Source organism: Lemur catta, chromosome 2, assembly GCF_020740605.2.
Source record: "Lemur catta isolate mLemCat1 chromosome 2, mLemCat1.pri, whole genome shotgun sequence".
NCBI classification, from domain to species: Eukaryota; Metazoa; Chordata; class Mammalia; order Primates; family Lemuridae; genus Lemur; species Lemur catta.
In genome coordinates, this window is record NC_059129.1 from 94,156,461 (window position 1) to 94,300,639 (window position 144,179).

At 36.4% G+C, this 144,179-nt stretch overlaps 4 protein-coding genes and 1 non-coding gene across 10 annotated transcripts in view; 2 read left to right on the forward strand and 3 right to left on the reverse strand.

The window, feature by feature from the left end:
• Positions 1 to 285: 285 nt before the first annotated feature.
• On the reverse strand, positions 286 to 402 carry LOC123633628. Its single transcript, XR_006733656.1, has one exon. It is a non-coding gene; the product is annotated as a U5 spliceosomal RNA (small nuclear RNA).
• A 7,422-nt stretch (positions 403 to 7,824) lies between these two features.
• Positions 7,825 to 66,264, reverse strand: USP45 (ubiquitin specific peptidase 45). 4 transcript variants are annotated; one of them, XM_045544069.1, is made up of 17 exons: positions 66,126 to 66,264; positions 61,368 to 61,537; positions 60,157 to 60,260; positions 55,990 to 56,090; positions 44,281 to 44,411; positions 43,796 to 43,891; positions 39,827 to 39,957; positions 35,678 to 35,765; positions 31,316 to 31,397; positions 29,405 to 29,496; positions 28,141 to 28,197; positions 27,699 to 27,836; positions 19,624 to 20,299; positions 17,961 to 18,058; positions 14,538 to 14,624; positions 12,035 to 12,188; positions 7,825 to 8,754 (listed from the first exon to the last, which is right to left on the reverse strand). In XM_045544069.1, the coding sequence occupies exons 1-17, from the start codon at positions 66,223 to 66,225 to the stop codon at positions 8,624 to 8,626; spliced, it is 2,436 nt and encodes an 811-aa protein (XP_045400025.1). In that variant the 5' UTR covers positions 66,226 to 66,264; the 3' UTR covers positions 7,825 to 8,623. The 4 variants fall into 4 exon arrangements, with proteins under 4 accessions (XP_045400025.1, XP_045400027.1, XP_045400028.1 ...); XM_045544071.1 differs by lacking the exon at positions 14,538 to 14,624; XM_045544073.1 differs by lacking the exons at positions 7,825 to 8,754; positions 12,035 to 12,188; positions 14,538 to 14,624; ... (1 more) ...; positions 19,624 to 20,299; positions 29,405 to 29,496 and having other exon boundaries at positions 27,745 to 27,836.
• Positions 66,265 to 75,546: 9,282 nt separating this feature from the next.
• TSTD3 (thiosulfate sulfurtransferase like domain containing 3) lies at positions 75,547 to 82,290 on the forward strand. 2 transcript variants are annotated; one of them, XM_045544077.1, is made up of 4 exons: positions 75,547 to 75,644; positions 81,403 to 81,576; positions 81,672 to 81,831; positions 82,131 to 82,290. In XM_045544077.1, exons 1-4 carry the CDS (start codon positions 75,572 to 75,574, stop codon positions 82,192 to 82,194), a joined length of 471 nt encoding a protein of 156 aa, XP_045400033.1. In that variant the 5' UTR covers positions 75,547 to 75,571; the 3' UTR covers positions 82,195 to 82,290. The 2 variants fall into 2 exon arrangements, with proteins under 2 accessions (XP_045400033.1, XP_045400032.1); XM_045544076.1 differs by lacking the exon at positions 82,131 to 82,290 and having other exon boundaries at positions 81,672 to 81,958.
• Positions 82,291 to 89,673: 7,383 nt separating this feature from the next.
• Positions 89,674 to 112,609, reverse strand: CCNC (cyclin C). 2 transcript variants are annotated; one of them, XM_045544074.1, is made up of 12 exons: positions 112,131 to 112,609; positions 107,099 to 107,205; positions 106,160 to 106,244; positions 105,926 to 105,995; positions 103,263 to 103,314; positions 99,095 to 99,150; positions 98,255 to 98,290; positions 97,480 to 97,571; positions 96,777 to 96,844; positions 93,839 to 93,918; positions 92,372 to 92,490; positions 89,674 to 90,907 (listed from the first exon to the last, which is right to left on the reverse strand). In XM_045544074.1, the coding sequence occupies exons 1-12, from the start codon at positions 112,160 to 112,162 to the stop codon at positions 90,853 to 90,855; spliced, it is 852 nt and encodes a 283-aa protein (XP_045400030.1). In that variant the 5' UTR covers positions 112,163 to 112,609; the 3' UTR covers positions 89,674 to 90,852. The 2 variants fall into 2 exon arrangements, with proteins under 2 accessions (XP_045400030.1, XP_045400031.1); XM_045544075.1 differs by lacking the exon at positions 89,674 to 90,907 and adding an exon at positions 91,072 to 91,536 and having other exon boundaries at positions 112,131 to 112,429.
• Positions 112,610 to 139,172: 26,563 nt separating this feature from the next.
• The window catches only part of PRDM13 (PR/SET domain 13), an 8,751-nt gene continuing 3,744 nt past the window's right edge, over positions 139,173 to 144,179 (forward strand). The window contains exons 1-3 of the mRNA XM_045542282.1: positions 139,173 to 139,518; positions 141,082 to 141,213; positions 141,509 to 141,629. Of these exons, the coding sequence (XP_045398238.1) occupies positions 139,375 to 139,518; positions 141,082 to 141,213; positions 141,509 to 141,629 (397 nt within the window). The 5' untranslated portion in view covers positions 139,173 to 139,374. The remainder of the gene's footprint in view (positions 139,519 to 141,081; positions 141,214 to 141,508; positions 141,630 to 144,179) is intronic.

Here is a 144,179-nt window from a genome sequence, read left to right on the forward strand (position 1 = left end):
AAAACAAAAATTGCCTTAGTTATTTAACAATGGACCATACTGGACAGGTATTAGCCATTTAGGTCAGATTAGAGAAAAGTAAGGTAAACCTAGTATGTTCAATGACTGCATATTCTTACCTAAAATCTTTTGTGAGTCAAACTGTTTCTGTACTTAATTCATTTGTATGAGATGGTAAATATTATTAGCATTCACTAATATCTGACTCTCCACAGACTTATAGCACACAAAAGACTGCATTTCTAAGCCCCCCTTAAAGTTAGGGAGGACTTTATTTATTAATTTAGCCTTGCCTAAGCAAGGCCTCAAAAAATTTGGTTACCAACTCACAACTGTTCCTCTCCGTGGAAATCTTTAGTAAACGGTGAAAGATTTATCCTTTTTAGGGTGGGCCTTATGAATAAGTTCTGGCCAATGCACTGTGGGTTAAGTGATGAAGTCACTTCTGGGCCCACACTTAGAAGACTTGGTGCACTGTCACCAGGCTGCATGTTTCAGATAATGCAGCTATGGTTGGGAAATCCTCTGTTAGCCTGGATCACTGAGTTGTTTTATGGGAAACAGTTGCGAGAAAGATCCCCAAATCTGTAAAGGACTTTGTAATGACCACAAAATAAGCCACTGAGATTCTGGGGTCATTTGTTAATACAGCGGGAGGCTAACCTATCTTGAGTCAAATATAGATAGATACTGATAACAGGAGTTGGGTGCTGCTCAAATGAAGAACCTAAAATATTAAGGTTATTGAATATGAAATGTCTGATTTCCTTAACTACTAAGTCTGACAGTTGATATCTCTGACATATCACTTTGACACATCTTGTTTTTTTGGTTTTTTTTTTTTTAATTGTGAAGGTGCATCCTCATTCTTTCAAAAGCACATTTTGGCTTGTGATTATCTTTAAAATTTTTTTAAGAGCAATTTTTATGAAACCACGGATAAAACAAAAATTCATGTTATTTTTGAATATGAGTTCCATCGTGGAACCAATGTAGTGCAGACAGCTCGAAATATCAACAAAGAGTTTGGGAAGGATTGTGGCTAATGAACGCACAGTACGTCGATAGTTTGAGAAGTTCCATTCTGGTGATTTTAATCTTGAAAATGAGCCATGGGGGTGACGTGAGACCAAAGTGAATAATGATGAGCTGAAAGCTGTAGTGGAAGCGAATCCATCTCAACCTATGTGTGAATTAGCAGCAAGGTTTGGTGTTACTATTCCAACAATATTGGACCATTTGAAACAAATCAGAAAGGTAAAGAAGCTGCATAGATGGGTACATGAATTAAATGAGTGTCAGAAGAGAAACTGTCTAGAAGCTTGCCTTTCTTGCTGTCACAACATAAAGGCAAACCATTTCTACACCATATTGTTATGTGTAATGAAAAATGGATTATTTTTGACAATTGCAAGCATTCAGCACAATGGTTAGATAAAGATGAGGTGCTGAAATGCGGTCCAAAACCAAATATTCATCAAAAACATGCTAATGGTGTCTGTTTGGTGGTCCAGCACTGGTATAATCCACTACAACTTGATGGAACCTGGTCAATTGATGGCAGCAGATGTCTACAATCAGTCGGATGAAATGATGAGGATGCTTGTGATGAAGCAGCCAAGATTGGTCAATAGAGACAGGCCAATCCTCTTGCAAGGCAACGCTCAACCACACATCACACAAACAACACTGCTCAAACTATAGGAGCTGGACTTGGAAACTCTCTATCATCCACCGTATTCACCAGACCTTGCACCAACTGACGACCACTTCTTGCAAGCAAAAATATTCAATTCTCAACAAGCTGTGGAAAATGCCTTTTGCAATTTCATCGCCACTCACTCTCCAGGCTTCTTCACTGCTGGCATAAACAAGCTACAGTTAAGATGGCAAAATTCTTGTCTGCTGCTTGTTTGAGATATAATAAACGTTTGATTCAAAATCAGACATTTCATATTTGGTGACCTAAATAAAAAGCATTTGCTTAGAGGTTGGCAGACAAAGAAAACTAATCTTAGAAGCTAGAAACATGGCACTTCACAGTATGCAGCAGTATAGCATTTGATATAACTGTTATGCATGACAAGCTGGGACGTAGATAATGTACATAATGAATTTTGAGCTGGGGGGAGACGTTAAAAAACCAGATGCTAATGTGTGGTGTGTGCTATTGGATGCATTTGACAAAGTATCATAAGAGTAGAACTCAGGAAAGAATGTTTGGCCAAAGGGAAAGAATGAAAGCCAAAATGAGGGAATAGAGGAGACAAAAAATTTAGAGCCTCAGAGCGTTGAGTTTCTCAACTCCAAGTAGTAGAAGATAAACTTGAGAAAGCTTTTAAGTGACAAAGTATCATTAAAACTCAGCCTTGCAGCAAAGATAACTAAGGCTGCAGGCTTCATATCCGTTTTAGAAAATTTTTCAGTGGGTTAATTAAGGATGTGGAACCTTAATTTTTTCCTCTTGGGAAAAAATGCCTCAGGTTGAAAAGGTGGCTAAGAGTATGTCTCCTCCATCAAAGCTTATAATGTATCTGCAATAAAATCAGGCGAGAGGTGTGGGGGAAGGAAAGCAAAGACATATAGCCAACCCCAAAACTATATATCTCAAAAAATTATTAATCAGACTGGAAACAGATAAGAAGCCTACTAAGTTTTTAAGAGTTATACTGAAAAAGAAACCAGAAACCTTGGCTAAAAGAACTTGTGACTATCTCAAATTAAAAACAAACAAACAAACAAAAAAAAAAACTCCAATCCTCAATCATCTAGGAAATGGTCTCAATAAAAGGGCAACTCCCAAGGATGTCATATTCCTCAACAGCCATTCAGATGTAGCCATAGATGTTAATTAAAAAAAAATGATCCTGCCAAAGGAAGGAGTCTGGGGTCACAGTGAACAATGAATGTAGGAATTCTTCCTAGAGAAGTCTAATCATAAACATACCCCATGCCCAGCCTAAGGAACCGTGACAGTTTCTCTCATTCTTTCCCCCCTTTCTGAATGAGAATGCTGATTGTGGTTATGGTTCCACCCCTTCCATCACTGTACATTAAGTATGTGGAAAACAGAACATATCTTGGTTCCTAGGTCTCTAAGACACTGGGAACAACATCCAGATCTGACATAGCCCTTCCAGAGAGCGTGATCTTGGAGGATAAAACTTTACTTAGACAGGACTTTTGGGCTGTGTCCCTTGAGAAGGGAATCACTGTGTTTCATGTGTAGAAAGAAGAGTGAGCTGAGTATTTTGTGACCAGAAGGGTGGATTCTGATAGAGATAGTAAACTCACATATCCCATTCTCCTTTTCTTCTGGAGCCCATGGGAGCCTTACTCTTTCCTATCTATCCTTCTTTGCAATTAGGCAGGGACACATGACTATTTCATTCCAATAAATTGTAAGTGACACATCTAAGATGAAGAACTTAATTGCTGGTACAGACCTTTTGGTGCTCTATTTCCCTGCCACAATGGGAAGACCTGGTGTTGAAACAGTAGAGCCATGAGACTGAATCAGCCTGGATTACAGAGTCACCAGTTGTTAAACAGTTACCTTTGCAGATTGCCCAGATTCCTGATGAACTTTGGGTGAGCAAGAAATAAATTTTGTTGTGCTAAGCCACCAGGATTTTGGGTTGTTCCTGCAGCATAACCCAGCTTATCCTAATACATCTGGGAATGCAAACATTTTGAATATTTCTGCTTGGGTACAATTTAAAATATGTATGAAAATGGCTTCAGGGGAGTCCATGAACCTCTGAAATTACATATAAAAATTGAGGACATATTTTCCTGGAAACATACAGATGTCAGTATTTCCCTTTCCAGCCTCTATATTGTCAGAAGAGATGGCCACAGAATTAAAATCCTATGGTTTCCAACATTCAGCTTTCCCTTTGGGACTATCAGGACTAATATCATGATGCCTTTTTATCCCTAGGATATCCTTCATCCCCTGGACCTTAATTTCCATATGGCTCTGTAGGCAATATTGCTTGATTTTTCTCTGTGTCATTACCATTTGGCAGATCTTTTCCTTACTCTTTACATTAGAATGTCTATTTCCTCATTTCTGTAGATTTCTGTCTTATGTTCTCTGTTGTATCTCTAGTGCCTACACATAGCAGGTGTTCAACAAATACTTCATTAAATGATTAAACAAAAGATGGTCTATAACTTTCATCATAATCTCAAACAGCTTCATGACCCAAAAAAAGGTTAGGTACAAACAGGTAGATAAAATATTTCCTAATGAATTATCCTGTTAAATAACTCAAATATTTTGAGAAACATCTGAAAGGATGAAGATTCACCCTTGGTAGATACTGAAATCTGAGTGACAGTGCCCCAAATAAGATAGTTTGTTCTGAAATACTGAATGTCTAAAATATGAAGGATATTTTGAACATAGCAAGCTGCTATGGACTGAATGTTTATGTCCCCACAAAATTCACAAATGCCTAATAAGAAGCTATTTGAAGGTAGAGCCTTTGGGAGGTCATTAGGTCATGAGGGTGGAGCCCTGATGCATGGGGATTAGTGCATTCATAAAAGAGGCCCCAGAGTGATCCATTGTCCCTCTCCCCATGTGAGGACACGGCAAGAAAGCACTGTCTGTATGAACCATAAATGGACCCTCACCAGACACAGAATCTACTAGCACCTTGATTTTGAATTTCTCAACCTCCAGAACTGTGAAGAATAAATTTTTATTGTTAATAAGCCACCCAGTTTGTGGTATTTTGTTATACCAGCCCAAGTGGACTAAGACATACACAAATACAGATAAAACATTGTCAATGTGCATGGCAAAAACTCCAGGACCAATTTGTAACATAAGATAAATAAGAATTTAATATTTATAATGCATGTTTATACAGTAACAACAAAATAATGCTCAGTAAGTTACATAGCTATTTTCTAAAAACTACAAAAAAAGTGAAGACAAAACATAGGAATGACCTAATTTATTACTCAAAATTGAAAACATAATCATCTTTTAAACAGATTTGAAGTGATGATTTATATATAAACAAAAACATTTTAAATATCTAGAAATATTCTTTCTTAATAATGCACTAAATACTATCTAAGGGCTCAATTTTATTGTACATATTTGGTTTAGGCTTATTTGATCAGGTATCATGCAGAAAAATAAATTATGAATATAAATTTTTAAAAAGTAGGCAGGATGTTATTTTGTACTACGAAAATTAGATAAGGTTGATACATTTCACAGCTTAATCTTCAGGAAATTTTGTTTAGCTATTACATAATCACTGATTAAAATCATCACACATGCGAGCTAAGAGCTATTAAATATAGTAAAACAGCCCTATTAGGTAGACTTAAAATAAGAACAACTACTCTTTGAATTGTCAATTACTCTTTGAATTGATATCAACTATCACTCTCCTTGGCCACCTAAAAAGATGGTCCTCACAATTTTTAAAAGCATTAAATGACAAAATCTTAAGTATAGACATATATTTTATCATGTCAAGAATATTCACATAATTGGCACATAATCAACATTTTATCATTTTAAATATGAAAAAATTATGGAGAACTGGGGTCAGACATACCCTGTAAACTAATTTATAAACAAAGCCAGTGTAACCTCTCTTTTACTTAAATTCATTTGTTCAAACACTATGGTAGTTGTTTTGATGATCTGTAAACATTCGTATTTATTTGTACTGCTTCCTGAGGTAATCTGGAAACTATTGTTATTACAGTAGCCTCACAATTTAATATCCCTGCAAATGTGCTTTGGTAACATTCAAAATAAAAACAAATTCACCAAGGAGGGAAGATAGCTTGAGGCCAGGAGTTCAAGGCCAGCCTGAGAAACATAGAGCAACCTGGTCTCTACAAAAAATAGAAAAATTAGCTGGGTGTGTGGTGGCTCATGCCTGTAGTCACAGCTACTTGGGAGGCTGAGGCAGGAGGATTGCTTGAGCCTGGGAATTTGAGTTGCAGTGAGCTATGATGATACCACTACACTCTAGCCTTGGCAACAAAGTGAGACCCTGTCTCAAAAAAAAAATTTTTTTTTCTTTAAATGTAGACCCATGTATAATATAACATGCTTTCTCTACTACAAAAGCTATCTTTAGGAAATTCTTAGGTATGAAAATTAAATTTCCTTGTCTTTCAGAAGACAAGGAAAAAGTGTTTATAAACTCTAGGCCATAAAAAAATAGATTTCTGAATTAGCTCATTTAACACTAAGGAAATGAAAACAAAAGTATCTTATCTGCATGGAACTTCTGGAATAATATCTAAAATCTATATAGGTCTTTCCATTTTAAAAGATGTTAAAGTAGTGTCAGCATAGCAGGTATAAGTATCTTTCCAAATAGCTATCTATGAAACAAGAAACAGGCGACCATCCAATGGAAAGTATATACCTCTTAATAGTATCTTTTCTAGGAGAAAACTGAGCTGACCTAATATTTATTATACATTTATTTTGGGGGGAATGGGGTGGCAATTGCTATTACCAAGAGGGCTGACTTAAATAAAGAAATTTAATATTTTTCAAAAAATTCACTGTTCTGGTACTGAAATCTTCAATGTTAATGAATTATAATGAAACAGAAAATACTGTAAACTACCTTTCACAGGACAAAACCTGACTTTGCATATTAATTTATAAGGACATATTTCTCAATTATTTCACTGTTAAAAAAAATCAAGAAAAACACTACTGTTGAAATTTCAATAGCTTACAAACAATTTATACAATGACATTTTTAAGTTCTGTATCGTGTATACTATTACCATCTTTAACAGAAATCACAATTCTATTCATTAGCATATCAGAAGGCAGCACTGGTAACCTTGATGATGTTATATATACTTACATGTTAAAAAGAGTCAGTCTTGGTTAAATATTTCCACACATTATCTACAGCTGCTATTATTTTTACTTCCTAAGAGGAGAATGAACTGGGACTAGGCACTTATCCAGCACTTGCTTGTAGTATCATTCATTGGCACTAATGATTAGGATGCTTGAACCATGCAGTTATGTTTTGATTCAATAATATGACACTGAAGTAGCCATTAGTTTTTAAAACTTAAGCCTAGGTAATAGTAATATTTTTCATGCTAAGTTTTGACAGCTTAATAATTTGTATTCTAGAGGGGAGTACAGTTTTACTATTATTTAATTATTTAAACAGAAAATCAGAAATGTCAGCTTTATGCCCCATTAAAATAAAAGCTAAATTCATTGAACTTATTAATGATGCTTGTTGAAGACAAAAATAATCTCAAAACCCCCAAAGCATGTCTAATATTTACTGAAATAGAGGTAAAAAATATTTTTGTTAATATAATCTTCTATCACTTACAAATATAATTTGATAATTTATATATCAAAGGTATCCTATGGTCCCATACAGATTATTGACTTCTAATTACCAATTCTACATGTTATAATTATTTATATTTTGACCTTGACCAACCACTTGCAAATTATCCCTAACTCCACCATGAATAGGCTGCAAATGATATGTTAATGAAATGTCTCAATATATCTCCAGTCCTCAAAACTTCAAATCAATAAGATAATCAATATATTATTTGTAAACTCACACTACTGAAATTACAGTGATACCTGTTTAACACACTGCCACACTAGAAAAAAAATTTTTTCCTTGTGGCCACAGTATTTTATTATGAAAATAGAATAAAAACTTTGAAAACAAAATGATTCTTTCTAATTTAATGAATAATTTGTTATTGCCTTCTGTTCATTTAATTCATGTTTTAAGAATTAAACTGTGAATATTAATTGTAACAATAAGAACAACAACCAGTAAGATTTTCATGAACCAACTGCAGGGTTTTGTCCAGTTTTGCTTTACCAGGCCCTGAGCTCAAAACAAGCGTGAGTTAAATACAACTCCATGGTAGTGAATGTGTTAAAATAGCTGAATCATATAAAATATGACAAGGTCACTATGCCATATTAGGTATTACTTCATATAATTATGTGTTATAGCAATGTTTCCCAAACAGTAGTACATATATACCACTGGATAGCCCTGAGATGATTTTAAGTGGAGTAGTACATAGATGAACAATCTTTAATTTATGTATTTATGTTTATTAGAAAAAAACAAGCACATAAAACATGGAATATTATTGCTCAAAACAAGGCTAAGTTTAAAAAATTAAGGGTAAAAATATTAAAAAATAAGTATACAATGGCACAGAATATATATGAGATCAGGAAGGTGGTATTACATTTTAGGAAACACAGTCTTAAGGAATGATTTGATTTAGACAGTGTTGTTTCTGAATGTTTGTTAATAATGAACCACATCATAAAAGGGTTTCCTCTCCTACTGTAAATTCTGGGGTTTTTCTGTCCCCCAGGACAAATATTTTGAAAAATGTTTTTACATTTATTTTAAGAATATAAATTTGAAAGCATTGAATAAATTTAATTTACTTTAAAAGGGTTCACCGAAATGGTAAAGTTCAGGAGCATGTGAGGGACATGATATTCTTACAGAATAAAGAAGACTACAAAGGCACATTATATATTATGTTATCATTGCAGCATTCAAATAAAAGTGACCTAAATAATCATTACCATTAATAATTATAATTCTCTTTCATAAAAAAGAAGGTAAGCTTGTGCACTAAGTGCTCTTGATTCTGGAACTACTTGCACGTAAGTGTCACTAATATGGACCCACTGGCCTGCCAATTCACTATCAGGTTCTTTCATACCTAACAAAACAAAAAGTACAATTTTACAACAGTCTGATTTACATTCTTACTCCAAATTAAAAATAGCAATGTATTCATTACAAACTATATTTATCCAATGCTAAATCTTACTGTAGAAGTTGTTTCCTCTTAGGTTAAGCATTTTCCAAAATAAATAAATTCTTTCAAAACATAAATATTATAGAGATAATAATTATCTCTACTTAGTAACACTTTAAACATGTAGTGAAATATGAGCCTTATAAATACTTAATTGCTCAGGGAAAAGAATCATTTTCACTCAAAGAGAAAAAAAAAGCAAAATTAAATGACCCATAAACAAAGCCAGCAAATTTTCAACTCCAACTCTGTTCTGAGGACCTGGTATATCTTCAAAAAATTTTTAGTATTGTTAAATAAAATACCACTCCACTATAATACATGATGACTCAGTACCTTGAAAAACCGTGTGTCACTTTGTATAACCTAGAAGGGTATAGTATCATGATATTTAAGATTCTCTAACCACTCTTAGAAGTAATTCTCACTTAAAGTCAATCTACTCAGGTATATGTAAAATAATAACTTATCTTTTCCAAAAAAAGAAAACTTTGTTTTTAATCATGAAATAAACTTAACAATGGCAACAAAAAATAAAACGATAAGCCAATAATCTCTGATGAACATAGATGCAAAAATCCTCAATAAAATGCTAGCAAACTGAATTCAATAACACATTAAAAAGATTATTCAGCACAATTAAGTGGGATTCATCCCAGGGATGCAAGGATGGTTCAACGTATACAAATCAATGTGATACATCGTATCAATAGAATGAAGACAAAAACCATATGGTCATTTAAATTGATGCTGAAAAAGCATTCAATAAAATTCAATATCCTTCATGATAAAAATCTCTCAAAAAACTGGTTATAGAAGGAACTTACCTCAACATGATAAAAGCCATATAGGACAGACCCACAGCTAGTATCATACTGAATGGGGAAAAACTGAAAGCCTTTCCTCTAAGAGGAACAAAACAGGGATGCCTGCTTTCACCACTGTGTTACTGTGTGTGTGTACTGTGTTATTCAACACAGTACTGGAAGTTCTAGCCGAAGCAATCAGACAAGAGAAAGAAATAAGGGGCATCCAAATTGGAAAGGAAGAAGTCAAATTATCCTTATTTGCAGATGATATGATCTTATATCTAGAGAAACCTAAAGACTCCACAAAAAACCTATCAGAACTGATAAACAAATTCAGTAAAGTTTCAGGATACAAAAATCACTATACAAAAATCAGTAGCCTTTCCATATGCCAACAGTAAAGAATCTGAAAAAGAAACCAAGAAAATAATCCCATTCATAATAGCTACAAATAAAATACCTACGAATAAACTTAAACAAAGAGGGGAAAGACCCCTACAATGAAAACTATAAAACACATTGATGAAGGAAACTGAAGAGGAAATACACACAAAAATGGATATTCCATGCTTGTGGATTGGAAGAATTAATATTGTTAAAATGTCCATACTACCCAAAGCAATCCATAGATTCATTGTAATCCCCATCATCAAAGTACCAATGATATCCTTCACAGAATAGAAAAAATAATCCTAAAATTTATATGGAACCACAAAAGACCTAGAATAACCAAAGCTATCCTAAGCAAAAAGAATAAAACTGGAAGAATCACATTACTTGACTTCAAATTAAACTACAGAGCTGTAGTAACCAAAACAGAACGGCATTGGCATAAGAAACATGCACCAATGGAACAGAATAGAGAACTCAGAAATAAATCCATATATTATAGCAAATTGGTCTTTGACAAAGGTGCCAAGAACATACAGTGGGGAAAGGATAGTCTCTTTAATAAATGGTGCTGGGAAAACTGGATATCCATATATAGGAGAGTGAAACTAGACTCCTATCTCTTGCCATATACAAAAATCAAATAAAAATGGATTAAAGACGTAAAATCTAAGACCTGATGCTATGAAACTACTAAAAGAAAACACTGGGGAAACGCTTCAGGACATTGGTCTGGGCAATGATTTCTTGAGTAATACCACCCCTGAAGCACAGGCAACCAAAGCAAAATTGGACAAATGAGATCACCTCAAGCTAAAAAGCTCCTGCACAGCAAAAAAACAATCAACAAAGGGAAGAGACAACCCACAGAATGGGAGAAAATATTTGCAAACTACCCATCCAATAACTCAATAGGAAGAAATCAAATAATCCAATTAAAAACAGGCAAAGGATCTGAATAGACATTTCACAAAAGAAGACATACAAATGGCCACCAGGTACTGAAAAAAATGCTCAACATCATTAGTCATCAGAGAGCTGCAAATCAAAACTACAATGAGAGATCATCTCACCCCAGTTAAAATGGCTTTTATCAAAAAGACAGGCAATAATGAACACTGGTGAGGATGTAGAGCAAAGGGAACCCTCACACACTGTGGGTAAGAATGTAAATTGGCACAGACGCTATGGGAAACAGTATAGAGGTTCCTCAAAAAACTGAAAATAGAACTACCATATGATCCAGCAATCCTGCTGCTGGGTATACATCCAAAGGAGGGGGATTCAGTATATCAAAAAGATATCTACACTTCCATGTTTACTGCAGCACTATTTATAATAGCCAAGATTTGGAACCAACCTAAGTGTCCATCAACAGATGAATGGATAAAGAAATTGTGGCAGATATACACAATGGAATATTATATAGCCACAAAAAGAGTGAAATCCTGCCATTTGCAACAACATGGATGGAACTGGAAAACATCATGTTATATGAAATAAGCGAAGCACAGAAAGACAAATCTAGTATGTTCTCACTCATATATGGGAGCTAAATATTAAAAGCAATTGATCTCATGGAGACAAAGAGTAGAATGATGGTTACCAGAGGCTGGGAAGGGTAGCAGAGAGAGGGGGATAAAGTGGGGATGGTTAATGTGTGTAAAAATATAGTTAAATGGTCAGATAGAATGAACAATATTTGATAGACAACACAGTGACTATAATCAACAATAAGTTAGGGTATACTTTCAAATAACTAGAAGAATGGAATTGGAATGTTTCTAACACAAAGAAATGATAAATGCCTGAGGTGGTGGATACCTGATTGACGGTGGATACCCCAGATTTGATTAATTCACGTTGTATGCCTGTATCAAAACATCACATGTACCCTATAAAGATATACAACTATTATGTACCCATAATAATTAAAAATAAAAAAAAAATTTTAAATAATGAATAAACTTAGGATGGCATACCAGACACATTTTTCTTTCCAGTGATATGTTCCAATAATTTCCTGGAGGGTGTTCTCACTTTCACATAAGCGGTGTAGTGACCTGCTCTCATTGAGCCAGTATGTTCCACTATGCCATAGAGACCATAGAAAACTTTCTCTCCCACATTTACATTCTTTCAGACAAAGAAAAAAAATCCAAATTAGTAATAGTTAGTGGAATATTATTGTAAGGAAAAGTAAATAAATGTATATCCTGCTTAAAATATGAGAAATGCATTGTAAAACTATGCTGAGATACTTTTCCATACCTATTAGGCTGACAAAATTGCAAAAGCATGACAAGATCCTCTGTTGGCCGGCCTGTGGGGAAAAAAGTACTCACACACATTGCATGTGTACATGTAAAGGGTACAACCCCTATGCAGGGATATTTCATTTAATCTAGCTAAGTTACATATATATTATTCATGGATTCATCAATCCTATTTCTAGAATTCTCTCTCACAGGTAGGTACATGAACAAAACATAAAAAGATATGCACCAGACTATTAATTGCAGGATCATCTGTAATGTCAAAAGACTAGAATAAACCCAAATGTCCATAAATTAGGAACTGGTTGAATAAACTGTGATATATTCGCACAACAGAGTATTATGCTGCTTAAAAAATGGTTTGTATTTCTATATACTGCTATGAAATAATCTCCAGAATATGTTAAGAATATGTAGAGAAAAGGATTCATAGTATAAGCTACCATTACTTAAGAGGGGAGATGTAAATATACACACTTATCTACTTATATTTTTAAAAAGAAATAATAAAAAAGTAAATCATAATTTTTTAAATGGCTATCTATAAGAAGTGGGAGGAAACAGGTAGAATGGACATGGGTAAAAGCTAGACTTCTTTGAATTTACCTTGTTTATACCCTGGACCTATGTAAATATTTTATGTAATTATTAAATAAAATTTTAAAAAGCAATCCTTAAAAATGAAAATTAAAAAATTATACAAATTAATATATCCAGTCCTTATCTGGATTCTAATTCATTTAAAAATTACATTTATGAGACAATTGGAAATATGAACACTAGATGATATGATGGAATTATTAAATAGCATTGTTGTTATGTTTTTTTTAAAAAAAAAGAGGGAGGGAGTAATTCTTAATCTTTTAGAGATACAAGGCCAGGTGCAGTGGCTCATGCCTATAATCCCAGTGCTTTGGGTGGCCAAGGCAGGAAGATTGCTTGAGCCCAGGAGTTTAAGACCAGCCAGGGCAATATAGCAAGACTCTATCTGTATGAAAAATAAATTAGCTGGGTGTGGTGGTAAGCCTGTAGGTCTAGCTACTTGAGAAGCTGAGGCAGGAGGATCACTTGAGCCCAGGATTTCAAGGCTCTAGCGAGCTATGATTGTACCACTGCCACCCAGCCTGGGCAATAGAGACCCTCTCTAAAAATAAAAAAAAAATTTAAAAAAAAGACACATAATGAACTCTTTATGGATGAAATGATGCCTGATAGGTACTTCAATATAATAAAGGAGGAAGTGGATGAGTGTGGATGGGACAGGATCTGAGGTTTTAGGGCTGGGTGCCAGAGGCTCATTGCACTCTTCTGTCTACTTCAGTGTATGTTGGAAATTCTCCATAACAGGTACTTTTAAAATACAGTGTTTTCATAAGTTTAACACAGAGCTTGTTAAATTTCATTATTATTTATCACAGTATCAAATTTTAGGACTACTGAGTGTTAATAATTTACAGATAGTGCTGATATTCCACAACAGATAAATTGGATTCACCAGAAAACTGCATTGAAGATTTTTGTTTTGACTGGTCAGTGTACTGAAAATATTAAGTTTAATAGGCATTTTATTACATACCACAAAACCTAGACTTCTAGCTATGGAACAGGACAATAAGTTACCCAATAACTGCTTCCCTCAGGGAAGACAAAGTCATTTATTTAACTACACAATTCTTACATGTAAACACAAGCAATTATATACCAGTCTTTCTATACCTAATTATTAAAGTATGAGCAATTTTGAAGTATCATACTCAGCTGACAAGTACACTACTCTCAGTAGTACACCTGAAATGGCATGAAAGACAATGCACTAGTATACTGATTCGCAAAAGATACAGAAATCCACAAACGGTAAAACTATTACCAATTACACAGATTATTCACAAAGAACAGGAGAGGGCACAAAATATATTCATTTTTCTTAGTACTGTCAGCTTCTAGTAGCATTTACAAACAGCTTTGATTTTAATGACCACCATGTCTCATGCCTTATCTTTTCAATTTTCGCTTATTCTGTCTCTCAAAGGAAAAAAGTCATAGTGTATTAACTGTTCTACATGTTACTGATTTAATCACTATTAAAATTTTCTTTCAGAGAGTTTATTAAAAAAAAAACAAAAAACAAAAACATGGCCTAATAAACAATACATAGTATACTTTAACGCATATTATTTGCAAGTCAATTAAATATCTTAATGTACTTTACCTTACAAGTAGCAGAACAAAATGGTGCTAAATCAAGCATAAGTGGAAAATCTACATGTTTGTTTACTTTACGAAGATTCAAGCCAGCCTTAAAAAAACCAAAACATTTTTAATGCAGCAAACTTAATTACATCACAAGCACTGTATCTGTTAACTAAAACTAAAAGAGGATTTCTAGAAGTTAGTTTTTTCCATATATATAAAAATGTGACTAACCAATAGTCCAAAATTGATATGACTAAGTTAAAAATTAGGTTTCATAAATTGTTACCACAGAGATTATTCACTTACATGGGGATTTTTACCATGAACAATAAGGGAAATAATTACTTTCACTGTGGCTTTTCAATACTTATGGAAAAATTAATTCAATGTGATAAAAGCTAAGCTACTGACACATATGCTACCATCAAAATGTATCCAACTAAAGAGTGAGGAGCCTGGAGCTCTTTCTAGGACTCAGTGACTGGTTAACAGTTAACTTGATTCTAAGTAACCTCATCTAGGTCAAGGGAGAAAACAGGTATAAATGGATTAGATTCCTTTTCAGTTCTAAAATTCAATTATATTCATGCATTAAAACAAAAAATGTGAACACTCAAAACATTTTATCAATAAAAATAAATGTTATATAAGTCAAAATGTACTTTCATGTTCTTAAGTAAGCTCTACCTTTTTCTTGTTTTAATTTTCAAAATGTATGCTCTTTGCATTATGTAATGATCATAAAAACTAGCTAACAAATTCTCAAAGGTATTGAAATGGACTCTGTTGGAATGAGAAGATACTTAAATCTGAATTGTATGGATAAACAAAAACTAACAGATGCAAACTTTCATGTGGTGTTTTCATGACTTCAATGACTGGTCTTTCATTTGCATACTAAACACATAATTTTACTGTAGATCTGTTCCCTTTTAATTTCTCACCTTTCTTTAAAGAGGAAAAAAAAATTTTTTTTGGCCAAAATATATCCCACTTACTGATTTGTTTTTCCAAGTGATCTCTTAGGAGGCTTAACATGATATCCAACATAAAATTACGAGATCATATCCCAGAATAATTACTTAATTTACATTCAAATTCTTTGCCTTTTTCACCAGATGACTTCTAAAAGCATCTGATACCAGAACTGTCTGAGATCTTTTCAGGCTAATGTATCCTTCCCAGTCAGTCAGTACTTTGCTATTGAGAAATTACATAATAGGAATTTCCACAATAGGAAAGACTATGTAAAGGACTTTAATATAAATCTTTTTCTCTAAGGGATAATTTTGAAAGACATCCAGCCCTATGTTTGGGCATATGCAGTCTCCTTTTTTTTCTTTTAGTAGATACATCATCTTTTCCTCATTAAAATATACATCTGATGTCCTGCACACTGCACACTTAAGCTAGGTCTTACATGTGGCATGGTCTACAAATGGGCCACACATTTTTGTGTACCTCTCTATTTCCTTAAGAAAGATTCTTAGAAGGAAGATTAGTCAAGAGTGATTACTTTTGTTCAGAAATTCTTTTATCTAAAACATTAATGTTCTTGATATTCATTACTAAATTACTTTCTAGAAGGTGTTCCCAATTTATGCTTATGCTGCTGGCTAATAAGAATGCCTATATCCCACTTCATCCTTGGCAACATTATGTTGATTTGGACAGGAATCTCACTATGATTTTATTTTGCATGTCTTTTGCTGGGAAGAATGGACTTTTGCATGCTTCCCTGGAATTTGTACTTCCTTTTCTAATTGATATTCTTTACTCATTTTACTATTAGAGTTTTGATATTTGTCTTATTGATCTTTCAGAGCTCTTTACATACTGTAATGTTAATCATTTGGCATATTTATGACAAAGATCTCTATCCAATTTGAGATTTGCCTTTAAGTCTTGTGGGTGTTTCTGTTATACAGCTCTATTTATTTATTATTTTTTTTCCAGAGGGTCCATTGTCAGAAATCTGACATATAGCTTTAAAGTTACCACCAAGAAGGTTTTTAGAGATGCTAAAAAAATGAAATCAGAGACATGGCTTGAGACTCTGCTCCCTACAATTCCAAACCCCTGGGAATAAGAATGAGGCTTTGCTGACATTACAATTAGCTTGAGAACAAGAAAGGATTGAGGTGTTCACAAATATTTCCCTTTAAGGGCATGAATTCTTTCTCTAAGTTGTTCCTAAATAGGGATGTAAGTACCAAATATAAAATAACTGGTACATCACAAAATTAGCTTCTGCAATTTGGCATGATCCTCTCTTGTTCATAAAATGTCACTGCAGATGCACCCCTTCCATTAGGCATTTCTGATAATGAGACAAGATACATCTGCCTCCACTCTCTGTGACCATTTAAGTTCCACTGAGTTTCTTAACCTTGGCTATGGAAAAATCAAGAACTTAATCTAACCTTTCTGTGGATAGGGATAAGTAAGAAGAAAAATCTTTTCTTGCACATTTGTAGCCTGCCTAAAATGTTGCAAATATGTAATCAAAGCTCTCACTCTTTGAGATTTCCTTCATGGGTTTTACACTTAGAAAGTCTTTTGCAGAGAGATCAGGTTAAATGTTTAAGTTTTCTCCTAGTCTTCCTGATAATCTGTTTTACTCAAAAAATTTGAAAATAGTATGGCTACTATATGATGTAGAACAAAGTTCTAAATTTTTATTTCCTCAGACAACTATTTTTCCTAAGTCCTTTATTAATTAAATCTATCCCCCTTGCCAATTGATTTGAAATTCTTCCTTTACCATATTGTAATGGCTCTAAATTATACTCATGTTTTATTTCTTACAATTCCAACCATACTGTTTCAATTATTAGTTTCATTTTAAAACGGGTATCAAAATATAACTCCTCACTTTTTAAAAAATGTTTTAGTATTTTCACTTATTCTTACAGAGAAATATTAAAATGATTTTTTAAAATGCAAAAATGATCTCACTGAGACAAAGCATTAGATTAAAAACTATAAAGAACTGGAGAAAAACCTGACACATTAAGTACATTTAGGTTGCCAGCCACTGTAGAGTCCTATAGCTGTAGGGCCTGCCTTGGAGCCCTTTCTGCATTTAATCCTACATAACTCTGCCCAGCATAAGCATCCCTCTCTGTGGGATTGTGAGAGCTCAGAAAGCCATGTGCACTTTGCTACTTTGCTGCTTATAAGTGTTTGTAATAAGACTTATTTTTCATTAGCACACACAGAGACACCACTTAGGTTCCTACTACCCAAATCTTCATATATTGTGAATTAAACAATTTTAAGTCTTGTATACTATTGTAGCTGGAATAGTAGTAAATCACACATGATACATTTTTAAATTTAATAAATTACTGTCCAATCCTTGACAATATTCTATAGGACTTAGGGCTCTGCAAACACATGATGAAAATGACTATGGTGCTACTTAAAAGACTTTTACCTGATGGAATCTTTTAAGATGGAGAATTAGGATAGCTGGAACAGCAGAAATGAGCAGTTGTTTCCTGGCATTAGTATAAACTCCTTCTGCTCTCTCTTCTGCATAAAATGCAATAAATTTATATGTAAAATTCCATTTTATACATTGTCTACCATATAATGTAGTAAACAATTATACAGAAACATCATACCACATTTTTAAAAATGTTAAAGAAATTGGACTTCTGATTAAAGGGTTCCTCTACTTCTTTCTAAAACTCCACTAAAATGAAGGTAAAGGGATTTTTTTTAAAGACACATACTTAATAAGGACAAAGAATAAGAGAGATGCCATTTGCAACAAAACTTTGGAAGTTGAAAAGCAGATGAACTAGTAGTAACTTATGTCAATCCCCTCCAGCTGAAAACCACCAGAAGCACACTTGTAGTTAAAGAAGTTGGATTTATTATCATTGCAGCGAAAGGAGAACACACACCGTGGAGAACCATGGGGCATTTCAATAAGTTTGTTAGAAAGGATTTATGATAGGACTTGAACGTGGCCCACTGCATATTTAACTGGGATTACTGTAAGTAGATGTTTCTTTCTTCTCTCATCTAGCCATTTCTTTAATTACTAATATATTAAGCATGTCTTTATTCTAATGCTTGGATGTCTAGGGCCTTGTTAACATTGGAGGGACAGCCCCTCTCAGGGCTAGCTAATTCCTGAGATAGTAAACAACTTAAGCACATCTTTCATATGCAAACCAATCCAGAGCCCATATCCCAACAATCTCTTTCCCTGGGCTCTTACACTCTTGGGCTATTATCCACCTGTCCTAATCGCTCCAGAGCCAGGTACCAGAAAACTAGAAACAGCCCTTATATCCCAGAGCCCACTAAATTATTCAAACTTGCCAATCCTAAACCTGCTTACCCTGCATTACCCATTCCTTCCCTCAGAAACCAGATAAAGATTCTTGCCCATGTTTTTGCTTAATTATGTGGCCCTGTGTAGCATGATGTTTCTCGAAAACTATCAGCAACAAACTATTTTTTCAATGGCAATCATCTCTTGATCTGTTGGCTCACCACACCACACCTAAATAATAACAAAATCTACATTTTAAAACAACTAGTTACTAAGAATCAAAGTGTTCTTTCCATTTCATCAAGGCTACAGATGCACTGAGAATTTCTTACTTGATAATTCCCGCTTTTCCCACTTTTCTTTGATCAACTAAACATAGACATGATACTGCTAGCTTCCTGACATATAATTATTTAAAATCTTCAGATTATGGGATTTGTGAAGCACATTAATTTCATCATTAATCTAACTAGTGATGCAATTATAAATTTTAGGGATATTTCTTACAGGAAGATTTCAGATAGCTAGCTCTCTCAAATAAGATTATATGGATTTGCATTTTCAAGGCAGAGATGCACATACTTCCTGCTCTTCAATTTATTTTGAACAAAAATCCATTGAAAATCTACTCTGCCTAGTCGGTGTCTTCAGTGCCCAGGCACAAATATGATTAAAACAATCCCTGTGCCCAAACAGCTCAAGTATGGAGACAAGGTTCATGGGTTCCTCTATTTGAAATCTCTAACCCACTAGTCACCATGAGATAATCCATCAGTACCAAAAAAAAAAAAAAAATGAAATAATAATTTACCTGCAAAACTCGTTTCCTTTTGGTACTTCTGTTTCTTCACAGTACAATTCTGACATAGAAGCTTATTCTTCCCCATTAGTAATTCCATAGATGTAAACTGGCAGAGACAGGACTGGACTGAACATTCTTTAGAAGTAGTTAGATAGCTCTGAGAAAGGGTCTGAAAAGCATTTTGGGGACTGTGAGACCTCAAATGCTTCTCCTCTGAAAAACATAAATTATTTGAGACATTTAGTGGCTGATTTTCTCTGTCAAAATCTCTATCTCCAGTTACAGTGCTACTCAAATAAAGTTCAGAAATTGCTTCAGCCATTCCACCATCACCACTGTCAGTCTTGTTGGTACGTGGCAGTTCACCTGCTGATGGATGGTAAACGTGTCCATATGTGTGCACACCAGATCCACTATTGGATCTAAACAGCCCAGTTTGTTTTGAAGCACTTTCAGATTCTGAAGCCTCACTGTCAGCATCAACACTACTTTCAGAATGGCTGGCTTCTTTTTCACTGCCATCGGTAGGGCTTTCATTCAGGGGTGACTCAGTAGTCTTGATGCTTGCAAACATTAAAGAATCCTCATTCATTTCAAGATTTTCACTCTTCCGGTATATGACAACAGTCTTCTCTTCTCCAAAAGACGATTTTCTTACACGTTTTCGGTCATGAGTTACTTGATTCTGTAAGTTGACAGTGTTTTGAGAAAAGAATCTTGTGATTTCATTGAAAATAAATGTGAATAAGTCCCATTTAAACATTCCACAGTTATTAAATAAATACTATTTCTCTGAGATCCATTTCCTAAATCTACCTAAACTAAGACCAACAGAAAATATACCAAACAATAGTTCTGATTTAAAAGTAAATCTTTACACAAGAAACTAACAACAATGGTTACCTATTTGTGGGGAAAGGAACTGAGAACTTTTGTAGAACAGGGCCTTGAGGGAGGACTTTTCAATTACTGTATAAGCCTTTCCATACTTGTTGATTTTTAAAGGTTGAAAATGTACTATTTTTTAAATAAATTAAAAAACAACAAAAGCACATTTAAAACTCTTATGAAACAGTGTTGCCTGGTTACCATAGATCTGGAAGAAAATATTTTGTTTGTATCTACTCTTTAGTTTGCCTACTAATTGCTGCTTTTTGGCCAGACTAAGTAGTATCAACTTTGATTCTTGTCATAGTGTGTGTTACAGAGATACAACAACCTAAAGTTTGAAAGGAACTCAGCAAGTAATTGAATTAAAAAATTTAAGCTACCTTAAATGTTTCAATAAAGGTTCCACAAAGATGAAGGTTTGTTGTATTTTTCTTTTCCTACAGATTGACTTAAGTGACAACATAAAAAAGTAAAGGAAAGACTATCATGAATTGTATATAGATTAGATACTCACTTTTAGTTATTTAGAAGGAGAGGAGGGATCAATTGTAAAAATTACCTATCCCTCAATTTTTTCATCTTCCAAACCAGGAAAATAACATTACCTCCTGTATTTACCAAATATTCTTAACTCCCTGAATGAAGACAAGACATTTATTTTCATAATATATATTTGGTTTACTAAAGAGCACATGATAAATAATGAAGATTATGGTAACAGCCAACAAGTTCCATTCTGCTGAATTTACAGAGTACATTTTTTAAAAACAAACTTTCCTATTATGTATATAACATTAATGATCAAGAAATGCTAGCTAGAACAATCAGGTAACAGAAAGAAACAATAGGTATCCAAATTGGAAAAGAGGTAGTGAAATTGTCCCTTTTTGTAGATGACATGATCTTATATTTAGAAAAGCCTAAAGACTCCACCAAAAAACTCTTAGAACTGATAAATTCAGTAAAGTTACAGGATACAAAATCAACATACAAAAATCGGTAGCATTTCTTTACAGCAATAATAAACTAGCTGGAAAGAAAAGGCACTCTCATTTATAAAAGCAACCAAAAAAAGAAAAAAACCCAAAACACATAGGAATAAATTTAACCAAGGTAGTAAAAGACCTCTACAGGAAAACTATAAAACACTGATGAAAGAAATTGAAAAGGACACAAATGGAAAGATATCACATGTTTATGGATCAGAAAAATTAGTATGAATTAAAATGACCATACTACTCAAAGCAGTCTACAGATTCAATGTAATCTCTGTCAAAATACCAATGACATTTTTCACAGGAATAGAAAAAAAAATCCTAAAATTCACATGGAACCAAAACAGAGCCCAGATACCCAAAGCAATCCTGAGCAAAAGGAACAAAGTGGGAGGCTTCACACTACCTGACTTCAAAATGTACTACAAGGCTACAGTAACCAAAACAGTATGGAGATTTCTCAAAAAACTAAAAATAGAACTACCATATGATCCAGCAATGCCACTACTGGGTATTTACCCAAAGATAGGGAAATACTGGCACCCTCATGTTTACTGCAGCACTATTCACAATAGCAAAGATATGGAATCAACCTAATTGCCCAACAACAGATGAATGGAAAAAGAAAATGTGGTATACAGATATAATGGAATACTATTCAGCCATAAAAAAGAATAAAATCCTGTCATTTGCAGCAACATGGATGGAACTGGAAGTCATTATGTTATGTGAAGTAAGCCAGACACAGAAAGACAAATATCACATGTTCTCCCTCATATGTGGGAGCCAAAAAAGTTGATCTCATGAAGGTAGAAGAGTAGAATGATAGTTACCTGAGGCTGGGAAGGGTTTGTGTGGGAGGAAGAAAATAAAGAGAGGCAGGTTAATGGGTATAACATACAGTTAGATAGAAGAAATAAGTTCTAACATTTAGTAGCACAGTAGGGTGACTATAGTTAATAACAATATAGTGTATATTTCAAGATAGTTAGAAGAGAAGATTTGAAATGTTCCCAACACAAAGATTTGATAAAGGCTTGAAGTGATGGATATCCTAAATACTCTGACTTGATCATTACACATTCTGCACATGTATTTTAAAAAATCATATGCACCCTTATAAATATGCACAAATATTATGTATCAATAAAAATATTAATAGCCAATGGGAAATAGAGACCCAAACAGGTTTTTAGTAACTTGCCCAAGATCGTATAGCTAATTAAAATAGTTGTGTCCAGAATCCAATTCATATAACATCCAATCCAATAGTTTCTGAACCCACGTGATCATCAAAATCACCAAAGAGGGTTTGTTGTTCCTAAAAATACATATCCAAGGCATTACCATTTAGAAATGCTGATTAATGGTGTCTGAGTTGGGCTTGAGACTCTGTTTTAATAAACACGTGATCTGATGATCAGCTGGTCTTTGGAACTTTTGAACAAGATTATTCTATCCCCTTTTACCCTTCTATTAATACTCCCAGTGAAATATGAAGTATCCATTTCCATCTTTATTTTCTGCTTGATTGGACATATGATAGATTTAATTCACTAAAAATATTCTAAGTTTATAATGTAAATTAGGACCAAAGATTAATAAGTTTATTCTGAAAAGACAATCAAAACTGCATGGAAGAAAGCTTACTGTCAAAGAGGTGATACAGGATAGAGGTTAAGATTATGATTCTGGAACTAGATTGCCTGTGTTCAAATTCAGACTCTGTAACTTACTAGCTAGATGATGTTAGAGAAACTACTTGACATCTCAGTATTCCAGTTTCTTCACCTATAAAAGTAGAAGTGCCAACTATGTTGGGTTGTCCTGGTGGTTAAATGAAACAATGTACATAAAAGCCCACAGAATAGTGCCTGGCCTATAGTAAGCAGCATAAGTATTCACCATTATTGTTGGCAGCAATCATGGGAATGATCACACTGGTCTGCCTAGACACCATCCATGTACAAGCACTGAACTAGGCACCTGAGACATAGTAGCGAGGACAGACTCAATTCTACTGCAGAGCTTACAATCTATCCGGATAGGAGCAAGTACGATAAGACATAAGAGTCAGTGAGAGACAGTACACAGTTACCAACATGGTCCCTTGTTTAGCCTGCTTGAATCCCCACTTCTGCTACTGGCTACCCGTATGATCTTAGCACGTTACTTAATCTATCTCTTGACTCAATATAATTGGTGTAAAGAACTGAAATCAGTGATCACAACAACTAAGAACTCAAATGCTTGGCACAATTATTGTTGTTATGATAGGAGAAATATAGGTGCTATAGAAACCCAAACAAAAAGAACTAATCCAGAGTTGAGTGGATCAGAGAAATCTGCAGGAATTGAGCAGAGAGTGCAGGAGGAGAAATTGGGCTGTTCCTGGCAGAGAGAACAGTAAGTTCAAAGGCCCACAGGTAAGAGAAAGAACAAAAAGTAACAGAAGTACCGACATGGAAAGGAGAAGCAACAAAAATGAACCAGATGCATGAACAGCTACTTGAGTCACAGACTTGATTCTTAGGGCAACAGGGAGTAAGATGACCAGTTTCGTATTTTAGAAATAATGCCCTGAGTGCAACGTGGAGCATCGAATGGTGGCAGGGAATAGGGAAAGGAGCGGAAACCAGGGAAGAGATCAATCTGGAGGCTATCTTTTCTCACTACCTCACAGATCATTTTGGTAATGGCTTTTTTACCTTATTCCATTTTCTAATAAAAAATTTCTATGCACTGTTTCCTTCCATTCTATCTTTCCTTTTTTAAATACTCTGAATAAGGTCAGATCTTCTGCCTTTCTGCCAATGCTAACTTTCTCCATTTATATTCATATTACTATCTTGGTTTCATTTCTTTTCTTTTACCTGATACTTCTTTATCATCTTCATATTAAACTTTGTATGGTTTTAATGAGATAACTGTAGCATAGTTTAGCAAAGAGGTGAAAAACTCAGCAATTTACTACTGAATCAGTATTTGCACCTCTATTAATGATTTTAAAGATGAAAGGAACTTCTGTTTTTGTTATAGGCACTGTAAGTAGGGGGAAAAAGTCTACTTTTAAACCTTAAAAATATAAGACAGACAAAAATGATCAAAGAGGAAATATGTCTATCTTCAGTGTTTCCAAAATTCCCGATAGTAAATTATGAGCCAACACGTGATAAAACTATCCTTGCAACTGTTTTAGGCTTGAAAAATTACAAAGTCTAAGTATCTGCTCAATTTGATCCTTTGAAATATTGACATAGGATAAGTTGCCATTTTCTCAAATATTTCTGCATAATACCTTTAGCAACTTAGCATGTAGGAAAAAATGGTAAAACCAGGTAAGATCCCTTTCATACAGGGTTTCCCTCAAATTTATTTTTAGGTGTATTGATAGATACTGTAACTGTACCAGTATTCTTTTGGTAAGTGGTGTGACTGGTAAAATAGGACAATTAAAAACATTCCTAACTTCTTCCATGTAGATAAGAAGACTGTGTTCCTAATGTAACCTCAACGATGAAAGGTACAACATAGGTTTTAGCAATTTCATATTAACATCAAAAGTCATAAAACTGACATACATATGTTGAAGTGGCTCAGTGAATTAGACCTGTGGATTTCTTTCAGAACCAATAAACTGAGGAAAAATTTTAAATACCGGTATCGATTGGAGACTTTCTAGTTTCTACATTTATTCAATCAGCATGATGGTTTAACAAAAAAGTTGTGGGGTGGGGAAAGAAGAGAAGAATAGCCTACAAAACAAACTCTTTACATAGTTGACCTCTGAGTAGCCACTTGTTCTGTCTCATTTTATCTTAGTTTTTGATATATCTAAGAAGTATCCTTATATGCCTATGGATATTTACTCTATGTATCTACCTTTTGTTTTATAATTAGTATTTTTTCTATATTTAGGCTAGAAATTACACATATTAGTTTTGTCATGCTTTATTTAACTGAATTATTTGCCTCTGTTATCAGCAAGCAAAAGAAAATTTACTTTTCCAAGGTGATGTCATTCTTCCAACTTAAGGGCAAAATTTTCTCAGCTACTTTTCACTGTATATTATTTTCATCTAATTATTTTTATCCTTTTTCATGTTAAACTTTGTATGGGTTTAATGAGATAACAGTAGTATAATTTAGCAAATATAAGACGTGAAAAATTCAGTAACTTCCTATCAAATCAGTACTTGTACCTCCTATTTTAAAAGATGCAAGGAGCTTCTGTTTGTTACAGATACTGTAATAGAGTAAAGCCAAGAATACCATGAAGAAAAGTTTGTCAAAATTAAATATCTTGATACTCTTATTACAGCTTTGCTATCAAGCAAAACAAGACCTTACTGATCCTTATAAAATCAGTACTGAAACTGGTAACTACTGAATCATTCTGGTTCCATGACCAAAATGATTCAGTAACTGTGGAATTACTGGAAAATAACTTATAAAATTCCTAACGACTGAAATATATTTATGTCATTTAACTTTTTGCTTCTTGAATATGGCATCTTAAAGATGTTATTAGAACTGTGCTTTTCTAACTATAGAAACATATGCACACTTTTCCCATGAACTAAAAAACAAAAACACAAAAACAAAATTAGTTGGACACGGTGGTGTGCACCTGCAGTTCCAGCTACTCGGAGGCTGAGGCAGGAGGATCACTTGAACCCAGGAGTGTAAGGTTGCAGTGAGCTATGATGATGCCCCCTAGCCTGGGCAACAGAGCAAGACTCTGTCTCAAAAAAACAAAAAAACAAACAAAAAAACCCCACAAGAAACTAACTTTAAATTATATCATTATGTGGAAAAAAATGTTCATTAAAGAATAGGTCCAGTTTGTTCAGCACAAGCAAAAGTTATACCCATGTGGTGTCCAGATGTTCAAAGTATTGACAGTTTCTATGTATCATAGAAGCATATTTTAAGTTCCTGACCAATACTGTGTGGGAGGTATTTCTCTCATACATTTGGATGACAGATCTATTAAAACTATTTTGGCTGCAACCACAGAATTTGCTATTAACTCTTTACAGTTAAACAAAAATAAAGAACAAATCATATATTCATATTTTAACAATCAGTGCTTTTTAGGAGCACATCAACACTATTAAAATGCTTTAATCTTTTCAAACTCTAAAAGGTGCCTTTGTCTTATATCATTAGAATAAAGCATATGCTCAAACTGTACTTAACTACTCTATATTATGAAGCAGATAAGATGGCTTTTATTTAAAGAAAACATGTCGTCTTGCCACTTTAGAGCCGTCTAACAGAGTAAGTTGAATTTGATATGTCAATTTGCTTAGTACAAATCATTTTATATAAAAAAGTCTTTTAAGTATAAATTCAGATTTGCTTTCCATTTTCATGGGATAATTCAACCACTAGGTATGTCCTAATGAAACAATGGGAAGACAATGGTCATCAATGATTGGTAATATCATGGAAACAGATAAACATTATGTGTACCTACTTGATGGCAGTAAACATCACCACTTAAAAAGTTTTCTTGCTAAAAATTAAATAATCAAACCTAAACCTAATTAGGCCTCTAGATCTAACTGCCTTAAAGAGGAAACAAAGGAGACAGAGGAACCTGTTAACACCATGGGAATGTGATAGCAAAATGATTCACTTCTGAATGTGGGAAACTGCTGAAAAAAGGATCTGATTTCTTCAGCAAATAAATTGCAAAAAAAAAAAAAAAAGAGGGAGAGGGAATCTATAGATTAAAAGGGATATAAGAGACATGGCAATCAATTGCAATCTATAAACCTTTTTTAGGTCTTAAATTCAAACAACATTCAGAAAGCAAAAACAAAAACCAAGTATTCATGAGACAATTACAGAAATTTGAATAATGACTGCATGCTTGGTGCTATTAAAAAATGATTCATATTTTTTAGTATGATAATGGTACTGGGGTTAAGTTTTTTAAAAGAGTATTTATCTTTTAGAGATACACATTGAATTACATATTTGGGATTTATTTCAAAAATAATCTTGGATGGGGTAAGCGGAGCATGTGGGATATGGCTAATGCATGATTAGCCATGAGGTGATAATTATGAAGCTGGGAAATGAGCACAGGAGTGTTTATTATACTATTTTCCCTACTTTTAAATATGCTTGAGATTTTTAATAAAAAGTGTTAAAAAACAAAAATCTAACAAATGCTCACAGCCTTACCTTATCTTTAGATGGAGAATACTTCTTGGCGGCTCTGGGTTGATCAATATTTTCTATAGTAACAGTGCCACTGTGCTGATCATGACCTGTCTCCTGTGAACGTCTACATTTACTCATTTTTCCCAAAGGTTTTGAAACCTATGTAAATGCCATGTACATAACACAAAAGGTCTTTAGTAAATAAATTCTGGATATCATCTTAATTTCTAACTCATTTGAAATATAAAAATTTTCTTTCAAAATATATTTTCTTAAAATATAAAGCATAAGGGTTTAAATTCCTTGAAAACTATATCATACTTTATGCACACAAACTCCCAATATCAAACACACTATAAAAACTCAATTACATATAAAAATGACTCTCAGATATCTGATAAAACATGCAACAAATGTCTAAATAAATGTTCTTCACAAAAGAATCATTAGTTTTTCTTCTTACCCTTTCTTTTATTATAGGAAGTGAAATATCAATGAAAGCATCTTTCACTGTGGAGATCTTAAAAAGAAAACATATTGAGAACTTCAGTTAGAATTCTAATATATCAAAGAAATCAAACTTCCCAGGCTACCTAAAATTTTAAGTTAAAAAATGTTTCTGGAACAAACAGTGATTTAATTGGGTATTGCAGCACATTGGTAATCAAAATGATATATTGCAAAACTTCAATAAACACAATCCAGTTGAATTTTATAACACTGTCAATATGACTAACCTGTAATATTTAAAGTAATTTCAAAATAAACAGTTTAATAAAACTGATTAACAAAAGAAACTCAACATTTTTGGTGAAATTAGTGCTATAATATAAATAAAATATAAAATGTTAAGAGAAAGTCATGAAAAAAAGGAGAGAGCTTGGCTGTTTTGTAGATTCCTTAGGATAATTCTGTTTTAAAAGATACTCTCTACCTTGCGAGAGAGAAATTAACTTCTATTTTGAATATTCTTATAAATTTAAGTTATCGAGTTTATACATTCTGTGCTTCAACATAACAGGCTAGAAGGAGATGTCATTTATAATCCTGCTTTTATGGCACTAGAGAGGACAGAAAAGTACTCCATAATCTGAGACAGGAAAATGGACATAATAGAGGCTCTTTCTTCTACCATTAAAACCTGACAAAATGTAAACCTCTCATACTTCAAGCCACACACTTTCAGAGATATTCCTTACCCAGCAATTAAAAAAAAAATCTATAAAAATGTATATATTAAGTTGCTGTTAAAGATGGCATTCAATTATCACTCAATTCAAAGATCAGTCATGTCTACACACAAAAAACTTTAACAAGTCATATAAATATAAACTTTAAATCAAATATGATATAATCACTCTATGTTACCACATGAAATTATTTCTATTGGTATACATTTTAGGGCACTGCAATGTAACAGTCACTCTCTTCACAGAATTTCCCCTCTCACTTCAATCCAAATAGGCAACTAATACATTTCAGCATATTCCACTTCACAGGTGTATCATGAGGAAAAATAAAAACACACATAAACACATTTACTTAAAAAATTATAAATCATCATGTTTCCTTTCTACAAGTCTAGGGTATAATATTTTTAAAAGACTTTCAAGAGTTATTAGTCATGTCACAGATTTTAAAAATGACTGCCAATGATCATATGTGAAAGAAAATATAAAATGTGACTGTAATCTATTCCATGCTGAAGTGAATTCCAAAGTACCTACATTTGCACATTCTTCACACATGACTGTGCTAGTTAATTCACCAATAAAGATCCGATCTATGAAGTTCATTTTCACACCTTCTTTTCCATATGCTGTAAAAATCATACTTTTTAATGCAAAAGACATGTCAACCATCCATCTAACAGTGTAACATGCTAATTTCTGTTTATGCAAAAGTAATCTGCATAAGGCAGATATCCTGAACCACGTTTAATCATATATTAATATTTTACTATATGTATAATGTTATAATGTCCTTTTCCTTTATGATTTTGTAGAGGAATATGACTACCAACTACAGTAGTCTCCAAGAAAAAACAAACTGTTCTTAAACTTAAGAGGCAAAATAAATAGAGCAATAACTACTACTCATACTACACTTCAACTGCTCCCATTAAACCTCTGAAAGCCTTGTGTCTAACTTAGAGGCAGATAGAAGATTGGGAAAGGAGATTATGCTTTCAGAACTACAGATGCTAGGACCATGGCTAGGAAAATAAGAGTCATAAAAGACAAGTAAACAAGCATAGTGTAAGGAATTAACATAGGCAATTAAGAACTTGATAAAAAAGTTAGAACTATTCTGCTCAGGAAATACTTACAAATCAAAGAAAACTATGCCTGTGATTTGCTCAAAAATAATCTGGGGTTGGGAGAAAATAGGTTAAACATAACAAACGTAGTTTCAGCTGGGTGATAGGTACAAGGGACTGCATTATACTATTCTAATAAAAGTTTGAAAATTTCCATCATAAACCATGGGGAAGAAAGTATAATATATTAACAAACCTATTCAACCCTCTTTCAAATTTCTATCTTTTTTGGGCCTCTAAGTTTCATACAAATGATATTTAAAATTATTTAAAACATTACTTAAAACACTGAATAACAGAGCAGACATTCCTGAACATATCAAGAAACATTAATTACAATGATAATTATTTAGAAATACCATGGTAAATTAAGATGTTTTCATTAAGAGAAAATCTGCAAGGGACTGAAAATAGAAAAGATTATGAAACCAGAAAGAGGAAAGAAAAACTGGGCTGTTTTTTTAAATATGCACTAGATGGCACTATCTCAACACAAAAGAACAAAGCATACTTGCAACTACATTTTTATAAATCTTGAACCCTTAAGACTTACAGTGCACAATAACAATGTGTGCATGTTTATAAATTATAGACATGTAACTATGTACATTATAAACCTATAAAAAACAGAAGTGAGAAAGGAAAATAAAATACAATATTTTTAAATGTCTTCCAAAAATGATTTCATGATAACTTCAGTTAATATCTCAAGGCAGAATATACACTTAAGACAAGGTAAATTGCTAGTATGATAGGATACAAACCCACACTGCAGTATTGATAATTGTAAATAATTAGCTATGATTAGATAATCATTGTTTTGCCTCATATCTTGACTGATGAAGAGCAAACACTAGGAGCAGGCAAACTGCGCTTAGGCTTGACTCAGTACTCTCTTCAATAAATGATTTCTTTGCAAGAGTCTTTGGAGCACTAGATAACATCCATAACGCCACTTATCCAAACACAAGTCAACTCCAAAATGATATAATATGACAAATGTGAACTTTCAAGTGAGGTTGCTACTTTCAACATCCTTTCAAGTCTCCCTTAGAAGGTCTCACATAACAAAGGGCAACAGTGTCAATCTGTAAATTTGATATTAGTTTGATGTTTATCAATTAATATGGATACATTCTAACATTTTCCTTCTATGTCCTACAGAGTATCTTACAGACACTGGCGTAAGTACACCCTCTTTTTAAAAATGCTACTTTAGAGGATTAGTTCACATAATGCTCAGTTCTCCCCCCACCCAAAAGAAACTTTTAACATTTTCTTCTAGAAAAAAATTCTAACAGTTAAAGAGTCAACATACCTTTAATTTTTTTTCTAGTTTCATCATCAGCAGTTTTAGTAGTTGGGTTGTTAAATGCTTTCAGAATGCTAGCTTGTATTCTCTGTAAGACAAAGTTAATAGAATCTGGTCTAATAATAGTTAACTCAGGCCTCATGCTCTTAGTAAAAGGACTTTCAAACAGCAAGGTACGTTGTGGATCTCAGTTTCCTAGTCTGAAAATAAAATGACTGAATTAAAAAAAAATGTCCTTTCTTCCAGTTCTGAAGTTCCATGAATGAACAACTCTCTAATGCCAAATCTTCCCAAGTAAGGGACAAAATTCCTATGTTTAGGTTCTCTCTTGGGTTTAAGGTATTTTTATCGGCCAGGCACGGTGACTCACGCCTGTAATCCTAGCACTCTGGGAGGCCAAGGCGGGAGGATCGTTTGAGCTCAGGAGTTTGAGACCAGCCTGAGCAAGAGTGAGATCCCATCTCTACTAAAAAATAGAAAGAAATTATCTAGACAACTAAAAATATATATAGAAAAAAATTAGACAGGCATGGTAGTGCATGCCTGTAGTCCCAGCTACTCGAGAGGCTGAGGCAGAAGGATTGCTTGAGCCCAGGAATTTGAGGTTGCTGTGAGCTAGGCTGACGCCATGGCACTCTAGCCTGGGCAACAGAGCAAGACTCTGTCTCAAAAAAAAAAAAACACAAAAAAGTATGAATAACCTTTCAAGCAACTAAAGATAAAGAGATCTCTAACTAATCTAGAAGTCTGTAAATTTATTCTACACTTAAACATTTTACTAATTCAGACATGATTTTTACATGATTTAATGAGCCTTTGCTATATTCTGAAATGTGATATACTCTTTCAAAAAAGCTAAAAAGCTATATCACACTCTAAAAGAGTATAAATAATGAAATTGTTTTTATAATTAAATTTTAAATATTAGACTTTTTTATTGTTTTCTAACCATGAACTTATATTCTCTGCTCTAAACAGTTTAAGAGTTAATTAATAGGTAATTCATCAAATTGAATAAAACAAATGAGTTTAGATTCACATACAACCTCTCATTGTTAGGTGCTGGGCTTTGAACCATTTAGGTTAAAAGAAAAGCACTTTAGCTGGGGAGCTGCTAACAACTGTAGCACATTAATCAATTAGCAGTATCAAGATTCAACTATTTCAAATCTTTATCTTAAACTTCTCTCAAAAATAAGAATGCAAAACATGTATAGTTGAAGTTAGCCAATATATTCTTCCTTTAAAATAATCCTATCCAATAATGTATTAAAATGATATATCTTTAAGATAAAAATATAATATTAATTTAATCACAGCTCAAATAATAAGGAAAAAAATTGTAAGTTGAAAAGACTGCCTATAAAAGAACTAGTAAATTCGATTTTATTTGGTACATGAAAAATTCACAATTTCTGCACAAATTATCCCTTTAGCACTGTATTTAGCAAGAGTATATTCCTTGACTTTATAGTCATAAAAAGACTTTTGTGAAACAATATGAAAGAAGGTCAGTAGTTTTTAATCATTACTAAAAAGATTCTGGTGGCAGACATAACACTGTAGCCTTTTTTCAATCAAAAAACACATGGCAGTGACACATTACAACAACAGCACGATTAACAGCTGTGGAGTTCCCAGGCCAGACAATGCAGCTCCTGCCCAGATACTCACTGTAACTGACTGCCATGACTGTCCTTGCTTATAAGACTGAATAGATCCGCAGACTTGACATTTTAATTTTGCTACACCATCTAAAGCCTTCAAATAGTGGAAGAAAGATAAGAGGTTTCAAAACCAACTTGTCCTGCTGTACTGCCTGAGCATTTAAGATACCGTGCATCCCACTGCACCATTATGACCAAAGAATAATTTAATTGTAACAAAGATTGCCATCAAGTCATAGAAGTGAAATAGAAAAAGTGATAGGGATAGATTTTATTGTTTCACTTGTAATATCAACAGAAAAAAACAATGCAAAGAGGTAATTTTTAATCACTTTTCATGACTTAATTCTATTCACATATTTTTAATTCCATTTAATGATATAGACCAATATGTCACAAACATATTCCTGTGAATCATAGGGGAAAAATCATTCTAGCAATTGATAGTCTGAGTTCATCTTAAAGTAACTCATATCATCTGTAGGCTCAGAACCCTCATAGTGCAGTTACTATTGGTAACATAAAGAGCAATTTCTTCTAGTCTAACAGTAGTTCAAAATCCCTGTTCTACTCTTTCCCCTCTTCTCACTATGGCACTTGACTAATCTTTAAAAAAAAAAGCAATCTCTCTCCACCTTGCCATCGTGTATCTACCCACTCAATAAGAACATCAATATACCAGTTATTGAATCAGATTTAATACTTTTCCAGATAATGAAATAATTATAGTTAGATTTTAAATAGCCAGCTTAAAAAACATTATTTATACTGATCATGGATAATCAAGCATTAAAACTAAACTTTAATAAGTAGTATTGTATAGAATTAGAAAGATCTTTAGTTTGGGAGTCAAAAAGACTTGAGTTTGAATCTTCACTCTAAGTATCAGTTCCTAGCTCTAAGAAAATGTGATGAAATATTAGCTCAGGGTAATTATGCTAATATCTCAAAAGCTAACTAATTATGAGTCTCTTAATTGATTTTTTTAAAACAAAATACAGGTAAAACATAGTGCGGTATTATCCTGCCAATTTCTCAGTTTATTCACATTACAGCATACTTAACTGCAAATCCCCAAGAAACTAGCTAGTATAACTTATTTTAGAGACTAATTATTTTGTTTTCTTCCTAATTCAAATTCTCAAAAGCAGCTGTATTTAAGGTTAAGCACAGACAACGCATTCAACAAACATCACCAGAACACCTAATTATGTACAAGGTAAATGGGCAAGAGATAATAAACAGTACCATTCCTCAAGGAGATCACAGTCTAAGAAAGGTGACAGATAATGACATACATTTAAATAGAAGGTGGTAGGGTTCACGATCAAAATACATAAAAGTAGAGACGTGGCAGAAAGGGAGTGATACTTCCAAAAGTTGAATTCAACCAATTTAATATGAAGGTCAATGAACAGCCAATTAAAGGAGGGGATTATAATACACAGCTTTGTAGCAGGAGGAAGTATAATAATTAACTACTCAATCTTTCTTTTTTAAGATAAGTTATAAGAAAATATAAGAGAACTCTAACTTTCTTTTCACTGAAAACTGGCCATTAGGAGTAGAGACACTGCAACGTTACAATTCAAACAAAAAAGAATTAAAAAAAAAAGAAAAAGAAAAGAAAAGAAAGGCGGGTTCACCTCAACTAATGACACCTATCACAAGCATACAAGCACTTCATTTACTATTTGGCTGCCTTATTACCTACTACCATATAGATTAACAAGTGTATTTGCCTTGAATAAAAAACAGGTTTTCCCCTATCATGCCAATTATGATTGACAGAGGCTGCCTACAGTGCTGGGCTCACAGAATATTTCTGAGGCTGAAGCCGACTCACCAGCATTGTTATGAATGACTAGCAATGTCTGCTATGAGTGCGAAAGGGGGAAAATTGAGGATGTGTGCTGTGTATTTGACTTTTAATATCTTACATTTTCTCTGATAATCCCATTTGCTTAGAACCCTGTCCCCCAAAAGAAGTTGAATTTAACTTGCTATTAAAGCCAACAAATAGCCAACTAATTAAAGTACAGGACTGCAATGAACACTGGGGAGTCTATGAGCTATTCCTTCTTTCCTGATCCACAAGGCTGGGACTCCACTCTCCTAGCCACAAGTTACTGATCCCTGAGTGGATCCTAATCCAACATGGGATTATGAAGTTCCTCTCTACTGGGAATTTAGATTTGGGAATCACAAACAGCCAGTTTAGTATTTATATACGGGGAACTACAATGTGCAAATTATGACAGTCATGTACTACCATTCACAGAGAAGCAGAGAAACTACTCAGCCTGCACAGAGATAAATGAAGAATATCTACAGGGCTACAGAAGCTAGGAAAATAAGAATAATATCTGGATTTCTGACAGGTTTCCTGCCTCTATATCCCCAGATATATCTCTCTGCATCTAGATTTTTGTTTTGCTTTTTGCACTCAGGATTTTTAGGATTCTCTTTTATTTAGGCTAGTTTGAATTATTTTATTTACAGCCAAAGAGCATTAACTAATAAAGGACAATAGGCCTACAGTAAAAGGATTAAAAAATAATCTTATAGAAGACAGAAAAATATATACATTTAACCTCCCAAAATCAAATTACTTCTCAACTGTACTTTAAAATTATAGTAAAAATAAATTCCTTCGGTTTTGTATCCTCTTTTTAAAGAGAATGTGATAAAGAAACCTGACCTTTGTTTCTTCTGTCCTCACTGCATCCAACAGATAATGAAGAAGCTCCTGACTGTCCTGTTGCTGGAAATCATTAAATCGAGGTGCCCTATGATTTAAAAACAGAAAAGAAAAAAATAACCATTCCATGATTCATCGACAATATATTACTCTTACATAAAATCACTTTGAAATAACATTGAGTCAAAAATTCAATTTACTACTTTTTCAACTAAGTAGAAAGGCAAAATGTAATTACTGTTCCAATTAGGATGTGATCTTAAGTGTGCATTGAGAACAATATGGCTATCATTTATTAAGCAACTACTATACATCAAGCACAGTAGTACTAGCTTTACATACGTTAAGTCACATAATCCTCAAACAACTTTGTTGGGGTGTGTTATTTTCTCCAACTTATATGAGGGCTCAGGGGGATTATTTAAATAATTTGCAAAGTCATACAGTTGGCAAAAAAAGCAGTATTCAACCCAAGCCACTGTAGTTTACTGTTTTCCTACCTTAAGTAACCAAAAGGAAGACAGTATTTATATGAAAATATAGGACTATAAACTGATATAAGTATTTAGTCAATTTCAGTAACTTTAAAAAGTAATCTACAATAAATTTTAATGCTAAAAATGAACATTTTGCCTTAAATACATATAAGTACTACATCTAGAAAGTGTCCTAAGATGAACAATTCTGTCAAAATACAAAATAGTAAGAATATCTTGTAGTAAATACAAGACAAATTTATAATTATTTCATTATGGTATTTATATCATGATATATACAACAGCACTGTTTAAGGAATTTGTAATTAATATGAACTCCATTTTACATTCAAGAACACTAAGAACAAGCTAAGTGCCATGACATAAATCCAGGTCTTTTGACTCTGAGTCCTGTATTTTAAACATTATTCTTCATTAGTTTATGATAAAGATTCACTCTAATAATACAATGAATGTGAGTCCCTGACTGCTAAAACACTAACTGAACTGGTAGTGAATCTAGCCTGTAAGAGGAAACAGCACTTCAGTTAGTCTTTTGCTAAGTAGCAGCAAATAACATGTTGACAATAATTTACTAACCTGGTGGGCTTCCCTGTGTGCATGTGGTGGACAGCACCCACCTCCCCCCCAGATCAGAGACAAGGGCAGAAACCAAGATGGATACAAATTCCAACCCTATTGGGCCTCCACAGCCAGCACGAGGCAGAAATTACAGGACAGTACACGTGTGCTATACACAGCAAGGAAGGCCAGAAACGGGAATCCTCCAGTGATGCTCAACAGCCAGGTGGCAGGTAGAAGAAGCGAGCAGTTATGGCTCTCAAAGCAGACACACAGGAAGGAAATCATTCCTGAAAAACAGAGAAACTGCTTCCACCATGCCTGTGCCTGTAGCTCCAGCTCAACCAACTCACAAACTACTTAACTGCCTTCTAAACTACTGAAGAAAATTTAAGAAACCTAGATTTTTTTCTTTCTTCTTTTACCTAAAACTGGTAAAATAAAAATCATTTAATGACTTATAGAATCTCTGATGGAGCCTATATGAGTTAATAATACCAAAGGAGACTTCAAACTTAAAGGATAAATGCCAGGTGTAGTGGCTCACACCTGTAATCCTAGCACTCTGGGAGGCTGAAGTGGGAGGATCACTTGAGGTCAGGAGTTCAAGAACAGCCTAACAACAGCAAGAGCCCATCTCTACAAAAAGTAGAAAAATTAGCTGGGCGTAGTAGTGCATGCTTATAGTCCCCAGCTACTCAGGAGGCTGAGGCAGGAGGATCCCCTTGAGCCCACGAGTTTGAGGTTGCAGTGAGCTATGATGACACCACTGTACTCTAGACCGGGAGACTGAGCAATACTGTCTGAAAAAAAAAAAATTACTTATTCCAACAAAAGCCATATAATTATTTCAATAGATGCATAAAAAGCCTTTGAAAAAAATTTAATACTTATTCTTGATAGGAACTCTCAGAAGAAACTAAGAACAAATAGGAATTTCCTACATCCGATAAAAGGCATTTAAGGAAAACCTACAGTTATTTTTTCATACTTATGTAGGAAAGACTGAATGCTCTCCCCCTAATATCAGGAATAAGGCAAAGTATACCCATTTCACAATTCTAACATTGTGTTGGAGGTCCTTGCCAGCGATATAAGGTAAGAAAAAGATATAAAAGGATATAGATCGGAAAGGAATAAAACAATCTTTGTCAATGACACTGTCTGCATAGGAAATCCCAAAGAATCTACATCAAGCTACTAAAACTAGTAAATGAATTGAGCAAGGTAGCAAGAAACTAGGTCAATATACAAAATCAATTATATATATTAGCAAAGCACAACTGGAAACTGAATTTTTTAAAAGTATTATATCATTTATAATAGCATTAAAAACATGAAATTCTTAAAAATAACCCTAACAAAATATATGCAGGATTTGTATGTTGAAAACTATAAACCCTGATGAGAAAAATCAAAGGCCTAGTTAACTGAAAAGATACAATCATGCATTGGAGAATTCAACATTGCAAGATATCAATTCTCCTCAAATTGATCTACACATTCAACACAATTCCAGTTGACAATCTGATTCTAAAATTCATCTGAAAAAAGCAAAGGACCTAGAACAGTTTGAAAAAGAAGACCAAAATTTGAAGACTCACACTATCCAATTGCAAGACTTACTATAAAGCTACAGTAATCAAAACAGTGTAGAATTTGGGGTAAAGACATATAAATCAATGCAACAGCATAGGGTGCAGAAATAAACCCAAATATATGGCTTAAATCTTTATCCAAATTTTAAAATTACTTTTCTTAATATATTTCTCTTAAAAGTAAACACAATAAAACAAAAGAGAATGCAGTTTTAAAACTTTTCAAATAATGTTTGGTCCAGTTAGCATACTCACAAGAATTTATCCTATAGGTGCATTCCCACAAGTATGATATACACAAAATGAATATGTCATATCCACATGTATTAATATGGAAAGATATATAAAATGTATTAAGCAAAACAAGGAAGTTGCAAACAATTTGCATACATGTCTATATGCACGATCACTTTTGAAAAGAATAAGAAACAGGTAATAATTACTTCTGAGGAGTGAAGATAGAGAAGAGTTTGAATTTTTATCTATGAATGCCTATTACTTTAATAATTTAAAAATTTTTTATAAATCTTTATAAAGCAAGAAAATTATACAAAACAAAGTTACTTTTGGCAGAGTCAGAAACAAATCTCTAGAGCACATAATGCCCTAAAAACTTTTTAACTCTATGAGGCACTCATGTCTCTGAGACTTTTTCACAAGTTTTTTGGTCTTCAGGCTTTGAAGAAACAGCACTTGCCAGCCAACTGAAACATACACTAAACCATCTATATTTTGAACTACATTTAAAATATCATGGCACAGATAACTAGTTTAAATTAAAATGAGATTTTAAAGTCTGTAGATATACAAAAATGCAAGTTCACTTTTAAAGAATTTTTCCCTTCTACATATTTCAGTAACTGTGAGGACAGAGTCCACTTTTAATACATTATACATTGTGTACCCCTGAATTCTAGCAAGTACCTGATACAAAGCAAGCTCTCAATTTTTTAGATGAAGAAATAAATGATATGCATTAAAGTTAGATCCTTTATGGTATGTGTTTATTTCCAGGCACATAAGGATTTTGTTTTTAAACATACTGTAATACCTTGAGAAATTCATTTAGATTCTATTTGCCTCAAGGCTCATCTTTAAAAATAAGGTAGCTAGATTAGATTATCTCTTATAGTTCTTTATAGATTCTATAATTCTATGATTTTCTTACTTGAAGGTATTACATCATGGGCTTCTGAGTCAGGACAGACCTCTATCTGACTCCTAGTTTTGTCACTCTGAGACTAGGTGAGCTACCTAATTTTTGTGAGCTACTTAATTCCTTATATGTGGAATGGGGATAAATGATCACTTCTTCAGAGGATTAAGAGATAATTTCATAAAGCACAGAGCTGCAACTAAGAAATGTTAGTTCTTTCTCTTGATACTTTGGGCAATAATAGCAAAGTTATAGTAAGAGTGAAACTACTCAAGTTAAGGGATGAATACATTTTGTAACTCATGATTATTTATATTAAAAGTGTAGATGCACCCACTTCTGACAAAGCTGATTAAAAAGAACTTTAGGAGAAAGTGGTCCTGTTTCAGTCTCCTTCATGTTGTGAAGAAACAGGAACAAGGCTGAGGTCAGTGGTCCAGGGCTTGAAAGTTCCACCACTAATGGGTCCTTTAAAAACATGATCAACTCTATGTCAGAAATACACAATTTTACAATAAAATATTAAAAATCTAAGAGTTATACTTTGCAACTAAATTGCCTCAAGTGTATTACAAAACTTCATTCTTTTATTAATAAAATGAATATACAAGAATTGCATGCCTTGCCTTGAAAACCACAGGTATTTTAATACCCTCGGCCCTTTAAAAAAAAAAACATTAGCTCAAGTGAAATCACCAGTCTTTAGTTCTTATAACTGTCCCTTAATGTGCTCTCCTACAAGTAAAATTACTAATCTACTTGATATTTATACATCTCCACAAATAATCAAAATTATATTAAGCAGCAAAACTCCACACCTTTCTTTTCCCTGCATATTTTACTAATAAAATAAAAAATGGGGAGTTACGTGAAAAACCAGTATATCATTTCCCTCTTGTAAAGGGAAGAGACATAAAGCTTGACACAAGGAACTAAAATTGGGTGAAGGATTAACCCACATAATTCTAGAACTTTTTTTCCCCCACCAACTTTTGTTTTCTAAAATGTTATGCCCATTAATAAGCCCCTCTTCTAAGAGAGAATGACTAAAAAGCAGATCCCAGATATAATCTTGGGACATTAAAGAATGTTACCATCTAAGACAACTATCAAATATGGTATCTTATTCTGTATTCATGAAATACTTGTTACATATGTATTTTATACCAACTATCCTTAAAAATCCACCATCTGGCTACAACCACAGAAAGGACAGGCTGTAATTTTCCATAGCTTCTGAATATCAAATGTGCTTTCTGTTTTGCCCCAAACCTAAAACTGCCATAAAAAATAAAGTATTTAAGTGTTCTCTGACATGTTAACTGAAAGTTACCTCAAGGGTCAAAAATAAAATCTAAGATAATTTTAAAGCCCAAGTACCAAGTTCCAGTTCCCTTATTCTCAACTAAAGCATTTTTAGACAAAGTAAAAACCCTTCAGAATGAAGTGAGAAAATAGTTTTAAAAAGTACACTTAAACTTTGAAAACAAAAGTTTGTTGAGAATGCAACATGGATGAAACTCACAAATATAATGTTGATAGAAAGAAGCCAAACACAGGAATACACATTGTATGATTCCATATACAGAGAATTAAAACAGGTAAAACGAATCTATTCTGTTAGAAACCAGGGTAGTAGCTACCTTGTGGGGTAGGCAAGTAGTAAATGGAAGGTAACCCAAGGGGACTTCCAGGTGCTGGGAACATTCCATTACTTGAGCAAAGTGTTGGTTATACAGGTGTTCAGTTTGTGAAAATTCAAGCTATACACTCATAATATACCTTTCCAGTAATATTTTAGTTTCATAAAAAGTTTGCTAAACAACACATTGTTTGTGGGGGCTGGTGGCTTGCAAGTTTTTATTTTTTTTAAATGTTTACTTGGGACTGGATCTCACTATTTTGCCTAGGCTGTTCTACTGGGCTCAAGTGATTCTCTTTCTCAGCCTCCTCGGTACCTAGGATTACAAACATGTCCTGCTACCTGAAAGTCTTTGTAGGGTGGCCCAGAAGGGTAGAAACCCAGGATGTCCAGGACAGAACTGATGTTCTAGAGTCAGATCAGCAGGGTTGGCCAGCAGGCTGTCTGGAAGCAGGATGGTTATTGAATTCTCCAAAATTGAAACAGGTTCCTCTTAAGATGCCTTCCTCAAACAATGTACATTGTTGATATGCATATAAATATTAACAAGTTGAATCCAACAACATATAAGAATACATCATAACTAACTGGGGTTTGTGATAGGAATACAAGATAGGTTGAAAAAAAAATAATGTAATTTACCACATTAACACACTAAAGAAGAAAAACCATATAATCATCTTAATAGATATAGGAAAAGCATTTGACAAAATTCAACATCCATTCATAAGAAAACTAAGAATAGAAAAGGGAATGTCAGACTGGGAGTGGTAGCTCACACTTGTAATCCTAGAACTTTGGGAGGCTGAAGCAGGAGGATTGCTTGAGGCCAGGAGTTCAAGACCAGCCTGGGCAACAAAGAGAGACCCCCTGTCTTTTAAAAAGAAACAAAGGAGAAAAGGGAGGGTAGGGAGGGAAGTAAGAGATGGAAGGAAGGGAGGGAAGGAATAAAGGGAAGAAAGAAAAAAAAAGAAATGTCCTTAACCTTATAAAGAACACCTATCACTTATGAAAAACCTACCTTCGTACTTAATAGCAGTGGAAGACTGAATGTTTTCCCCTAATTTTGGGACGAAAGCAAGGATGCCTGCTCTCATCACTTCTGTTCAACATGTTAATGGAGGTCCAAGCCAGCACGGTAAGGTAAGAAAAGGCACACAGACAAAGGACAAAGTAAAATTGGTGATTCAAAGGGCAGTGACCTATTCAAAAGATAGTCCTACAGCTCAGGCCAACTTTATGTCCTAAAAACCTAGGACCTAAAATTGAAAATTCCTCTCATAGAATGACACAAACCTAAAGTTATAAATTATAGTATCTAATTGCCATATAGTAATCTTGAGACACAGCTCCACATGTTAAATATTTACACTCAACATCCAATCACATGTAGTAGAAAATCTTTTCAAGTGACTAGGTGGTAACTTCCACTTAGTAGTCTTAACTATCTCACTACACTTTAGAATAGGGCATTGGAATCTACCATTAGGTTTTTAAGGGGGCTTAACAGAAAGTGTGTTTACAGGCTGTCTTTTCAACGGCAAAAAAAAAAAAAAAAAAAGACAATATTGTCTTTCAAAGCTGTCTCCTGGGAAGAACAATCTAAGATTACTACATCGGGCTATAAGCATTTTTAGAATTCTTCTTTTTGAATTTCTTTACAAAAGCCAGATCATGAGCTACACATACACACACAGATCAATTTCTAACTAAAATCATCATTACTAGTGTCAGTGTCCTCCAGCCAAAGTCCATGGGTTTATTACCTTCTGGAGTGAGGGAGAACACACACCATGAGGAAACTTGGAGTATCTTGGTAAGAGGGTATCATAAAGAATCTATATATTAATAAGATTGGGGCTTTCAATGGGTAATTTGAAGGAGGTTCTAAGGAAGGAGAGGTTTACTCTAAATTAAATGCCATCAGAAAGTGCGGGTAATTCTATGATTGGGCATCTCAAATCTTATGTTGCAGGGGAGACTAAAACAAGGATAAAGCTATAGCTGTAAAGAAGTAGCAGTCATTTGTTTCTCATTTTGGCTGAGAGAGGATGTTTGGGATTTTCTAGATGGTGCAGTGATCTTGTTCTTGTCTGTATTTAGACAAAATTATGAAGTGGACTTACTTTGCCTCTTTTTATCACGGTCACAGTCTTAGGAAAACCTAGTCTGAGGTTGGTAGTCAGAGATTATTTGAATAACACAGCCTACCTGGGGGTGCCAGGCCAGCTTCTGAATGCCAGGGGCTGCCTTTTTTTTTTTTTTTTTCTTTCTCACTGGCTTAAAAACCTATCATGAGACCAGGCTTCAAAACACTTTTAGATGCTCACTATTAACATTTACTCTACCTTTACAAAACAAAAATGCTACGTTTAAAAAAATGTCACCAGTAACTACAAAATAGGGTCCCAGGGAGTTTGCTCAACAAAACTCAAATCCCTTTTGTTTTTTCCAGTATGTTTGTTTAAAAGCCACCTCAATATCTTTGTATTGCGAGCCATGATATGTCGGAACCATAACATATCTTACAGTTTTGATTTCAGAAATTTTAAATCTGATTTTCATAAAATACTTTTGAATTATTTTTTAAAGTCCTCTGATTACTATCCCAATTGACAGATCTGAATAACAGCCATTATCTAAATAGCTATACTTGTTACCCACCAGCTGTGAGTCTGAGGAAGGAAAAATCTTGAGTTTTGTACTATTTTCTTTGATCTCGTTCATCAGTTCAGTAAGAACGTAAGTGTGTGCCAAGTTCTAAAAGAAAGCAAAAGTAAAGTCTTCAGATTCAGTCATAATATGCCTCTGATTTTATGGAATACTCCCTTAAAGTTTCAAATTTCATCTAACATAGCAAAAATGTCTACTTCAAAAATATTTTTAAAATTTAATTGAATATATTTTACATTTAATAAACATCACCATTACTAATAGAGTCACAGTAAAATACACAGAAGACATTTCAGAAACACTGTGTGAAAAGAAGGTGTATGCATGACAATGGCCAAAGATAGCTTAAAGTTCCTAAAACAAAATGAAAACAAATTTCTGGAGGAACATTTAGTGGTCATTTGACAGTCTACATGTGGATCAATAACCATGTAAATTATCTTTTACATTTTACAAAGTTTTCTGATGACCCTTACCTGCACGATCGCATTAAAAAAGCAAGTATTTCCTAAATTTATAATCCCCTTTACAAATGGTAGACATCCCTTCTTTATTTTCTCTATTTCACATTTTTCTTCACCAAGTTTCATGATTCTGGAAAATGCATCTACAAGTTGGAGAAAACAAAACTGACATGAGATGTAAAATTAAATATCTGTCATTTGACATAATTTAAATATGTTATTTAAAATTAAATCACATTATCTCCCTGAATCAGTGTTCCTGAAGGGCAGGAAATACAACTGTCTTTGGTTTTATATTTTATTGCTGGAGTAACTGATTTAAATTCATTTTAATGTTATAGATCCATATCTCATACTACATTACAGAATAAATTACAGATGAATTAAATTAGATGTAAAAAGAATACATTCAAAAAAACAAGAATTAATAGAAAAGGTCTAGTTTCTAAATATCATTTCCCACTGAAAGGAATAAGGACTCCATGAAGAATAGGCTGCATGGGGGGCAGCAAAGAAGCAAAATGAGCATATAACATCTTTGCAGTGCCAGAGAATGAGAAAGTGCTCAAAAAAAGTGATGAAAGTAAGTCAAAATACACAGGCACTGTATTGAATAGGTTCCCACTAGTCCAATCTGGGACAATTTGACCATCAAAAAAAACACGGGTACTATAATAGATTATTACTCACAGAATGAGTCTGAATTGATAATAGATTTTTAAGATGAGGGGAAATACAGGGGGAGGAACTTCCTTACAAGAGAATGTCAACTAATAGAAAAAATGATGGAATTGGGAAAATCACCATCTTACAGTGTCAATTTTTTTTGTATTATTCTTTTAACTTTTATGTGTTTAAAGTTGTCAAATTTAAAAGTTTGGAAATTAACAGAACCAGATTATAATACAAAAGTAAAATACCTAAGTGTAATACAAAAGTAAAATACGTAAGTGTATATTTTGGGCTTACCAATTTGTATATGCAGGCTTGAAAATTATCAGTTCATGTTTAACAATATAAAAACAAAAAATAATTCCTAACATTTACAAACTGACATGGTTGATTATTTCTACTTAACAGATCACTCTGATTTAAAGTCATTACAGTTTGAAATTTGACAGGAAATTTCCAAATTCTCAAATGTTTTGGTTTTAACTAGATGTTCTTTTAAATTCCTTTCAATCCTCAGATTTTACAGTTCTTTAAAATTACATGTTTTATTCAATTAATATTGATGTGCAGCCTTGCATTGCTAACTTTTAAATGTTTGGTTGACTGATGGAGAACAGGGAGTATTTCTTAGTACTGCTCTTTCTTCCAGAGATATAGCATTGCAGAGAATATCCATAATAAAAATTCAACATACATAAAAATCTACAAGATTCAACAGCAGATCCAGTAGAAATTTAGCTTATGTCTCTGATAAGTTCCCCCCTCTCCACCTATAGAGACTAGGTCTCAATATGTTACCCAGGCTGGTCTCGAACTCCTGGCCTCAAGCAATCCTCCCACATTGGCCTCCCAAAGTGCTAGGATTACTGGCATGAGCTACCATGCCTGTCTGATGAGTTCTTCAGAGGAAATAAATTAAGACATCTGCCCCACTTCTATAAACAGCATTGAAGGAGATGAACCAGGGTGGAGGTGGCCCTGTTCTAAGGGACAGGAGTAGAAAGCAAACCCCATAAAGAGAAGCTTCTTAGGTAAGGGCAGTTCAAATAAGGCTGGACTCGGCACCTGTGACTTTTGCCAAAGAGAAAGCATCTAGATACGCGGCCCCAGTATCAAGTGGGGTTAACATTTTTTTCATAGGGTTTTCATAAGTGATAAGTGAGCTAATAATTGCAAAGCACCCGGCACAGTAAGCACTATGAATGTGTTTGAAAAACAGCTGAGACCCTCCTCACCCCCCAAAAAATGTTACTGTGCCCAAATCTATATCTTCGTCAGCCAATCTTCACATCTATTATTTACCTCCTCTCATATTTTTTCTTCTCTTTATTCATATCCTATACATTCTAGGTATTTTCCCCCCTCAGGTTTATCTTTTATTTCTAATTGGATTGTCTGAATTGCTAATATGCATTTTGCTTTTGTGGTTTTCATAATTTCTTAGCTTTTCTTTTTAACATGTGAAAACATCTTTTCCCATTGAGAAAAATGATTTAGTGGTTTCCAAGATGTTTCTTTCATTAAGCAAATCTATTTCATGGAAAAGATTTTTTTTCCAAGTTCTAACAAATTTTCTCTTATCCTGTACTGCAATTTTTTTTAATAAACCCTATTAACTGTTTTTTTTCCTGCCTTTATTCATGTTTGCTTATTCTTTAAATGTTACCAGTTGTTACTGGTTATCTGTTGTTCAGTACTAAGGAGTTGTTTTCAACTCCCAATTCTAGAATCCTGAGTTAAAGCAGAAAAGAACTAGCAAGATAGGTCTCTTTTCCTGCCCTCCAGATATTAAAATAAGTGATAAGAAATAAGCCCCACACTAGAGCTTAGAGGCAAAGACCAGCACAATCAATGCAGCAGGTCACTGAAGTATAGAGACCAGGCATAGAAAAAAGGAAAAGGCGGAAGAGGCCAGACAGCATTCAAACCTGCAAGTGAATAGAAAAGCAAACAAAAAAAACCAGTCAGTACTTAAACACTACACAGTAAATATGAACCCCGATATGGATCCTTGCTGGGTTTGCAGACAAAACAGTCTGCCTCTTGTTTATATCTGAGATTCCAACTAGAGCCTAGAATAGGAAGATTTCAGACTTTCATTATAGCTGGTGCCAATAGATGGTTTCATCGTGATTTTTAAGAGATTTTAAAATGGAGAAGTAACTAAATCCAAGCATTACTCCATCTTTTCAGGCAAGACTATTAACTCAGATTTTATATTTACAAAACTCAGTCTGACAGGTTAAGTGATTTAACCAGTCACAATGATAATCTTCCGATTATTAACCCATTATCATTTTACCACCTAAATTCTCTTCAGTTATTTATGTACAATGAGAAGAATTATAAAAGACAGTAGGGCAAGATCCCGACAGATTTGGGTATATGCAGCCTTGAACAAATATGACTCCTCAAAAGTATTTCTTTTACTTAATGTTCTTTATAGATGTTGCAATAATATTTTGCTTATTAACATGAAAACAGAATGATCGAAGGGAATAAAGTATAACTATATGTAACTATATAAAATATACATAAATTATTCACTTAGGAAAATACTCCCAGAAATAAATTATATTTTAATCTTGCAAAAACACATAACATTTTAAAAACCATAATATGCAAATGACTTATGTATCTGTACCACACTTGTCCATCGGTTTTCAAAACATCTGGGAAAGCATCCCAAAGTAAACAATGTTCATAAGACCATCTGGACAAAACTGCAGGCAAAAAAAAAAAAAGCATAAACATATGGAAAAACAGATTTTCCCCTTCCCTTCAGCAGTGAGGGATGACAAATGTCAAACCTAGATATATCCACGCTTCAGTGTGCGATGCTTTTCAGCACCACCTGGCTCTCCATGCATAGCCACCAAATATGGACAGCACTGCCAGAAAGAACATATCCACAGGGCAATGGCAATAAAAGTAGTTTATTTCATGGTTAAATAGCCACTTCACACAAGTGGCAAGGGTCTGTTTGTTGACTTTTACATGTTAGTCTGTGAGAAAATATTCCAAATTAACTATGCTATTAAACAGATCAGATAATTTAAATAGAAAAATAGAATAACATTTTCTAAGAGCTATTTAAGTGTTCCATTTAAAATAAAAGCACAAGTTTTTATCTTACTAAGTAGCACACTTATAAAATGTAACAATTTAAATTCAACTGATTTATCAAATGTCTGTGTACCAGGTACTATATAAACCACTATCTATAATTATTTATATTTAATTTTTATGACTCATGACTGGAGTACAAGAAATTGATACATAGTGAACAGTGCAGAGTCTTAAGGCTTAAATTTATAACATAATATCTCAGTAAAACTTTAAACATTGTAAATTTAATAAGAGACTGTCCACTGACAGTTTAAGATTCTAGTTTAAAACACGGGTGTCTGAATCAGTCTCTCAGTTATTTGACATACAAGCAGGTGTGTGTGTGTGTCTTAATAAAAAGCAATTTGTAACTTCTAATGAAGAATGATTCTGGACATTTTGTTTCTAGAGACAACAAAGCTTTCTCAATCATTTTACATCACATTCACTTTAAGAACTCTCCTTCATAAACAGAGAGCCAAATACACTAAAGAGTGAACTTTAAGATGTTTTGAAGCACAATATAGGTAAAACGACAAAGCTGCTACAACAACAAAAAAGATAGGAAAGATAAGCTATACAAAATTTTGATTATCATTCATTTGTGTTCTCCTCAAGTTCTACCTGCACCTATAAAAAAGTGGTGCCCATAATCAGAAAAAGTAATCACAGAATTTCGAAGTGGGGTTATTTTATTAAAAGGGATTTAATTTACTCTACTTATCACCTCTATATTACCAACACTATCATCAGATATTTCTTTATATAATAAAATAATATAGACCCAGAATGCAAAGAAAATTGAGAGAAAACTTTGGGCATTCTAGCTAATTTTTTAAAGCTTTTATTAATATATCTCTGTAGTTTACCTTTAAGCCTACAACTGGAAAAGTACTCAAAGAGCAGCTGGTTAATAGAGTAAGCCTAATAGGTTTTGTACATACCACAAGTCTTGTAAGACAGAAAATTTCTGAAGCACCAGCAAAGCAAAAAAATAAAATTCACTTGTCTAAGACAGTCTAAAAAAGTAATCTTAAGAATTACCTCAAATTTTTCTACCATAAAAATGACTTCAACACTTAAAGACTAAAACTATCTTTTTTTAAAAAATTGAGTTTAAGGATATGAAATCATAAATATGTTTTTAAAATCTTAAAGTACCAGCAAATTTTAGGTGAATATCTTCATAATTTTAGAGAACAAAAACAAAGCATGACTCCAAAGGCTAAAAAACGTTACAAAAAAGATTGACGGACCTGGCAACAATGACATTAAAAATTTCATTATGGCAAAATAAAACTAAACTATAAACAAAATAAATATGGAAAAGTGGGCACTGTTCTCAACTACATCCTTTGTATAATCTTTCCGGAGAGCAGTTTAACAACAGTAATGAAAATTTAACATGGGTTTATAATTTGACCAAGAAATTCCAGAAATTTTAACCCACAAAATAAAAGAGCAAGTATATGAAGATACAGCTTTGTTTATCATGGGAAAACACTGAAACCAACCAAGAGTGGGTTTGTTGCCAAGTGATATTGATGTCTCTCTTTTCACAATGGTATAGGTATTTGTAAATCGCTTTGGTTAAAGCAGAAAAGGAACACTGGTTCTTCCCTTTTTACCCATAGGCAAGGGGAAAGTAAACTTATTTTGCTGTTAATTAAAGTAAGAGTTTGAGAGCATATCTCCTTTAAATTATCACCTGTGACAATTATCTTCATTTTAGAAATGAAATATGTTAGGGATCAAAACTGAGGCATAAAGCTGGTTAGTGTTAGAAGGTTCAAACCCAGGAAGTCTGGCTTCAGAATTCACACAAATGTTATGATCTACTATCTGTCCATAATAATAAAGGATGAAAAGATTTATAAGTGTAATAATATTTTAAGACACTAATGAAATGCCAGTGGTGATATGAAAGGAAAAGCCGTTGCCCTTAAGTAAAAGCAGTATGTAATCAATTGCTGGATGTCTTTTGTGTTTGTATTTATAGTTTTATTAGTTATAGTTTGTAGCAGCCTTTTTCAAATGGTTCCTCAATGCCCTAGGCATGAAATGTATACAATTAACTTCTCCCCATGTATCTGGAAGGGTACTAGTTCTGTGACATCTTTGGGAGAACTGAGAAAATAGTCACTCAAATAATTTTCTGTGTTTTATGGTTTAGATGAGGAACGCCAAATTTAAAACTCTATAAATAAGTAAAAATAAGTTTTTAAAATGTACAATATGGCCAGGCACAGTGGCTCATACCTGTAATCCTAGCACTCTGGGAGGCCGAAGTAGGAGGATTGCTTGAGGTAAGGAGCTCAAGACCAGCCTGAGCAAGAACAAGACCCTGTCCTACCAAAAATAGAAAAAAACTAGCTTAGTGTGATGGTACATGCCTGTAGTCCCAGCTACTCGGGAGCTAAGGCAGGAGAATGGGCTTGAGCCCAAGAGTCTGAGGTTGTAGTGAGCTATGATGATGCCACTGCACTCTAGCCAGGGTGACAGAGCAAGACACTGTCTCAAAAAAAAAAGTACAGGATCTTTTTGAGTTGAACCCCTTGTATACATGGAATTGTTTTTAGTAATTATTTTTAAAACTGCAAATTTTTTAAGTAGGGATGGGTTCTTGCTATGTTGTCCAAGCTGGTCTTGAACTTCTGGCCTCAAGCGATCCTCCCACTTCAACCTCCCAAAGTGCTACGATTACAGGTGTGAGCCACTGTGACTGGCCCTGAAAATACAAATGTCTTAGAAGGACTGCCACTTAATAGCAAAACAAATTGTTTTACCTTTTTTTAAAAAAAATATTAAATCACATTCAAATTGTCACTTCACTATTAATCTGAAAGCTCACAATATTTTTATCCGCAGATGCAGTTTCAGATTCCAAACATACCATTTACTTTCTTACTAAAGAACAAAAAAAAAAAAAAAAGATGCAGCAAGCTTATACTATATAAAAACCAAAGAACATAATTCATATCCTTTGAATACCAGGAGCACAAGCTTAATGAATTTAATATAATATTGTATCTCCTCTTTAATCTTGTCAAAAATGGCATCCCACCAGTATTAAAATCATGGGCCAAATTTATTGGTTTGGCAAAAAATGTGGGGTTGTCCATCATCCATCTCTTTCACAAAAAACAAACCAATATTCAACCATATTATTTCACCAGGAATTTCTGTATTCGGTATTTGTAGAACACTTCAGTGACATATGCAAGTCTATCAAAGTGACAAATCTCATGAGCCTTTCAGAAAATACTGGCCTACTTTTTAAAAAAATATATTTTTTAGAGGTTTTAGGTTTACATAAAAAATAAGTAGAGATTTTCCATATTCCCCTTCCCCCTACACATGCACAGCCTCCCCCATTATCAACATCCCCATCAGAATGGTTCATTTATTATAACTGATGAACCTACACTGACACATCATTATCACCTAAAGTCCATGTTTTACATTAGAGTTCACTCTTGGTGGTGTACGTTCTATGGAATTGGACAAATGCACAATGACATGTTTCTCCATTACAGTATTATACTGAGTAGTTTCACAACTCTAAACATTCTCCATGCTTTGCCTATTCATCCTTTCCTCTCTTCGACCACTGGCACCACTGATCTTTTTGCTGTCTCCAGAGTTTTTTGGTCTACTTTTTAATAATACATATTACTGGGTGGGACTCACAAGAATGTTTATCGGCTCCTTTTCAATCTTGTGTTATATATGACCTTTTCATTATGTATACAGGGAAGGGGGAGGTAAAGGGAGTTTTGTTTTTTAAAGCAAATCCTAACATCAGATGTGAAATCTACACAGCTGTAAGCATTCTTCTGGGAACCTGAACTGGGGTTCATCTCAACGGCTTAATGCAATTACCTAAACCAGTCATGTAGTATTAATGTAATTTGCCCATTTCTACAGCTGAAAAGAAGTTCAATCTTTAAAAAGTGAGTAAAGAAGAAAAACTTGCAGCCCCACAATTCCCCTACCTTGGAATCAAGTAATAATTAGCTCATCTGTTTATTCTCAAAAATCTACCAACTCCCAGTTAATTATTAACCTTAGAAATTTTAATTATATGATGAACTGATATTAACATAATGAATAGGCAAGTATACATAAAAAGGCATTCCTATCTGTCTTCATAGAACAAGTCAAATCAAGTGATCTATCTACAATACAAAACTGACCACCCACTTTGCTGCTTAAAACTTAACAGTAGTTCTTCAGCCTTCAGAACAAATTCTGAACATACAAGGCCCTTAAATATCTGTTTCTACTTACCTCTTGAGTCTTATTGCTCACCATCCTCCCCACAAGCACAAAATTCAACCTTCCAGCTCTACAGAATTCCCTGAACCTATCAGCTCTCTCATCAATGAGCTATTTCCTCTGCCTGGAGCACACATCCCTTCCTTTTTTGCCAGGTAATTTCTAGATATTCTTCAGCTCTCAGCTTAGAAGGTCATTCCTCTAAATAGAATTGTCCTGGCTCCTCCAGTCTAGGTTAGATACCCAAAGTGTTCTCATAGTCCTTGGCACTTGCTTGCTCCATCACAGCCATACTTAATTAAACAAGGAATTACAACTAAGTATGACTGTCTATATCCCTCACTAGACCAAAAGATTATTAATGACAGAAACTGAGAAGTAGATCTGTCTCATGCATTACTGCATCTCCAACATCTAATACAGCATCTGGCAAAAAGCAAAAACTCAAATATATTAAAAGACTGACTGAATAAATAATTTTGATATTAATATTCACAATTTTGAGGGTGAAAGTGCAAAATTTATCTATCAACTTCCTCAGTAAAAACTGGTCACATTCTAGTTCAGTTTAAGTCCGCAAGTATTTACTGCCTAGTCACATAAGAATCAGAAAGAATATAAGCCAGAGTCAAATCCTCAAGCAACACAGATTTCAAGAGGGAAAATAAGACACATACAAACATGAAAGCTAAATATCAAACAGTGTGTTATTTCAGTTGGTAATTCAGAGTGGAAAAAAAAACAGTGTGTTATTAGATTATAAAGTGCCAAAGACAGACTTTGAGTGCCAAAGAGGTAAGGACTGGGAAAGAATCCTAGAAGTAGTATTTGAGCTCAGCCTTAATGGATAAGTAAGGCTGAAGACAGAAAATATAAAGACAGATGTGCTAGAGTTCAGCAGTTCTCAAAGTGGGTGGGAAGTCACCCTCCTTTCAGGGGTACTTAAGGTCAAAAGTATTTTTATAATAAGCCTAAGATGTTATTTTCTTTTTTTTCACTTTCAATCGCTCTCAATCATACAATGCAGTTTACAGAGGTTACAGGACATGTGATATCACAATAGAGTGAACGCAAAAGCAGACATGACAATCCTGCTTTTTTCTAAGCCAGACATTAGAGATTTGTAAAAAAATAAAACAATGCCGCCCATTAAATTTTTTTGTTTTGAAAAACAGTTATCTTTCCTAAAAATATGGTATTTGTGTTAACATGTCATGGAATTATTTTTCAGTGAATATTTACTTTTTTTTTCTTTTTTCAGCAGGTCGGTTGCAGATTTCAACAAATATTTAATTTTAGTTTTATTTTCTGATAAATATTGATAGATATAACCTACATAACCAAAGCTGAGTCCTCAATAATTTTTTAAGAGTCTTAAAGAGGTACTAAGACCAAAAGTTTGAGATTGACTGAACCAGTTGTTTTTAGAGGTAGATGGGGCATCAGCCTAGATTCTCTGTATAGATAAGCTGTAGCAGATGCATAAGAAATGAAATTACTCAGGCAATGCATAACGTTAAGCATGTGTTTATGAGCTGGGCATAGGAGCACACACCTGAAGTTTCAGCTACCCAGGGGGCTAGGGTGGGAGAATCCCCTGAGCCCATGAGTTGGAGACCAGCCTGGACAACACAGTGAGACCTTATCTCTTAAAAAAGAAAATGTGTTTACTGTACAGGTACAAGCTTTCTTCTCAGTAGAGTTATTTTTACTTAGTGTAAAAATATAAAAAGAGTATTTTAAAATCATTCTTATCCTCCCAAACATGATATATAAAGTTTCATACTCCTTTTGAATTATCATATACAGGCATTTTTACATTTCTAGAATCTTCAAAATTATAATTTAAAATAACTGAAAAATCGTATCCAGCCTACTTATAAACCTGAATAGCATCTTTTACATTTGATTTTCCAAGTATTTTATAACAATATACGGAAGCTTCATATAAGAACGAGTATGACAAATTACTATCCCAAAAAACTTACTTCTAGAATGCCAAGGGATCTTATTTAAAATAAAACTTGCCTGACAGATCCTGTAGCTTGATCCACAAGGAAAATGACATTATGCTATGTATCTCCCAAACCTTGAAGGCTCTGCTCACACTCAGACTACCTCTAGAACTGTTTCCCACTATGCCAGATGCTACTCATGATTCCATAAACTCAATTAACGCTTATAGTGGTGCTTCCCACCACCTGAAATGATTTAGTCTCTCATCTCCACCTGCCCAAAGTTCATCCTTTAAGAGTCAGCTTGGAAGCTAGCTCATCCATGACTCCTTCTCAATTCCCTTCAACAGAATATTTGAAAGACCTTGATCATTTTTTAAAATAGAAAAATTATTCTGCTCGCATTATCATTACTTTTTTATCTCACACCTTCTTTTCAGATCTTTAACCTCTTAAGGATAGGGACAGTCCTATCAATCTTGATTCCCTAAAGCACCATGGAAAAACAAAAAGTACAAAGGAAAACTGAGACTCAGATAGGCTGTAATCTGCCTGAGGTCACATAGCTAGTGACTGAAAGAGTCAAATTTGAATGCCGGACCCCCTAACTCAAAGCCACGTTCTTTCCATCATACCCTCCAAGACTTTGCCCTATGCATCTCTTCTTTTGCCTGGTCCTGCTTTGTATCCTTTTTTGCTATATTAAAACTGTAATTGGCCCAAGCATGGTGGCTCACACCTATAATCCCAGCACTTTGGGAGGCTGAAGCAGGAAAATTGCTTGAATCCAGGAGTTGGAAACCAGCCTGGGCAACAAAGTGAGACCTCCATCTCTACAAAAATTTTTTAAAACATTAGCCAGCCATGGTGGCTTGCACCTGTAGTCCCAGCTACTTGGGAGGCTGAGGCAAGAAGATTTCTTGAGCCAGTTCAAGGCTGCAGGGAGCTATGATCACACCACTGCACTCCAGCCTGGGCAACAAAGCAAGACCCTGTCTCAGTAAAACAAAAACAAACAAAAAAACTACTGTAATTGTAAGTATAGCACTTTCCAGAATTCGCTGAGTCATTCTAGTGAATTGTTGAACCTGAGGGATAGTGGGAACCCCCAAATTTGTAGACAGTTGGTCAGAAACGTGGTGGCCTGGGAACCCTCAAACTTGCAGCTGGTGTCTCAAGTGAGGACAGTCTAACAAGAAACTGTGCTCTTGGCCTGTGAAGTTTGGCCTTATTCCAAGTAGTTAGTGTCAGAACTGCACTGCAATTATGTAACAAATAATAACAGACACCATTTCATAAATGCGTCAGGCACTATCAAGTATTTTTATATACATTACTTCTAAATCTTTAGAAAATATTATCTCTAAGCCTCACTACAATCCCATAAAATAGAATTATCATCCTAATTTTTTAAGTAAGGATACTAACGAATAAAAGTGACATGGTAAGTAAGTGGGGGAACCTAAATTCAAACTCAGGACTATCTGAGTGAAAAGCCCATGATCTAGTCATGACACAACTCAGCTTTTCGTATTCACTATGTAGACACATAACGAGATTGCCTAAGAATATACGATACTCATATCTTTACTAAAATTACTAAGATGTCACTATAAAATTTAAAGTACTCTATAATTTATGAACTCCTTATATGAAGTCTAAAATATTATATTTTAATACCAATTCTTTTAGTAATTGCTTAACTTACTTGTTTGTGTTTTAGAAACATGTTTCTGGAGAAAATCAACTATCTGAGCCAAAACCTTCTTATTACAATGTGTTGATAATTTTTCATTACACTCATAACACCTGAAAAAATACAAAATTTAAGCAAATATTATGAAAGCATCATCAACAATTTTCCACATTAGGTAACAAAGTTGGTATTTATCCATTTCTGTCTATAAATTACATGGGAGGGAACACAGTCTGGAGAAATAAGCAAGGGACAGTTCATACGAAGCCTTATAGTTCAAATGAAAATTTTGGCAGTTTATCTTAGGTGTAATTAAATGCCACGAGGAGGTTTTTAAGCAGGGCTGTTATATGACCCAGTTTACATTTTATAAACATCACTCTGACTAATGTGATAAACTATTAATAGATTGAAGGGTACCAGGAATAGAAACAGATTAGTACATAGTAACAGTGGAGATGGAAAGAAATGGACACATTCGTTACATATATTTGCAGGTAGAAACAGTAATGAATTAGATATGAAAGATCAGGGAAGTGTCAAAATCATTGCCATAGGAAGGAAGAAGTGGGTGAGAGAATGTCAGTGATTCTCAAGGAAGAGTGATTTTGCCACCTAGGGGACATTTGACATTTTTCGTTGTCACAACTGGTGATAGGAGAGGTGACTGCTACTGACATTTAGTGGGTAGAGGCCAGGGATGCTGCTAAACATCCTACAATGCACAGGACAGCACAACAAAGAATTTATCAGAAAGAATTAATATTCCAAATGCCAACAATATTGAGATTGAGAAATCCTGGTCTAGATGAAACAAGATTTGGTGTGAGTTGATCATGTTTAAAGCTGGTTGAGAGGTACAGGAGAATTTATTATACCATTCTATCTACTTTTGGTAAGAGTTTAACATATAACATAAGATAAAAAGGGAAAGAAAACAACTGCCAGGCTTCTAGCTTGATTACTCAGTGATGGAGGGAGGTGCCACTTACAGAGCTGAGGAAGACTGGAAGAGAGAGGTGTTTTATTTTGTTTGGGACTGATTCAGAGATAGAGGGTTAAAAAAGACATTTTCAAAAGCACATTCCATTTCAGAAAACTACCCTCAATTAAACTTAGTCATTAGTGCATAGTATTAATGTTTCTTCTATATATTATCATTATCTGTGTTTCCTTTATCTTCATGAGATCTAATGATCATATAAGAACATGGGTTTGACAGTGCTGAAGTACTTTATAATCACAATGCATTATACCAAATTGTGAACTACTTACATGTTCACAATCTTCTTACCTATAAACGGTCCTGAGATAATCAATGGCTGTAAACTAGTTTGGATTGCTTGTCTAAACAGTACTTTAGTCAAATATTTAGTCAAATAGTTATTTGACTAAATAGCAATTTAGTCAAATATTTATTGAGAGCCTACTTTATTATTTCCCCAAAGATAGATAGATCTGTGAAGATGAGTCACAGACAACATTCCCCCAAACATCTTTTTTGATAGACTATTAAATTGAATTTAAATACTTATTTAGAGATCCCAGATTTATATTATAAAGTGCTAAATATTTACTCATTCAATTATTGTCCAAAAATAATAAAAATTTAAATAATTGCTCTTTTGAAAAATACTGAAATGTTAAGAAATTTTTACTGATACTGCAATTTAACTTTTACTTGTTTTAATTTTGAAAGTACAAAAAGAAAAGGCAAGTAAATAAAAATCAACATGAGGATAACTGAAGATAATTCTAGCTGCTTCCATTAAAAATAACACACAAAAATTTTTTTAATTGAGCATTTACAATGTGCCAGGCACTGTTGTGTTTTACATACACTATCTGGTTTAATTCCTCACAAAAATCATCAAAGTGTTTTTATTTTTAAATAAATATCTTTATAGAAGTATAATATTTTCTTATTACAGATGAGAAACTAAGATAGGAGGTTCTTTTAATAAGAGTACAAGGGGGATGAGCATGGTGGCTCATGCCTGTAATCCCAGCATTTTGGGAGGCTGAGGTGGAGGATTGCTTGAGGTCAGGAGTTCCAGACCAGCTTGAACAACATAGTGAGACCCCCATCTCTACAAAAAATTAAAAAAAAAATTAGTCAGGCGTGTGGTAGTGCCCACCCATAGTTCCAGGCACTATAGGGAGGCTGAGGCAGGAAGATGCTTTGAGCCCAGGAGTTTGAGGCTGTAGTGAGCTATGATAACACCATGGTACTACAGCCTGGGCAACAAAGCGAGACTCTGTCCCAAAAAAAAGAAAAAAAAAAAAAAGAGTACAAGAAAAATGCTGAATCTTCTTTCAACAAACTTTTGAGTATGGTACTTTATGTTAATTTAGGTGTTAAATCAGTGCCTCTTAAGTCTGCTTAGGCATCAAAATCACAAATGGAACTGCTTTAATAGGGACATCTGGGGATTTTTCAAAATCCACCTGTATGATTCTGATGTGAAGTTAGAGGTAAGAACCACTGTTCTAATAATCATTACTGGTTAAAGCAGTATTAAATCCACTATCTAGCAACTCTTTGCTAGCCATGATTAAATTATCAAATCTACCATATTCCTTTCTTTTTTACACAGTTAGAGTTTTTATCTAATTCAGGCTGGCTTTCCCTTTAATTCAAATTAGTGAAATTGTTAAATTTTTATTATTTAAAAATTAGAAGGGAAAAGAAAATATTCACAAACTTAAACTTCTATAAATGCATTTGACAAACTTGCATTTCTTCCTTTTAAAGAAAAATAATCTACAGACTCCCAAATATGGCTTACATTATTTTCATCATAATATAAATCTAACACATACTCTCACAAAACTCAATAAATTCATCATCTTTACAATTCCACATAACTATAAAAGCACAATAAATTATACAATTAAATATAAAAAATTACAAAACCAGTTAAATTAAAACTAACAATACTGATTTATTATGCTGGATAAGTTTTTCTGGATGATAAATCACCATTCACAATTATGGTCTTAAGAGCTATTAATATTCAACGGAGTTTATAGCACAAATTCACTTGAGCTGCCAGGTGCCCCTCAATTCTCCCACCAACTTTTTCTATTTCAGTGGTTCTTAAACTGTGCTCCCCAGACCAACAGCACTGTAACACCTGGGAATTTGATCAACATGCAAATTCCCAGATCACACCCCAGAACTACTAAATCAGAATATTTAGGCCTGGCATCCAGCAATCTGTCTAAACAAGACCTCCCCGAGATTCTGACACACTGTAGTTTGAGACCACTACAGCGAAATTTTTGTTGAGCTGCCACACTATGAAATCGTCCTCCTCTCCCTTGGCTCTAATGCATCATTTACATATTAAATTCCTTTGTTCTTTCCTCATTCTCCCCAATACTACTACTTGGGGTCAACAACAATAAAGAAAAACACAAATGCAGCAGGTGCTCAACCCCTGTGGTTGTATTAAATTATAAGATGATGATCTCTCCTATGGCCCAAAATATCCTTATACTAATTTTAGAACCCTGAAATGAAAACATAAAGCTAAAATATTTTTTGTCTTAAAGAAAACTTGAAGATTCCTGAAAATTCATTCAAGGAACCCAAAGAGTCTATAGATTCCAGTTAGAAAATTATTGTAAAATATAGAGAAAGTATTTCAATACAGTATCCACTTATACCTCTGAAAGAGTGTGGTATAATGGTAAGCAACTAGAAAATCAAAAAACTTGTTCTAGAGTCTGGATTTTTCCTTTGTAACCACAAAAAAGTAAATGATACTCAGTTTCCTTATACATAAAATGAGAAAACTAGACTAGGTTTTCAACCAGGGTTAAGTAGCAGAATCACCTGAGAGGTTTTTACAAACTTCTTATGCACATTTGACTGCTTGATGTACCTTCCTCCTCTAGAACTCTGGAATTCTATATTAGAAAGTTCATTACAAAAAATCAACTAGAAAGAATTTTTTTTATGTTGCAAAGAAAATAGAGAAGAGTAGAAAGATAATTTTTTCCAACTTAAATTTTATATTCATTGGTAATGTTAATTTTCTTAAATTATCCCATAGATTGTGTTCAGGCTAAAAAAGCATAAACTAGTGTAACATCTTTAAATATTTTACCTCGTATAGCTTAACGATTTTTTTTTGTTGTTGTGGACACAAGAACTAACATAATTTAACTTACCATATAATCCATGTGTTGAGACTGATTATAATACAATGGGGCTCTGTTCTGGAACTCTTGAAGTGCTTCAGTGAATGTTGGCTTTCTGAGCTTTTACCACATCCCTGAAGATGAACAGAGTGCTATCTGTATGATTCACATATGTTTGTTTCAAATTAATTAAAACTTAAATCCATACTTAACTTATATTGAAAAAATTGTTTTGTTTTTAATTTCAAGCAGCAGGGGAAAGTTTCAGAAAGCAATAAAGATTCTCATTAAATTTAATTTCTTGCAAAGAGGATAACTTGTTTTTTGATATGTAATATTTACCTAAAACAATTATGAGCAGAATTAAGTTCCCTATGATTTAAAAATGTATAAACTCTGTGTCTGAAGACAGTGGGACACTGAGCATCCTGGTAGGCCAGTGGTACCTCTCCTGCAAACACACATGGCCCAATCCTGTACACATCTCCACCTCAAACCCACTGAGAACTAGTGAAACACAGCCCAATCATAGTGATTTCCTTCACTAGATAAGTAAAGAATTGAAACACAATTCTGATTAATGTGACAAGAAGGAAGTCTGCTAGATATTTCTAGAAGAGTTTTACATATTTTCAAAAAAGAACAGAGGCCTCTTTATGGCCTTTGGGGATTGCTGCGTTATACATAATGCCTGAAGCATCTTTGGCCATCCTGAAACCATGAAGTTGAGGAGAGGATAGCACATAAACAGAATAAACCTCAGTTTTTAATGTTCTTTCCATTGAATTAACTAATCCTGAAGTGGCCTTACTTCTGGACTTTCTATATGAGATAATAAAGATACCTCTTATTTAAAAAAAATGTATACACTTTTAATTTCATTAGGAAATTCCTTTATTTTAGGAACTTCTAAACTTTAAGATATTTTGAAAAAAAGGAGAATAATCCTTTTTGAGAGAGAAAGAAATGAGTCTAAAAAGTTGAATCCAAACATGGCAGCTACTGCAAGTGGGTTGGATTCCCTTTCAAAGTATTTATAAACCACACATGATTACTTTCTGAGCATACCATACCTTTTACTTTACCTTAACAAACATTTCTAAGTTTATTCTAGGAGAGTTTCTATCTAAATATGGAATAAATTTACCTTAAGTTCTATGCATGACCAACAGTCCAACTCACAGTAAGCACCTAAGGAAAATATTTAAGACAAATTCACACATAAATAACATTTTTCTTACCTGGAAGCCACACTTGAGGCATAACCAAACATCAGACGGAAGTATTGGCTGCCCATCATAGAACCTTCTTTCTTTTAAACATTCTGAGCAAACTGACCACACATTCTCAGCTACTGCTCTCTTTACATGATTCACGCTAATAGCATGACTTACATGTTGACAAGTTAAACCTAATGAATAAGAGAAAACAAAATTTGAATGTTTTCTTAGCTAAACCAGAGTGCTACCATCAGTAAGCAAAAGTCAATAGTATTACAATGCTGTTAACTAAAAAGCACAGAGATTCAAAAAACAAAATAACTCAAAATGATACATGCTACCTGATTCCGTTTATATAACATTCATGAAATAATATAGAGTGTGGGAACAGATTAGTGGTTGTCAGGGGAGATAGATGGAGCAGAGGGTGTGGCTATAAATGGACAGCACACAGGGTGGTAATGGAACAGTTAAGTATCTTGATTCTGGTGGTTATATAAAGCTATACATGTACTGAAATTGCATAGAGCTACACACTCACTCACTCACATATGAGTGCATGTATTATATATCTGATGAAATCTGAAGAAGCTGTAAGGATTGTACCAATATCAGTTTCCTGGTTTTGATATTATACTATAGCAATGCAAGACATTAACATCAGAAGAGGCTAGGTGAAGGGTGAATGGGACCTCCTTGGACATTTCTTTGCACCTTCCTGTAAATCTACAATTAGTTCAAAAATTTAAAATTTAAGCCTAGGCAACATAGCAAGACCCCATTTCTAAAAAAATAAATAAGAAAAATTAGCAGGGCCTGGTTACATGCCTTAGTCCCACCCACTCAGAAGGCTGAGATAGGAGGATCACTTGAGCCCAGAAGTTTGAGGCTGCAGTGACATACGATTCTACCACTGCAGTCCAGCCTGGGTGACAGAGCAAGACTCCAATCTCTAAAAAAAAAATCAAAAATTAAATTTACAATGTAATAAGTAAATAAAATTAAGGAGATTATATATGTTTTAAACAGCTACTATATATCAAGCATTTTGAATGTATTTTCTTTCCATTAAGATGCACATATAAAATATTTTCACATAAACTAGCCCTGTTATGATGCAATTTTCATTATTGTTGCGAGAAAGGAGAAAGAGGAACAAACAATGGTATAATTTACAGGAATAAGAATTCTCAGAATTCTCCTTAAGAAATATTCCAAATAAATTATTCTGACTGGTCTCTAATTATCCTTTATAACAGTTTCTCACTGTGCACAGTTTGTGGAGACAAATGGTCAAAACTGAGCAAATATGTTTTTAATTCTTCAAATAACTATATATTTCCCCCCTGGGCACAATTATACTTCCCTTTCTCCCAAATACCTGAACACTTTAATTTCTCTACTTCAGACATCCCAAACATTAAAACTACAACTACCTACCAAAATCAAAAGACAAAGGAAAAGACTAAGTAACTTTAAGAGGAAAACAGGTGTATGTACACTTCAACTTTTTCTACTTCCCTTTCTAAATGGAAAGCATTTCTTTTTCCCTACTAGTTGAGTAGGGAGGCTAAGCACTGGTTTCATTTCATTCTGAAGACCAAGAACGTGACTGCTGACAAGTTATTTATAGTAAAATATAATTTCAACAAAAATATGTAAATGTGAACAAAATATTAAAACTTCTAATTTTATATAAAGGACAAGCTATAGGAACAGACATAAAAGGAGTAATTCTGAAGTAATATATTTGAGAAGCAAGGATTCATGAAAGAAAGGACTGTTCAGAGAAAGATTGATAAATGACCAACAAGTACAAGATCTAGAAATGGCTTACCAAATGTCATTGCTTTGTTTGAATTTTATATTGTAAAACTCTAAGGGGAAAATCGTTCCACATACCTTTATATATCATCTCTGGGGTGGGATCTGGCCAGGGTACAACTTAAAATTCTCTGATTCTACTATTCAGACGTTTCAGATTGAAATTTTTAGTGAATTCAGAGATAAGTGAACTCAAGATAAAAAGGTTCTAGGCAATAAATTAAATCTATTAGCTTTTAAATGTCTCAACCATATATACTTTTTATGAGTAAATAAAAATTTTGAAGTTTTCCTACAATAGGTAACCAGTGTTTAAATAGCATTCACTATCTCTTCTGGTAGAAAATATGTAAAAAATTTCCTTTGTATTAATAAGTAAATTTCTTCAGTTTTCTGAAATTTCTTTCATCGTGTAATTGTCTAAACATCATCTGACAAATAGGTCCTCTAAGGTTCCCGAATAAAATATTAAAATGTATTAAAGTCTACAGTTGTTTCACATTATACAAATCAAAAACAATAACCAGAATCTCCATGTTTTCCACTTTAAGTATTAAAAAAAACTTTATAGGAAGGCCTTCCAATTTGCAAACAGTGACACTTCCGCCTTCTCCCAGAAATTACCCAAAGACAATAAGAAAAGGAAACAAAGACCCAAAGATCATTTTCAGAGAAACCAGAAGACAGCTGAAGCCCTAAGTCACAAATTAAGTGGAAGGGCACCCACTTCAAAGCAGCAGAAATGGAACAAGGGTACATGAAGAAGCAAGCAGAGAATACTGCAGCTGTAGATTTCATACAGAACACCACATGCTTCCTAGACATAAAACAAACCTAAATCGTTGTGCTGCAGCAACAGTAGCAGGAGATCTCCTATATCTAATTTTGCATTGAGAAGAAGCAAAAGAAGGGATCACTTATTAAGTGAGAAATAAAGCAAGCCATCTTTGCAGGAAGCAGTCTTGTCTCTATGGCAGTTCAGAAGAGATACTTTGGATTATGAAAAAATTCAGGGCTGCATGATTCAGGACTGCATTTTTTGGTTAGAAAAAAGTAAAGGCTAAAATGAACTCAAACTCAAAACTCCAGCCAGGTCTCAACAATGCTTTTGCCCTCCTTTCTTACCCAAATATTTCTAAAACTTGCTAGTCCAAAAACAAGCAACCCTACATGAAAGAATGAGTAATCACCCCCTTGCCTCTAGCCTGGGGGCTCCCAAGTCCCTCCCAGAGCCTCTCACTCCCACTCTCACATTCTGGGTGGATGTGGGCATGTAGGTGGCAAAGGCACTGCCTCCACCCCTCTGGCCACTTAGCAATCACCACTCACCTTCCCACCTTGGGGTGCAGGATGCAGATATTGTACAAAAGTTTCTAAATCCCTTTTTTTCTTTTCTTTTCTTTCTTTCTTTCTTTTTTTTTTAAGACTTGTCAAGTGAAGCAGTGGGAGTGGAGAAGGAACAAAGAAATCTGTAACTGGTTGTGATCAATTAGTTGTAAACACCACTGCACTCGGACCAACCTCAATCCCTTCTTTTCTATGTGCTTTTTTATTTAAGAGGGTAGGGTCACAGGTGGGAACTCTCTCACAATACAGTCTATCAATGTTTGGGGGAAAAATGGGGAATCAAAGAGAAATCAAAGCCACAAATTCTAGACTAAGATAAGAAAAAGTAAGGAAGAAACAGGAAAAACAAATTGCTCCGCCGTGAAATAAGAACACAAAACAGAAACAAGAGCTCTAAGACAAGATGCCAAAACAATAGGAAGTGACTGGCATTAGGAAAGAAGTGGAACAAAAATAAATACATAAAACCACAAAAATGAAGGCTCAAATAAAAAGAATATAGGGTGAAAGACACTGCTGCAAATACAGTAAAGGATAAAAATGAAAACAGCAGTAGAATGAAAAGGAAAGAAGAGTTTTAGAGGATTTGAGAAAAAGAAATAACCATGGAAGACAGGCAAAGGACAGTTAACATAATAATCACATGAAGAAATCAATATGAACAGAATAGAACAAATATATAAAGATATATTTCTGACTTCCTTCAATACAGCAAACTAGCTATCCTGAAACCCTATCCAAGTTAAAAACACTTAAAAATGGCAATATATATTCAAAATGTCTTTTTAAGTGGAGAACTGAACTAGCAAGGAAGTGAGGAAAACTCTCAGAGGCCAAAAGCTAAGGCAAGAGGCTAAAGAGAAAAGCCAGCCCTGAAGCCAGCAGCTCCCAAGGGCCATCTGCCAAGCCTGGGTGCCTTGGAGACTTGGTTTTAACAGGACCTGACAAAGGAACAACAATAAGAAGATGCCAATCTAAGTTACTTTATGAACTAAACAAAATCCAAATAAATACACCAACAGCATTTTTGGGAACTAGACAAGCTGATTCTAAAGCTTATGCAGAAAACAGTGAAAATAAAGAGTAATGGATTTATTAACTAAAAATAAAACAGTCGTACATTGGTAAATGTAGAGATTGGTTCCAGGACCTCCCCATATATACCAAAATCTGCACATACACTATGGACACTGGAGACTCAAAAGTGGGGAGGTTGGAAGGGGATGAAGGATGAAAAATTACCTTTGGGGTACAATGTACACTACTCAGGTGATGGGTACACCAAAAGCCCAGACTCCACAACCATATATTATATACATGTAACTGAATTCAACTTGTACCCCCTACATCTGTTAAAATTAAAAAAAAAAACTTTTTTTTAAATTTGCACATACTCAAGTCTCACAGTCGGCCCTGTGCAATCTGCCTATGGGAAAAGATGGTCTTCCCAGTAGGAGGTTTTCTCAAACTCTGTATTTTCCATCAGCTTTTGGTTGAAAAAAATCCATGTATAAGTGGACTGTGCAATTCAAACCCATGTTGTTCAAGGGTCAAGTGCATTGTTATTTCTTGTCTTCCATGCTATTTGGGATGCCAGATATAATTTACCTGCAATGTCATCTGAAGAGTCTTCATAATGAGGTATAGTAGGCCTTTTGCTTCTTTTGGCTTTCTCAGGTAAAGCTTTGGTTGGATCTTTCACCCGCATCTGTTATTTACTGAAAAAGTTAAGGGAAAAAAATGAATACACAATCTTCAAAATTAAAATTGTATATATTTTCTTTAACGCATATCAAAATTGAAACAGCTACAATTTTAATTGGTCTGGTAAATCAACAGAGGAAGAAGAGGGGAATATCAGCTGAAATCAAAGAAATCTTTATTAAGTCAATATACAAATGGTAGATTCCATTTGACTTTTACCAACCACCCCATCATAGACTAAATGTTTGTGTCCCCCTCCAAAATTTGTATATTGAAATCTAATCCCCAATGTGATGGTACTTGGAGGCAGAACTTTGGGGAGGTGATTAGGTCATGAAGGTGGAGCCCTCATAAATGGGATTAGCCTCTTAGAAGGGGAGGCCAGAAAGCTAGCCTTGTATCCACGTGAGGATATACCAGGTCTGCTGGCACCTTGGACTTCCCAGCCTTCGGTACTGTAAGAAATAAATATTTGTTGTTTAAGCCACCCAGTCTACGATCATTTGTTATAGTGGCCTGAAACTAAGACATACCCACATACCCCCTAAATATATGATGTTCAGGTGAATAAAAAAACTAGTTTGGTCAATGAAGTAAGTGCTGCTTCTGGATAATGTGCTCCTCTTGCCCTTTCCTCCCCTCCACTAGCAAGGAAATAGTAGGAACTAGAAGAGCCACATTGGACTAGGGAAGGAAGCCATAAGCCAAACACAGTAAAGCTACGCTACCTGTGCTGTACTACCTAGTGCTGGACTATTAAGAGAAAATAAATTTCAATCTTTTTAAGCTATAGCATTTTTTATTTTTTTCTCCAACTTTTTATTATGAAAAATTTTAAACATTAACAAAATGTAAAAGAACTGTACAAATGAACACCCATATACTATCTAGATTCCACATCTATTAATGTTTTGCTATATTTGTTTTACCTAAATATCAATGTGTATATACAGAGACAAATATGTGTATGTAAGTGCATATTTTTCTTTTTCTGCTGAACTATTTGAATAAGTTGTAGAGATCATGACACTTCATGCCTAAATATTTCAGCATGTATCTCTTAAAAATAAGGACATTCTCTTGTGTAATTATTATACATCATTATTACATCTAAGAAAATTAACAATAATTCTCGGCCGGGCGCGGTGGCTCACGCCTGTAATCCTAGCTCTGGGAGGCCGAGGCGGGTGGATCGCTCAAGGTCAGGAGTTCGAGACCAGCCTGAGCAAGAGTGAGACCCTGTCTCTACTAAAAATAGAAAGAAATTATCTGGCCAACTAAAAATATATATACAAAAAAAATTAGCCGGGCATGGTGGCTCATGCCTGTAGTCCCAGCTACTCGGGAGGCTGAGGCAGTAGGATCGCTTAAGCCCAGGAGTCTGAGGTTGCTGTGAGCTAGGCTGATGCCACGGCACTCACTCTAGCCCGGGCAACAAAGTGAGACTCTGTCTCAAAAAAAAAAAAAAAAAAAAACAATAATTCTCTAACATATCCGATCATGTTCTAATTTCCTTAGTTGACCTCAAAGCATCTTCGATAGCTGGTTTTTCAAATAAGAGTCAATCAGTATTTGTACTTTATATTGGTTATGTCTCTTTGGTATCTTTTAATCTAGAACAGCTCTTCTAACTTTTTATTACACTTGCCTAAGACATTGGCTTTTTTAAGAGATCAGGCCAGTGCAAATGAGTCACCTTGGGGTCTCCTTAGCATGTGAATTCTGATTCGACAAGTCTGGCACAAGACCTGAGATTCTGCCTAACAAGTCCCTAACTGGAGCCATTGCTGGGAATCCACAAAATATACTTTTAATAGCAAAGTTGTATGATGTTCCACATTGACTCCGTCTCTTTCTTTATGGAGTTACTTACCTTTGTCCTTTACATTTCTTAAAAACTCAGTTAATTCTAAAGACTTTAGACACAAGCTAAGCATTTTTTAAACCACTATACTTTGGAGTCTCCATTAGAGCAGCTTAGTCTAAATCCTACCTGCTACTCTGTTGCTTGGTGTCTACGCTACATTGCAATTTTCATGGTTTTTGTTTACTTTTCAATAATCAAGGTAGTGAATTTCTCAATTCAATTCTAAATTCTGAATCTTAGTCATTCCATGTTGCACATAAGAGAGCTTTCAAGTTTACCATTTTATGAGCCATTTCTTTAAGTCCAAGGGTCATCACTATTGAACTGAGTTGCAACAAATGAAGGGCTTTAGAGTTACAGAGATGTATAAAGCCTCTGAGTTCCTTGATTACTTCATCTCGACCTTCTCCATCCAATCTTCCTCATCTAATCACTCCTACAGTCCCATATTTAAAAAAATCGCTAATTTAAGAATTCCCTTCTCTGATTACAACTTCCCAGTTCTTCCAGCATACTTGATTGGCTACTCCTATTCTACTTTAGTATCGGGGCTGACAAGAAGCTGCATTGCAAGTGCTCCCATGATCCCTACAGCAGGGCAGGGGTTAGTAGCACATAAAGAGCTGGTTCTTAAAGCTTCACCTGGAGGTGGCACATGCCACATCTACTCATATTTTACTGACCAAAGCAAGTCACATGGCACATTTAACTTCACATAGACATGGGGGAATATACAAAGAGTGCAACCTTACTGTGTACCCAGAAAGAGGTAAACCAGCATATCTGTGCACAGCTTAATGACTACATCACCCTTCTGGCAGAACCCAGCCCTAGATGAACCCAATTAACCATTTTCTCCATATCTAGAGAAGTCTCACAAGAAACCAGACCCCATGCAGGGGTGGGGAACTTGCAGCCTTCTGATTTCAAGATTGTTCTTTTTTAAGCACCAAAAGAGGCAAGAAAAGCTTCATCTTTCTCTGCTGCACCCCTTTTAATAAAAGGATTTTGTTCTTTAAAATGTGGATTCAGTCAAAAGGCCATATTTAAGGACCTAGAAGGCCACCTGTGGCCTTAAGGCTGCAGGTTCCCCACCCCTGTGTGACCTTCTGGTCAACTTACCTATTCCCCACAAAGCCATTTCAAACTTTTTTCACTTTCCTTAAACCTCTACCTCCCCACTCATCAAAAAATGATCTAGCAGTCTACTCTATAGAGGGAAAAGAGACATAAACAGATGGAAAATCTGATCTTCCTACCCCCAAATTTACAAACCTACCTCCATCAATTTTAATTTGATGTACTAAAAGGAGATAGGCATAGCTAATAGAATCCAGGAAAAATGGCCCATGAGAAACTGGTCAAATTTTTCTCCCTGTGGTATAGAGAAATCCTTAATAAAGATGAGCACATAATGCTAGCAAAACAGTAAACAAAACCAGGCATTTGATCTAAAATCTATAAACAACCTGTGTCTTTTTTCAAAAACACTGACTCAAACTTAACTTGGCAACATAGAGACAATTTCTGATGATTTTTCTGACATGTGTAATATGTCTAAATAGAAAGAATCATTTGGTATAGTAACCCACAATTTAGCAGTCACTTATCTGTACAATTTTCCAATTCCCATTTAAGGCAAAAAGAGACAAAAAGTCCAATTATTAGAGTTTCAAATACTTTCTATCATCCAGATTGTATCTGAGGATCCCCAAGATGTCTCTCACATTTGGAGATTCCGTAGGATTCATAGGACTTAGCATATAGTTGTATTCATGGCTAACATTTATTAGAGCCATGTAGTTCAGAGGTACAGTCTGACCATAATGGAAAAATACATGGGTGGAGTCTGGAGGAATCACATGTAGACTTCCTTATCTTGTCTCTCTCCCAGGAGGGGTCACACAGTGCACACTCTTCCCCCAAAAAGGAAAATGCAGCAACACGTCTGCAATGCTTCTGCTCGAGGAAGCCTCTTAAAGACTTGGTGCCCAGAATTTTTATGGAAGCTATAATTTGGGCATAAAATACATCGTTTAGCACAAACTCTCCAAATCCAACTTCCTAGATGCCAAACAAGAGCCGTCCTTGCAAGCAGGCCTTTCTAAGGATGGCAGTCTCAGGCCTGCTATGTTAACTCTTTTTCAGGACAAATATGTTCTGGCCATTTTTCTCATGTGGTTTTGCAAACATCAAATTTTACAGTTTTCAACTTCACCATCACGTAACACCTGTCTTTTCTCTAATGTAGGGTATGCAACTAAGCTGTCTTAAAAGCTTTGTTTTTAAACGGGCTGTGCAAACAAAAGCCCATATTCTTCAAAATCATCATCATCTTGTTTTTCTACTTTGGGGCAGTTATTTTCAGGAGCGAGGAGAAGAAAGGAACAATCTCTTTTTACATAACAGGCTAAAAAAGATGAAAAGCACTTATATAGCTTTGCTGCATATCACGCAAAGTTCTAAGCACCTCACAGATACTAACCCACTTAATCCTCACAACCATCTCATGACAGTTACTACTGCTTTCCTCATTTTACACCTGAAACTGAAGCAGAGGGGTTAAGAGACTTGCATGGGTCCCCAAGCCGGCAAGTAGTGGACGGAGATGCGGACACCGGCAGTCCGACTCCAGAGCCTCTAATACGAGACGCTGCTAGAACGCGGTGGCTGGACACACGTCCTCCGATCACCAACACCCCCAGAGCGCGAAGAGAAGCTGCGCTGTGACGAGAGCGCGCAGCAGGAGGGCGGAAGGGTGTCGGGACGCCGCGCCTCGGTCACCGGGACGCGGGGCCTCGGACCCTCTCTGGCGGCTCCTTCCGAGGCGCCGGGACGCGGAGCCGGCCGGGCTGCGCTTGCCAGGCCCTCGGTGACCGCCTGGCGCCCCCAGGGATCGGGAAGGCGACGGGGAATAAGGGCCCTTTCTCCCAACCTTGCCCACCCACGAAGGGGTCAGGGTCGCCAAAGCGAAGACCGAGAACCTGAAGCGACCACAACGACGGCGTCCCCAACTCACCCCGCCCGGCCCGGCAGCCGCGTCTACAGCCAGGAAGGACTGCGCCTGCGCGGCCGTCCCGCGGCCAGGCGGGGGCGGGGCCTCGTGTGCCCGCGCTCGGGCCCCGCGGGGGGGGGGGCGCCGCGCCCGGCGGCCGGGGAGGGAGGGAAGGAGGGAGGGGCGGCTCGCGCGGCGCCGCGTGCCCGGACTAGCGGCCGCCTGCTCCCGGTTTGTCTGTGGGGAGTGCGCAGCTCCGGTCTCCCGGGCGTCCGCTTCAGTGTCACTTGATGCCAGGAGCCTTCTGGGACTACCTCCGACTTCCCCCCTTCACCTGCCCCTGAATTCAAAAGTCACAGCTGACATACATCGTGTGTTGTCTTGTTTTTTTAAAAATCACTGTTGTATTACCTGCCGTTCTCCCTTCCTAACTAGACGGTACGTTTCTTGACCTACACCTATACCTATTCGAAGCCCGATTATCTATTAAAGTGGTCTGCGCATCGCATGTTTAGTAAAAGTAGTCGGCTTGAAAATATTTTGTTTGAATCACAGATACTGCAAACGTCAACACTAATTATGGATGGGCTCTAGAAGTGTCCTAATCTTTCGTAACTCTTCAGCCAAGAGACAAATGTGGCCTTATAGATAAGAGCGTTGGATTAGAAATCAAAAGATACCAGAGTTAAATTTTTAAAATATCTGATTTTACCTTAAAAACTTGATTATTTCCATGTGGAGAACTTGGCAAAGGAGGCTACTTTTGTTTATATTGTATCTATATTCATTTAGCAAATGCAATTGTGTACAAATATGTCCGTCACTGTGCTAGGTATGGGCTACTTAATCATCTTTTGCCGTAAGGGAATTTTTTTCCTTGGGGAAAAAGAAAATATTTCCCAAATAAGTATAGGTTGTGTTGTGGTGTAATTTTGAAGTCGAAGTTGCCTACTTCATAAATCAAAAGTTTTCATATATTTTAACTGTGGATTTGACATAGAATGTGGAGGGGGGAAGCAAATAAGCAAATCTAAATAATTTGTATCTTAAATTGTGTTGTAGTAAAAGGGATTTTAAAAAATGTATCATATATTGGAACCCAGTGTACAGTAAAGAACGGATTGAATTAGAATATGGAAATTGAGGTTCTTTTCCTCATAAAAAGAAATTTAGAAATTATGCAAACTGTGATACAATACTTACATTTTTCTTGGAAAAGACAAATTTCAAAGGTATCTTGATTTTCAGCAGATGTATCCTTAGCATGATAAAAATCTCCAGAGATTGCAATCTCCATTTCGGAATTTAGCATGAGCTAGTGAAAATTGTCTAACACTAAGTTTTTGTTGGTCTTTTTTTTTTTTTTTTTTTAGAGATGCTTTGTCTCCCCAGATAGAATGCGATGAAGTGATCATAGCTCACTGCAACCTCAAACTCCTGGACTCAAGCAATCCTCTTGCCTCAGCTTCCTGAGTAGCTGCGACTGCAGAAGCAGGCCACTACACCCGGCTAATTTTTTTGTTTCTCCATTTTGTTCAGGTTGGTCTCCAGCTCCTGACCTAAAGCAATCCTCCTGCCTTGGCCTCCCAGAGTGCTAGGATTTCAGGCGTGAGCTATCAAGCCTGGCCTAACATTAAGTTTTTATTTCTGATGTTCTTCAAATTATCTTTTCACTTAATCGAAAGTAAAATTTATTTATTTGATGGATTCTTCAAAAGAAGGAACTCATTTTTAAAGATACCCAGTATCTTTTCAGTGCTATCACAATGACACTATGACAAAAGGTCAAATAAAAATACAGATTCAATTAAGATCAGCTAACTGTATTTTTCAAATATGCTAAACATCTTGCTTTTACCATCATTGTTCTGCCTAGAATGTGTGGAATTCTTGGCTAAACTGTAGGCTTTACATACACCTCTTCATGTGTGTTTTTTAAAGATATACTTTTATAAATTTAATACATTCTAGTTTGAGTATAAAGTTCCTCATTTTCTCCTCCTTCTCGCACTCCTATTTCCTCTCCTCAGAGGTAACATTTCCTCTCCTCTGTTCACTGTTTCTTATGTATAGTCTTAGGAGTTGTCTTTGCACATACAATATTCATTTATACCATCTTACATCTCTTCACCTTGGAAGCCGAGAGAACTGTTTTTCAAGTTGTATATAACTCACACACAGAAAACAACTTAAAATTTTTTTTCATTAAATTAGGATCATTTTGTTTTTGTAGTTTTTATTCTATTTTCCTAATAAAACACTGTGGCCCCAAGGAAAAAAATTTGTCAATATACTAGATTACAGTCTACATTCTGTTCAATGACTTGATTTTTTCACTTGACAGTATATGTCAGACATATTTCCACATTAGCCTTATTCTTTTGACTAGCTGCTTAAGACTCTAGTGACTGAATGTATCTTTGATAAAAATCGGTCTGTTGTTAGTGTACATTTATCTTTGCCTACTTGTGCAAGTATTTTCAGTAAATAAACAATTAGCTGAGTCAATAGATGTTCATTTAAAGTTTTGATAGAAATTCTTTTGACAAAAAGAATTACACAAAAGGCCACACATTTATTAATTCTTCATTTTATTTGCCTATCATATGGGGCTTAAGTGGATTTTAAAAGAAATAGGAAAAATCCCAAGTCTCTTAAAAATCCCCTCCTTTCCAACAGCCTTTCACTTGAACGTGAGTTATGATAAAAAATAAAATGATTTGAGAATTAATAGTTCATATCAACTCTACTAGTAGACCTTTCTCAGAAGAGTTAAATTATTTCTCCCCCTTTCATCCTACTTTAAGTCTTACTAGCTCTCCCTAAAGGAATAACTTGGACACTTGTACCCTAGGGGCAATGATCAAGAATTTCTTTTTGACAAGATCTTTTTGCTCTAAGGACTCTTAAAGAAACAAAGTTTGGCACTGTGCTATATATGAGAGGACATATTCATCTTTTCATAAAAAAATCCTACAGAAAAAATATTTCTTAAATAATAGTCATGAACCCTAGAAAAAGAATTGTTTAGTAATATTTCTTTTACAAAAGCGTAAATCAGATTAAATGTGATTCATTGATTCCAAAAACATGTTTGCATGTCTTGTGTTCCTACCACCGGTGGTTTATGATGCATATTCAGATTGGGGTTGCCACAAAGAATACATGAATCTACAGTATATGATGACATCCTAGCTCAAAGTTATTCCCCAAAATAAACTAACTGGAGTTTTACACAGTTAAACTCCAAATGATTTGGAAAAAAATAATTATACACAATGTCATTGGTACAGACACCTGAAGTGGTTTATTAATTATAAAATTGTTGAAGATGGAATGATTTAAAAGTAAATGCTTAATGAAATTCCTTGTATATATCCTTTAATCATGCCATTAAAATTAATATTTAATTTTAAACTATTTGCAGTTAAGTATAGCTTTCATGATGCTTGGGAACCAAGTTGAGAATAAATTAAAAATAATGAGAAACTTTTATGTGATAAGCTGAATAATGCCCCACCCCACCCTAAAGATGTCTATGTTCTAATCCCTGAAACCTATGACTGTGTTACCTTACCTAGCAAAAAGGGACTTCGCAGATGTGATTACATTAAGTGTCTTGAGATAGGGAGATTATTTTGGATTATCTCAGTGGTCCAAATATAGAGGCCTTTATAAAAGAGGGGCAGAAGAGTCAGAGGAAGAGGAGATGTGACAGCAGAAGTAGGGGTCAGAGTCAGAGAGGAATTTGAAGATGTTAAACTACTGGCTTTGAAGATGGAGAAGGGGACAGCAAGCGAAGGAATGCAGGTAGCCACTGCAAGATGGAAAAGACAAGTAAAGAAATTCTTCCCTGGAGCCATACCATGGAACACAGGTTAGCTGACATCTTGATTTTAGACAAGTGAGACTTCTCACCTACAGACTTGTGGATAATAAATTTGTTGTTTTAAGCCAGTATGGTAATTTGTTCCAGTAGCAATAGGAAACTAACCCACCGTATAAATAGTTGGATTTAGTCCTGGCAAAGCTATAGTCAAATATCATCAATTCATGGAGACAAGATGATAGTATGAGATTATTTTAATACTGACATCAGTTGAACCAGCTATTGGAGTTAAGAACAATACTTAGAAAAGCATCTATGTAGTTTGCTTTAAACTAATCCAATGTATGAAAATCATGTTGTAAATTGGAGACGTTTATCTACTTTAAATCTTTAAATATTAGTTGGGTCATATATTTTGTCTTCCATTTTTAAACTTTGTCTCTCCTAAAAAAAAATAACAATCAAAAACAAAAAAGCAAGCATAACCTTTAGTTTTTTTCCCAACGACTTTTAAATTTTAAAGCAGGGCAGTCTGTCGGCGATTATGCCTTGCGGCACTACCCGGTTTGGCCGGCGCCGGCCGGAGGGCGCTCGAGAGCCCGCGCCCGTAGGCGAGAGGAGGAGGAAGTGGTCAGGCGCGCAGCGAGGGCGAGTCGGCTATGGTGCTGCCCCGGCTGCTGCTCGGGACCCGGCTCAGGGCGGTCTTCAGGTCTGTGGCGGCTGCACCCTGCGGTGAGCTTTGGTAGTCCTTGGGAAAGGGGAGCGCACCTAACCTTGGACCCCCGGCAAGGGATGGGATTTGTGGAGGTGCTCGTCTCTTTAGACTTCAGTTAAAAGTCAGGCCCATTACTCCTGGTACCTGGGGATGTAGCATCCACGTGCAGTTCTTGTTACTTCAGATTTCCGGCTACCGGAACCTGGGGTTGCTCTGGGGGGATGCATGGAGAGAGGTAAACATTGCTCCAGGGAGCTCGTGTGGGAGGGCATTTCGATTGGTAGTGGAGCTTGATTGAGCAATGCAGGTCAATTCGCCACTCAAGAGGAGCGAGCCAGATGGCCAGTCCCTGCCCCCGAGAGACGCGGTGACGAGCCCCGCCTTGCGAGTTACGCCGGGGACCCAACGAGAGAGCAGCGCTCCTCGCCTGATGAAACAGCCACCCAGAATTATAACGTGTTAGAGCTGTGAAAGTACCACGCCTGATCTTACAGATGAGGACCCAGAAGGCAGAGGAGTGAAGGTGGTTAGTGGAGGCATTGGGTCTAGAGCTCAGCGCAGGCCACCAGCCCCTTCTTTTTGCTTTACATGCTTCCTCTCTCCTTCAGCATCAGATTTTCTCTGCGGATGCAGGTACAGGGGCCCAGCATGACACAACGCTACCTTCCCCCTCCCTCACTCTATCTAAACTGTTGGTACATCCTCTGTAGTTTAAGATGTGCTTTTCTAAGCAAATTGTTTCGTTTTACCTTCAGTCAACAATCATTTATTGAGCACCTACTCTGCCAGGCCTCCTGCTAGGGTTACAGCCCCTGCGGCTCAGGAGTTCACCATTTCTGGGGGAGACAGACCCAAGTCAAAGTGACCACACGCAGCCCAGTCAAGTGACACTACGATGGAAAGAACAACTGACTCTAGTTGACTTGGAGAAAGTATTAGAGAAAGGTGCCTTTTTCACTTTAAAAATTATTCTAGTATTACATAATTATATTCTTATAGTAAAACAAACAATAAAGCACAGCATTAGTCTCCTTTATACATCCTCCCTTTCCTATTCTCCCAGATATGGTTTGATACACACCCTTCCAAACCCTTTTCTATGAGTATAAAGAAGTAAAAGTACATTAAAAATACTATATATAAAAATGTGATCTGTGCATACTTTTCTGTAATTTTTTTCCCACTTAGGTATTAACAAGCTTTCCATGGCAGCACATATAACTCTTTTAAATGCTGCATATATTCCACAGCATGGATTGTACCACAGTTTTAACTAGTCATCTATTGATGAACATTTTGTTTTCCAATTTTTATTATAAATGGTTTAATAATTATCATTGTACGTGCCACTTTTGTGTATTTGTACAAATATTTTACTATCAGTAGAATAGATACCTAGAAATGAAATTGTTAGATTAAAGCAGAGGTGACAATTGACATTTATTAATAACTGGGTCTTAAAGGAGAATAAGAGTATTGCATGTAGAGATGAGGGAGAAAGATATTCCCTTCAGAAGGAACAGTGTGTATAAATCATGAAGGAAAGGCAGAAATAGGTATTTATTGATTGCATTGTATATATATTACTTTATTTATACCTCACAGCAACTCTAAAGGGTTAATATTATTTATTATTATTATTATTATTATATTATTATTCCTATTTTACAAATAAGAAACTAAGTCCAAACACTGCTTCCAGTTCCTGGCAACCTCTAATCTACTTTCTGTCTTTATGAATTTGCATGTTGAGGATATTTCGTGTAAATGGAATCGTACAATATTTGTCCTTTGTATATGGTTTATTTCACTCAGCATAATATTTTCAAGGTATATCCATGTTGTAGCATGTGTCAGAACTTCATTCCTTTTTATGGCTAGTATTTCATTGTAAATATACACCATATTTCATTAATCCATTCATCTGTTAAACACTTGGGTTGTTTGTACCTTTTGGCTATTGTGAATAATTGCTGCTATGAGCAGTGGTGTACAAGTATTTATTTGAGTCCCGTTTTCAGTTCTTTTGATTATATGCCTAGGAGTGGAATTGCCTGGAAACCTGTATTTTAAACTATTATAGGTATTTGTCCATTTTTCCATACTTTGCTATCAGTGAGAAAGACAATGAATATAGAAAAGAGTCTGGTTTTTATAGGAAGATACGCTTTTCTTGTAACTTACTTTTTGGCTTTCTTCACTTAATAAATGAAAAGGCTAGCCTCAAAACTTTTGGGCTCCAGGGATCCTCCTACTTCAGCTTCCCAAGTAGCTGGCACTACCATGTGCAGCTAATTTTTCTATTTTTTGTAGAGATGGGAGTGTTGCTCTTGCTCAGGCTCGTCTCGAACTCCTGGCCTCAAGCAATCTTCCTACCTTGGCTTACTGAAGTGCTAGGATTATAGGCGTGAGCCACCACACCCTGCCCTCCTTTTCACATTGTATTGGCCATCTATATTTCTCATGTCAGTTCCCCGTTCATATATTTTGACCATATTTCTATGGGGATTTTTGTCCTTTTCCTAGTTTTTTGTATGAGCTCTATTTTATTAATACTTATCTTTTATCTCTTCTGTTTTCTTCCTGCCTGCTACTTGTCTTTGAATTGTTAATTGTTCTTTTTCCGTATTTAATCTTAGCATTTTTATGAGGTTAAACCTTTAATTTCTGACTTTTGTCATGTTTAGAATGGCCTTCCTGTCCCAAGATTTAAATTATTCACTTATGTTTTCTGAGTACTTTTAAGATATTAGCTTTTAGATTTAAATTTGGAATTCATTTAAACGTGAGGAATGAGGCAACAGCCTGCTTAAAGTTTTCTCCTAGCTAGTTGCCCTACATACTTATTGAATAAAATCATTTCCCTATTAATTTGAAATGTCACTGTTAGCCAATACTGAATTCTCATATAAATACTCTGAGTCTCTTTCTGGACTTAGACCTTTAAACTTTTTCCTATGCCAGTTCTACACTACTTAAGTCAATTTAAGTTTATAATATATTTAATACATTAAATAAAAATTGAAGCATAACCATATTATTTACCTTTTAATCAAAGTCATTTTGTTGTAAAATATGAAAAATGATTAATTTTTTTTGCTATTTTATTTTTGGAATCTTTTGGATACTTTTAAAAAATAATTTTAGACCTATAGAAAAGTTGCAAAAGTAAAACAGTTCCCTTTATTCTTACTCACCTTCCCCTAATATAAATATTTTCATCATGCAATTGAAATCAGGAAATTAATATTGATATAATACTATTAACTAATCCACAGACTTCATTTATATTTCAACAGTTTTCCCCCTAATAGTTGTTTTTATAATCCCAGATCCAATCCTACATTGCATGAAGTTGTCATGTCTCCTTGGTCTCCTTCAGTCTGTCACAGTTCCACGGTCTTTGTCTTTCCTGAGATTAACACTTTTTAAGAGTATATGTTATTTTGTAAATTGAGGTCTTCTGATTAGATTCGGGGCATGTATTATTGTTGTTGTTTTTTTTTGCAAGAATACTAAAGGAGTGATGTGCTTTTCTCAGTGCATCATATCAGGAGGTACATGTTATCAACATGTCTTACCAGTACTAAAGTCATCATCTTTCAACGACTGGTTAATGTGGTATCTTTCAGGTTTCTCCCTTTGTAATAAGTATCTCGTGGGGAGATACTATCTTATTTCCCATCATACTTTCACCCATTAAATCTGTATCTATCAGTGGTTCTTGCCTGCAACAATTATTACTGGGGTATTTGCCCGATGATTATGTTTCTATCATTCCTTCTACATTTATCAGCTAGAATTCCAAATTAGGGAAAATAATCCCTTCTCCCCATTTATTTATTTATTCAGTTATATCTTTATATCAGTATGGACCTATAGATTTATTTTATGGGCTATTGTCAAATACCATATTATTACCAATTACAGTTGGCCCTCTGGATCCTCGGGTTCCACAACTGCAGATTCAACTAGCTGTGCATTGAAAATATTTGGGGGAAAAAACCCAAAATTAACAATACAACAATAAAAAATAATACAAATTAAAAAATAATACAGTATAACAACTATTTACATAGCATTTATATTGTATTAGGTATTATAAGCAATTTAGAGATGATTTAAAGTATACAGGATTTAAAGTTCTATGCAAATACTACACCATTTTATATAAGGGACTTGAGCATCCACAGATTTTGATATCCTGGGGGTTCTTAGAACCAATCCCCCTCGGGTACTGAGGGATGACTATATTCAAAAGAAATAGAAACAGTGCCATTAGCCATTACATTAAGTACTTACAAGTGTAGTTTAAAGTGTAAGGTTCCCACATCTAACATATGGCTTGATATCCTCACTTGCAAAGGAAAATGAAATTATAATTTTTTGAGACAGGGTCTCAAGTACAGTGGTGTGATCATAGCTCACTGTAACTTCGAACTCCTGAGCTCAAGTAATCCTCAGCTACTAGCTAGGACTACAGGCACATGCCACCACACCCAGCAAATTTTTAAAAAATTTTTTTTGTAGAGACAGAGTCTCACTGTGTTGCCCAGGCTCGTCTTGAACTCCTGGTTTTGTTTGATCCTCCTGCCTTGGCCTCCCAAAGTGCTGGGATTATAGGCGTGAATGCTGGCCTACAGTTTTCTTAATGTTGTTATTTGAATTATGGTAAGGTTTACAAATTGTTTCCATAATTCAGTTACCAAATGCTGAATGTACATTTACAAGCTCCCACCAGTTAAGGGGATTGGAGAGGGTAGAATATGGAGGTAGCACAGGGTCAGCCATCAAGCATTCAGGGCAGGACAGGCTGCATCCTGATGCTCAGAGTCAGGATGTGTGCATAAATGGAAAAACTCTTCTGTTTTCTGCTCAAAACACTTCTGACACTAAATGTGTGGGTTTTCCACACCAAGCAATTGTCTAATACTCTGTGGACACCAACTGAGTGTCCTACAATTTAATTCTGAACTAACTACCCAGAGCTAGCACAGACTCCCCAGGCTGAAGGCTCAGTCCCACAAGACTGCCCCCACTTCAGACACCAGCAGCAAGTCCAGGCCTCCCATACTTCTGATGGACTGCCTGTAAATTGGGGGTTCCCAAGCTTGGGTTGGAATGGCTCACAGGACTCAGGGAAACACATTTACTGATTTATTTTAAAGGATATAATAAAGGTACAGATAAACAGCCAGATGAAAAGGTACATAAAGGGAGGTCTGGAAGGATCCCAAGCACAGGAGCTTCTGTCCCTGTGGAGCTGGGGTACCTATTCTCCCAGTACATGGATGTGTTCATCAACCCAGAAGCCCTCTGAATCCCATAGTTGGGGGATTTTTATGGAGGCCTCAGCATGTGGGCATGATGGATTATTAACTCAATCTCCAGCCTCTCTCCTCTCCATGGAGGTTGGAGGTTGGGGCGAGAGTTGTAAGCTTTATCCATGGTTGGGTCTTTCTGGTGACCAGCCCTCATCCTGAAGCTATCCAGGACCCCACCAAGAGTCACCTCATTAGAACAAATGAATCTCCTATTACCCGGAAAATTCCAAGGGATCTGGGAGCTCTGTGTCAGGAACCAGAGGTAGAGACCAAATACATATTTATTATGTCACAGAACAAAATACATACCTAGAATACAGTTTTTAATAAAGTAAAAAGACTAATTATAGTTAGCTGACTAGAACAGGGGCGGGGATCTTTTAACATACTTTTTCTGGCTATTAATAGTAATGTCACTTTGAAGTTGCCTAAATTGTTTTATTTTTTCCAGGTTTAAAGTCACTAAAGGGGAGCTGCCACAATTTTTGTATTGCTGTTTCTAAAGATGTCACTTATAAGGAACTTAAAAACCTGTTGAATTCAAAAAGCATTATGTTAATTGATGTTAGAGAGACATGGGAAATTCTGGAGCATGGAAAAATCCCTGGGTCTGTCAATATACCATGTAAGTGCCATGTGTCTTAAACTGATTCATTATATATATATATATAAGTTACTGTTATCTAAAATCTAATTGAAATTCTTAACATTTTCTTTCAGTGGATGAGGTAGGTGAAGCTCTACAGATGAACCCAAGAGACTTCAAAGAGAAGTATGATGAAGTAAAGCCATCCAAATCGGACAGTCTAGTGTTTTCTTGCTTGGCTGGGGTGAGAAGCAAGGCGGCTCTGGACACAGCAATATCTCTGGGCTTTAATAGGTGCGTAGATGAAGGAAATGGATTCATGAATGTATATTGCAGTGTTTCATATATATTACATTTTTATTGGTCTATTTAAGAATTTCTTATAATTACTGTCAGTAAAGGCAGGATAGTAAGACTAAAAGCCTCTATCTTTCATCTTACTCGAATGTAAGATGAATCTTTTAAATAGGTTTAGAGTCTAAATAGTATGGTGAGTAGCCATTGCATTATTTATCTCTAAAGTTCCTATCAATCTTTTGTTATAAAGCAGTAGAAAATGTTTATAGCACTAATTATTTTATGTATATTTTCAGATCTCAACACTATGCTGGAGGATGGAAGGAATGGGTAACCTATGAAGTTCCAGAGAAGAAATAAGGAAATTGAATTTTGGAATACAAATTGGATCTTCCCTTGTGTACATGGAGCCTAAGATAGTGGAATGAGCAAAAGAATAAAACTCTAGTCCTGGTACCACTGATTATGGTAAGGTGATTTTGTATAAACCAATTACTTGTTGAAGCTTTTTCTCATCTGTAAATTGAGAATACCACTCTCCCCTGCCTACTTTCAAAGGCTATTGAGGATTGAGATAATGTATGTAACTTGCCATGGAAATATAAGGATTGGGATTCTAGGAATTAATTTTTTTAAGTAGTTTAGTATAGTTCAATAGTATTCTAAAAGACTAGGTTACTTGTATTACCTAATCATATGTGTGACTATATGTGTTAGTACAGCTTCTGTTCATCAAGGAGGCTACGATATGAGCTAGACCAGTAGTTTAATAAGCAGACTTGACCTTTAAAAAAGTCAAGATTGTGGGATCTAGAGAAATTGGGGAAATTTGAACAGTGAAAATACATTAACAGCATCCAAAGACTTACAGCAGTGTTATAACCAGCACAGTAGTAATATAATTTGCAATTTAAAAATTAAGGTTACATTATTAATGGGGATAGAAATCATAACAGTGGTTGCTGTTCTAAAGGGAAGAAGATTAACTAGAAAAGGCAAAGAGGGAACTTTCTAGGATGATGGAAATGTTCTACGTCTTGACTGAAGTATTGGTGCATAGGTATATACATTTGTCAAAACTCATTAAAGTGAACACTTAAAAATGTATGTTTTTTTGTAAGTAATTATACCTCAGTTAAAAAATAATGAAAATAGAAAAAAATGTCTAAATGTAAATAACTCCCACTAGCACGGGTATATTCCTTTGGAATGTTAAGTCCTACATGTTAGTGTGCTAGTGCACTGATTGGCCAAATAAACCTGCGTTTTCTTGTCTGCCTCTTCAGACCCTTTTGTTTTTAGCCTCATTCATGCAAGTCATTCTTGCGGTACCTATAAAGACTTGTTTTTTCCTAAATGAGATGGAAAGCCACTGGAGAATCTGGGGTAGGGATGTGATATGATCACCTTGAACTTCTATTTCTGATGGAGAGAAAGGGGTAATATATATATAATGTTTAAAGGCATTAATTCCTGAGGCACCAAGGATTTGAAGAGCCATAATCTCAGGGAGAAGGAAAGTTACAGAGCATGAACCAATACTGAAGTCCATCAAGGATTAGGAGCCTGGGTAAATACATCAGGCTTTTAGTTGGAAGCCCTGAAAGGCTAGAAGTGAACTGGAAATTGATCAGCCACACACACACTTAAGATAAGTTTTGAATCAACTAAAATCCTTGAAAGAATTAAGGTGATCTTCCTGATACCTAAGGGTCTACCAGAAGTATTTAATAAACCTTCTCTAGAGAACAATACCATTATCTAGCCAGAACAGGGGATAGCAATAGTAAATCTTTTAGTCTTGTAGCCATTAGGTTTCTGTTGCAACTACTCAACTCTCCTTTATAGTTGTGAGTGTCACTATATTCCAATAACACTATAGCCTTTTAGGTTTGAATTTTATATAAGTTTCATGTGTTGCCACATATTACTATTCTTTTGATTATTTTTCAACCATTTAAAATATAGCAAATATTCTTAGTTCAAGGCCAGGCAAAAACAGGTGGCAGGCCACATTTGATCCATGGGGCATAGTTTGTAGACCCTTGAGCCAGAGCTACAAATTATCCCTACAATTTTTCACATACAATGTTCAGTATTCTATGAGAACATATTAGGTGTAGCAGTCAATAGGACCTCATAATTGAAAAAATAACAGGAGGTCAGGCATGGTGGCTCACGCTTGAAATCCTAGCACTCTGGGAGGCCGAAGTGGGAGGATCGCTTAAGCTCAGGAGTTCGAGACCAGCAAGAGCAAGACCCCTATCTCTAAGAGGCTCAGCGTCAGCCTCCCAAGAGGTACTTGGGAGGCTGAGGCAGAAGAATTGCTTGAGCCCAGGAGTTTGAGGTTGCAGTGAGCTACGATGATGCCACTGCACTCTACCAGGGGAGAAAGAGCAAGATGTTGTCTCAAAACAAACAAACAAACAAACAAAAAAAAAAACAGGAAAAGAAAATAGAAACATCCACAGAAAAATCTACAATTTGGAGGTTTCAGACTTTAAAATAAATGTGATCAATATATCCAGTAACTTAGATGACAAAATTGAAAACATTATCAGAGGAATGGGAACTACAAAAAAGTATCAAATGAAAATTCCAGGACTTAAAAATGTAATAACTGAAATTAAACACCCAATAGATGGTATATGGGTTTAATAGCAGATTATACAAAACTGATGACAGGATTAGTGAAAATGGAAAAACTAGAGAGGTACATGCATTAACCCGGATGACTCTCACAATATTGACGAAGAAAGTAAAGTACAGAAACATATACTGTAAAATATAGTTTTAAAACATGAAATAATATTTAGGCATCTGGACATATATAAGTATAAATAAGTTATGAAAATAATAAATATTAAATTCAGAATGGTTTCCATTGGGGGAAGGGAAAGGAAAATAGTAGACTTTAACAATATTGTTAACATTTTATTTAGTATGTTTGGTCCGTAAATAAGCACTTAATTATTTTTACCTTTTATACGTATGGGATAAGAATTATTGTTATCTCCACTTGGCTACACTTAAACAAGATTATAAAATTATAACAAGTTTGGATTACTGGTACTATTATTAAAAGAAAAAAAATGACAACATATTCTGTTTGCCCAAAAATAACTGAACTTAATATCTTTAAAAAAAAAAATTTAAATTTATTTTTTGCAGAGACAGGGTCTTGCTATATTGCCCAGGCTGGTCTCAAACTCCTGGCCTCAAGTGATCCTCCCACTTTGGCCTCCCAGAGCGCTGAACTGTACTTATATCTCTTTGAAGAAACAAAGGGTTAATAAATTAGAAAAACATGTTTTCCATATTAGATCAAATTTATAAAGGTAACTGTTATTCCAAAATAAAAATTCAACAAATTATATTTCGTAAACTGCACTGACTTGTACAACAAAATTCTTAAAAGGGAAAAACCATCATCAAGGTTTACAGCATCAAAGGCCTCAAAATGTAAAAATATAGCATATGATTTAATACATCATTTAACAAGTGGCTGCTATTTTATTTCAATCATGGGAAAATATCACTTTTACTTTGATAATACAAGGGTAGATCAAAAGTTTTAGAAATGTATGAGAAAAACTAGATTATACTTTGAAATGCTATATATACTCATTCACTTTCATAATGGAATAGAAGGAAGATGTCCTGGAAAAATTGGCAACAGCAGACAGCCTCAGAATTCTGAATTAATTCAAGTGTCTCAGGTTTCCTTCATTCACATCATTTTTCTTAGCTGCATTATGATCTCAGTTGGGTTTCTTGGATTCTGTAATAATGTGCCTTTTTGCTATCTAGAATGCGTATACCATAGAATACTGGAGAGAGGCAGGATCAGCAGCTAATCTATGAGAAATTTCATATTATTAAAGACAAATGAAAAATTGAATACTTCTCCCGCCATTCAGGAAATATTGTTCAATGCCTAAAAGGACAGCATTAGTGGAAAAATATAATTTTGTCACCACAACTTTTCAATGCTGTAAGCTCTCCAAGAGCAAGGATAAGAAGAGAAAGCAGAAAAGGAGAGAAGTTTTAGTAAGACATTATAATGATAGAATGTGCTGAAGTATATCCAAGTGAGGATAATAATAGTTCCTACCTCACTGTTTAGTTTTGAAGATTAACTCAGATAAAACATGTCAAATATTTAATATTATGCTGTCATCATCATCATTACTGTGTAAATCTGTATAATATGGTACCTGATTATAGGCAGCTATATTTTGCATTGTTGTTTGGATTCATTTAACATTAATGGGTAAAGAAGGCAGGTGAAACTTCTAGCTAAACATGGGCGGGGGTCAGGAATGGCAGTGGACCCCTTACTGAAAACAAGAGTGAAACTCTGAATACTGAAAAATGAGATAACCTTATTCCCCACCCTCACTTGTCTCCAAGAACTCTGACAGCCTAGCTCCTACAACCTGAGATAGAAAGCTACAAGATTCCTCTCTGGAAATTTTGACCCACCCCAAAGAAAAACCTTTAGAAAATAATGTCAGGGGTGGGAGACATGGCCCATGAAAAAGTTTGGTTGCTGCTTCATCCTACAATGAAGCTCACCACTGAAAAGTCCTACTCATGCACAGAGAGACCTTCCAATTAGCTTTCTCTGTGCCTCTCAAATATGAAGGAACCTAAGAAAATTAATGCAAGATTCTAACTTGAAAGACTATGACCAAACCAAATAGTAAAAAGGGACTTCAAGGAAATACAAGTTGAGTATCCCTTGTCTGAAATGGTTGGGACCAAAAGTGTCTTAGATTTGGATTCTTTTCCAGCTTTTGGAATATTTGCATATATGTAATATCTCGGGGATGGGACATAAGTCTAAACATGAAATTCATTTGTTTCATGTATACTTTATACATGTAGCCTGAAGGTAATTTTATTTAATATTTTAATATTATATATGCACAAAACAAAGTTTTGACTGTGTTTTGACTGCATTTTGACGTGATTCGTCCTATGAAGTGAGGGACAGAATTTTCTACTTGTGGCCTTATGTTGGCACTCAAAAACTTTTGGATTTGGGAGCATTTTGGATTTTGGATTTTCAGATTAGGGATACTCAACCAGTATTGTTAATGCAGGGAACAAAGAAAATTTTAAAACAACCAAAAAAATCTAAACTAATATCCTCAGAATGACGAGAACACATTACACTCTCACACAAGAACAAGGTGCTAATTAAAACACCTAGATTCCCCAGATGTTAGATACCTATAGATAGAAGATAAGGAGAAGTCCCAATATGATCAATTCTTTGATGACAACTGTGCTCTTTGGCTGAGAGAGTAGTCAGTCTAGCCTGGAGGATGAGGAATCCAGGAAGAATGTCTCCCTCTGAGTGATTTGGAGAATAAATAAATAACAAATGATTCTGGTGATAAATTAATAGATGATATAAAGTAAATTCAGCAAATTACAACCAAGCAGTTACTACTTCTAGAAACACAAAAATATCCTAAAAGAAAATGTAATTATAGTATACTACAGAAAAAAGCATTATCTATGCATATTCAATATATATTGAATATTAATTTAACAAAAACTGTACAATTAAATGGCGATGAGAAAAGTCCCAGTCTAGGAACAGCTGAGGAAGGGGGAGAATAGGGGAAATTGTGTGACAAAGCAAAATCTTCATCTTCCATACTAGGGAGTTAGATAATATTTACAATTGGAAAAAAAAAAAAGGAAAAGAAAAAAGAAAGGAAAGCATAGCAGAGGAGGCAATACGGTAAAGTATTTGGAGCTTAGAGGCCCAGGTATTAAGAATACCAAGCTCTGTCAACTCACTTGATCTGTGACTAAGTTACTTAATATTTCTACTCCTGAGTTTTCTCATCTCTAAAATAAGATTGCTCTGAGAATTGATTTCATACAGAGCTTAGAACATACCTGGCACATAATAAGTGCTCATATAAAAGCTATGATTAAAAGTGTACTACTTAGAAATGTGGAAGTGAACAGCAGAGAAATGACTAAAAATTGGAAGTATTTGCCTCTGGATAGTAGGAATGAAAGGTAGGGAGAATGGGACAAGGATCTAACATTTTCCATATGATATCTTACAGCAGCACTGTCCAATAGAATTATAAAGCAAGCCATTATGTTATTTTAAATCTTCTTAAAAGATTAAAAAGAAACAGTGAAATTAATTTTAATGTTTTATTTAATCCTATGTATCCAAAATATTATTTAAAACATGTAATCATTATAAACAGAGATTTTACATTCTTTTATTCTTTTGTACTAAAGTATTTGAAATCCAATGTATATTTTTATATTTACAGCACAACTCAATTCCGACTAGCCAAATTTTTTTTTTTTCGGAGACAGGTCTTGTTCTTATGTCCTAGAGTGCAGTGGCATGATCATAGCTTACTGCAACCTCAAATTCCTGGACTCAAGTGATCCTCCTGCCTCAGACTCCCAAGTAGCTAGGACCACAGGTGTGCACCACCATGCCTGACTTAATTTTCTTTAAATTTATTTTTGTAGAGATAGGGTCTCACTATGTTGCCCAGCCTGGTCTTGAACTCCTGGGCTCAAGCAATCATCCTGCCTCAGCCTCCCAAAGTGCTAGGATTACAGGCATGAGCCATTGTGCCCAGCCAGACTAGCCACATTTTAAGTATTCAACAGCCACATGTGGCTAGTGGCTATCAAACTGGACTGTGTAGCCTATGGTAATATTTTAATTTTAAAAATAATACATATCATCAATGGCTGCTAAATCACAGAAAGAGACACTCAACCATACATGCCTCCTGATGGAAGACCACTACTTTATACAGTAGTCTACTAAACAAAAAAAGAATCTGATCAAGTCTTTAGATTCAATAATCAATTTACAGAAAATATGGAGAAAAAAACATGTTAAAGGGCATGTCAAGGATGCAATCAGCAAAATCCAGATAGTGGGAAACTCTTAGAAAAAAATACACCAAAAAGAGGAATTTTTAAAATGTGATGGAGATAGAATTCATTAATTTAAAAAAAACCTAAAGGATTTCACAATGAATTGTACTGTGTTGTCCCTACTTAGATCCTGACCAGAATTATTTAATGATTTTTTTATATTTGTGAGATAATTGAAAATTTGACATTAAAAAATTATTTTTACTAATTCTTTTTTAGGTACAATAATACATTTATAAAAGTTTTTTTTAAAAGAGTCATTATTTCTTAGGAATACATACTGAAATATTTATGGATGAAATGATATGCTATCTGGGATTTGATTCAAAATAATATGCAAGCTGGGGGAAGTAGGAGTTTTGATGAAATGAAATTGGCCATGAATTGATAATTATTGAAGCTAGGTGATAGGAACATGGAGGTTAATTACGCTACTTTATCTATTCTTGTATATGTTGTTTTAAATTTTCTCCAATAAGAGATTGAGGCACATGTATTAAATTTTAAAAATAAAATTTTAAAAAGAATATAGGTAAGCTTAAAGGAAAAATTATTATTAAGTTAATGATTGTGATATATGATCACTCTGCCATCCACCTCAAGCCCAGCATTAATTCCTTCAGACCTGAGGAGAGCTTTTTCTCTTATTTCTTATCCTGCCATAAGCCTAGGAGACTTGTATTTGTCATTGGTCTGACTTTACACACACAGTCTCCCTTTCCAGCTCATCTGATACTATGCATAAGGAAGCAGGACTTGGTCTGCTTAAATACCATTTGAAATGACCCCCATGGCAAACTACAGAAAGCTTTATTTTAATACTTAACTAAAGAGGGATTCTCAGAAAACAGCATAAGGCAAATTAAAAAAGATAAATTCAAGACACTAGTCAACATGGCTGGAGAACTTACTTTTATTCTTGCAGTTTTATACTAGGAAGCCAACATTTAATTTAATAACCCATTGTCCACAATTGGTTTATTAAAAAATTTTAATCTTTAAATTGTACATCAATATCCTATGATTCCAAATGTTATCACTCTCCTTCAAGTCTGAAGAAAATGATTAATTTATTAAGTTCCACAGACAGCACAGTCCCACTGACATAACATTTAGTATGAAGTCCTACACTCATATGAGAATTAAGAACAGCCAGCATCAAACTGGCCTGAAACCTGATTGTGTTCCTGGCTCAGGATACTTGTAGTAAATTTGTAAATCCACATTAAGACACAAAATTAAACTAGGGTGTGTATATCTTATTAAAAACTTTTCACAGTAAAAATTAACATTAAAATTTTACTAGATTTCAAACTTATTATGGTTTTTATCCAATTAAATTTTCAAAACACCTGATTAACTGTGAATTAATTGCAAGTAACTTCACGTAGGTTTTTTTTCTTCTGTTTGCCCAGCATTTCAAAATGGTTATGGAATATTACTTTTAAAATGTCAAAGTATGCTATACATATTGCACTTTTCTGCTAGGCTGGGGCTAGTATCTTCCATGGCAAAATACCAAAACTATTGAATAAAATACACTTTTAAATCAATAGGTACTTGATTAATTTCCCTGAAATTATCAACATCGTTATCAAAATCTTCCAGGATTTTGTAAAATTTGATTCTTTAAATACAGTTTTAAAGTTAAACGTATGGAGGGGGAAAAAAACCCCTCACATACTGACTTTTTATGTCCTTTTCTGGTCCCTCAATGACCAAAGAGAATTTTAAAGAAATTATGCTCCATGTTTCCTGGCTTAATAAAAAGTTACAATTTCTATTATCCAAATTAAGAAATATTATACTAATCAAAAGCTATTAATTTTGAAATATCTATGTCTGTCTGTAGGTCCCCTTAGAACCTTTCCAAACTTTTATAATCAACAGATTTAATCAGTTATATACTAAAATCAAATTAGGTAAATAAACTTATTTTGCAAAAATAAAATCACTTCCCAATATGCTTGACAGAAACAAGCTATTCATTTTCATTTGTGTTCCATTGAAGACATTACTGAAATCTGTCCAATGGTTTATTTCCAAGTGGTCCACTACGGAATTCTTCGGAATGTTTTAAGATTGGCTGTAGCTAGAGTTCTGACTTCCATTTGGACCCTGCTCTCCTTCACTGTTCAAATGGGGAAGAAAGAGATTTTTTTACCAATTAAAAGATTCACTTTTAACACCCTAATAAGCCTACTAATTTTAAAGCTCATTATTCTGCAGCAGAACTCTACAAAGAAACATTTTTAAGACACAGATGTGGAAAAATTAAAACCCAGAAGAGTAACATTTGGTTTTATGCTTTTATTCTTATGTAACTTTTTGTCCTCACACATAACAAGCATTCTGGAAGTCAGTGTCCATATACACTCCAAAAATTTAAATTAGGGTATGGGATTTCATTCTTATTACAGGTATCACTCAACATAGAGATTACAGCTTCTTCTAAACAAATTTTCTATAAAATTAAATCTTACATATAAAATTCTATTCCTACTATTTATGAAAATCAAGAAGTGTTCTTCCAAAAAAACTGGTGTCCAAAGGCATAATAAAAGCATATATAAATACAGCAAAACCTTATAAGTCAGAAAGAAATATGGTAATTTCCTGGAAAATGCTGAATATTTAAAATAAAAATAACTAAAACTGAAAATACCATTGAATGTGGCAACAGGATTATTGCCTTATCTTGTCCACCATCATCTTGCAGCTTCAGGCCCTGCCACTAGTGGAGAATCACTCAGGGAATTTCTGCAAAAAATGCATCCAAAGGCAGCTGTTTGAATGACTGTCTTAAACAGCTCCTTGTATAAGTCAAGTTAACTTTGTCCAAACTGTAACATTATCAGTAGCAACCTACAAATTTATCTTGTTATATAACTTAATTATTTTTCTAGATAGATGATGAAGATGGGTAACATTTCTTTATTTCCCTTCTGACTTTTTTCCCTACCCCAAATGATCTGATATACAGTGAGGGCTTAGAACCTGAACTAACTGAACAGATCCCATTTAAAAAAAACAAAAATCATCAACAACAAAAACCTCTTAGCACAGGTGATTCATTATTTAGCAAAATTATGTTACTGCGTGCTGTGGATCTTAGGGTCACTCAAAACCAAAATTCTTTATCTTTATAATACCAGGTCATTCATCAGGATTTTTAAAACTGCTACTGAAATTTATAAAATAGGAAAATAGCCAGTAGTGGGGGGAAAAAATATGGCACATAGTCAAACTGACATGAAACTACTACAGAATTCTTTATCCCCGAATTTCAGATAAACATGCCTAATTCTGCTCTGATTAAATTTATGTACAATATGTAGCCATATGTTGAGGGATACCTGTAATAGACCTCCATTGCATTAGGAAAAATTACTAAATACATGATCAGATTAATGTATTTTTTAAAATGAGATATTCTCAAACTATCAAGTCACAAATTTAAAAAATAAAATTAACATGGATTATGAAGTTTTGGAAGAAATTTTAAGAAAAAGATACAAACCAACATAATTTATGAAAAATATGGTAAGTATGATATATAATTAAATGAAATCAATAATTAAAGTTTATAAAATACCTGTTTGGAGGAGGTTTTGGTTTCGGCATCTTACTAAGAATAGTTGCCATCTCTTTTCTCTCATCAAAATTCTTCCACTGCTCATATAGTTTTAAAATAACCCTGATTATTTCCAAAATCTAGAAGAAAATATTTGAAAAGTTCTCAGTGGCAAAAACAAGCAACGTTTATTATATAAAGAACACACATCACAAAAAAACAGTAAAAAGATAAGAGTCTCTGTCCTTAAGTATGCAGGTTAGACAATTTTGATAAAATTTGAAAGCAGTATTTTTCACCACACTGCTATTTAGACAGGTTTTTCCTCCTAGAGTCTCATCTTTTAACAGGTTTACCCTGTCCATCCTTATCCATCTCTGAAGTTGGTTTCCTTCTACCTGATGACATCTTACACCAAAACAAAATAGTGAGATACTAAGTAAGAATAAAGGTTCTAATCATGGAAGAATATGCCACTATAGAGCACACTCCTCTAATAACTGTTTCAAACAATTTAATGGGAGATTGCACACACAAGATGTTTTTATTTTCTGTTAACTACCTGTAAGTTAAGGTGCTCAAAACCTGGCAGCTACAAATTTGTCATAACCAGTTTCCAAATTAGGCCTTTCTTTCCCACCTGAGTGGACCTAACTTGGATTAATTTTAATGTATTCAACATTTCAGCAGAAAAGGCAGAAAACATGGCAAAAACCATTTTGCCAGGAGATAAGCTGTTTTACAGAAGTTCACAGTAGTAATCAGTGGTCACTAGGTAGCTTTTATTTTTTTTATTTCAGCTTATTATGAGGGTACAAAAGCTCAGGTTATATACATTGTCCGTGTCCCGCCCATCCCCCTGAGTCAGAGCCTCAAGCGTGTCCATTCCCTAGACAGTGCGCCTGGCACTCACCATGTAGTCATACCTCCATCCCCTCCCCCTACCTCCCACCTCTCCGAGTCAGCACCTTCAAGCGTGACCATTCCCCAGAAGGTGCGCAACGCACTCATCATGTAGGCATACACCCATCCCCCCCGACCCGCCTCAGTCTGATATCCAATTGGTATCATTCCCCAATGTGCATTTAGGTGATGATCAGGGAAACCAATTTTCTGGTGAGTACATGTGATGCTTGTTTTTCCATTCTTGGGATACTTCACTTAATATAATGGGTTCCAACTCTCTCCAGGAGAACCAAAGAGATGTTGTATCAACTGGGTAGCTTTTAAAACAATCCTTGAAATTAGAGGCTACTTTGTAACCAGTCAAAACAAAAGTTTCCCATTCTATTTAACCCTAAGCTGAAAAGAGAAATATAACTTAAATAGTCAACATCAACTCTTCCCACCAAATGTATTTCTTAATATTTTTTAACCAATAATTTTCTTAGCCTGATGAACATCACAAGATTTTAAACTCATGGTAAGTAAGACATTAATTTTTAAATGTTCAAGTTTTTATTTAAGTAAGGGAATGTTAAAGAATACCTTTTCCATATCCACAGAAAGCTCAGCAAACCACTGTCTGGCATCTTTCTGCTGTACAACACAGGCTACATGTAGGCAAGCTGGAAAGAAAATGAGAGACAATTGCCCATGTTTAGCTGCAGACGTAGAATACATGATCTTAGAACTAAAGATAAGATTTTCACTTACAAATTTATGTGTATTTTCCAACATTCCTCTAAAAAAATTATACAGCTTGCAATCCAAGACCAAGAATAAAAAAAAATAACAAATTATACAGCTACATTTAATAATTACCATTGACCATCTCAACAACCTAATCTGATATAGATAGAAAAAATTATTAGACTGCATTAATGTTCTAGATATCTGCTCCTCACTGTGTGCTAGTTCCTAGCCGCAGTGCAGTTGCCTTGAAAGTCAGGGTATGTTAGAGAGGAAGAACAGCCAAAGAGGAGATTAGAACAGGGAAGCCATCCCTGAACAGTGGTATAAACAAAGTCAAATTGTACCCAGAAGTCAGTGTGACAAAAACAAAACAAGAAAGTCAATCAATATGCCAAGCTTTAAGAATGGTGACTATGTTTTGACATTTCATTAAAAGCAGTGTTGCCTCTGCTTTTTTTCTTTTTAAAGTTATTAGCATATGATCAAGTTATGTGAAGAGTGGGCACACCTATACAAATTTAGTGTTGAAATAAAATAGAGGTTAGGAAACAATGTAATACACTGGATACAATTATATATATTATATGTAATATAACTAACAAAGATAGCAAAAGAGCTCAAAGACAAGAATCCCCATTGCAATTTTGCCTAAAACAATTTCTACTAGCAGTCTGGCTACCCTGATCCCATCCCAGCTTGTTGAGAGTTAAATTTCCTGGTCTGGTTACCCACATGACTTGGATTAGGATGACATTCTAGGCAAACAGCAACTTAAATGTGAACTGACATACTGGTTGCCCCAAGTCAAACAAAACTACAGAGTAGGGCTTAGATCTAGAAGGAATTACGAGGCTAAAGGACTGAAATGATAAGAACAGATGATTTAAATACAGTGGAAAAAGCCATGACAGGGGCATAGATAGAGTAAATTAGAGATTGAGGAGGCATCCTAAACCCAGACTGAGGTAATGTTGCGAGGGTGCTAGGGAGGGTCAATTAAAGGGGGTATCTGAGCCAAGCCTTAAAAAAAAGTGAGAGTGGGAGGAGAGAATGGCATGTATATAAATGGTAAAAAGAGGCTGTAGATTTTATCCAGCAATTAGGAAGAGCACTGAAAGGTTTAATTTGGAGACAAATTCTGAATCTTAAAAAGCTCATTCCAGCATTTTGTATTGTACAATTCTTTGAGACTATCTTGTGCATTATGGGATGCTTAGCAGCATCCCTGGCTTCTACCTACTAGATGCCAGTAGCACCTCACCCTAGTTATGACAACCCAAACCAGACATTGCCAAATGTCCCCTGGGGGGCAAAATTATCCCCAGTTGAGAACCACTAGCCTAGCTCAACAGTGTGGAGGATGGATGGGCTCTCTGGGCACAGGGATATGGAAGACGAATTAGCCAGTTAGGAAACTGCTGTGGTAACCTGGATAGAGATGAGAAGATAGTTATGAGATTTAAAAAGGAACAATCAAGAGAAAAGCACAAAAGTATTGGTAACCAACTAGATGTAGGTATCAAGGGAGATGAAACAGCCTAACTGGTGAGTTTCTAACTAAGGTAATTAGCTAGTGCTATTCAACAAGCTAGCAAAGACATTAAAAGGAGGAACATATTTTGGGGCAAAGTGATGAGGTCAGTCGTGAGTCTGAGGGGCTGTGTAAAAGGAAAAAGAATATAAAGAACTGCTCGGGAACAAGATCTTGGCTAAATAAAGAAATTTGAACATTTTAGCACATAAGAGATAGTAGATCTCTCTAAGCCATGGGCCTCAGTGAAAATACCCAGGAAGAAGAAAGCAGGGATGGCAAAGATGTAGCACATGTCCTGTTATCCCCTCCTTCCTACCTATGCAGATCCTAGCATTCTTCCACACTGAACCCAGATGCCACCTCAAAATCCTTCCAAATCCAGTATTTCAGGGAGCCACCAGTACCACAAAAGTATACACACAACCTATTTGCCACCTCCGATGTAAGAAGGTCAAGAAACATGAACATTTAAGGAAAAACTGAACAAAGAGAAACAAATGAAAATTAAGTCTGAACTGGGAAAATAATGGGGGAAAACCAAGAGGATGAAGTTATAGAAGGAATCAATAGAAGGAAAAGGAACAGAAATTAACAAGTGCCTAGTAAATAGCAGGCATTATTTATTGCTCTACAAGCTATCTCATTTAATTCTTGAAATGATTCTGTATGGAATTATTAGCATCCCCCTCATCTTACAATTAAGGAAACAAACCCAGAAAGGTTAGATAATTTCCCCACAATTGTAAAGAAAGTAAAGTTTAAACCTAGGACTATCCGACTCCAAAGACTGTGTTCTAACCCATCACATCACTGCCTTCCACAGACAGCAGAATGGTAGCTAACTTCTCCCTCCAGCAAGGCATTAAGGACCACAGATGCTCCTTTACTCAACCTAAGTACTTAATTGGGCTTAAGATATGAAAGATGGGCCCAATTATTTTACATAAGTTCCAACTAATATTGGCTGGCTTAATTCTGACCTTTTCCCCCTAAACAAACAAAAATGCTCTATTCAGATACTGATTAAAATGCTTTTAAATGATTAAAAAAAACTTACTATAAAAGGGGGTTGGGGGGGATACTAATCCTGATTTGTGACAGTTGCAGTTCATATTATTGAAAGTTCACATGCAAGTATTAGTCTATTACTTCATGGAACATAAAAACATAAAGTACAATAGGTTGAAATTTATTTTAGGATGACCTAAATATATTTATAACAATTTAATTAGCAGAGGTAATACCACGCTTACATACCTAAAGCTATCATGAAAGGAGGATACAGTAGGCAAAGATCCGTTCTGTAGGTATCATTCACTATCCTCCTATAGAAATGCAAATCATATTATTACTGAAAGCAGAACTACCTCATGTGTACATTTCCTCCCAGAGAGGGCCAGATTTCCCATCTTTGTACACACTTATTTCCCTTTTCTATTACTGAAGCACAGCTACAAAGGTGAAAACATCAAGGCAAAAGGATACATGAATTTGAAAACAAACAAGCACTTATCAATGAATAAAACTACAGCTAAATATATTTTAAATGTCAAAACCTCATAATAAATTATAATATGAACATATTTACATAGTTTTTCAAAAATCAGAAGATTAAATAAAAAACCAGAAATTATACAATGAACTTATATGTATGTTGAATACTACCAAAAAGTATTCTGATTATTTTAAAGATAACCTCAGTCTTAATTTTTATATTAACAGTCTGTTTTTCATACAAAATCAAATTTTAACGGGTATATTTATCAAATAGATAAGGTGCTTATCATTTTAGCATTTATACCACTATAGTTATTAAAATTCAACAAGCAGGTATTTTGCTTAACATAAAATATCTTGGGGCACTAGTTTAATGACTTTAAAAATACTAAACTTCATTTTTACTTGTCAACCTTCCTATCTAATAACAGGTTACACTATTAATAACTTCTGTTCTAATTACCATGCAAGGGGAAGCAACATGTCTTCTTGGCCCATGTCCTGCACATACTGGAGCAAAGGTCTATAAGGATGATACACTATCAAGCAACAATCCTAGAAACAGTTTAAAAAATGTGTATGTATAAAAACAGATTTATTACAACACAAAAACGATATCATTACCCAACTGATTTGTAATTGTGTATTCCAAAGTGAAGTTCTCTAACTCATGCTTGCTTCCCTTTTATTCTCTTAAGCAAGCAGTATGGCAGCCCTAACCTCTACTGTAATAGTGAAGGCAGTGCTCTCTCTGGAATATACCTTGGTAAATCGGTTGGCAGTCAGTCAGCATCCATTCATTCCCTTAGAGACTCAAAGTGTCACATCTGCAACACACTGAAACCTCTTATTAGCCTATAAATCCATAATTCCCAACTGGAGGAGCAGAATTCTGCCAAAGACATTATCTATCTTTAAATAACACTGTACACATACACAAATTGTGCACATAATTTACAGTGGTTTAATGTCCTGACCTGTTTGCTTATAATCCTTTTATTGTAGTTACTTACTATAGAATAGAAAAATGTTCCCATCCTAAGTAGGATACACAAATTATTTTATGGGTTTCAGAGAAGATACAGGTGATAAGGTTACCAGGCTACTAAGATTTCACCGTCATGTATCATGTGGATGGTTTTAAAATGTACCTCCCTACAGATCATTTCTTTAAATAATTTCTGACTTTATTAAATTTGAAAATGTTTTGCTCTATTAATCGCAGGAAATATACTTACCATTAGTTCTAAAAGATAGAATTCACATTCTAATATCTGTTTTAAAAAAAAAATTATCAAATGTCAACAAGAAACCAAATTAGATGAGTCCACTTATTCTAACACAATTTATAGACATTATAGTAATTTAGCACAAATTTTAATTAAAATTTTAAATTAAGAAAATAACTAGCTTATATTAAAATGAACATATGCAACTTTTTATTATATAATACACACAATTATGACTATAAAGCATTTCAATCTTTATAAGGAAAAGCCAGCTTCTTATAAGCATTCTTTTTACTCATTTTTATTTAAAATATCCTGTAAAAACTTCCTTATTTTTCTACTCAAAAAATGCAAGAATGCAATGATCTCTACTTAATTAAAAACATACAGTTTAAGCAGAATGAACAAATCCCTTGCATGGTAGAAAAAGAAAGATATGTCTATTAAAATATCAATGGAAATTCATCTCAAAAATATTTCATACTGTCCCATTAAAGTGGTTCTCAGCCCCAGCAGCACATTAGTATCACCTGGGAGTTTTTAGAAAGTACCAATGCTGGGGGGCCCCAAGCCTGAAAATTCTATTAAGGTGGTCTGGAAAGGATGCAACATCAGTAGTATTAAATAGTTCCCAAGATGATTTAATGGTCAGCCAGAGTTGATAATCACTACTATGAAGTATTTTAAAAAAATGGTAAATGCTAGTTATTTTTAATTTAGAATAATGTCTATAGTCTTGTAATATCTGAAATTGTCATTTCTAGGAGACTATTAAGTTTATTCTAATACAAAATGTAGCTAGTTGATATATAGCTTTGACAAGTGTTTTATTTTATACACTATACTTACATGATTCATCCTATAAGGAAATTCCTTTGGAAAGGCATATGAAAATCTAGTTTTTACTGTAGAAAACAAAAAATAATTTTAACTAAGACAATGAAAAAATAACACAAAATTAGACTTTAACACAGTGTAGAATATTAGAGGGGAGGGCTACCCATTTTCAGCAGCTCTTGGCGTTGCTTAGGGATCTAGATTTTTTTTTCAGGGGAGGGGAAAGACTGAGTAGCAGGAAGCCCCAGATCACCACCTACACTACAATTAGCTTCAGTTTTATATTTGGTATATTAAGAAAGGTACTGCAGCCCAAAAAATAAATAAAAAGAATGAAAAAAAATCACTGGCTTTTATCATCTTTAAAATCTTTCCAGGTCCAGAATGGTATTTATTGTTCTATTCTCCAGTGATTTACCTTAGAAGGAACACACAGGTTGTATATGTGTCTACAATACATATGTGCTTATTTTAAAAAAATATATACATATATGTAATATTGAAAGGATAATATACCAGAAAATGTTAACATGGTTATCTGAGATTTAAGAATTTTTTACTAATCTGTACTTTCTAAACTTTATATAATGACTAGTAATTTTTTATCAAAAAATACATTTTAATAAAGCATTAATATATATGAAAGGTCTCTAGAACCTTTTTTTATACCACACAGTTACAACTCTATTATCTACTACTTTATTAGTCACTAATAAAGTATAAATGAAAAAAGCACGTTAACCATCAGTCCCCCATCTCCTTAAAATGGTACATATATATATTTAAGTACTATCTGAGAAAACTGTATTCCAGCTATTATGCCACAACATTTAACTCAATCAAGTAACTACTGACAGGTCCTCAAAGATCTGTTTTCATAATTCCTTCCATTTATATAAAATCCCAGGTGACCTCACTGAGACGAAAAGGAATTCCATTTATTCTAGTATCATGTTTTCAAAAATATTTGTTTTGTAAATTGAGTACCCTACTGCTAATTTAGATAGGTAACATCTACTAGGATTTGAAACCATTTACACTTGACACCAGGAAATTTACACTTAATCTTTCTTTTTCTCTTGTCTTCAGTTAATTTTGAAAATGTACCTATACCTGTTAAGGTTTCTGAGTTTTACAAATCCTTTTTATGTAAATAAGATGTAAAGTGTAAGAGCAAAAACAAGTTCTTATATAATGGTAGACAATCAACAGGTAAAATTACCTCTGTACCTAAAACAAATCTACATTCCTAACTCTTGGACCTTGACACCTAATACCTCTATTGAAATTAGATTTACCTGATGCTGTCAACTTATCTCTTACTCCATGCTAAAACTGCTCTGCATTTTGATTTTCTATCTTCTAATCCCTTCCTTCCAACTTAGAGGAAAATGCATCATTCCTCTCTATTGTTACCCCTAACCACTTACGCACTTGCTTTCATCTATTCAATTGCTAGTTCCTACTATTTTTTTCATCTTTAACCTTTCCTCCTTCAGTAAATCTGTCTCATATGCTCAAATTTCCCTTAAAAAAACAAAACAAAACAAACACTACCTAATTATATTCCCTTTTTTTTTTTTTAGTAGACTCAATATTTTTTAGAAGTTTTAAGTTTACAGAAAAACTGAGAAGACAGTACACAGAATTCCCTTATACCCTTATGGACTGAATGTCTGTGTCCCCCCAAAATTCACATGTTGAAGTCCTAACCCCCAATGTGATTGTATTTGGAGGTAGGGCCTCTGGGAGATAATCAGGTTTAGATGAAGTCATGAGGGTTAGCCCCCATGATGAGATTAGTGTCCTTATAGGAAGAGAAAGAGAGGTTAGTTAGATCTCTCTCTCCGACGCAAGGAATTGATCTTTTTTACCACGTTGAACTTAGACTTCTCAGCCTAGAACTGTGAGAAATAAATGTCTGTTGTTAAAGCCATCCAGTCTGTGATATTTTCTTATAGCAGCCTGAGCAGACTTAAGACACACCCTCACCCAGTTTCACCTATTATCATAGGTGAAATTCTATAGGATTGTTGCCCTTATATGAAGAAGACACACCAGGGCTGTGTGTGCAGAGAAAGGACCATGTGAGAACACAGCCAGAAGGTGGCAATCTGCAAGCCAAGGACAAAAGCGTCAGGAGAAACCAAACCTGTTGACATTTTGATCTTGGACATTTAGGCTCTAGAATTGTGAGAAAATACATTTCTGTTGTTTAAGCCACCCAGTCTGTGGTATTTATGGCAGCCACAGCAAAGTTAACACACTGAGCAAAGCACTATTCTAAGAGTTTTATAGATATTAACTTATTTGATCCTCACAACTACTCAACATAAATATTAACATCCTCACCTTGCAGATGAGGAAACTAAGGCACAGAAAAAAATATTTTGTTCAATTTATCCCATAGAAATGGAGCTAAACTTTGAAACCCAAGCAGTCTGAGCCTATGTAATACACTATAAAACTTAAGAAATAAATAAAATAGGCCGGGCGCGGTGGCTCACGCCTGTAATCCTAGCTCTGGGAGGCCGAGGCGGGTGGATCGCTCGAGGTCAGGAGTTCGAGACCAGCCTGAGCAAGAGTGAGACCCCGTCTCTACTAAAAATAGAAAGAAATTATCTGGCCAACTAAAAATATATATACAAAAAAATTAGCCGGGCGTGGTGGCTCATGCCTGTAGTCCCAGCTACTCGGGAGGCTGAGGCAGTAGGATCGCTTAAGCCCAGGAGTCTGAGGTTGCTGTGAGCTAGGCTGATGCCACGGCACTCACTCTAGCCCGGGCAACAAAGTGAGACTCTGTCTCAAAAAAAAAAAAAAAAAAAAAAAAAGAAATAAATAAAATAGCCTGTTATAAGATTTTCCTATTCACTGGTAACCAAACCTTTTATGAACATACTTTTTAAGCCTTTGCATGAAAAATATAAATACATCAATATATACAACTATTATGTACCCATAATAATTAAAAATAAAAAATTTTAAAACATATATATAAATAAACCTTGGTAACAGGTATCTCACATTAAAAAATGTATACATTTTTTAAAAAGTTTAAAAAGCAGAAACTAACATAAGAAAATCAGGTACCTCTAATCTACTATGCAGAGACTGAGCATTGCTAACATTTTGGTAAGAATTCCTTTTAGTCATTTTATAATTTTTTAATAATTTGATTTTCCAAAGGGCAACTCATTACTCCATCAATGTGATATATTGGTATATTAAACTTTTTGGCAAAAATGATTACTAATCTTCTACCCTTATAAGAATTATGATGTGACATGAAAAAGACTGAATTATATTACTGTATTCTTCTCGGACAGGGACTGACTCAAAAATACAAAAATTAGTCAGTCTGGCTCACAAACTTAAAACATAAAAAGCTATCTTTTGTCCCTCCTGTGTAGATCACAGAAATAATAATAAATATGAATTATCTTTTGCTAGATGAGGCCTTTTTGCTTAATCTATAAAGTTGGAACATAGCATAATGTTAATATCCAGTATACGGTACTTTACAATGCTATTTCCTTTCATTTCATGACTCACAAAAAGCTAAATCTCATCTTTTTACATTTTTTAATATTTTTCATCACCTAAGAAGCTGTGACTACACCCCCTCTTTTTAGATAAAGGACTAAGGCAAAAAGGTAAAGCAACTTGCTCAAGGTTACACAGTTCCTTGGAGACAAAACATAGCTACTTAGTGACACAACCAGGGTTAAAAGTCAGCCTTTTTTCTGAACCATGTTTTTCAATATGTATATTTAAAAATACCTAATTCCCAAAGACAGACATTATAGTTGCTCAAGAAATATTATAGTATATTCCACCCATAACAATGACGTAACTATCATTAGGACACAATAAAATATAATAAAATTAGGAAATAAATTTTTCTGTACCCCTACTATAAAATTAAGAGCCACTGAGTTGATATTTTTGTATTGATAATTACTATCCATTTTTAACATTAAAAGTAACATCTTAAAGATAATACTATAAGTGGTTTTTTAAAAAACTTCTTTTTTGCCAAATTTATTAGTCATAAAGGTATCCTCAGGAGATTTAATAAACCCAACTAATCTCACACGTCTCATAAACTAAAAAATTTCTATGTACTATGAAACTTTCTTCAGAATTACATCCTTAAAGCAGATATATTTTTTGCACTTACATACAGAAGTAGCAGCAGAAATCAATCTTGTATTTGAGACTACTCCAAATTCCTAGAGAAAGAAAAGTAGATGAGACCAGGTACGTATTAACCCAGTGAACCTGGGAGTATCTATCTACGGTCTATTCAAAACAGTATTTCCTAGCTCCCCTCATATTTGTAGTCTAGTCTGTTCACCTTCTACCTACTTGAGGGAAAAAGTACTCAAATCTCTAAAATATACAGGTTGAGTATTTCTTATCAGATATGCTTAGAACCAGAAGTGTTTCAGAGTTTGGATTTTTTATCTTGGAATATTTGCGTTATACCAGTTGAGCATCCCTAACTTGAAAATCTGAAATCCAAAATGTTCCAATAAACATTTCCTTTGAGTGTGATGTCAGCACTCAAAAAGTTTCAGATTTTGGATTTTTGGATTAGGGATACTCAACCAATATTACTTTTCTTTAAAATGGCTACATTTAAAACAAATAATTTTATAATTTAATAACAATAAAAGTACCAAATTAGAAACCAAGCCGTAAAGTGCCAGTGCTAGTTTTCTGCACTTGAAATCGTTTCCAAGAAGACTGTTTAGATTCTACATCGAATTGCAAGAATAAATATTAATTGAACAGTATGCTTCCTATTCAATTGAACCTGGACTAACAGATACCTAATGCCATTTAACAATAAAACTATTGAATCTCTGAATAAGATAAACTTTAATATCACCAAAAGAACTAAAAAAAACCATACAAACAGTAATTATCCTTTTCAGAACAGGGAGACAAGAATGATATGCATGAGACTTCCAAGATCACTTCTCATTTCCTTTTTCAACCTAACATACCACCATTTTAAAAATAACTAAAATTTATCAGGCGATCCACTTGACACATATCGTCTCATTTAATTTTCTCATAAGATTAATTTCATAAGATTCCTGAAGCCTTCATTTCATTTTAAAATTTGAAAAAAATCAAGAATCGGTACCTTATCCAACAAAAGAAACTAAACTAAAAAATCTATCTGTTCAAATATCTTCAACCTACCTCCTTATTCTGTGGGGGGGAGCACATGTATGTGTACACATAAATTTATATTTACATTTAAACATCCAACTGTAATAACTGAAAATAAAATATAAAAGCCTAAACACCATTTCTATACAGTTTTTGTACAATTAGCAGAAAGATTTGGTCATAGAGATAAAAAGTAATGCTATAACCAAATCTGAAAGTCACTCCACCAAGCCCCCAAATAATTCTTTACCTTAAAGCAAAAACTTTCACTCAGTAAATCACATAACAGAGTTCTACTCAGTAAATCAAATAACAAATAACAAAACAAATTAAAATCTCCAAATTAATCTACAAGAGTAGATGTTTATAAAGATTTTGCCTTAGTCAGCTATACTGGTTGTACTTAAGAGACATAAAATTAAATTATTACATGGTAATATTTAAATAAAATCACATATTACATGGTAATATTTGAAAAAAATCACCCATAATAAAGGGCTTTTATAAACACTTTTTTTTTTCCATTAAAGAACTTAACAACGAAGCTGGTTCTACCTCCTTAAACTACCACTCACAATGAGAAAACCTTAAATCTCTAGAAAGCTTGTCCTGATACTATTTCTAATAGAGTCAGCTCTCATTATTTAGGAAATAGTTGGGAAATATGTCATAGATAATCCTAAATAATGGCTAAAACAAAACTAAATCATAGTGGGTACAAAAAAGAATGTAAACTTACGGGGTTAAAATCACATTCAATATTCAAGAATACAATTACTATTCTAAAGATATCATCCAAAAATAGAAACATAATACAAAGATTTTGTAACACTAAAGACTGCATGAATTCATTATGAAAACCAGCCAATATTTGCTGCTATTTTCTGGATTTTAGCTGAGCTCTCTCAAAAATACTGAAAAGCTAAATAAGTTGAACAGAAATTCAGTCTCAGCTGCAAGATCCTATTTCTCTTTTCTCCCTCACCTGATTTCTCTATCCTCACCAACCAAACTTTGTTAGAATCCATGTAGCTATAGCTCCCCCCCATCCTTGTCTTCCCTCTTGCTTTCCCTGTGAATTGGTAGGCAGCCAATCATCAGGACACTCGAAAGGGGGAAAAGTAGGACATAAACATACAAGTGAGAAGGAGAGACATTCTCAGGTTATAGTAAACAAGCTGTGGCACTTACTGAATACTACTATAATTAGTGCCAAACAATAAATGTCTTAAAGGCAGCAAAGCAAAGCAGTTAAGAACAGAGGATTAGAAACTAAACTCTGCTGATTCAAATACTGGCTCTGCCACTTACCAGCTGTATGATCTTAGGCAAATTCTTAATCTTTCTGTGCTTCAGTTTCCTCATTTATAAAATGAGGATACTATTACCACATATTACATAGTTTGTTATGAAGGTTAAATCAGTTAATATTTGTAAAGAGACTTACAAAAGCACTTGGTACACAGTAAGTACTACATAAGCATTTGTTAAATTAATATATAAAATAAAGATATGTATATATCTTTGATTTTGCACAATTTCAGTATCTTGCATAAATTACCATCTATTATTACCTTTACATAACTAATGTGAAAACTGGGGCAGATTAACCAACATACATGACTACACTTTGATGAAGAACAGAAAATTGTTTTATACCTCTACTTTGGATGCCAAAAACACACATGTAGGAGCCATTAATACAGGATCTATACTTTTCAGAGAATACCTAAAATATGATAAAACAAAGTTAGATATCATTTATACAGAGAACACACTGGAAAGAAAATAAGATAACTCTATGGCAAACACATGATTCACTTACACTGTTCATCAACATTAGATAAGAGTTTCAAACAGCCACAACATATTCCCAAAATAAAACAGCCCTACCTGGCATAGAATCTCTTGAAATAGACTGTAGCAGTGGCAATAACTTGTTGTCTTAACTTAAGATGTTCACCTAATGCCTGGATAACTAAAAGGAAAATAATAAAGTTTAAATGTATCTTCTGGTACCATTATAATGAACAATAATTTCTATGTAGTCAAATCATGACTATATTCATTTTTAACACAAGAAAAACCTACACATGCTATAAAGCTCTACATGGATCATGGTGGTCTAGCACTAGGATTTGCAGATTTGTTTAATAGATATTCATAAGCACACAAAAAATTGCCCCATAGCAAAAATTATTCTTCCATTAGAGGATGAATGATAGGTATTTCCCCTCTATCATCTAAATATTTTCAATGCTTTTCATACTATCTTTATAATAAATATGAGAACAAAATATTAGCTGCCTATCAAGCCACTAAAACACTTTCTACAGTTTACAAAAAAAAAAAGTCCATAATGAATCCTCAAAACAACAAGAGAGTTAGATTTGCAAAAGAGTGAATTGAAGGTCAGAAAGATCATGTAACAAAGCTACCACACGGCAGACCTTCTGACTCTAAATCCTCTTCCCTCCAAAGCAAAGTTGAGGTATGACTGCCCACAAGAGGTTGTCAACCAAAGAATCATTTATCCTTTAAGTACTTTGCTTTAGCCAACCTTAAACTAGGTTTAATAATGCATTATAAAGGCTTAGGGAGATTAGTTAACACTTTCAAATTGTCCTGAGTGCCTATGACATGTAAGATTCACACAAAAAAACTTTATTTAGATCAATTAAAAGATAAGTAAATAAGTTGTAAAAAGAATACATGTATAAATAAAAATGTTAAATATGGACTAAAACAGTTCAAAAATTACCATTTAAAAACACTTTAATTCAGAGGTAACCAACTATACCATTTCAACCAATTAAAAATAAAAATGTTTACCATTTGTAAAAAATATTTGTAATTTCCAATACTCTTCTTCTGAAAGAAACTTCAAGTCCTTCTGGCGCTCCTTCAATAGATCTTGTTTATCCAAAATCCATTGTAAACTAAAAGAAGTAAGATGTTAAGACATGCTATAGATAATCAACAAGCAAATAAGCAAACACTATAAGATTGAATAGGTTGTTCATATTCTGAGAAGTACAAAATTCAAGAAGTAACATTAAAGATGATATTTCTCACATTTCTTGAAATGTGAATGAACACATGAATGTGTCCTGAAAAATATTCTGTTCTAATCCTTTCCCTCTTCCTCCTCAGTCTTTCTGTGTTACTAGCTTATATTGTATTTCATTGATTATAGGACTCTGATATCAAGACGTCTTATAATCAGTGATGCCTTAGCATTTTAATTGGCAGTATGTTTATTCCTTCTTAGTGATATATAAAATAAAGTGGAATTATTTGGCACCAATTAATGGCACCTTAGATTTGATGAAGTAAATTGTTTCTCAGCTATTCATGAGTAACCATGGTATTTGATTTTCCTACTTCACAAATCCAATCATACTAAAAGCTGCTTTAAAATTTATTACACTGACAGCCTCCTCCTCTGGTCTAGTCAAGAATACTATTTTTAATTAGAGATGCAAAATTGATATTGCTCACAAAACTATTCTGCAACCTGTTTTTCTCACTCAGTATGTATGGTAAGTCTTTTTATGTCAATGAACTTGTTATTTAGCATCCTTTTAAATTGCTGCACAGCATTATGGATGAATCATTAGCCAACCCTTATGGCAGATATACAGGTTATCATTTTTCCATTATTACAAATAATGCTTTAGTGAACAACTTTATAATTCATCCTTGCATATGATTAATAATATACCTGAAATCATTTCCTAGAAGTAGAACTAATGGGTCAGTTTTGTAGGTAACTTTGAAACACACTGTCAATTTGCTCTCCAAAAAAGTTACACTAATTTCCACTCCAACTAACCATTCATGAGTGTGTCTTAAAATATTTAATCCTATGGATTACTTACTGTCTTTTAAATAGTTCATAACTTAAAGGCAAAGTATTATGTTACTGTTTTGTTTTTTTGTTTGTTTGTTTTATTACTTCTGAAGTTAAAAATCTTTTCATACCTTTATTAGCCAAATATAATTCTTTTGTACAATGTTAATTCTAATATCACCATTTTTCTAATGGGATTGCCATTTTTTTTATGATCAAGAGATTCTTTTGATCTAAAATTTGTGCATTATGGATAATTTGTCTGTAAAATAAGCTGCAAAAATTTCTGCCAAGTTTAAATATCTCTCAATATTTAATTATCTGCAATATAGAAATCTGAAACTGAATCACTTATTTGAATCTCCTCATGTTTTACTTTTATGTTTGTCATGCATGGAAAAGCCTTCCCTGACTCAAAATGGTAAAAATAATCCACCCATATCTTAACACCTTTCAAGGCTTTTTTTCTTTCAATTTATGATCCATCTGAAATTTATTTTGACATAAAGTAGGGATCCAGCTAATTTTGTCAAATGGTTCCAATGCTGTTAAGTATTTCCTGACTTATAATTCTGCCATTATATTTGGATCTTCTTTATAATTTCCTATTTTTAATTTGTTTTCTTGTTCCTATGCCATGCTATTTTAAAACATAGAAAATTAAATAATTAATATCTGGTATAAACAATGCCCCCTTGCTACTATTCTTCAAAAAATTTCTGACTATTCTATCACGATTATTATTCTAAAACCTGAATAGAATCATTATGTCAAGTCTCAAAAAAGAATATCCACTCAAAATTTTGTTTGGGATTGCATTAAATTTAAAGATCAATATAGGGAGAAATTACATCTTACAATGCTACAATTTAAACTCCGTTTATTCAAATCTCTGTTCCACTATAGAGTTTTGAAGTTTTCTTCCTACTGGTCCTGTACATTTCTTAACTTTTTTCTCCAGTATATTTTCTGTTACTATAAGTAAATTATACTTTTCTACCATTCATTTTTAAAAAGTTTATCTTTGTATTTTGTAAGTAGTCATCTTATTAAACCTTTATTATTTCTAATAATTTTTTAATTAACTGAATTTTCTAATTAATTTTATCTACATATGGATAATTATTATTCTTTTTATATCTCATTCTCCTACCAATTTCATTGACTAGCATATTCTGAAAATGTCAAATACGCACCCTAATTTTCCTAATGTTTTGCCATTAAATATCTCTTGCTGATGCTTTGATATGTTTTTCATGTTAAAGAAGCATCCTATTTCTGTTTTAGTAAGAACTTTAGTCAAGAACAGATGTTGAGTTTTAATAGTATTTTAATGCCTTCACTGTTTAACATATTTCCTAATATTGACTCTATTTCTATAGTAAAATTTACTTTGTCTTGTTTTATACTTTTAATGTAATGTTAGTCTCCATTTAGTAATACTTTACTTATAATGTTTGCATCAATATGCAAAAGTGAGACTGTTTTTAGTGCCACCTTAGCTAGATTTTCCTATAAGCATTATTGTGGCTTTATAAAGAGAACTAAAAAGCTTTCCTTCTTTTTGTGTGAACTAGAACAATTTCAAAAGGAAATCCTTTTAAAAGTTGGAAAGAATTTACCCTTGAAATAATGTGGGCCTGGAGGGTTTTTTAAGGAGTTGCTCTCTGGTAATTTTCTTGTTTTGGCTTTCAAATTTATCACCATGGAGATAACCCAAAGGAACCTCTGATTTACTTATTTTTCTCATTCCTAATTTTTATTTTTGTATCATCCCTTTTTTATGGATTTAACAAGCAGTGGTCTACTGTTTTGGTATTCTCTAAGAACCAGCTCTTATAATTTTTTTTTTCCTTTTAATACATTAGTGTCAGTGTTCCTTTTAATAAATCTTTCTGTTTCCTTAGGTTTATTTCACTTTCCTTTTTAATATTCTTAAGTAGAATATTTGATTTATTTTTATTCTCTGTTATTCAGGATGTTGATTTTCTAATAAATGCAGCTTTGGCTATATCCCACATATAGTGATCTCATGCTATTTTCTAGATATTAACTAACTTGTCAGTTTCTTTTTGATACAATAAAGTATCCACAGTTGGTTCTGTAGTTTTTATTTTTGTAACCTGTTCAGTAATCCATTCAATCAGCAAATATTTAGTGCCCTTCTAGTTCATTTTGGTCAGAGAATGTGTTTGGGTCTACTACATCTTTCTGAAATATACTGAGATTTGCTAATCAATTTCATCTCCACAGAGTCATTTTACATTTTTAAAAAGATAAATTTCACAAATATTTTAAAAGTTTTCCTCACTGCACTTTGTATGAAGGATAAACCAAGAAGACTTATAAATACTGCATTCCATCAAATTTAAGATTACATGTAAGATTCACTATTATTTCATGTGCTACTATAAAAGAAATTGCCATGTTGATTTCAGAGTTGAAGTGTGAAAATGTGCATCTTAGAGGCATGATATACAGCATATTTCATGTCAATTTTCCTCTTTCACAAATTCACCTAAGACAATGGCCTTTCATAATTTTTTTCTCTGTTTTTCCAGGATTGTCTTGTCTTTCACACTTGTTAACCTTTTGCAGATCAGGGACTCCATAATTCACAAAGTATTTAAGTAAGGCAAATTGGCCTCTTCCTCCAGGACAATTTGAATTGGAACAGCACCAAAGGAGCACATTTAATTTTATAATAATTTTACATTTGAAAAGTGAAAAACCTGTTTTTATAATGCCAAAAGTAAATGAAAGCATAGTGAGAACACTTATAAAAAGGGAAAAAGGATCTTTTTTAATTTAAAGTTGAAAAACCAACAATCAACAGCTAGCTACCTGTCAATTCTCTCAGCTTCTTTCAAAGTTTATTAGGATACCTCTTCTCTGCTACCAAAACTTATTTTAACATTGCCAAAGCAAATATTTCACCGTGTGAAACAATGCAAAATAAAAATAATATAATCAGTAGTAAAGCTTCTATAACACTTCATCTCCACTGAATCACTTTATAGCAAAAGGAAAACCTGCTTTTCCTTAAATAGGTTTCTCAGCCCATTGTTTCTTTTTTTCCTCGTGCAAAGGGCTAAAAAATGAATGAACAGTAAGAATCGATCCTATTCACAGAATCAAAATTTAAATTAGTTACTAATGCTTTCTTAGCATTAAAAATTATTACCCTCTTTATCAAGTTCCGTTCCTCTTTCAACTATACAGTGGAAAGCCTAGTTAGTGTTCAATTAGCCCCATAACATACTTTCTGCCTGTTTAAATGTATTTTAGGATAAGCGTTAATATTACTCTAGCTCTTCCATGGTCACTGACAGAAACAAAAACTTACTCATCAAAAAGGTTAAAGAAACAGGCAAACAAATCACTGGAAAACGCACTTTTAAAACAAAATATAAGGCACAGGCTAATGAAATGGATACATTTTGAAAGCATCTGCTCTATACCTTATCAACATAAAACTCCATCTAGGCATAAGTAGTGGCAGGAAGCAGTCAACAGACAGAAGTAAGTCTGACTCCCTCCTCTCCTCGGAGTAAGATATCCCTTCAAGATAAAAGGTGAATGACAAAAGACCACGATGCCCATTCTCTGAAGAAATCCCAGGCAAACGCAAGCCACCACTGTCCTGAACAGGTAGCCTCACCGTCCTGAACTGAGTCACACTTCCCATACCTGTGCCCACTCCATCTCACTCCCCGCGGCCTAGCTAATCCAAGAATCCGAAATTGAACACCTAAATCTTCCTTCTCCAGAGACTAAACCCCCTTCCCTCACCCTTCCAGCTCACAGATCCTTCCCTCCCCGAAACCGGACCGGGGGCGTGGAGGAGAGTCGCCCCAGAGAAGCTCATCTCGCTTCCGGTAGCCGCCACCTCCCGGGAGTCCCGCCGGCGCTCGGGACTGAGGCCGGGATCCAGGCCCAGGGGAGTCGCAGGCCCACTCCTCACCGCCCCCCACGAACCAGCCCCAGGTGAGAAGACGGAAGATCACTTACTAGTGGGAGCTCTGCCAAAAGTTCCCTGCCATGGAACACAGCTTGCCCTGATAAAAAAGCACCAGCCGGCGGAGCGGCCCGCGGAGCGACCATAGACCCAGCCCGTCCGGTAACCACGCTCCCCGATCAAATCAGCTCGGCTCCGCTCCGCGGCAGCGACGGCGAGAGGAAGAGGATGGCACCCTATTCTCCTTGACGCCGGCCGGCAACAGTCAACAGTGGAAACCCGTTCCTATGGACAAAAGTTCCGGCCCGCCCCGCGGTAGCGGAGGAAGCCGGCGGCGAGACAACGGCCTGTGGGCGAGCGGAGATAGGAGACGGGAACTAGTGCTCACGGAGACTCGCGGCGGGTGGAAAGCTCTCGCGAGAGCGTAGCGCGGTTCTGGCCTAGAGCCGGCACAGCTCGGTCTTGGGTCCTCAGCACTGGAGTCGCTGGGTGGGCGTGACCTAGAGCCAAGTGGTCCAGGTCGCGGTTCTGTCATTCCATCTTCCAGGCCTCCAAAAACAGGACGATGGCATTGTAATAATAATAAAACATAAGATTTTATGATTTCGCTTATTTTTCCTTCTACTGGAAGGAGAAATAAATGAAGATGACTTTGGCCTCACGGATCTAGTGTTTCTAATTGAGTTCCTACTAGCACCAGACTCAATGTTGTTCTTTTTTTTTTTTTTAAATTTCAGGATATTATGGGGGTACAAACATTTTGGTTACATGTTATGACTTTGCCTCACCCAAGCCAGGATTGGAGGAGTGCCCTTTCCCCTACACAATGCTCACCGCGTCCACCAATGTGTTCTTAATGCGTTCTTTGGGAGTGTTAAAGTGCAAACTTTTAGAGCTTTTAATGCCGCAGAATCACTAGTTTTGCAAAACATCGAAAAACATGCACATGTATGTATACTTATGTACACAGATGTACACGCGTGCACATATATGTAACAAAAAAGCATATTGCAAAAATACAATAATTTTACAAGATGAAATAATGTTTTTGTATTTTCCATTTCATTATCATTGTAACAATGCATTTATTATAAAACTTTGAAATCTTTTTCTAAATAATTGGACATACCTGAAAGTTGTTCATAGAAGATCAGTGTTCTGAAGCAGTTTAAGACAGTATTCTTTCGCATTGTGGGTAGAGACCAGTTAGGGTGTGGTGAAACTAAGCATAATAACCATTTTTCTAAATGCAATAGAACAAAAAAAATGTCAGAAATAGAAAGGATATTATTTTTAAATTTGATTCAGTTATATATGTATGTATATATACTAGGTCAAGATGTGAAGTGCATTTATTTCTAAGTGCATTTATTTCTACAAATTAGCCTGAATGAGCTAGACTAGGAGAAATTGTGGTAACAGCTCTCCATTTCCCACCCCCAATCTCTGTAGCTTAACATAAAAGTATTTTATATGTCACGTGTCACTCCCATAAAGTTCCATAAAGTCAGCTTGCTCTCCTTGGTGGTTGTCCTCCAGATCTTAAAGGATCTAGTTAGTATGCTTCTGTCTTTCAATTATTCCATCTTGATGTTCTTTGCTTCTAGGCTTAAAATCTTTCTAGAGAGAGCACAGAAGACTCATGGTAGCTCTTACACAATGTTAGACCCTTGAAACAGAAACAACACAATCACCTCCTCTCATGGGTCATTGACTAGGATAGACACATGCCTCCAATTTAACTTTCAGGAAGACTGAGACATGTATCTGATGAATGCTATTGTCTGTTACACTACAGATCACAGTCAAAAATGTTGGAAAAGGCATTAGCTTAAACTCCAGGTCATGGGCTACTTAATAGAGATCAGGATTTCTCCAACTCTCTTGAGTTTTTTTGTTTTTGTCAGCCGGGCATCATCCAGAAGATAAGGATACTGCAACAAATTAGTAGTATTAATGCTTTATTCTATGTGCTCCTATTACACTTTGTTTCTAGCACTGGACTAGCACTTAATTCTGTTTTATACCTAATTCTGCACTCTTCTGCCCACAAAAACAGTGAGCTCCTTCATCTTTGTTTCTCCATTAGTTGAGGGCATAACACATGGTAGACATAGCAAATAGGCGTGTGAATCTGACTCATATAATTGGGGTATGTGCTTTGATATAACAGAATGGATAAAAAATTAGGTTGAAAAAGTGGATACTGTATTTAGAGTGCAAAAAGAAACACAATAAATTACTAGAGCTGTGAAAATTGAGTTCCTTTCCTTCTGTAAACTCTTTTAGGGAATTTACCAGAAATGCTACATAGAACTTCTTCTTGTTTGTGACCTGGTTTCTACTTCCCACCCAGAACACCAAATGCCCAACAGCTCCCAGTGCTCATGCGAGCTGTGCAAGTCAGGGACCTGGAGCTTACGCTTCTTTAGTTCCAGGGGAAATCACCTCTGAAGGTATTCTGTAAATGTAGCCTGAGTTAAATTGACTTGAACCAAAAGTTAACCTCATTTAAGGATATCTCTGGTGGAACAGAGCAATTTACAAAAGCTGTTAAAATTTCTAGATATCCCAGCTTACCTAGATATAAGAAGATGATGAACCATGTAGGTTTGCTTCTTATTGCCAATGATTTTTAAAGCTTTTCTTTATCATTTTAGGAGTATTGTTTTTCAGTCCTCACCACCCACATAATTTGAACTTAATGAAATAATTCAATATTGTCCCCTTCAATTTTCAATTTACCTTGTGCTTTTCAAATATGAATATGTTCAATAAATTCTTGATGCTAACGTTCATTCTCCTGTGACAAAAAAACATTTATCCTTTTTCTTATTACAGTGCTTTCTCTAGCAGCATGAATACCATTTCCTGGAAACTAGGGCCTAGACATTTAGTGGCTTCATCAAGCTCACTTAGCTAGTTAGTGGCAAGAGCAGCTAGAATCTAGTTTTTCTGATTCACAGTGCAATAAGTTTTTCACCCATCAAGACAACTTCAATAAAACTTTCATGACTAAACTACCATAAATACATTATTCCAAGTTTGTAGTACAAGTTTCTCCTCTTAAACACAATTATTGGAGACCATCTTCTCATTTTTAATTAAATTGTTATTTTAGTTATTTTGCTTTGGTACTAATAGTCTTTATTGTGAAAAACATCTTCTTCTCTCTCCAGTTACTCCCTGTGTCTTCCTTCATTTCGGTTCCTGAATATCTGTATTTGTTGAAGATGAATAATCCTCTAAATTACGGAAAAGTGTCTTACTTTTGTGCTGCTATAAGAGAATACCACAGACTGGGTAATTTATAATTGTCAACCTAGATAGAGGCTCTTTGAAAAAAAATGATATTTATCCAGGAATAAGACATTGCAATGAGGCTAGGCATGGTAGCTCATGCCTGTAATCCTAGCACTCTGGGAGGCCGAGGCCGGAGGATTGCTTGAGCTCAGGAGTTTGAGACAAGCCTGAACAAGAGCAAGATCCTGTCTCTACTAAAAATAGAAAAATTAGCTGGGCATTGTGGCCTGTGCCTGCAGTCCCAGCTACTCAGGAGGCTAAGGCAAGAGGAAGCCTGTCTGGATTGTGATTGTAACTAAAAGTTTACACCAACTTGTTATATTAGTTTTCTTTCAAAAGATGATATTTAAGGAAGGGAAATTTATGGAATCTATAAACAGAGGTCAGAAAGATTAAATTTTGGCAGGGTGTCTCTGTTAGTTTCCCATTGTTGCTGTACTAAATTACCACAAAAATATTGGATTAAAACAACACAAATTTATTATCTTACAGTTCTGGAGGACAGAAGTCCTAAATGCCCTAAATGGGTCTCACTGTGTTAAAATCAAGGTGTCAGCAGGGCTCTGTTCCTTTCCAAAGACTCTAGAGGAGAATCTGTTTGTTTGTCTTTTCTGACTTCTAGAGTTTCCCACATTCCTTGGCTCTTGGCCTCCTTTCATCTTTAAAGCCAGCAATGGTGGGTTGAGTCTTTCTCATATTGCATCAGTCTGACGATGACTCTTCTCCCTCCCTCTTCCATATTTAAAGTACCCTTATGATTACTGCATTGATCCTACATGGGTAATCTAGGATAATCTCTTTATTTTTAATTCAGCTGATTATCAACCTTAATTCCATCTGCAACCTTAATTACCCCTTGACATGTAATGTGACATGATTACAGGTTCTAGGGATTAGGATGCAGACATCTTTGGGGATCATTATATTGACTAGCACAGAGTCTTCTGATTGTTAAGCACTCTGGCACAGACTTAAGTAGCTAGGCTCTTCAGCAGGTATGTTCTTAGAACAGAAGTGGATGTATCAGGTTGTTGTAACTTGATAGCACTAACTCTAACCAACTTCTACTGATCTAATTTCATACTTACCAAGCAATCTTCCAATAATAATTTGGCTCCACACATAGATTTACATATAGAAATATAATTCTCTGAGCAGTAAACAAAGGTATCTGGTCAATTTGGTGGTTATTATTGTCCTTATAAATCAATAAATTTATATTGGGTTTTTAATATATCAGTTTCTGTGGCCGTGATCAACGTGTGTTTATACCTAAGAGGTAGACTAGACTTGGTAATCTAGCAGCTCATATTTGTGAGTCTGCAAAAATTAAAACCAGGTCCCCAGACCCTGGGGAAGTCCAGTTGTCTCAGTGATCTTCTGAAATGATCGACTTCAATATACTTTTCCCTTCAAACTGAAGCTCAGAATGGGTCTCACCACTTGGCTATGAACTGAATACTCTCCTAACTGTTTTCCTGACATTCTTTATCCCTGGAACACTGGCCAATTTCCTTCCTTCTTTTCCTTCATTCCTGTGTCAAATCTATATATTGTAACTAAACTATTTTGGTTGTAAAGTTACTTCCATAAATTTACAGTTTACTATAAAAAGAAACATGGATTGGACCTAGAATTGTAAATAGAAAACTGTCCAGATTTGAGGCATATTTCTCTTTGTATGTTTCCTCTGTTTTCTTGTTCCAACTGGCCTATAATACTTCCCCATTCTGTGTTTTCTGCGTACTTCATGGTCTTTGCTCATTGTAACTTCAGTTTGTATATTGGTCAACTTTTATCTGCATCATGATCTTTCAGCTTCATTATACCTCATTTTCTCCTTATTTCTTCTGTTTAGATAGATAGAGTTCTGTCTCATAAAAAAAAAAAATTTGCCTGGGGTCCCACACACCTAGGGACAGCCCTAATGAGAATGACCACAATTGGCTTAGGAGGGTCAGTGGTCTTTAATTTTGACTGTGTTTTACAATTGCTTGGGGTGCTTCTAAAACATTTTATTTCTCAGACTCTACCCTCAGACCAAACATCTTCTGTAGAACAAATAAACATACAAATACACACTCATATTTGTATGCCTGAGTGCTTATTTATATATAAACAAGGACAAATATGTGGAAGAATATACAGCAAGACATTAAAATGATATTGAGATTAGTGGGATAGAGAGAACAGGGCCACTAATTGAGTATGGAATCTTGGGAAAATTTTTTTATTGAATCCCTTTCTGTGTAAAGGTTTTGACTATAAAATGTACTTCACTGGAAACTATAAAGCTAAAGACAAAAAGAATTGTATGTAGACATTATACTCTAATTTGAAAATTTCTCACAGGAGTGTGAATTAACAATTCTAAACCTGCTTAACATGTATACTGGATTTGAACAAATAAGTAAATGGACAGTAGGTAATGGGAGCAAAGTTCTTCTCTGTCAGAGAAAGAAGTTATGAATAGTCAAGGGAGGAAGGCTACAATTAACTCTATGGAAATGGATTAGAGTCAGAGATTATAGAATAAACTCATGTTTAGTTTAAAATATGCTATAATATACTCTAGTTTCCTCTTCAGATCATATAAATATGCTATAATAAAATACCTTGACTGGCTAATTTAAAAATAACAGAAATTTATTACTCACAGTTCTGGATATTGCAATGAAGTTAGTTAGTCACACAAATTTTTTTGGATTCCCAGTGCATATAAAAGTTATGTTTACAGTATATTCTATTGTGTGCAATAGCATTATGTCTAAAAAATGTACATCCCTTAATTTAAAAATGCTTGGTTGCTAAAAATGCTAACAATCCCCTGACCTTTCAGTGAGTTGTAGTCTTTTTGCTGGTAAAGGGTCTTGCCTTGATGTTGACAGCTGCTGACTGATCAGGGTGGTGGTTATTGAAGGTTGGGGTGGCTGTGGCAATGTTTTAAAATAAAATAACAATGAAGTTTGCCAAATCAATTGATTCTCTCTTTCATGAAAGGTTTCTCTGCAGCATGCCATGCTATTTGATAGCATTTTACCCACAGTAGAACTTCTTTGAAAACTCAAGTCTATGCTTTCAAATCCTTCCATTGCTTTATCCACTAAGTTTATGTAATAGTCTAATTCCTTTGTTGTCATTTCAACAATATTCATAGCATCTTCACCAGGAGTAGATTCCATCTCAGGAAATCATTTTCTTTGCTCATCTGCAAGAAGCAACTCCTCATACATTTAAAGTTTAACCCATGAGATTGTGGCAATTCAGTCACATCTTCAGGCTCCACTACTAGTTCTCTTGCTATTTCCACCACATCTGCAGTTACTTCCTGCACTGAAGTCTTGAAATCCTCCAAGTCATATGTGAGAGTTGAAATTAACTTCTTGCAAATTCCTGTTAATGTTGATATTTTGACCTCCTCCCATGAATTATCAAATGTTCTTAATAATATCTAGAATGGTTAATCCTTTCCAGAAGGTTTTCAATTTGCTTTGCCTGGTTCCATCAGAGGAATCACCATCTATGACAGCTATAGCCTTATGAAATGTATTTCTTAAATAATAAGACTTGAAAGTCAAAATTACTCCTTAATCCATGGGCTTCAGAATGGATGTTGTATTAGCAAACATGAAAACAACATTAATCTTGTACCTCTCCATCAGAGTTCTTGGTGACCACATGGATTGTCAATGAGCAGTAATATTTTGAAAGGAATTTTTTCTGAGCAGTAGGTCTCAACAGTTGACTTAAAATATTCAGTGAACCATGCTGTAAATAGATGTATTGATTTGTCATCCTAGGCTTTATTGTTCTCTTTATAGAGCACATAAGCAGAGTAGATTTAGCATAATTCTTAAGGGCCCTAGGAAATTTGGAACAGCAAATGAACACTAGCTTCAACTTAAAATCACCAGCTGCATTACCCCCTAACAAGATAGTTAGCCTGTCTTTTGAAGCTTTGAAGTCAGACATTGACTTATCCTCTCTAGCTAAAAGTCCTAGATGACATTTTCTTCAAATGTAAGGCTGTTTTATCTACATTGAAAAATCTGTTGTTCAGTGTAGCTATCTTCATCAAAAATCTTAGCTAGATGTTCTTGATAACTTGCTGCAGCTTCTCCGTCAGCACTTGCTGCTTTGCCTTGCAGTTTTATGTTATAGAGATGGCTTCTTTCCTTAAACCTCATGAACCAACCTCTGCTAGCTTCAAATGTTTCTTCTGTAGATTACTCACTTCTCTCAGCTTTCACAGAATTGAAGAGAGTTAGGGTCTTGCTCTGGATTAGGCTTTGGCTTAAAAAAACTATTGTGGCTAGTTTGATCTTCTATCCAGACCACTAAAACTTTCTCCATATCAGCAATAAGGCTGTTTTGCTTTCTTATTATTTGTATGTTCACTAGAGAAGCACTTCTAATCTCCTTCAAGAACTTTTCCTTTGCATTCACAACTTGGCTGTGTGGCATAAGAGGCCTAGATTTTGGCCTGTTTTGGCTTTTCACATGCCTTCCTTACTAATCTTAATCATTTCTAGCTTTTGATTTAAAATGAGAGACATGTGACTCTTCCTTTCACTTGAACAATTAGAGGATGTTATAGTGTTATTAATTGGCCTAATTTCAATATTGTGTCTCAGGGAATAAGGAGGCCTGAGGAGAGGGAGAATGATGGGGATGGCCAGTTAGTAGAGCAGTCAGAACATTCATTTATCAATTAAGTTTGCCATCTTGTATAAGTGCAGTTTATGGAGCCTCAAAACAATTATAATAGTAACTCCAAAGATCACTGATCGCAGATCACCATAACACATACAGTAATGATGAAAAAGTTTGAAATATTGTGAGAATTACCAAAATGTGACACAAAGACAAAAAGTGAGCACATGCTGTCGTAAAAATGGTGCTGATACATGTATTCAATGCAGGGTTGTCACAAACCTTCAACTTATAAAAAGTGTAATATCTGCGTAGCACAATAAAGTGAAGTGCAATAAAATGAGGTATGACTGTAGTATACTAGAGCCAGGAAGTAATGAGGATGAAGTTATCACAGTGTACTTATTTTATTATTCTAATTCCTTTGACTGGCAGTCCTTGATCTAAATTAAAAATAAAGAAAAATTCATGTGATTTAAACTCACAAAGTTTCTTTGTGAGAAGTGAAAATGAGACATGATAACCCTAGCGTTTTTTTTGTTTGTTTGTTTGTTTTTAATCACTGGACTGTCTGAATGTCCCTTTCTCCTTATCCCCTTTTTCCACTTTACTTATTAAGTCTTTGTCTTTTTTGGGTCCTCTTCCATGAAATTGGAATGGCAGTTCATATTTATACCTAAAAGACAGAACTTTCTCCCTAGGCAAAGACAAAATATACTGAATGCCATAAGAAAGTAGGTAATATGTCTGTACAACACACAGCTGAGCACTGTGGGAGAATCCTCCATTCATGTATTACCATCTCTATCACCCTTTTCTTTTTTTCCAAGATGATGGTCTCACTATATTGCCCAGGCTGGTCTTGAACTCCTAGGCTCAAGCTATTCTCCTGCCTCAGCTTCCAGAGTAGCTATGACTACAGACACATGCCACCACTACTTTTCATGTCCTTTTTGAGGTAGCCAATAGGAAAGTGGCCCATAGGTGCCATCTCTTCTACAGTTCCTCTTGACAACCTTATTCTTTTGTTATTCATTCAACCAACTAGAAATGAAACCATCCTTTATAAATTAGTAAAGGAGTACAAGGTAAGAACTGTGGTAAGGGTCTAAAACTCTGCAAAGGCACAGGCATAGCTAAAAATAATGATAATGACCAGCCACTGTCCCCTTGTTTGCTTTCCTATAATTGCTACTCAGGAGTCACATAGCTGATGGTGATAAAGGTTCTTAACTTTCCCCATAGATAACATCACCCTTGTGAAACCTGCATTCCTATGGAATGGATGACCCACCAGACCAGTGGCCTATACAGACGGAGGAACTGTCTCAGCTGGTATTACACCCTCCACCTAAGAACCCACTTGGCAAAGAAGACAATTTCTAAACTCCTACGGTTCTGCGAACCCAGCCAATTAGTATATCCAATTGCCTAGACTTTTGCCGCCAAGCTGTCTTTAAAAATCCTTTCTCCTAAATTTTCAGGGAGATGGATTTGAGAAATTCCTCCCATCTCCTCCCATGGCGCCTGCGGTATTAAACCCTTTCTCTGCGGTAACACCTGCTGTCTCAGTGTATTGGCTTCCTCTTAAGCAGTGGGCAATGAACCTGATTGGGCGATAACAGAAATGTAAGCTTCATGAGGCCCAAGGCCTTGTCTACGTTATTCACAGCGGTATCAGTGCCTGGCACAGAGTGGGTGCTCAACGATGCTTTTTAGTAGAAGAATCAATATTTTACTGTGTGATCCTGTGTGCCAGGTATCGCTCTAGGAGCTGAGAATACGAAGGTAACGACTGCCCTGCGCTTCCTTGGGAGACACACACTAAAGAACCAAAACCTTACGCGCTCGCTAAGCGCTCTGCCTAACCGAGGGAACTCCGGGCTGAGACCAGCGCTGGGCGGGCGCTGGGTGGCGTGCGCGTCTGCAAAGTCTGGCTTGGCCCGGTTCTGCTCCCCCGGCTCCCTCTGAGCAAGCCGATCTGCCGCGCCAGCAAAAGACCCAGGAGCTGCTCAGACGCCAGAAGATTTCTCCCTGCGGACGCGCCCCAGGCATTCTGCCCTGGCTCACAGCCGCCTCCTGCTGTCCCGGATTCGGCTCACACACCTGTCTACCGCAGTGGCCCAGCGGCAGCTCAAGCCCGTGGGACTCCGGGGAGCGAGGAGACCCCTGCCCCGGGGGCTGGGCGCCAGAACTTCAGCAATGCCTCATATAGAAACCAAAATTCTTCCCCTCGGGGTCGCTGCTTCCCTGCGACATCACCCACCCCGCTCCGCAGTTGAGGCGTGGTCACGGGCTGGAAGCCCGAGTTCGAGGGCGAATGCGGCGCTTCTCGGCCGTGAGCTTTTTCTCCTGTGTGCCGGCGCCGGGTGCTGGAGGGTCCTCCACGAGGTGCTTTCACCTCGGCCGGCGGGGCAACGTCGAATCGCAGCTGTGCGGCTTCTCCTCCAAGCTTCAGGTTGAGGTGGATGGAGCTAGAAAAGCCCGCGGTGCCCAGAGAGCAGACCCAAGGCGGGGCAGGGAGGAGGAATCCGGAGAAAGCTTGAAATTCCTACGGTACCTTAAACCCTACGCAGCTGCGAGGGCCGGCGGGGGCGGAGGCAGGAGCGGGGAAGCGCGGCTGCCGTAGAGGGGCTGCGGGTGGGCTACAGCGAGGGAGCAGGCCAGCTGCAACGGCAGGGAGTGGGCAGGTGTCCCCTCCTCCGAGGGTCAGGCTTTGGGGGTCTGCCCCGCCTCGCACGTCCGGGAACATAGAAGCCACCTTTTACTTAAGCAAAGAGCTCTAAAGTCGGATTACGGTGTCTGGCACCCCCAAACACGGACTGCCGTGCCATAGTTGGGTGGCGAATTCGGGGGCGGAGGTGTGAAGGGAGGATTAGAAGAGAAACAGTTAATTTCCCAAGAGGAATATTGCATCTGTACCCTTCTGTCACTTGTGTTTTATTTAAGGGTAATGTTAGACTTCACTAGATATTTCAACTGACAATTTCAACATTTTCACCTACAAAATTTTCTAAAGGAAATTTTTTTTTCTTTTTGATATGCATGCTTTCCTGTATGTTCTTCATAATACGCATAATCGTATGGACATAGGAAACCAATCACTACCTTTTACAATCACAGTCATCAATTTTTGTATTTTTCCTTAGGATATGAATACTTTTCTTGGCTACAGGTTTAGTTCAACTGCAATTGTAAGTCTTTGACTAAGTAGTATTGATTTTACATATTCAAACCTTTTTTTAAAAAGAAGTAAACAGTAATTATGATCAAAATCACCCAGAAGGACTCCTGGTCTTCTTCAAGGCAGTGATTGACGTACCCCAAACCTTCGACATTAGTCCATTTTCTCCAGAACATCAAAACCTGGGATTGACTCCAGCACTGACAGTGCACGTAAATTAGACAACCTTTTCCTGTGCATGACCGTGCCTTTCCTTGTCCTGGTCACCAGGCTTTCCAGTCCTTTTGAAAACTGTTGTAACAGTTACCTTGCAGTGCTCTTGAAAACGTGGGAGAAGATCCTATTTGAAGGGCCTGGGAGAGACTAGAAGGAAGCTTGTCACGCACGAGCAGAGCTGCCGCATACGCGTTCGAGGAAGGCACGTTTGATGCGTGAATTAATGCAGAAAAGCGAGCCCATGCCATGTGCCCATTATCAAAGTCTTACAAATGTGAGCGCCTGTTTCTCTTTTGTTATCATTTATGTCTTTATCATCAGTAAAAGACATTTAATGAATTATTTTAAAAGCCTTCTTGCCTTAGGAGTCCGATGCCAGCCTGGTACAGTCATGGCGAGCAGCTGCCTAGCTGGGTTTTTGCGCCTTCCTCCACCTCCCCGCCTTCCTCCAGCTGTGAGAGCCACTGGACCCTAAGGCTCCGCTCATTGCGCATTGCGCTCTGCAAGTAAGCAGCGCTCCCCGGAGCAGAGTGCAGAGCGTGAGTGCCGGGCGATGGTGGCAGGCAGGGGTCGGAGGTGGGGTCCACCGATGCGGCCACCTAGCTCCGCCTGCCATCTGGGGGCAGCTCCAGAAACCCGCTCCGAGGCGCGCGAGTAGTTGCACTTAAGTGCGCGGTTCTGTCGCCGCACGCTGCCTTCCTTGAGTGCTATGCCCTAGGGCCACCGCGACGGAAGCCAATCCTCAAGAAGGCAGAAGTGCAACGGGAGGCTTTGGCAGAGACGTCCCCAGGGGAGAAACAAACTTCCGGAGCGCGGCTGGGGCTCTGTGGGCCCCCGGGATTGAAGAGACTGGAGGGAGACTTTCCTTTCTGTCCCCACAGGAAAATAGTCTGACCTGTTGGCATGTCCAACCCCAAGAAGGGAGGAGAGGAATCCCGGCGCCTCGGCTTTACCAAGCCCCCAAGGAGGCCAGGGCTCTTCTTCCCGGAGCGCAGAGCAGAGATAGGGACAGAGGCCAGGCCTCGAGAGCTTGTCTCCTCCTGAGCTCGGTTGTCCGCGAAGCCTCTTTTGGGGCTTCTCAGGGCGTAGCCCGGTGCCGCCCCAGCCCCAGCCCGGGGATTGGGACGTCCCTCTTCGGCTGCAGGGTACCCCGGCCGGCCGGGCCAGCGGAGATCCCAAGCGCTCCTCTCTCCCTTTGGGCTTCCTCAGAGTCTGCGTTTCTGCCCACGCTCGAGGTCCGACGATTTCACCAGGTGGCTGAAGAACTAGATGGGGAAACTGATGGTGCCTCACACTTCATTCCTTTCCCAATGTCTGTGTTCGTCAAAGGGTGCTTTGTGTGCATCTTTCTGAACTTGAGCACCACTTTGATGGAATGAAGTCAAATCTTATTTCCTGAGCAATAATGTCTTGTAGGAGATGACCCATTTAATCATTGTGAAAACCTAATTGTATTGCTCCAGAAAGAGATATCTTTTTGAGATCCCAGCTTTCACTGTAACATTTAGTGTCTCAGGAATGTAGAATCAATTGTTCGAATTTATTTTCTGAAAAGGAGGTAAGGCTGTAATGTTGTTACAAGTTTCTAACCAGTTTTTAAAAGACCAAACAAGGCTGAAAGGTAAATTAATTGCAAGCACAGGAGGCAAAACATTAGTTAGGAAAATTACTTGAAACACTTACTGGAAACTGATCCCCCTTCCTTATGCTCTCCTAGCAATTTTCCCTCTCCTATTTCAATCCCCAATGTGCAAGAGGAAGAAGCAAAGCCAAATACCCACTTCTTATATTTAAGTTACAAAAACTGTTGTCGAATTATTTAAATGAACATCCAACATTTCTTTAGTCTTTGATGTGCCTCAGCTTAAAAAGTTGGGCAGAAATGTTCCTTATGACAAGACTTTTTGATAATCGAAGTACTGACTCTTTTTAATTCATGTATTCAAGCTAAAGCTTCCTTGATCTCCTTCTTCAATGAAACAAGGTAGAAAATACTGCCTACTTCAGAATGTGATTAGGAAAAAATAAGTTTATCATGCTGAGAGCAAAGGTCTTCTTTCCTTTTCACACTAACTCCATTTTTCCACAAATATCTTGTTCTAAGATGAAATCAGCTTGCCAGATCTAAACATTTTTAGTCTTAAATTGATTTGGTAATATGAAAAAGAAACATACTCTTAATTTGAACTTTCATGTTCATTGCCTTCCTGCCAATAATGAAGACCCAGGATTTAGAGCTTCAAATAAATCATAATCATCCTTAGTTCACAGATTCTTTCCAACTTGGAAGAGGGTGTCATTTTCTTTCTAGGTCAAAACAAGATTTAGTTTTCTTTTCCATATGTTATTTCCCTGGCCTTCCATTCTAATAACAGGAAGCCTTGAAAACTATGGTACATAGATAGCATGAAAAGAAGTAGGAATGGTTTCAGTGGTCAACACATACTGAATTTACTTTATTTTCCTTGTAAATATTCTGTGGAGTCTAGTGAATTCTCCACTGTTTTGATCTCCAGTATCTAAAATAATCAAAATTAGAATTTTGAGGGCAATGCTATCCAATATTAAAATGATATCAATAATTTAAAAAATTGCTTCATTAGATATCTAGGTGATTTAGCCTTGGCTGAATAACTATGATTACTTAAAATGGAGTAAAATGCAAGAAGATGTAGACTGCAACTTCAGTCTTCTCATCATTAAATAAGCATTTTCTTACTTTTTATAACCTTTTAAATATTTCTGTTGCTATCAAATGAAGCCTTTAAATTGTTTTGTCTTTAAACACACCAAAAATCTTGGGGTTTACCCATAAGTTATTTCCATCAAGAGATATTAGAAATAACCTGCCCTGAATTTATAACTTCAAAGTGACTTTGTTGAGGTTTTCTCCAATATTTTTGGTATAATTTATTTGTTATAACGCAAGACAAAGTACCTCTGTTTTGTTGGACCATGGACCATAAAATATCGAGGCCAAGAAAGCTCAAACCTGGCTAGACTACAGAAATAAAGAGGGGAACTAAAGAACCTCTATCTTTCAGATGTCCACCTGTCTCCCTATCAGTAACTATTTGATTAAGATCCTCTTTGGAATTTGTTTTAATTGGGCAACCCAAAAGAATCCTATTATTCCATTTAACTTATATCCTCCTTATATGTATTTGGATTTTTAATAAGTACCTGAAGGTTCAGACCTGGAGCCTCTAGATGTCCCATTGGTTCTGAAATACTTGGCTCCATGAGTTGCAATACAAATGGAATTGCTTACTGACTAGGATGTGGTGGTTTTAAAGGGTGGGCATTCCGCCAGACTTGGGAGAAAAAAAAGTAATAGTTGCCCAAAGAAGGTTATTGATTCAAATTAGATTATATTATCTTGGTTTCAGACCCCATAATCAAAAGCTTTTTAGACACATGCATCTAAAAGCTCTTTTAGATCCTGATTCACCTACATTGACCTGGGTCCCAGTGCTGCTTGTACAGGAGAGCTGGTGGGCGTGCTGGGTATGGTACATACAGGGCAGTTTCCTGACTGCAGCAGAGTGTTAGGGACAGAGTCAATCCCTTTGACTTTCACGAGGAAACATGAGAGGACCAGGATGAAAAGGAGACATTGGTGCTTCTCTTACCTTCTCCCTTTTTAACTACACCACAAGAAGTATAGTGAGGTAGAAAGAGCAGTCTACATCTCTCACCAGTTATATGGCTTTGGGATTTTGGGTAAGTGTGCTAACATTTCTTTTTCTTTCTTTCTTTCTTTCTTTCTTTCTTTCTTTCTTTCTTTCTTTCTTTTTTTTAGAGATAGGGTCTTGGCTGGAGCACAGTGGCTCACTGCAGCCTTGAACTCCTGGCCTCAGCCTCCCCAGAGTCTGGGATTACAGGCATGAGCCACTGCACCTGGCTAAGTAGGGCAACCTTCTATGCTCAGTTTCCTCTTAAAAAATGAAGAGAGTTGGACTAGATGATTGTTAAGGAAATGAAGAGAGTTGGACTAGATGATTGTTAAGGCCTTCTCAGTTTTGTGATTTGATGAGAGGTGAGCAGGGATAGTTTTAGGGATTGAATTGTTGAGCCTATCTCCCAATATCCCAGAATTTCCAGGAATATTTTGTTACCAACCATTCTGATTTAACTCTCAGTTAACTCAGTAGTTGTCCACTCCTCATTCTTGTACTATCAATATTTTCTTTTGTGAATCATTGCCATCATTACACAGGCCTGCTATAATACCTACCAACCTTTAAAAACTCCTCAATCCCATATCTCCCTTCAGTTACCACCGTATTTCTTTGATTCCCTGTATAGAAAAAAACTCCTTTAAAAAGTAACCTATAGTCATTGGTCCTACTTCCTTTTCTTTCATTCTCTTTTGAACTCACTCCTATCAGATTTTCATGCCCATAACTCCAATGGAAACATCTCCTGCCAATGAAACATTGACCACCATGTTGTCATATCTAATGGTCAACTCTCTAAATTCTCATCTTACAAGACCTTTCAGCAGCATTGGACAGAGATCATCACTCCTTCTTTCTGAAAACTTCGCTTGACTTCCAGGACACTACTCCTTTAGTTCTCCTTCTACCTCACTTGTTGCTTCTTCTATCTTCTTTGCTGGTTCCTCTGTACCTCTCTGACTTCCAAAAGTTGACGTGCTCCAGGTGTCAGTTCTTGGATTTTTCATCTCCACATATACTCATTTCTTTATTGATCTCATCCATTATCATGGCTTTAAATACATACCATTTTCAGGAGAATGGTTCCTATTTTAATAATAACTTAAACATTTGTTTTTACTCTCCAAATATTTTTGGTAAAATAAAATTAATCATATCGCAATTTTAAAGGTTTATTTATTTATACAAACCTCTCAAATATAAAAGGAATACAAATTACAAGGAAATCTGAAAAATTGATTCCTTGATAACACACAAAAAGCAAAAGCTCCAAAGGAAACAAACCAACATCTTCCATTTATTAGTAGCACCACTTAGGAATTGTTGTAAGCCATGAGTAATGAGACTCTCCCTCACCTATCCAAGTGGTGGTTTAGACACCAAGGTTTATTTTCACATAAAAGAAGTCCAGACGTAGTTAATCCAGGGTTGGTGTTGTCATTCCATTAAGTCCTCTGTGATCCTACTCCCTTCTATGTTTTTGTTTGGCCATCCTCAGCATATGGCTTCCATTCACAGGGTCATTTCATGGCCCAAGATGGCTTGTACAGCCCCAGCAATCATGTCTGCATTTGAGACATGAGGAAAGGCAAAAGTGGGCTGGATTGTCTTATACTCACATCCACTTCTTCTTACAACATATTGATGAGAGCGTACATAGCCACATCTAGCTACAAAGAAGCTGAGACATACACTCTTTGTTCCATACAGCAATGTAACCAGAAGTAATGTAATGTGATCAGGCTTCTGTTAGAAGTTGGGAGAATGGATGCTTAGAGTAGATATACTAATAGAAGACTCTGCTACAGTGACTAAAGCAATGTAGCGAAATTGCATCATGCTTATGAAAACCTTTCAACTACTACTGAGAATATCCTACCTTGTGGCTCCATCCTTTGTCTATTTCTAAATCCGAAGCTCATTTCCCTAGCCTTCTTTTGCATCTAGGACATTGCAATGTGGCTTGGGCTCTAAGTCAGACACTACTACTCAGGACTTTGATTTGGAAGTAAGTAAAGTAAAAAAACAAATGCATATGTGGAATCCCTTTTTTTGAGGGCAGCAGCAGAGACATCAAACTTCCTGAGGCAGCAATGGCAGAAGTCCATGCTCAGAGATGGCAGTGGAATTTGTAGGGTCTGTGTCCTGTTCAGTGGGTGTGGTGTCTCCAGGGGAGCCATTGTGTTGTTTAATTTGGACAGTTTTCCTGGGGGAGTAGCTTTCAAGACACTGTTTCTTGTATTTACATAAAATCAGAACCACTTAATATTCTTTTCTGTTTCAGCCATTCACAGAGGGTTTTTAATGTTTGTACCTCTATTAGTTTGCTAGGGCTGCCATAACAAAGTGCCACAAACTGGATGGCTTTAATAACAGAAATTTGCCTCACAGTTCTGGAGGCCTGAAGTCCAAAGTCAAGGTTTTGACAGTGTTGCTTCTTTCTGAGGGCTGTGAGGAAGGGATCTGTTCCAGGCCTCTCTCCTTGGGCTTGTAGATGGCTGTCTTCATGCTCACAGGGCATTTTCTCTGTATGCATGTCTGTCCAAATTTCCTCTTTTTATGAGGATACCAATTATATTGGTTTAGGGCCCACTCTAATAACTTCATTTTGTCTTGGTTACCTTTAGAAAGACCCTATTTCCAAAAAAGGTTACATTCTGAGGTACTGGTGGTTAAGACTTTAACATACGAAATTTGGGGGACACAATTCAACCCATAATAGTACCTAATAATCCTCACTCATCTAGGCATGTCTTGGGACATCAAACTTGGGGCATAGTATCCCCAAACTCAGTGATAATATCTAAAACTCTTCTCCCCCTACTTTCCAACATAACTTCAAGGCTCAAAGGTCAAGGATGATTATAGAATAACTTCACTGATCTTTTAAAAGGGAAGATATTTGCAGTACTAAAATGAATTTAGGCCATTTATAATTTGCTTATGTTCAGACCACATTTAGTGGTTCCTATTCCAACTGAGGAGAGTTTTATTCAATGCTACAGGATTAGCATTTTTTTATTGTGAAGGCTTTGGTCACTGCCTGTGGGTTTCTTAGGTCTGTCAGCATACCACTGTAGCTGTGAAGTTTCCAGACAGCCATTTAAATTGTATATGCTGCAACTCAGCACGTTCTCTCTGGCTCATCTCTGCTTTAGATTCTTGAAAGATCACAGAACCAAAACAACTTACTTGTTTCTTTTCTCTCAGGTTTCAATGGAATATTGGCAATATCTAACAAACAAACCACTGCCAGCCCCATATCCCCTCTCCCCTACTGGATTTTTAAAAAAATCTTATTTTAAAATAACATTTTATTTTGAAAACGTTCCAACACATACAAAACTAGAGAGAATATTGTAATGAACTCCCATATACTCATCACTCTAATTTGACAATGATCAACTTATGGCCAATTTTATTTCATCTATACCTAATAGTTCTCAGACAAAGGTGATTTTGTTTTCTGGGGACATTTGGCAATATCTAGCATCACAGTGGGGGAGAGATATTACTGGCATCTACTGGGTAGGGACAGGGAGCTTGCTAAATATCATATAATGACAAAACAGCCCTTACAGCAAAGAATTATCCAGTCCAAAATGTCAATAGTGCTGAGGTTGAAAATCCTGATCTGTACTTGTATACACTGTTCCCCCACCTTAGAATTATTTGAAGCAAATCCCAGACATCATATTTCATCGATAAATATTTCAGTGTGTGTCTGAAAAATAAGGATTTAAAAAAACATAACCATACTACAATTATTCCACTTAAAATCAATATTAATTTCTAGTATCATTAAATATCTAACCAGTGTTCTAGAGATATCAAGGAGTAATCTGCAATGGCCTAATCTTGAAAATCACACACTTTCACTTCCGCAGTATTCTCTTGGTTACAAGCAAGTCATTAAATCTTGCACACTCAAAGTTTCATCTTTTGAGGTGAAAATTGTTAAAGAATCTGTGGACATATTTTTAAACCATTACATACTTTAAGACTCTTTAAATCTATCGATTTCTGTTCCCTTTTCTTTTTCCCCTTGCAACTTATTTGTTAAAAATAAAAACAGGCCATTTGTCCAGTAGAGGGTCCCACAGTCTGTTTTTCTGTTTTGTTTTGTTTTTGCTGATTGAATCCCATGGATTTGTTTATCCAGTTCATCTGTCCTCTCTATTTCCTGTTATTGGAACAATCAGATTCAGGTTTGATTCTATTTGTTTGTTTGCTTGCTTGCTTGTTTTGGCAAGATTATTTCACAGGCAGTGTCTCATATTCCATTCAGAGGCACATAATATGTAGTTACCCTGCTTTTTGTGACCATCATTGATGATCATTGCCTCGATCCATTATTTGACTAAGGGTTGCAAAACAATGATATTTGAATTCTGAAAGTCTTTTTTCATTTATTAGGTAGAATACATCTATAAGAGAGGCTTCCTCTCATCAATTATTTGTTGCCCTGAGCTATGCGTGACTGTAGCTTATGTGATTGGCCAAGTGGCCTCTAGTGTCAGAAGTTCTGTTCTATTTATCATATATACGTTTCCTAGCCTAACAGTATAGGACCTTATCGTAGGGCTCAATAGATGGTAAGTATCAGTATCATTATAAAAATATCAATCAATAACAAGCATTTCTGAGTATATCCTATGTCCTGAGTGCTATGCTTAGCGCTTGTGAAGTAGGTCTGATTATTCATACAAATCAGATGAAGAAACTGGAGAATAGGAAGATTACTGTTGCTTAAGTTCATGTGGCTACTAAGTGCCAGAAGCAGGGTAATAATCTAGGCAGTCTTACTCTAGGGCCCATGCTCTCAACCACTAGGACATGCTGTGGTAACTTAATGATCCTCATAGAGAAGAATAGAAATATGAAGTCAATTATACCTCCTGAATGTAGTGTGGTCTAGTATAAATGGCCTGGGCTTTACACTGAGAGGGATGTGGGAGGAATTCTGTCTCTATCATTTACTGTGTGACCCTAACAAGCTGTTTAGCCTCTCTGAACTTTTCTCATTGGTAAAAGATAGACAAATTCTACATCATAATGATGTCATGGTAGTTAAACCTAATAGCTTGTTGTGTGTTGGGCATTTAAAAAGTTATGAAAAGATGTATGTGTGCTCTATAATTAAAAGACAAATAATCCAGTTAAAATATGGGCAACGGATTTAAATAGACATTTCTCCATAGAAGATATAGGAATGGGAAGAAGCACATGAAAGGATGCTTAACCATTAGTCATTTAGTAATTAGGAAAATGCAAATCAAAACTACAGTGAGATACCATTTCATCCCTACTAGGATGGCTATAATTAAAAAGACAGATAATAAGAAGTGTTGGTGAGGATATGGAGAAATGGGAACCCTCATACACTGTTGGTGGGAGTGAAGGATTGTGGCAACTGCTTTGGAAGACAGTTTGATAGTTCTTAAAAGAATTAAACATGGAGTTATCATATGTCCAGCAATTCCACTCCTAGGTGTATATAGGCAAAAGAAAGGAAAATATATATACACAAAAACATGTATACAAACATTCAAAACAGCATTATTCATAATAGCAAAGAAGTGAAAAGAACTCAAAGATCCATTAACTGATGAATGGATAGATAAATAAAATGTGATGTATTTCTACAATGGAATATTAGTCATCCATATAAAGGAATGAAATCTGATACGTGCTACATCATGGACAAATCCTGAAAACATTATGCTAAGTGAAATAATCCAGTCACAAAATACCATACATTGTATGATTCCATTTGTATGAAATTTCCAGAATAAGCAAATCTTTGGAAATAGTAAATACACCGGTAGTTGCCTAGAACTCAGGAGGTTGAAGATAAATTGGGAGTGATAGCTACCACGTATGGACTTTCTTTGAGGGGAGGGGATGAAAATGTTCTAAAATTAGATTGTGCTGATGGTTGTGTAACCCTGTGAATATACTAAAAAATTTGAATTATACACTTTAAATGCATGAATTGTATGGCATGTGAATTATATCTCAATAAAGCTATTTTTTAAAAAAAATATGTGTACATACATAAAATTCATCTTTTGTAAACTTACCTAAGTTTTAGGTTGTAATTATGCATGTACTTGAAAGATTCTCTGAATGTGAATCCCTGGAGTGAAATGAAGGATAAATAAAATCCAAACATGCTTTCAGGAAACTAAAATGTATCACTGTTTGCTCATGTGTATGAATAACATGGGTAATAGCATTGTATCAAACACATAATTAGCCATGACATTAGGGAAGTACATGAGATTCTATCAGTGACGTACTAATTGTTGCATGGAGCTGCCAGTTATGAACCTAAGTTTGGTTCTTAGTTGTAACATAAGCTGGAAATTTTTCTTGTTTTGTTCCTATTGCTATCATAATGATCATTTGAACTTCCTTCACTCACAGGTTGTTCCAGGGGCTATAAAGGTATTTTCGAGGCAGTTTCTTCCCATTATGCACCACTTTCCAAAGAGTTTAAAACTGGATTTTGGGTTAAAGGAAAATCCTGTACCTTCTGAACCCAGATTCACAATTCCTTTTTTCATGAGGTGAGCCAGCTTCAGAAAGAAAGGAGGTTTTGGGGTCTGTTGAGGGACTGAAAGAGAAGATGTTTCATCCATGGCTCACCACTATGGGGGCTTGTCCCCTTGTCACGTGGTCATCCCGTCTATCCAGAATCGCCTTTGTAGTAGAAAAACACAGCTTCCCATGATGGCCAAGCCAGGGTTAGGGGTGGGTGTGGGGATATGGGTGTGGTCAACCAGTGTCCCTAGAGTGAGTTTGGGAGCCTAACTTTGAGTAAGAATCCATTATAAATTTACTGGCTATTATCCCTTCTTCAGATTCCTACATCACCATCCTTATATTTTCTCCCTCGTTTCCCCTTACCCCTGTGTTGATTTAAAAACTTTTTTAAATCTCAAGAATAACTTTTATTTGGAAATATATTCTTATGTACCAAATCCAAAATGATACCAAAGGGATAGAGTGAGAAGTCTCCCTCCTATCCCAAGCTCAGACACCCAGAGTCTCTTACCCCTCAAGGGAACCTGTTTTCATATGGATTTAAACAAACTAAGAGACACACAAGGAAGTTGAGATAGTTTCAGAAGTATCTGCTCCCCCCTCCATTCTTTTGTTCAATATGCATTTGTCCTTTCGGGCTTCTCTGCTCTTCGGGGGCTACAAGACACTGTCACTGCTCTTTGCTTATACAACTGTCCTAGCCTCAAGTCCATGTTGATTTTCAGCTTTTAAAAGGCCTTGTCACCTTCAGCCCAGAAATCCACTAGCCACTTCTAGGCAGAGATTTAACAGCAGACTATACATTTACATATATGGTCTGAATGTATAATGAATACTTATTGCTAGCCTTGTGTTTTAACACAGTATGTGTATATTTTACACGCACATTCACACATCAGGAAATATTTTCATTGATTTATTTGAGTGTGAAATCTTCAACATACAAAAAAGATATTTTTGTTTCTTTTGTGACTCCCCCCCCCATTCAGGTACAAAATTGTTCTTATTATTGCTCCAAGAGAGGGTATGTTTTTGGGGTGGGGTTGGGGAGACAAATATAAAAAGAAATAAAGCCAAACTCTTCAAGGAAAAAGAAAAGGAAGGAAAAAAAAAAACGTCTGGGAATCTCAAGAACATCTTTATTTCGCCTTTTAACTCTCCGCCTTTCTTATTAAAGAGTTCAGACCTGCTCCCCCGCCCGCCCTCAATTATTCCCCAGCATCTTTTCTCAGAAGCTGTCACCACCACTTGCTAAACCACAGGCCCATCGTGAGCCATTAGCCCGGTTGTTTTCCGTTTCGCTTTTCTTTCCTCAGTTTCTCCCTGCGATCTTTATAAATCTCCCTTGGAGGAGGAGTGTCCGAGCGGGTGGAAGTCTGAACACAAAGCAACCTGAGAATTTCTGTCACTCTCTGCATATGCTCCTAAGTGCTTTAATCCCAATTAGGGGCGGCTGACACACGGTCCTATTCATTCCCATCAGCTCTTGAATACATTTGCCTAGAAATGAACTTCACAAATAGAGGCGCTCCTAAATGTGTCCAACAGCAAGGAAAATCGAATTGAGTGCGGGCTCATTCGGCAGCGGCCGGCAGAGACGCGCTGAATGTGGAGGTGCCCCGAGACATTGCAATTCAGCAACACGCTCGCCTGACTTTTCTTTGCACCATGTCAACCGAAAGAACCAAGAAATAAGTTGGGGAACTCCGGTTAAAAGGCAACTTGAGAGGGATTCTGAATACTTTTATTGAGCCGTTTCCAATGGAGGTCTTAAAAAACAACAAAAAAGGCACCACAAAACCCACCAGCGGCGTCCTGGCTGCGTCCTGGCTGCGAGTTTGGAGCCTCCCGGCCTCCGCGCATCCACCGGCCACGCAATTAAGGGGAAAATGGCCCCGTCGCCGGCGTGTCATCTGGTGCAGTTCCCAGAGCCCGTCGCCACCGCCCTATTCAGACCCGGCCTTAATGTCCCACCCGCGCCTCGGGGGCCGCGCAGCTGGTCCGCGCTGACCCGCTGGCCCGGCCGGCGCGGACAACCTCGGGGGTGCGGCCCAGGCCACCGCAGGCCAAAATTCGGCTGCTGAACGCTGGGTCCGCAGGCCTCTGCTTCCCTCTCGTTCTCGCCTCGAGTCTCTGACCCCGCGCCGCTCCCTCTCTCCCCAGGTTCGGGACGCCAAGCCAACTGGGGAGGGAGGGGTGTTAGGTGACTCCCCCACCCCCGGGTCTCCCAAACCGAGGGCACCACGGGGCAGGCTAAGTGTGTACCCCCGGGGACCACAGCCTAAGGCCTTTGCGCGGCGGAATCGGGCAGCCCCAGAGAAGCATGTTCTTAAAGGAGCCACTCATTTCAGCCCCAGAGTCCTTTGAGGTCTCTTTCCGTCTAGGCGGAGCCCAGTCAGGTCACACGTGCTGGGCGCCCGGAGCATCTCCAGCTCCGCGCCGGGCCGCGACGACGCACGGGGCTGGGGGCCGCCCTCTCCTGGCGCAGCCGAGTCTGAAAGCGGCGCGCTGGTGGGACTGAGCCAGTCCCTGCGGCCGGCGGCAGCCCTTGAACATCCAGGCCTCACTGGGGCAACCTGTTACCGGGGCGAGAGCTGGGCCGCGCAGTTCGGTGGTGGGCAGGCAGCAGGACCGCCCCCAAACCGCCTTTCCCCGCACCTCGGTGTAGGAGAGATTTCGCTTTAACGGGGCCTCTGGACGCCCATTTTAAGTCGATAAAAAAAGCCGAGTGGAATGTTTTGATTGAGTCTCAACATTGTCTTTGAATAAGGCTGAGACCATGTAATTAATGTGTCTTTTTAATAAGGGACAATACGGCCGTTCAAGCTATTTAATTTCATTTAATTTTCCATCCCATTTGCTGCACAGCCCGCTTTTACTTTTAACACCCAGCCTTTCACGGCCCATCTTGCTCCACTGGGCACATTAGATTGGTTTCACCCTTGCTTTTTAGGGGAGGAAAAATAAAAGAAAATGTGTTCCTTTCCTCCTTTGTGGACAATTTATTTCACTTGGGGAACTTCAACTCTGAGCCACAGGACAGAATAAAACTCGGCGAGCTGGTGTGAATGCCTCTGGCGCAGTCTCTTTCTTCTCGTGGGGCTGGGAACCAGCCACAATTGGCTATATTAATAAATAACTTTCCTCACAGTCGGCCTTTACATGGTCCTATTGATAAAATTGTTCGCGTGTCGTTCACGCTTTTTCACTCATTAAGGAGAGCCAGGGAGGCGCCCCGAACCCAGGCCCCGCGTTCGCCCCTTCCCGCTTGCAGTGCTGGTAATTTAAACTGGGTGTCATCCCGGAGTCGCCAGGCCAGAGGTTAGAGGGACATGTTCATGGCTTAAATTTATTGCCCTCAACTCTTCGGAAAGGCTTCCTCTCCTCCTTCCCTCCCTCGGCTTTTGCCATTCATGGGCAGCGGGATCAAAGGCTCCCTTCTCTCTGTGGAGAGCAGCCTTCGCAGCCCGCAGAGGGGCAATTGGAGGGTTAAGAGGAAAAACCAGTGGCAGCTCCCTCAGAAAGTGGCCTGGGCATTGTAGCTGTACAGTCAGAGGGGCCACAGAGTGTGGTCCCAAAGTGGCTCTTCTCTGCCCTGCTAGCCATGTTTACACAGGCCCTAGAGTTGGCACCGAGGCTGGCCATCATGTGGCCCCACATGGTCTAACTTGAGATACTTAGACTTGAGACCCTTGACCTGGTCTGGATTCTCCCATTATACAAACAATGAGTTTTGGGGCTTCCAGAATGCATTCACTCTACAGATTGCTACTGACCTTTGCAACAAACCCGGGTGAATGGTGGGGAGGAAGCCAGGGGTTTGTTTGCAACCATCATTCCCATTTTGTAGACTAGGAGACTGAGGCTTCCAGGTAATTCATTTAAGCTTCCCCGAGTCTTGAGTGGCAGAGCACAGACCAAATGACCACGAGTCTTCTGGCCTTGTCCAGTGTGGCAAACAGGTTTCAAGTGAAGGGCACCACACAAAGCTTCTTTGAGGGTGCTCTTGTCAGACAAACAGCGGAGTTAGGGAGTTATGGGTGTCGTTACCCTGCATCGTGCTGCCCTTGTTAACTAGAATCATTCTGGCTTGCAGCTGGAGAACCTCACCTTCCCCAGGCAAAGCCAGGTGGAGAAGCCAGCGTGGGTGCTGCTCAGGGTCCTCTGCCCTTTTGTGCAGTGGTTGGGCCTCTGACACCAGTCTGGAAACAAACACCACTCATGCCTCTCCGGGAAGAACCGAGCGAGCGGCGCTCGTATGCTGGCTGCATAGGATTTGGGGTGTTGACTTAGCAGGGCGTTGCAGGTGACGGCAAAACTGTTATAAGTATCTGATGAACTTGATTATTCCACTACTATTTTATGAAAATAAATGTCCTCACACGAATAGGAGGCTCCCCTAAAAGAAAACGGGGAGCACTCTGGTTTAATTCCGAAGTACATGTCCTATTAGTTCACGAAGTAGGTCCAAGCAAGGGTTATCCCAAATGCCCACCTTGCCCTTCTTCTTGGCAACCTTTAACAGACTGTGGCAGTTCTGTTCTGTTTTTTTTTTTTTTTAAATAGAAAAGTCCACTTTGTTGGTTCTGGGGAAGTTAGTCCAAGGCCCTCCCCCCCCGTTTTAAACTTAAAAGCAAATCAGGGCTTGAGCTGATGGGTTGGCATGTGGAGGGGACGTGATTAATAACTTGCCCGCAGAACTTCTTGCTCTTCAACCACTGGGCGCGATCCGGGATGCAGGATCCCCTGCGAAGCCTTTGGCTCTACAGCCGCTTCCCACTCTCCAGAGAAAGCGAGAGCCCGGGGTGAGTCCAAGAAAAGTGATGCACAGTTGACTTCGCCTTCTCAAATTGGTACGGAGGCTTCATATTTCCAGGCAAGATGGGACAGAGGTAACCATCAAAGCGATTCTAAATAGCCGACTGGCCTGAACCCAATCCCCTGAAATGGTAATATGGTCGTTATTTAAAAAGTGTAGGTATTTTCTGGTGTTTTCCCATCAAGTACCTGCCTAATTTCTGTATGGCACACGCCAGAAATCAATAGAAGTTAACAAGTCCTCCAAACAGTCCCCATCTCTTTGTTTAATCTCCTTTACAATAAAGCCAAGGGGAGAGAATTAAAAATCTTTGAAGTAGACCAAGGCTCAAAGGAATCAGCCAAGTAGACTTAAAGTAGTCACTTATTTCCCAAAACTGGTTTGTCCGCGAACAATAAAAGGAAGTAAAATTTATGGATAAATTATACAGTGGATTTGTCACTTAAAATATCGTAACTGTCTCAGGGACAATACCCCATGCTGAGGATTAATGGTCCCGCCGGACCTTTGATTCACCAGCGCCTTTTCTTCGCCCTTGACAAATTGGATTTTTAGGAATGGGAAGGTCGCCTGGACCATTGTGTGCTAGCCATTCAGAGGCCTCGATTATGCAGGGGGCTGAGGGAACCACTCCATGTGACCCTCTCGGGTGGGACTCTGCAGCTGCTTCGCAGCGCAACTCTCTCACCAAACTCCGCGCCCTTGCGCTCGCGGTGCCAAAAGGAGCCCGCCCTGATTGAAAAGGCGCAGTGCATGCCCGCTCGCGTCACTCCGCGGGCGGAGGACGCACGTCGGGGCGCGGCTCCCTGGCTAGCGCAAGGCTCGGGCTCTGTCACTCGCGCCCTGTGGAGGACCCGGAGCATCCGAGCGCCTGCCTGGCGGCGGCAGCAACAATGCACGGAACAGCCCGCGCTCCGGCCACCAGCGTGAGTGCGGACTGCTGCATCCCGGCCGGCTTGCGTCTCGGGCCGGTGCCTGGCACCTTCAAGCTGGGCAAGTACCTGTCAGACCGCAGGGAGCCCGGGCCCAAGAAAAAGGTATTGGCTATTCCGACCTCCGCCGCCTGTCGGCTGCCTCCCTTTGCCCTGACCAGGGAAAGGGGTAGAGAGGGAAAGTGCAAGAAGGGAGTGATTGGGTCATTACCTGCTAATTCTGCCGGGTAGAAGAGGGCTCCGATTATTCCTAGCAAGTCTAATTAAATGAGAGCTGGACAAGGGCCCGGCTGAGAGGGTAGGACATGGCTGAGAGGGGACAGTCACCAGGTGGGATGCACTGGATTCTCTACGTGCTGGGACCATTCGGAACCCGCTGTTTCCCCCGCGCTCTGAGGTCTCCTCCTCAAGGCGCTGGAGTCTCCCCAGACCCTCACCCGGGGTTCGCGGCTCTCTCTGCAAACGCACTCTCTCTGTGGGGGCGCAGGGCGTCGAAGACTTTTCTTCCCCTTTTTCCTTCAATATGTTAATTTGCGGTTTAAATTTGCTTTAAAATAATTTAATTCCATTTCCTCCGAAAAAATAATCCTTGGGATGTTCTCAGTTTCTAGACCCTCCTCCAATTTTTTTTTTCTCCCACCCATGTCGGTTTGTGGGTTTGGGGTAAATTGAGAGAGGGTCAGCAAGGTGGTGGCTCTCCTACGGGCTCTAAGGGCGAAGAGTGTCCACCGCCTGGGGCAACGGGTCAGAGCGCCTGCAGCCGGGCTCTAAGATTCCAGGGCCCCAACCGGGGGGCACCCCGGCCAACCCACCAGCTCTGACTCCCTAACCCCAGACAGGGTCGCGACTCCTGACCGGAAGGGAGATTTAAAGGCTCCCGCCCGCTTTGAGGGCATCCCAGCAGTCAAAGGTCTGCAAACAGCGATCAGAAAATGAAGTCAGAAGTCTGGTGGTGAAGGGAGGACCTTGGCTTTATTTAGCTTGCCGCTGCCTAGAGCTTTCTTCTAAGAAATAGCTCCCGTGCCTAGCCAGCGGGATCCGCATCTAGTTCCCCTTGAAATCAATCCTTTTCCCCACCACGTCTAAAGCCAGGTTTGCTGCGCACCACGCCTTCCTCTTTAAAGGAGCTTTAATTGCTTTTAAATGGCCGGCCATCTGCGGGCAAGCTTTTCCCTGCGTGCGCTTTGTTCGGAGACTTTCGATGCAAGTCTCGCAGAGCAAGTCTCCCCGCACCTAAGTGCGGTGCAGCACGAACAGGGAGGCTTGAGAAATTGGGGGTGGGCGCTTTGGGCCCTGGGACTGACTTGGAAACGTCTCTACCCTGGTGTTAGGACTGCTCTCAGAACCGCCAGTGGAAGAGCTGGGGTAGGGGTGGGGGGCTTCTTGGTGCAAGATGCGTCCAGGCACGCAGGGAGAATATCCTCACCCCACACGTTGTCAAGGTGGGGCGCGGGGAGGGGGGTACTGTTAAGTAGCCAGTCTCTCCTCTTTCTCCCTCCCCCCAAGCAACGGTCCTCAGGAATTATCCTCCTACCAGCAGCCCGTGGCAGTCTGGCCAAAGCGAAAACAACCATTTTCTTGTGTCAGGTGGGGTGGAGGATAAACTTTCTCTCTGGGTTGTGGTCTTGGCCATGGTGCGGGGGAGAACGACCACTGCTTGTGTTGCAGGTGCGCATGGTGAGAGGGGAGCTGGTGGACGAGTCGGGGGGCTCCCCTCTGGAGTGGATAGGGTTAATCCGGGCAGCCAGGAACCCCCAGGAACAGACTCTGGAAGCTATTGCAGACTTACCCGGAGGACAGGTACTGCGGGCTTCTCCTCCCCCCCACCCACTGCCATCTCCACTAACCGTCCCTGCCGGGCCAACAATAATAAGAGCAAAGCGCTTTAGCTACAGGTCTTTTAAACGTCCCAACAATACTATACGGTAGATACTATTGTTTCCATTTAAAGGATGAGGGCAATGAGGTTCAGAGAGATACAGTAGCTCTTCCAGGGTCACACAGCGTCAGAGCTGGGATTTGAACCTTTCTTCTCAGTTGCTTTTTGACTTATTACCTGGGAAATGACAGAGCTGTCCTATTCCTTGCGTCCCAGATCTTCTACCGAGCGTTACGAGACGTCCAGCCAGGGGAGGAGCTGACTGTGTGGTATTCTAACTCCTTGGCTCAGTGGTTCGACATCCCCACAACAGCGACTCCGACCCACGACGAGAAAGGTACCGCCTGAAAGTGTCCCTAGGCCAGCGTGGGTGGGCAAGAGTCCAGCTCTCCTTCAGTCTGGAGGCGAGTCCCCAGATTTGGAGGGCCTTTCCCTTGAGCTATGTAAACCTGAATTCACGCCCCCTATGTAGGGAGAGAGGCGACATCACCACTACCTCCTTAAAATCAACAGTAAATGGTAACAACAGGGATAGTAATAATCTGGCTCATAATTTATGAACTGGTCTTTATGAACTTCATGGGGTCATCCTTTCTTACTGCATACTCAAAGAGACAATTATTTACACAATTGAGACTCAGTAAAGGAGCTTTAAATCATCGTTACAGTAATTACGTCATAAGTTCCAGAGAGTATAACTCAAACCTGGAATGCTTTAACAAGGTAGAAAGGCTTTTTCCCCCCACTGGTTTTCGAGGAGAGCCATGTATTTCTACAGCATTTTAGAAGCATTACGGTACTTACAGCTGGTGAGTTGGCAGGTACTGAGGCCCTTCCATTTAAATAGTATTTATTCATTTCCCCCTCCCTACTTAAATTGAATCTGGGATGTATCCCAGTTTCTTCTCAGATTTATTTGATCCCTTCCAAAGCCAAAAGCGGATTTATGCAAATGAAGGTGCAGTAATTAAAGAGAAAAACATTTTAAAACCTTCCCTAGAACACTGAAGGACACTTCCTGTGGAAAGAAGTCTGGGATGTGCTAGAATAGTTAAGGTTAAGGTCTTGAGAGTCCCTTTTCATGGCTTCCCTTCCATGGCTCTTTTCCTTGCCAATAGTTTGTCTAATTTCTCCTAAAGCCACATTTATTATTTAAAGTTGACAAAATGAATGCTGTGAAATATTTTAACATGCTCTCTTCCTGAATTGCCTGCTCAACCTCATCCCTCTAGAAATAGGTTTAGAGAAATTAATACAAATATGGGAATTAGGAAACACTTCATTAATAAGATAGGATGAAGTTTATTCAAAATGATGACTCACTTCAAGTATCACTGTTCTCTGTAAATTAATTTTCTCAGTTTTGTGTGTAAATTTGTATGTACAGTGTTCATTAAAATTATCCTAAAATAGTTTGTTCCTTGCATCACATTAATTTCTCTTGTCAATTTATTCCAGTAAGAGAGAAGCATGATAAAACTTCCATAGTGGAGAACTCTCAAATCTGCCATAATAGAACAATTCAGAGGGCCACTGGCCTTTAGGGGCTAGCCATTTCTACACAGAACACCCTTCCTTAGTTAGGCATTCCCAAATAGTACAAGAGCAACTTGTTTGAGTAGTGGCCCTTATGTTTTCCTTTTAGCCAATTGAGCTTATAAACATCATATGCTAACAGAAGTAAAACTAAACACCATTTTCCTTTTGGGGAAAGCATAGGCTATTTTGAACCCTGGCTGCTCCAGCTTGGAGATTGCTGTTTGAAATCCCAACCACCTTTGGGCTACATGAAGGAAAGGAGGCAAGGTCACTTATGAAGTGTGTTTGATACTCTTGGCATGATTGGGATCTCAGAGTCTGGAGATCATGTCAGTTGGTCAGGATAAACTGGGAAAGGTGCATATTTTTTGTTTTTTGTTTTTTGAGACAGAGTCTCACTTTGTTGCCCGGGCTAGAGTGAGTGCTGTGGCGTCAGCCTAGCTCACAGCAACTTCAAACTCCTGGGCTTAAGTGATCCTACTGCCTCAGCCTCCCGAGTAGCTGGGACTACAGGCATGTGCCACCATGCCCAGCTAATTTTTTCTATATATATTTTTAGCTGTCCAGATAATTTTTATCTCTATTCTTAGTAGAGATGGGGTCTCGCTCAGGCTGGTCTCGAACTCCTGACCTCAAGCGATCCACCTGCCTCGGCCTCCCAGAGTGCTAGGATTACAGGCGTGAGCCACTGCGCCTGGCCAGGGAAAGGTGCATATTGAATCAGAAAACATATTTTGCTTAAATCTTGGAAAGAGGAAGAAATAAGTAGGGATAGCTGCTATTCTTCCAATACTGGCTAATTTCACTTGGTTTCAATTCATATTAAGTTTAAGGAAAATATTGCCCCTTTGTTTTAAGAACAAAGCTTACTTGGCCTTGCATTGAGCTGAGTCTGGGGCAGGCTCCTAAAAACTCCCTCTTTACACAGGGGTGAGGAGAGAGGGAGGTTCTAAATTTAGAAGAAGGGAGATTATTTAAGATATTAAATCAACATACCCCCCCCAAGAGAACACAAAAGGTCTATTCTTTAACTTTTAAGATTTATTGTACATGAATATTCAATACAAGGTAGCAGGAATATTGAAATAGTTTTATCCAAATCTTCTATAAACAATTAGGATAGGGTATCATAGGCAAATCCTCCTCTCCCCTTTTTTATTTCTGCTCTCCTTTGGCCTCAGTTGGAATAAACTGCTTCTCACTTGAATTTTCATCATTGCTACGGGGGGGGGGGACTACTTGCTTTATGCAAAGTTAGAAGTTAATATACATGAAGAGAAGAAGATCTGAAATGTTTTCCCATTGTTATTTCTGTGGTAATGTTTTAGAAGTTTGAGTTGCTTGTACA

Bases quoted from the DNA above. Each gene is read 5' to 3' on its own strand.
- USP45 (XM_045544069.1), bottom strand. From the start codon at position 66,225: ATGCGGGTGAAAGATCCAACCAAAGCTTTACCTGAGAAAGCCAAAAGA. The intron at 29,497-31,315 runs GTATGTTGACTC...TGATTTTTACAG, and splicing joins AACTAGAAAAAAAATTAAAG to CATATGGAAAAGAAGGTGTG. The intron at 8,755-12,034 runs GTATGCCATCCT...TTGTTTTGTTAG, and splicing joins TGGAAAGAAAAATGTGTCTG to GTATGAAAGAACCTGATAGT.
- CCNC (XM_045544074.1), bottom strand. From the start codon at position 112,162: ATGGCAGGGAACTTTTGGCAGAGCTCCCACTA. The intron at 99,151-103,262 runs GTAAGTGCAAAA...TGTTTTCTACAG, and splicing joins TTCTGCTGCTACTTCTGTAT to TAAAAACTAGATTTTCATAT. The intron at 97,572-98,254 runs GTAAGTATATTT...AACTGTTTCTAG, and splicing joins TCTATCTTTTAGAACTAATG to GATTGTTGCTTGATAGTGTA.
- TSTD3 (XM_045544076.1), top strand. From the start codon at position 75,572: ATGGTGCTGCCCCGGCTGCTGCTCGGGACCCGGCTCAGGGCGGTCTTC. The intron at 75,645-81,402 runs GTGAGCTTTGGT...TATTTTTTCCAG, and splicing joins TGTGGCGGCTGCACCCTGCG to GTTTAAAGTCACTAAAGGGG. The intron at 81,577-81,671 runs GTAAGTGCCATG...ATTTTCTTTCAG, and splicing joins TGGGTCTGTCAATATACCAT to TGGATGAGGTAGGTGAAGCT.